Source organism: Salvelinus namaycush, chromosome 25 (genome assembly GCF_016432855.1).
Source record: "Salvelinus namaycush isolate Seneca chromosome 25, SaNama_1.0, whole genome shotgun sequence".
Lineage (NCBI taxonomy): Eukaryota > Metazoa > Chordata > Actinopteri > Salmoniformes > Salmonidae > Salvelinus > Salvelinus namaycush.
This window is the reverse complement of record NC_052331.1, coordinates 4,677,484-4,811,988: the sequence shown is the minus strand read 5'-3', so window position 1 is coordinate 4,811,988 and position 134,505 is coordinate 4,677,484. Positions and strand designations below refer to the sequence as shown.

Below are 134,505 nucleotides of genomic sequence, written 5' to 3'. Positions count from 1 at the left end.
AGGAGCAAGACAGAGAGAGAGGGAGACAGAGAGAGAGATATCAGCAGCAAGATTTGTGACCTGTTGCCACAAGAAAAGGGCAACCAGTGAAGAACAAACACCATTGTAAATACAACCCATATTTATGGTTATTTATTTTCCCTTGTGTACTTTAACCATTTGTACATTGTTACAACACTGTATATATATATAATATGACATTTGTAATGTCTTTATTGTTTTGAAACTTCTGTATGTGTAATGTTTACTGTTAATTTTTATTGTTTATTTCACTTTTGTATATTATTATTACCTCACTTGCTTTGGCAATGTTAACACATGTTTCCCATGCCAATAAAGCCCCTTGAATTGAATTGAATTGAATTGATATACAGGGGAAGAGATACAGAGAAATACAGGGGGAGAGAAGGAGCAAGACAGAGAGAGAGGGAGACAGAGAGAGAGATACAGGGGGAGAGAAGGAGCAAGACAGAGAGAGAGAGGAAGACAGAGAGAGAGAGATAGAAAGACAGGGGAGAGAAGGAGCAAGACAGAGAGAGAGGGATACAGAGAGAGAGATACAGAGAAAGACAGGGGGAGAGAAGGAGCAAGACAGAGAGAGAGAGGAAGACAGAGAGAGAGAGATAGAAAGACAGGGGAGAGAAGGAGCAAGACAGAGAGAGAGATAGAAAGACAGGGGAGAGAAGGAGCAAGACAGAGAGAGAGGGAGACAGAGAGAGGGATACAGAGAAAGACAGGGGAGAGAAGGAGCAAGACAGAGAGAGAGGGAGACAGAGCGAGAGAGATAGAAAGACAGGGGAGAGAAGGAGCAAGACAGAGAGAGAGGGAGACAGAGAAAGAGAGATACAGAGAAAGACAGGGGAGAGAAGGAGCAAGACAGAGAGGGAGGGAGACAGAGAAAGAGAGATACAGAGAAAGACAGGGGAGAGAAGGAGCAAGACAGAGAGAGAGAGGGAGACAGAGAAAGAGAGATACAGAGAAAGACAGGGGAGAGAAGGAGCAAGACAGAGAGAGAGGGAGACAGAGAAAGAGAGATACAGAGAAAGACAGGGGAGAGAAGGAGCAAGACAGAGAGAGAGGGAGACAGAGAAAGAGAGATACAGAGAAAGACAGGGGAGAGAAGGAGCAAGACAGAGAGAGAGGGATACAGAGAAAGACAGGGGAGAGAAGGAGCAAGACAGAGAGAGAGGGATACAGAGAAAGACAGGGGAGAGTTAAAATGCTGTGTCAGACATTTCTATTAATTTCCAGTTCAACAGGCTCTCTGTCGAACTCTGTGACTCTCTCTCTCTCTGTCCTATCAGAAAGCTAATTGAGTGGCCTCATAAAACACCTGATAACCAAGAGGGTGGTTGGGAGGAGGGGTGAGGGAGAGAGGTGGTGGAAGGATGTAGAGAGGAGAGGAGATGAAAAGGGGATTAGGGATGGAAGTGAAGACGGGGTTAAGCAGAAGTAGGTGAGGGAGGGGTGATTAAGGCGGCAGGGGTTGGAGATAGTGAGTGTTGGGATGAGGACAGGATAAAGTGGAGGGAGGAAAATTGAGTGTGGGAGGTTTAACAGAGGATTTCAGCCTGGCGACTCGTATCATACACTGTCGTTTCAGATTCATCTGACAGAAATGAACACGATATTTAACATGGATCGCTCTGTTACTTAAAGAGAGGTCGTTTTTAAGGTACAATGATTTGACCGAATGGATCTTGGGGTTTGTTTACACTACTGAGACTTGGCTCTTTCTCCCAACTTCTTTCTGGTTTTTAGATTTGACCTCCAATGTTTTTTAAATGAACGCCACACTCTCGGTTCTGCTTCTCTCGCGTTTTCTGTCTTCCTTCTTTTTCTCTCTTCTTTTAACTTATTTTTTTCTCTCCAGACCTTTACCACCAAGTGTGCATGGGTAGGAGTTTGTAGACAAAAGCACTGAGTAAACATTGTGTGTTTGATTCAATGTGCATCCTTGCCTCCTGCTCCAGCCTCTGGACTCTTACAGCAGCAGCAGAGTAATCCATCTGTGGGAGGATCAGATGCTCACAACACTGTAATTGCAAATCACCCCGAGCACAGACCTCTATAACTTCTATTGGGTCATTCCATGAAAAGAGTGCCTTTTGCATCCCTTGATATTTTAAGTAGAAATTGTGCACCAATATTGAATTTTAAAAGCTTATTATATGAAACGAAGTGCCCTTTAATATAGTCCACATGGAGAATTCAATAAATATTTTATCATATGAATAAAGGCTTGCAAAAGTGCCAAAATTCTACATTTTGACATGTCCCTCCGTAAACCCTGTGCCACTTCTAGTAAGGCCACAATCAACAGCCTGATCAACTCTATGTGAAGGAGATGTGTCGCGCTGCTAAAGGAAAATGGTGGTCACACCAGATACTGACTGTTCTGATGTCTAATCTATTTTCGGTCATAGGAAACGATGGTGGAAACATTATGTACAAAAAAAAACAGACAAAATAGCAGAATTGGTCAGGAGCCTTTAAAACGGCTGCTATGTAATGCAGCGCCATTCTCATATTCTCATATGTTCTGATGTTCCGTGTCCAAGTGGAGTTCTGTTCACAGTTCCATGAGCTGCCTGTCTGTCTGCACGCTCAACGGAACTGCAGGTGAAATGTAGATTCACTGAGGCAGAAAGCATGACAGGCTCAGAAAAAAAAAAAAAAGAACATGACATTTTTACTCAAACACACATTTTCTCTGGAACCCCTTTGTCCGCCTCTCCGCTTTCTCTCTCCTCTTTTCTCCCTCGTCTCTGATGCGTTTATATCTGAGAGAAAGTACCGCTTTACCTAAACAATCTCAAGCCACCCCCTCAATCCCGTCTGCCTTTCTGTCTCCACCTGCTAACCCAGTCTCTCCCTGTGTCTCTGTCTCGGGGTGTGTTTCATTCCAATGCCATGTTAGATTTGGCCATGTCTTAGAGACAGGTGGCTGTTATTCTCTCCATATCAGGGGAGGGATAACTCAAATGCCAAATGTCTCCTTTTTTGTTTTTTTATTCCTCCGACAGGTAATATAGTCTTCCCGAGCGTCCTTTGTTGTCATTTGAGGCAGAGGCAAAAGTGTAGTTGTCGCAGAAAGCAACCGTTCATAGAGGTCAATGAGTTTGATATGAGAATGGTTTTAGGCACGGAGAGACTCCTGTTTCAGAAAGAATTCTACATTCTAAATGTAACCAGGTTGTTGACAGATGAGACAGAGTTTTGATGAGAGGTCATACGGAGGCAGGGGTTCTGGATTAGTGTGTGTGTGTGTGTGTGTGTGTGTGTGTGTGTGTGTGTGTGTGTGTGTGTGTGTGTGTGTGTGTGTGTGTGTGTGTGTGTGTGTGTGTGTGTGTGTGTGTGTGTGTGTGTGTGTGTGTGTGTGAATTGGGTATCAGGGTGTGAAAGACACCCAGTGATGCCCATCTAACCCCACTGTTCCTTCTATCCAAATCTAAATAATGAATTTGCCTCTCGATCTCTCTCCCTCCCTGCAGCCTCTTTTGGAAACCTTTCTTAGCTCATCCCTTTCCTGATCCCTTTCTCCTCCGCTGAAACAATACGTCACCAGTAGCTATGGTAGGACCTGCTCGCTCCAGATATGTGACAGCAGAACTGGGCTGTAAAAAGGAGAGAACTGAAGAGGGGCGAGAACGGAGGAGAGACGAGTCTATTTTCTCCATGACAAACAGACTGAAGGAGGATTCCCATTCAAGAAGGCCAAACGGGTTTAAACGAGGCGCGACGGAGTGAGAGAGAGAGCTGGAGAAAGAGAGAGACAATGAACTGCTGAATAAAAGAGCACATAGAGAAATGATGTATGAACTGACGTTGACATTGTAGACAAGTCAATTTGCAAGTTGTATTATTATAACTACATGAGATTCCCCCTTTCTTGGTTTCGTCTTTCATTGTGGGTGCAGGGAGGAGAGTTATTACTGGTCAATCAATGTAGTACATTACAGTGGGTGGCTTATGGAAATGAAATGACCTACCGAATGTCAATGTCTCTGTATGACACTCACGTCACAACCCTGTTCACCATGTATATTTTCCCCTCAGCATATTCATTTTGGAATGTGTATATAGTTTTGATAGATCTAATTCATACAGCATAAAGTACATCGTTGCCTACATGAGCACCCTCTCCCCAAAGCATATTCTCTTCCTTTCTTTTATAAAGTCATGACGATGTACAGAATGTCACCTCCCAGATCATCTCTTTGTACTGTCAATGAACCACGTCTATGACAAAACATATGTATTTGAACGTTCTAGGGTAGTATCATCTGTAGAGCTGAATATAATGGAGATCTGTCTGTACATTTAGATTTTTGTAAACAGAGGGAGTTGAGAGAACGCGCTATGATTTGGTGTAAATGTTTTTGCCATAGCTGTATTTGATAAAGCAATAATCGGAACAGGGTGTAGCTGGCCCGAAGGAATGGTACATTTCTAGCAGTATGAGTCAAATGCCTACATCTCCCACGATGCAGTAATAGTATACTGTAGTTACAACTCTATTGTGTAAAAAATTATATTTATCCTACATATTTTTTGTGTATTTCCCCCTAATATCAGGAGTGCAAAACGTTAGTCCTTGAGGGCTCCGATCCTGCTGGTTTTACTCTCTCTCGCTCTCTCTCTCGCTCTCTCTCTCGCTCTGTCTCTCTCTCTCTCGCTCTCTCGCCCTGTCTCTCTCTCTCGCTCTGTCTCTCTCTCGCTCTGTCTCTCGCTCTGTCTTTCTCTCGCTCTGTCTCTCTCTCTCTTGCTCTCTCGCTCTGTCTCTCGCTCTGTCTCTCGCTCTGTCTCTCTCTCTCTTGCTCTCTCGCTCTGTCTCTCTCTCTCTCGCTCTGTCTCTGTCTCTCTCGCTCTGTCTCTCTCTCTTGCTCTCTCTCTCTCGCTCTCTCTCTTGCTCTCTCTCTCTCTCTCTCTCTCTCTCTCTCTCTCTCTCTCTCGCTCTCTCTCTCTCTCTCTCTTGCTCTCTCTCTTGCTCTCTCTCTCGCTCTCTCTCTCGCTCTCTCTTGCTCTCTCTCTCTCTCTCTCTCGCTCTCTCTCTCTTGCTCTCTCTCTCTCTCGCTCTCTCTCTCTCTCTCTTGCTCTCTCTCTCACAGTTATTGTAACTGATCACTAAGATATGTTCCACACACCTGGTAGCCCAAGTAATCAATTTGTCATTGAAAGGCAACAGGGTATGTACTGTAGAGCTGGAACTGTTCCTGTCACACTGTGAATGCAGACATCCAGACAGCCTACTGTTCCTGTGCTTCATAAACTAACTAGATAAACAGATACCCTTGAAGAAAGAAGCATTGCCGATACATGTGATTCTGTTTCACAACTGAGTTTCCCGTTTCAGAAATGATGGTAAAGGGGAGCAGGTCTTCTATGGTTGTGCACTGAACTGTCCTGAGGAACAGGCTACCAAAGACAGTGCAGTATGAAGACAGGCAGCAGAAACTGCTTCTCAAATAGAAATCCCCGATCACACTTGTAGGCGATGTCATGGCAACGTTGGCTAGCTAAGCTCATGCGCATTAAACACGTCATTGGGTCTAACAGTTGGTGTAGTAACATGTTCAACATTGGCTCGAATCTAGGTTGTACCTTTAAATGAACAAAAATCAACAACTAAGGAATCATTTTTCTTATCTATTTTATCTCATTTAGCTGCACTCTAACCCCAAACTCTGGTCTGGTCTGCTTTGCTCCATTCCCCAGAAGCATTGCGACGTTGTGCCTTTGGGTTTATAAACTGTGAGGCTACTCTCTCCACACCTCCTCCCCTCCTTTGCTCCATTCCCCAGAAGTCTTGGGTTTATGAACTCTGTGAGGCTACTCTCTCCACACCTCTTCACCTCCTTTGCTCCATTCCTCCCTCTATCCCTCCCTTCAGCTGACTTTGACTGTCTGAATGATCAAACAACTTGACCGTTAAATGGAAAATGCACTGTTATACTTTTCTTTTGGATTTTGGAAATGCATCCGGTAGATGTGTACAGACACTTGCATTCTTTGTCTGTTTACTTTGTCATATCCTGGATATGTTGCTTGTTTTCGATACGTTATGGAAAAGGGTTACAAGAGATATGATGTATTTGCTTGCTGTACAAATATTAAGAAGAGATATGGAATATGAAAAATCTTTTTTTTTTTTTAGATAAAGTAATGCATAATTATAAAACATCCATCGCTTATCGTAATCTAAGTGTCACACAATTGCAGTTATACATACCTTCACTTTATCTGTATGAGACATAGTGTATACACACCTTCTCTCGTCCAGCGGTGTTTTGGACCCAACAGGACGTCTGCAAGTGGCTGAAGAAACACTGTCCACACAACTACCTAACCTATGTAGAAGCCTTCTCCCACCACGCTATCACAGGTATCACACAACTACCTAACCTATGTAGAAGCCTTCTCCCACCACGCTATCACAGGTATCACAGAACTGCCAACCTTGAATAACCACTTCGGCGAAGCGCCAGCTACCACGACGGCACGCTTGCGACACCCACGCTGTTAAAATCATAGGCAAATGAAGACTGCCAGAGTAGGAATGGGTACTTGGTAATTGGCTCCTCTTAGCAAACTAGAAATACAGTGAACTATAAAAGTATTGGGACGGTGACACATTTTGATGTTGTTTTGGCTCTGTACCTCAGCACCTGGATTTGAAATGAGACAATGAGGTTAAAGTGCAGACTGTCAGCTTTTATTTAGAAATTCCGTTTCGAAATTACAGCACTTTTTTTGTACATAGTCCCCCCGTTTAGGAGACCAAAAGTATTGGCACAAATTCACTTACTGTATATGTGTATTAAAGTAGTAAAAAGTTAGGTATTTGGTCCTATATTCATAGCACACAATGACTACATCAAGCGTGTCACTCTACAAATTTGTTGGATGCATTTGCTGTTTTTTTGGTTGTGTTTCAGATTATTTTGTGCCCAATAGAAATTAATGGTAAATAATGTATTGTTTCATTTTGGAGACACTTTAATTTAAATAAAAATAGAATATGTTTCCAAACACTTCTACATGAATGTGGATGCTACCATGATTACGGATAATCCTGAATGAATCGTGAATAAAATGTGAGAGTTACAGATGAAATGATGTAGTCATTGTATCATTTTCAAATCCAAGGTGCTGGGGTACAGAGCCAAAACAACTAAAGATGCGTCACTATCCTAATACTGTTGGAGCTCACTGTACGTTTAAATGTATAAACAATCAGGGCTCTCCCTAGGGTTTTCTGGTAAGGTGATGCAGGCCTAAAGTTGAGTAGGGGGGAGGTCCGGAGGGGGTCAGTCAAATTCCCCCTCAGGAAGTTGGAGCATTTAGCATTTTTGAAAACTGTACCTGCCATTTCCTGAAATCTAGAGTCTTAAATGATATCAAACAATGTAGCCAACAAAGAAGTTTTATGTTTGTCCCGTTATCTGGTGTTCTCTGAATATGGTCATGTTTCTTTGACAAGACCCCCAGCCCTCTTCCTTGTCCCTTTCTTTCTGACTTCATCTCTCTCTGCCTTCATCCCGCCACAAGAATGAGGGATGCATAATGGCTAGAGGTGTTGTGTCTAGAGCAGAGAGGGACAGAAAAAGAGGAAGGGAGAGATATGTACACAGAGAAGAGGAAGAGAGAGATGGAGAGTGGTAGAGAGAGAATGGATAGAATAAGTAAGATATCTAAAAAATATGTTAAAATAGATGGAGATATGGGGCTCCCGAGTGAGGCAGCGGTCTAAGGCACTGCATCGCAGTGCTTGAGGCGTCACTACAGAACCGGGTTCGATCCCAGGCTGTGTTACAGCCGGCCATGACTGGGAGACCCATGAGGCGGCACACAATTTGCCCAGCGTCGTCCGAGTTACGGGTGGGTTTGGCCGGCCTGGATTTCCTTGTCCCATTGCGCTCTAGCGACTCCTTGTGCTGGGCCGGGTGCCTGCAAGCTGACCTCGGTTGCCAGCTGGACAGTGTTTCATCCAGCACATTGGTGCGGCTGGCTTTCGGATTAAGCGAGCAGTGTGTCTTGGCAGGGTTGTTTTTCAGAGGACGCATGGCTCTCGACCTTCGCCTCTCCCGAGTCCGTACGGGAGTTGCATTGATGGGACAAGACTGTAACTATCAATTGGGGAGAAAAAGGGGTAAAAGTACAAAAATGTATATATAATAGACGAAGAGCAAAAAAAGAAACAGAGAGGAAGTGGGGGGAGAGAGAAAAACAGACTGGGAGGGATATCACACCCTATCCAGATGAAGGCACCTTGCACCAGTGCCTTCATCTGTCACTCAGTGGATGGGTCATGTAAGTGAATACCAAACAGTTCCCCCTGTCACCATCCTGTCTGCATGCCTGCATGGTTTACTGCTGGGAGACAATTACTGGGTGATATCAAGAATCTCCCTGCCTAATTACATGTAAATCCTTATCGTGTTGATGATTCTACGGTAAACAAGTCCGGTCAACAGTGTGACGGTCTCATTATGGGCAGAGGTCGAGGTGATAGAGCGTATAGCTATGGAGCAGGTAGGTAGGGAGATAGGACTTAAAGCGTTTGTAACCTTTGATCATGTATTCATTTCTCTCTCACCTTTTCACTCTTTCTTATTTCAACGCCTATGTTTTTTTCAAACGTTGGCTTATAGGTCTCCACCTGACAGCTTTTATGAGCCATTAACCTGGCGTGTGCTTGCTCAGCAGAGACAGGGAGGAGTAAGTCAATGCCTGTATCAGGCATTGATGGTCTGTCGACCAGGAACCTGCCATAACCATTCATTAGACTGAATTAAAACCCATGCCAGGGGAATAGCAGGAGGTAGCTTAAAATACTGGGACACTCCTCTACATCTGCGTGATGGATTGACAGCTATCACTTAGCACTGTGGTCTAATACAGGTAACTGCCAAAATAAAGGAAACACAGACATTTAGTGTCTTAATAGGTCGTTGGGACACCACAAGCCACCAGAACAGCTTCAACGTGCCTTGGAATGGATTCTACAAGTGTCTGGAACTCACCATTCTTCCACAAGAGATTCCATCATTTGGTGTTGTGTTGATGGTGGAGGAAAACGCTGTCTCAGGCGTCGCTCTAGAATCTCCCATAAGTGTTTTATTGGGCTGAAATCTGGTGACTGAGACACACAGACACCCTTTAAACCCCCTATGCTCCTTTGAGACCACTCTTTCAAAGTCACTGAGATCTCTTCTTCTAACCAAGGTAGCCAAAATAATGGGCAACTGGGCATTTGTATATATGACCCTAAGCACGATCAGATGTTAATTACTTAATTAACTGAGAAACCATACTTGTGTGGAAGCACCTGCTTTCAATATTCTTTGTATACCTAGTTTACTCAAGTGTTTCCTTTATTTTGGCAGTTACCTGTATGTTGTAAGAGAGAAGGAAGATTGATGGATGGGGTAAAACCTCCCCATATGTTTGAGATTGAGGACTGCCAATTTCTGCTAATGAGCACTAAGGTAATCTGCCTAAATTACTACAGACCCGTAGCACTCACATCTGTAGCCATGAAGTGCTTTGAAAGGCTGGTAATGGCTCACATTAACACCATTATCCTAGAAACCCTAGACGCACTCCAATTTGCATACCGTTCAAACAGATACACAGATGATGCAATCTCTATTGCACTCCACACTGCCCTTTCCCACCTGGACAAAAGGAACACCTACGTGAGAATGCTATTGATTGACGACAGCTCAGCGTTCAACAGTATAGTGCCTTCAAAGCTCATCGCTACGCTAAGGATCCTCCCTCTGCAACTGGATCCTGGACTTCCTGACGGGCCGCGCCCCGGTGGTGAGGGTAGGTAGCAACACATCTGCCACGCTGATCCTCAACACTGGAGCCCCTCAGGGGTGCATGTTCAGTCCCCTCCTGTACTCCCTGTTCACCCAAAACTGCATGGCCAGGCACGACTCCAACATCATCATTAAGTTTGCAGACGACACAACAGTGGTAGGCCTGATCACCGACAACGACGAGACAGCTTATACGGAGGAGGTCAGAGACCTGGCCGGGTGGTGACAGAATAACAACCTCTCCTTCAACGTAATCAAGACAAAGGAGATGATTGTGGACTACAGGAAATGGAGGACCGAGCACGCCCCCATTCTCATCGACGGGGCTGCAGTGAAGCAGGTTGAGAGCTTCAAGTTCCTTGGTCTCCACATCACTAACAAACTAGAATGGTCCAAACACACCAAGACAGTTGTGAAGAGGGCACAACAAAACCTATTCCCCCTCAGGAGACTGAAAAGATTTGGCATGGGTCCTCAGATCCTCAAAAGTTTTTACAGCTGCAACATCGAGCGCATCCTGACTGGTTGCATCACTACCTGGTACTGCAACTGCTCGGCCTCCGGCCGCAAGGCACTACAGAGGGTAGTGCGTACGGCCCCAACATCAATGGGGCTAAGCTGCCTGCCATCCAGGACCTTTACACCAGGCGGTGTCAGAAGAAGTCCCTAAATATTGTCCAAGACCCCAGCCACCCCAGTCATAGACTGGCCACACAGTCATGGGTGAAAAGGGAGTATAGGAGGGGGCTGAGCACACACCCCTGTGGGAACCTTGTGTTGAAGAGGTGTTGTTGCATACTTCATCATTGCCAGCAGTATACCACCCTGCATCCTACCGATCCTTGACTTCGGCGATTTCATTTACAAAATAGCCTCTAACACTCTACTCAGCAAAGTGGATGTCGTCTATCACAGTGCCATCCGTTTTGTCACCAAAGCCCCATATACCACCCACCACTGCGACCTGTATGCTCTCGTTGGCTGGCCCTCGCTACAAATTCGTCGCCAAACCCACTGGCTCCAGGTCATCTATAAGTCTTTGCTAGGTAAAGCCCATCCTTATCTCAGCTCACTGGTCACCATAGCAACACCCACCCGTAGCATGCGCTCCAGCAGGTATATTGCATTGGTCATCCCCAAAGCCAACACTTTCTTTGGCCGCCTTTCCTTACAGTTCTCTGCTGCCAATGTCTGGAACGAATTGCAAAAATCTATGAAGCTGGAGTCTTATATCTCCCTCTCTAATTTTAAGCATCAGCTGTCTGAGCAGCTTACCAATCACTGTACCTGTACACAGCCAATCTGTAAATAGCACACCCAACTACCTCATGCCCATATTGTTTTTTTGCTATTTTGCACCCCAGTATCTCTATTTGCACACCATCATCTACACATCTATCACGCCGGTGTTAATGCTAAATTGTAATTATTTCGCCTCTATGGCCTATATATTGCTGTACATAGATTTTTGTATTGTGTTATCAAACGTACGTATTGACTGTACGTTTGCTTATGTGTAACTCTGTATTGTTGTTTTTGTCGCACTGCTTTGCTTTATCTTGGCCAGGTCGCAGTTGTAAATGAGAACTTGTTCTCAACTGGCCTACCTGGTTAAATAAAGGTGAAATGAAAATAATACAATTTTTTAAAATTCTTCTCTGCCATATTCTAATGGAAAACACCTATGTTTGTTTCAAACGGCAACCCAAGAGATCCCGCCCTGCCACTTTAGGAAGTTGTCTTTTGAAAATTTGTTGCAGGCTACTTAAGCGACTGGCATCTCATCATCAATGGACAGCTGTCAACATAGCCACATTTATTGCAACAATAATAACAATATTAAACATCAATACAGGGACATTCCTGTGAATACAATGAAAATCATAAAAAAACACCAGGCACTTCTAATCATTTTCCCGACTTTTTAAGTTTCACAAGTTTGAGGGATTTATAAAATTGTAACAGAATAATGAAAAAAAACTACAAAATAAGGAATTTTTCCACCCCAATTTACATGTGTGAATATAATATTTGGCCAAGAGAATGACAATGTTAATAAAATTGTTATGATCAGAATTACAAGGATAAGCATAATGCCATTTAACATCATCAAAGGTTAACATAGGTCATTCTAGAGATTTTATACACAACTACTCATGAATTTCAATCCATAGTTTACTAGAATGGCGGTATGAAAAAAATAAATGCTCTATAAATTTTGAATTAGAGGAACAAAAAACACAAGGCGTTTTGTCAAAATGTAACCTTTTGTGCAACAAATCATTAACAGGGTAAATGGAAGAAAATATTTTAAAATTTGTTTCTTTAACTTTTGGGATAACTGGACAATTAAGGTAAAAGTTAGTCACTTTTGACCATAGCATGGGTTGGTCACTTCCATAGCAATATATTGAATTATAACCACCATAAATGTCTTCTTTAACTGCCAATCGTATCCACTTATTGTTGCATTTTTTTGCCAAAAGGTTCAAGTCATTCATTTGTAAACTTTGAAAAGTGGGAACAACCTCATAATATAACAAAGTGTTCTTAGTAAGTCCAAGTAAAGGGAGTAGAATTGCATTGCAATCCTTCATATATTCTCTCTGAGTAATATTAACCTGAAATTTACCAATGAACTCATCAAACGGGAGAAACTCCCCAGTGTTGTCTAACAAATCGCATACACAACGAATACCCTTGTCAAACCAAAAAATAGAAAATTGATTTCCTATTCATTTGAATAACTCTATTATTCCAAATCAATGTTTTATGGGGGGAAAATTGTGCTGGAATATTATTTTCCATAAAAATACATTTTGCTGGTGAAACTTGGAGGGTCAAAATCCCATTTCTGTAACGGTCGTCATAGTCGTTCTCCTACTCAGACGAGGAGGAGCATGGATAGGACCAACACGCAGAGTGGGTAGTGCTCATGATAATTTATTAAATCGAAACTGAACACTAACATGAAACAAAATAACAAAATGAATACAACCGACAACAGTCCCGTGTGGCACGAAATACAAACACGGAAACAAACACCCACAACACACACGTGAAACCCAGGCTGCCTAAGTATGATTCTCAATCAGGGACAACGATTGACAGCTGCCTCTGATTGAGAATCATACCCGGCCGAACACAAACATCCCAACATAGAAAATCACACATAGACAAACCCACCCAACTCACGCCCTGACCAACTAAATAAATACAAGACAAAAGAAAACAGGTCAGGAACTTGACATAACCCCCCCCTTAAGGTGCGAACTCCGGGCGCACCAGCATAAACTCTAGGGGAGGGTCTGGGTGGGCGTCTGTCCATGGTGGCGGCTCTGGCGCTGGTTGGCCGGCTCTGGCGGATCCTGGCTGGCCGGCTCTGGCGGCTCCTGGCTGGCTGGCTCTGGCAGCTCCTGGCTGGCTGGCGGCCCTGGCGGATCCTGGCTGACTGGCGGATCCTGGCTGGCTGGCGGCCCTGGCGGATCCTGGCTGGCTGGCTCTGGCTGGTCCTGGCTGGACGGCTCTGGCTGGTCCTGGCTGGACGGCTCTGGCTGGTCCTGGCTGGACGGCTCTGGCGGATCCTGTCTGGCGGAAGGCTCTGGCTGCTCCTGTCTGGCGGAAGGCTCTAGCGGCTCCTGTCTGGCGGAAGGCTCTAGCGGCTCCTGTCTGGCAGACGGCTCTGAAGGCTCAGGACAGACGGGCGGCTTTGAAGGCTCAGTACAGACGGGCGGCTTTGAAGACTCAGTACAGACGGGCAGCTCTGACGGCTCGGGACAGACGGACAGCGCTGGGCAGGCAGGCAGCTCAGACAGCGCTGGGCAGGCAGACAGTTCAGACAGCGCTGGGCAGGCAGACAGTTCAGACAGCGCTGGGCAGGCAGACAGTTCAGACAGCGCTGGGCAGGCAGGCAGCTCAGACACTGGCTGCGCTGGAGAGGAGGAAGGCTCTGACAGCGCTGGACAGGTGGGAGCTACTGGAGAGAGAAGACGGAGAGACAGCCTGGTGCGGGGGGCTGCCACCGGAGGACTGGTACGTGGAGGTGGCACCGGAAAAACCGGACCGTGAAGGAGGACACGCGCTCTTGAGCACCGAGCCTGCCCAACCTTACCAGGTTGAATGGTCCCCGTAGCCCTGCCAGTGCGGCGAGGTGGAAAAACCCGCACTGGGCTATGCTGGAGAACCGGGGACACCATTTGTAAGGCTGGTGCCATGTACGCCGGCCCGAGGAGACGCACTGGAGGCCAGATGCGTTGGGCCGGCTTCATGACACCCGGCTCGATGCCCAACCTAGCCCGGCCAGTGCGGCAAGGTGGAATAGCCCGCACTGGACTAAGCACGCGTACTGGGGACACCGTGCGCTTTACCGCATAACACGGTGTCTGACCAGTACGACGCCCTCTCACTCCACGGTAAGCACGGGGAGTTGGCTCAGGTATCCTACCCGGCTTTGCCACACTCCGCGTGTGCCCCCCCCCAAGAAATGTTGGGGTCTGACTCTCGGGCTCCCAACCGCGTCGCCGCGCTGCCTCCTCATACCAGCGCCTCTCTGCCTTCGCTGCCTCCAACTCCGCCTTGGGACGGCGTGTTACGTTCCCCAGTTTTCTGTGTTGTGGTATGTATTTGAGTGTGTGTTTCAGAAGATAGCTTCCTGAGTTCTCCATGGCTAATTGATAATTGGAGAGCTGACCACGCCCCCTCGTCAAGAAGCAGCTGACACTAATTACCTTTGCCACCTGAGGAATATAAAAGCCAGTGTTCTGTTCAGGAAAGGAGATCTTTTTTTGGAGATTGGAGAGAGAGGAGAGGAGATGAGATAAGGAGTAGAGATTTGGAGATTGAGAGAGAGAAATTAGATTGTGATATAGTGTTGGTTGTGTATCAGAAAGTGTGGTATGTACTGTTGTTGGTAGCAGTTTTGCTATGTCCTGTGTTTGTGAGTGTTTGTGAAATCGTTAATAATTACTCTGTTTCATTTGTTCCCAGGGGGGAAGGAGAAGGCACTTTGGGAGTGCTTAGGCAAGAGGCCCGCGGGCATACATATACCCGTAGTATATTTACTGTCTAGGCACACTAGGTAAGACCTGGGCGGACCACCCCCTGTATTTTGGTTAGGGCACCAGGTGGTGCTAAGATAGGTAAGTAGTGGGTAGGCAGGTTAGATAGGAAAGGGGGAAGTTTTGATATTTACTTTCTTTGCTTTGGTTCCGTCCAGCCCCTTTTCCCCATATTACCGTAAGGAAATAAATCCTAGTAAACGGTAGATTCTGGTTTTGTGTCATCCTTACTTGCACCTACAGTCCATACCTCTTGCACTTCAGAGAGTTGAGTTGTAGCAGGGAGTTGCGTTCCCTCTTCTCAGAGGCGTGCGTAACACGGCGATATTCCCCTGGCTGAGCCCAGGGTCCTTTGCCGTCCAGGATCTCCTCCCAAGTCCACGAGTCCCGTGTCCTCGGTCTCTGCTGCTGCTGCTGTCTGTTCCCACTCTGCTTGATCCTTTTGGGGTGGGTGTTTCTGTAATGGTCGTCATAGTCGTTCTCCTCCTCAGACGAGGAGGAGCATGGATCGGACCAACACGCAGAGTGGGTAGTGCTCATGATAATTTATTAAATCGAAACTGAACACTAACATGAAACAAAATAACAAAATGAATACAACCGACAACAGTCCCGTGTGGCACGAAATACAAACACGGAAACAAACACCCACAACACACACGTGAAACCCAGGCTGCCTAAGTATGATTCTCAATCAGGGACAACGATTGAGAATCATACCCGGCCGAACACAAACATCCCAACATAGAAAATCACACATAGACAAACCCACCCAACTCACGCCCTGACCAACTAAATAAATACAAGACAAAAGAAACCAGGTCAGGAACGTGACAATTTCATTAGGAATGTTCAAGTTCACCAAGTTTATTAAACAGACTGTCAGGGATATGATACCACATAGACGTAGGATTAGACAGACATTATTTCAACCATTTAATTCTGAAAGCACGACTGAAAATAAATAGCCTGTAAACCTACACGATCATAGTCTTTCACTAATTGAAATTTCACAATATAATGCGTTTTATTTCCTCCAAATAAATCTAAATATAACAGATTTGAATTGTTTTATGTCATTAGAAGAAAGAAAAAGGGACTGACTTGGGTAAATGATTCTAGATAAACCATCAGTCTTGGATAAAATAATACGACTCAAAATTGAGATATCACGTTGCAGCCACTGACCTGATGAAACTCTTATGGAATTAGACCTATTATCGATGTTTAAAGATTCTCTATCTGAAACATTTTAAGTGATAACAATTCCTAAATATTTAACTTCCTTTTTAACTGGTATGGAGGCAACGTTGACAGTCACAGCAGTGAATTGGCATGAGATCACATTTGTTAAGGTTGAGAGTCAACCCAGAGGCCATAGAAAATGTCTTGATTCTGTCAATAGCCAAGGGAATAGCCGCCCTATCCTTCAGGAAAAGGGCAGTATCATCTGCAAATTGACTGATATTTATATCTTTACCAAAAATACGGATCCCTTTAAAATTCACAGATTTTCTCAGATTTGCTAGTAAATCTGTGGCTAAAATAAATAAAAGAGGGGAGATTGGACAACACTGTCTAATTCTTCAAGCGAGAGAAAGTAAGGGATGTTCCATTACTCATAGCCACCAAACTTTAATATACATCATCCTTATCACTTTACAGAAATTCTCCCCAAATCTAAAAGTAGAGAGAGTTCTAAATACAAAGTTGTGCTCTGAAGTGTCAAAATCCTTTAAAAAAATCAAAAAAACAACATAAAGCCATCATCTCCCATTAACTCACTGTAATCTAAAATATCCAATACCAATCGTATACGGTTATGAATACTCCTTCCTTTAATGAAGGCTGATTGACTTTCACTGATTTATATCATCAAGGCCTTGTTTCAGCCGATTGGCATAGACATGGGCTAGTAATTTATAGTCAGTTGCCAACAACGTGATTGGTCTCCAATTGTCCAGGTAAAGAGAGTCCTTCTTTGGTTTGGGTATAAGAACTATTATAGTGTCATTTACATAAATGGATGCAATAATATTCCTAGTCTGCCTACACTTCTCCAATTTGTCAATCCATTTGGCCTTTGAACAGATGAAGGCACCCTTTGTTTTATCGTTGTATATGTCGTGCAGGCCACATTGGCATTTAGCAAGCTTGGCTTTTTCATCTTCATTTAAATCAAGTTTATTGCTCAGCCTGTTAATATCAACAATAATATCCATCTGCTTGGAGAATCTTTTCCGAACTAGCATTTTACCAGTAATGATGGCAAGACATCGAAGTCAGAATTGAATCATTTCCCATTTGTTAGTATAAGAAAGAGCAGGATCGAGACAGGTCTCTCTGATAAGATCTTTCGACTGTAAACAAAATGACTCATTCTTTAAAAGAAGAGTTACATTCCAGTATGCTTTAGAACATCATGTCATTATCAAAACAAAAGGAAAGAATAATGGAACAATGGTCTGTCAGAGGAGCTGAGGAAATAGCAGAGATATTAGAAATAGCAAAGATACCAACCAATAATCAATTCTAGATTTGAATTGTCTGTCGCTTCTCCAGTGGTATGATATTCTGGCCTGTCTATATTTTAGTCTCACAAGTGTCACAACCCAGTATTGAGGCAACACTTCTCACTACTGGATATTTCATAGATATGTGATGGGGTAGACAAAAATGTAAATGTAGCTACACACTCTAAAGCTCTGAGGCCTTGACAGATGAAAGGAGGCAGGTTTTTGGTCATGTTACTTTCACTTTACGAACTATTCCAAATCAGTCCAGAAGAAGAGAAGCAGAGAAGGAAAGGTGATGGAATACATTAAAACAGCATACTTAATAATTCCTTCCTTGAAGCAGGCCTAACTGATTTAACATAAATTGACAGGTGAAAATAAGGGCTCCGCCACATAGCTTTCACTGTCAAGTCATGTCTCATCAGTAAGCAGGGGTGTAAAGTACTTAAGTAAAAATACTTTACAGTACTACTTAAGTCGTTTTTTGGGTATCTGTACTTTACTATTTATATTTTTGCTAACTTTTATTTTTACTTCACTACATTCCTAAAGACAATAATCTACTTTTTACTCCATATATTTTCCCTGACAACCAAAAGCACTCGCCACATGTTGAACGCTTAGCAGGACAGGAAAATAGTCAAATTCACACACTTATCAAGATAACATGTGGAGAACACAATAATCTCAGAGTGCTGGAGTGTGAACCTGGCTATCCTTACCTTTTAAAAACAAGAAAATGGTGCTGTCTGCTTTGCTTAACATAAGGCATTTTAAATGATTTACACATTTACTTTTGATACTTCAGTGCATTTAAAACCAAATACTTTTAGATTTTTACTCAAGTAGTATTTTAATGGCGGTCTTTTACTTGAGTAAAGTACACGTTTAAAGTGGCGTTTAAATACAAAACAAAATTGACAATACAACGTTCATAACAGTTACATACCAATAAAAAAAAGACAAATAAAAGAGACTAGCCTGCTGGCCTTACTGAGTCGATAGGAACATTAGCCCGAGGAGGAGGGATATCACACCTGCTATTAAGTTATCTATACTTTTACTCAAGTATGACAATTGGGTACTTTTTCCACCACTGTCAGTAACTACTTCAAAGAGTGGTGGAAAGTAGCATACATTCTCCATCTATAACCCTGCTTGGGCTCTGATATTGCCCAGCCCTAAAATAAGTATACCCTGCCCTCTTCTGGGGGTTTAGGGGAACAGCCAGTGTCCACGGATTACATCATTGTTTCTGATGATTCCATTTATAGGAAATATTAGGTCATGCTGCCTGACACCAATCACACCCTGAGCGAGAGCTGAAGTCTCCTCTGGTTGTGTGAGCTCACTGTACGTGGCTACGATACCACATTCACTGTAAGTGGCCATGATTCAGTGGATACAGAAGTAGGCCTGCAGGCCACATACATTAGACCTACATATCATTAACAGAGTAACATGGGGAACATTTAGCCACTCATACAGAAACTTGCTAATAATAATGACGATGATAATAATCATCATCATCATCATAAATAATCGTTTATTAGCGGGGAAAATAAGCGAAACTTTCAAGTGACCTTGGTTTTCGAAATTGATTTGGTTTGTTGGAATAAAATGACACCTCGGCAATGCTCAACCATAATAGTCTTCATATCATCTCGTAATTTATTTCACATTCTATATCAAATTGATTGATCCGTTTCTGATACGAGCTGAAAAGCCTATTCAATTCTGTCCCAGTATCACTATGCAAGTTTTGATTGCTACCCTAGCAGTGGTTTATTTTTTTGGATTGACTGGCACGATACCCACGGAACAGCACAAAAACACATTACAATCTAGGGGTTATTTTTGCCGAGCGTTCAATTGGCTACCTGAAACTGCGCTTAACGATAAAAGCCGAATGTTTCGTAATATTAGGCGTACCAGATTAAAACGCTTAAATCAAGCCTGGTTTTAAGAATTTAGCCTAACCCCTTTTCGTCATGACCGAACGGCGTTACGTCGGATGAGCCGTATCATACGGTCAGTTTTGTACCGGGTTTATTAGGCAGAAACCCCGAATATTACTTGCTCGATAACATTCATAATAACGCGAGAGTTTGCAAGTTGCCTGACGACTGTAGTTGCAACTGTCAAAGGTAGAGTGGGAACGCGCATAACCCAACACACTACTTACTATATTACTGTACACGGCCGCGAAGATAATATCCGTATAAAAAAATACGAAATAATCCCGAGGTAAGGAACCGCAGACGGCAACCGAGGTCGAATCTTTTCGTTCCTTTTTTCCTCAGGTTCGTTTTCTTTTACTCTAACTAACTCTCTTGCAGCTATCGAAAATTACTGCACTAAACATATTTTTGTGCCTCCCTTTAGCTCCAGCCAGCGCAATGATTTGTTATACTCCTCCTTCGTATTAAAGTCGCCATTTTGCTTCACTGCCTATATAAAACCTTGTATTTAAAATATTATCTTCAAGGAGTCGGAGCCGTCTCTATCTTTCCTGCCTGGTGATTTCATATGTGTTGAGTTTCCAACGAGACGATTGAGGTTGAATACGTGCCTCGTGGTTGACATATTAATGCATGCGAGGGGGCAAGTGATGGCTGGAAAAAAATGGTGAAAGTCTCTAGGATTTAAATAGAAAATTCCCTTTTCCTCCTCCCGTTCCCTCTTCTTCATCGCCCCCTCGTCCTCTTTCCTCGGATTCAAAGAGGTGGCTAAGGACCGACCGTGACGACTGGCAGTCCGCCTGCACCTTCGCTCAAGACGGCAGGTGTGATTGCCATGTAACACCGGGAAAGGCGCAGCCAAACCGCCTGACCCTTACGTGGGTGACCCGGGCTACCCAGCCGGTTGTGCTGGGTGACTCCGACATTCCAGGTAGGTGTGGTCTAGAAACCAACGTCCCGATGATATTCATCAACAGCACTGTAAACATTGTAGCCAGTAGCGTTCAAATGCACCAATGTAGCACATTTACATACGCAAACAGTGTTGCTACAATGTAACCATCTAGAGTGAAACAGACGCAACTCAAACTGCCGTTTTCACCCAGATATGTCACATGTATCCTACGGACCAAGAGGTGAATGTGGCAGGTTGTATTAGATGTTTGATTGACTGTGTGCCTGCGCAGCCTTCAAACATGTAAGTGTTAAATTCCCCAAAATAGCTCCACTCTTTCACTTTGCTGCTGTTATTTTTGTTAATTCCCTAGTATGCTTTAATTTTATTCCATAGTAGGCTTCTGGGTTTCCACTTTGGTTGCAGCCAGCTGTATGATGTCCCGGTTTCTAACTGTCATGAATTGGAAAGTAGGGTATCAAATGTAGGCAATACTACTACAGTAGCAGTATAATAGTTGCAATGTAACAGTGTTGTATAACAGTAATACAGATAACTCAGAAACTGTGTGTGTGTGTGGCTTCTCCCCTTTGATCAGGTGTGTGTTCACCTCAAAAGTGTGTGTTCAAGGTACACCACAAGTATGCCCGGTAGTCATAACAGTACCTTGACCATGTGGCACTTCAATTGGGTGTAAATGTGAATATAGAATATTCTATACTGAATTAGGGCTGGGCGATAAATCAATATCAATAATTATCGAGGTACTTACTTCCCTCAATAACGATATAAAAACATTTACATACATTTTTGATAATGTCGATATAGAATAATTAGGTACAACAGTCCATTTCACCTCTGTGACGCAGCAGGAACGTGCGGAGAAGTGACAATATGCCCGTGGAGAGGTATACGCCCACTAAAAACCACTTAGCACCTCGAGTGATGGAGTAGCCACTATTAACCACGAAAAATAAGTGATGTAGGCAAAAACAGTGGCAGTGATAGCCATGGAGAAGGAGCAGCTTCCAACTAAGAAATGATTGATAAAAAGGGTTCAACTGTTTCAGTAATTTGGAAGTGGTTTGGCTTTTTGAAGTCGGACAAAGAGCAGAGCAATGTTCGGTGCGAAATGTGCCGTAGACAGGTGGCTACCAAGTCTGGTAATACGACAAACTTTTTCCCCATCTGAAGAAAAATCACTCTTTGGAACATACAGGAAGTTTGAGTTTGCGCCACGGTATTGATGAACGCCCCACAAGCACCAGGCAATCTAGGGATGTTCGCCCGACGCAGTCAACACTGACAGCGTTTATGCAAACATCGGAAAGACACAAACACATCACAAATGTTATTATGCATTGCGAAGGACATGCTACCAATTCGCACAGTCGAAAAGGAAGGTTTCAAGAGGCATATCAATTTAATTGGTCCCAGGTACGTGCTCCCTGGCCGCAAACATTTCTCTCACACCGCACCGCCTAAACTCTAGTGTTGGGGAAAAAGTTGAGGAACAGCTCAAGACAGATTTGACGTATTTTGCTACTACTACCGATCTGTGGTCTAGTCGCACGTCAGAGCCTTATATTAGCCTCACTATCCACTATATTGACAGAGTGGAATCTTCAAAATAAATGCCTTTGTTTTTTTTAGGCATTCTTGAGCCTGAAGAAGATATCAAACCTTTAACACATTATTTGATTAATATTGTGATATATATTCATTCGATAACGATAATTTTATATATATATATCGTGATAATTTATTTGGCATATCGCCCAGCCGTACTGTGAATATGGAATATAAAATATATATTTTTAGTTTGGTTGAATTGAAAACTGTATTGCAAATCAAAAATTAACCATGGCACATCAATAAACAAAAATGAATTTGTTGTAGTGCCAACAATGTTATTGACAGGACAGTCAGTCAAGACACATTAGAAAGTGTTACAGATATCTTAGGACTATGAACTTGCATAATGTCTCTCTGGCTCTCTGGCTGTCTGGCCTAGTGTATCAAACTCCTATCAAACTCTCAGCCCTGCATCTAGATGAATTTTCACCATGGCTCACGTAGTATCCTTACAGATGTGAAGGAGTAAAATATGTGGGACAACCATATACCTCCACTGCCTTGTAATACACAGGGCCCAGGGCTTCCCTGTGGTGTGTGTGTTTGCATGCATGTCTGTGTGAAAATCAGTTTCACAAGTAGACATTTTTGTGATTATCATTTTTTGTTGTTGTACGTAAACACAACACAACTCTCCGAAACCACCGACACCAAGTCAAATCAAACTTTATTTGTCACATGCGCCGAATACAACAAGTGTAGACCTTAACGAGAAATGCTCACTTACAAGCCCTGAAACAAAAGTGCAGTTCAAGAAGAGTTAAGAAAATATTTACCAAATAAACTAAAGTAAAAAAGAATAATAAAAAGTAGGACAATAACATAACAATAACGAGGCTATATACAGGGAGTACCAGTACCAAGTCAGTGTGGAGGCTATATACAGGGGGTACCAGTACCAAGTCAGCGTGGAGGCTATATACAGGGGGTACCAGTACCAAGTCAGTGTGGAGGCTATATACAGGGGGTACCAGTACCAAGTCAGTGTGGAGGCTATATACAGGGGGTACCAGTACCAAGTCAGTGTGGAGGCTATATACAGGGGGTACCAGTACCAAGTCAGCGTGGAGGCTATATACAGGGGGTACCAGTACCAAGTCAGTGTGGAGGCTATATACAGGGGGTACCAGTACCAAGTCAGTGTGGAGGCTATATACAGGGGGTACCAGTACCAAGTCAGTGTGGAGGCTATATACAGGGGGTACCAGTACCAAGTCAGTGTGGATGCTTTTTACAGGGGGTACCAGTACCATGTCAGTGTGCGGGGGTACAGGTTGAGGTAATTTGTACATATAGGTAGGGGTGAAGTGACTATGCATAGATAATAAACAGCGAGTAGGAGCAGTGTACAAACAAATGGGGGGAGGGGGTCAAGCAGTCTTACGGCTTGGGGGTAGAAGCTGATAAGTATCCTTTTGTTCCTAGACTTGGCACTCCGGTACCACCATACAAGGTTAAATTAAAGGATTGTTACCTGAGCCACCACATGAATGACCCATTCACCTAATGACTGTAGTTATTCATTAGGTGAATGACATGAATATATGCGTACTGCACTGAGAAAGCAATCAATTTTACTAAGCATAATTAGTCACTGTCAGAAACAGTGGCGGTCGGTGCTTATTTCTATTACAGCATATTGGATGACTTTAGTTCATATTCCATTCACCCAGCTCAATGTAACATCGATAGGCATAGGCTACTACTTGATACTCTAATTTCCCCTATACCCATCATGAGGTTGCTACAACCTAGCCTACAAATGAAAGTTTACAGCGTAGGTGCACAGGTCAAGAGACAAATTGGAGTAATCCAGGTGACAAACTGACACATTCAATACTGCCTTGCACACACCTGCCTGCATCTAGCTGATCTTTGGCCGGTTACACCAGTCGGGCGTACAGACGTTGGTCTTAAATGCTAGGTCGGGCATAGCTACGTCCGACTTTGGGATCAGAATTTACACCTGTTGCACCAACCAAAAATAAGACGAGTCCTAGCTAAGTCTGGCGTTGGCAATGCACGTTCATGAGATTTGATGCTTCACAGTTATGGTTTCTAGGCAGCGGCCATTACTAGGCTGTTACCATCCTCGTGGCAGTTCTAAACATTGCGAGACATGTCGATTCGCCCATCACTTAGCAAAGCCTACCACGATGTATGCACGTTTTCTTAACCACAACTAGATGGATCGATCAATATTTACTGTGGGAGTGAATATCACTGAATGACAAAAATATTGGAATAAAGTAAGCTAATGCCATTGAAGGCATTTATCATATTATTGCTTTACTGAAACTTACATCCAACCGTTTTAAATACTTTAAGCTTTATACTTTAGCCATGTGTGGTCAACCATCATTTCATGATTGGGACAGCATTTTCGCACTGCTTTGAGACAAGCATGGGGACTCGTCAATGAGAATGGGAGCGTGCTCGGCCCTCCTTTTCCTTTAGTCCACAATCATTTCTTTTGTCTTGATCACGTTGAGGGAGAGGTTGTTGTCCTGGCACCACACGGCGAGGTCTCTGACCTCCTCACTATTAGCTGTCTCATCGTTGTCGGTGATTACGCCTACTACTGTTGTGTCGTCGGCAAACTTAATGATGGCCATGCAGTCATGATACCAACATAGTTGTGACGAGGGCACGACAATGCCTCTTCCCCCTCAGGAGGCTGAAAAGATTTGGCATGGGCCCTCAGATCCTCAAAAGTTATACAGCTGCACCATCGAGAGCATCCTGACGGGTTGCGTCACTGTCTGTTATGGCGACTGCTCGGCCTCTGACCGCAAGGCACTATAGAGGGTAGTGCGTACGGCCCAGTAAATCACTGGGGCCAAGCTTCCTGCCATCCAGGACCTCTATACCAGGCGGTGTCAGAGGAAAGCCCTAAAAATGATCAAAGGCTCCAGCCACCCAAGACACAGACTGTTCTCTCTTCTACCTCACAGCAAGTCTGGAACCAACAGGACCCTGAACAACTTCTACTCCGAAGCCATAAGACTGCTAAATAGTTAGCTGTAATGGCCCTTTTTTGACTCATCACATGCTGCTGCTACTGTTTATTATCTATCATGTTGCCTAGTCACTTTATTTTATTTTTTACTTTTTTCTACATTGTAGAATAATAGTGAAGACATCAAAACTATGAAATAACACATATGGAATCATGTAGTAACCAAAAAAGTGCTCAACAAATCAAAATATATTTTAGATTCTTCAAAGTAGCCACCCTTTGCCTTGAACAGCTTTGCACACACTTGGCATTCTCTCAACCAGCTTCATGAGATAGTCACCTGGAATGCATTTCAATTAACAGGTGTGCCTTGTTAAAAGTAGAATTCCTTTCCTTTTATTATATATATATTTTAAATGTACCTTTTTAACTAGGCAAGTCAGTTAAGAACACATTCTTATTTACAATGACGGCCTACCCCGGCCAAACCCGGACAATGCTGGGCCAATTGTGCGCCGCCCTATGGGACTCGCATTCACGGCCGGATGTGATTCAGACTTCTAAATGCGTTTGAGCCAATCAGTTTTGTTGTTATAAGGTAGTTGTGGGAAACATAACATAGCCCTATTTGATAAAAGATGAAGTCCATATTATGGCAAGTACAGCTCAAATATGCAATGAGAAACGACAGTCCATTACTTTAAGACATGAAGGTCAGTCAATCTGGAAAATGTCAAGAACTTTTAAAGTTCCTTCAAGTGCAGTTGCAAAAACCAGCAAGCTCTATGATTAAACTGGCTCTTATGAGGACCACCACAGGAAAGGAAGACCCATAGTTACCTCTGCTGTAGAGGATACGTTCATTAGATTTACAAGCCTCAGAAATTGCAGCCCAAATAAATGCTTCACAGAGTTCAAGTAACAGACATCTCAACATCAACTGTTCAGAGGAGACTGTGTGAATCAGACCTTCATGGTCGAATTGCTGCAAAGAAACCACTACTAAAGGACACCAATAATAAGAAGAGACTTGCTTGTGCCCAGAAACACAAGCAATGGACATTAGACTGGTGGAAATCCAAATTGGTAGAGTCCAAATTGGAGATTTTTGGTTCCAACCTCTGTGTCTTTCTGAGACACAGAGCAGGTGAACAGATGATCTCTGCATGTGCAGTTCCTACCCTGTGAAGCATGGAGGAGGAGGTGTGATTGTGTGGGGGTGCTTTGCTGGTGACACTGTCTGTGATTTATTTAGAATTCAAGGCACACTTAACCAGCATGGCTACCACAGAATTCTGCAGTGATATGCCATCCCATCTGGATTGCGTTTAGTGGGACTATAATTTGTTTTTCAACAGAACAATGACCCAACTTTACTGGTGACACTGTCTGTCATTTACTTAGAATTCAAGGCACACTTAACCAGCATGGCTACCACAGCATTCTGCAGCGATATGCCGACCCATCTGGTTTGCGCTTAGTGAGAGTAAAATGTGTTTTTCAACAAGACAATGACCCAAAACACACTTTTAGGCTGTGCATGGTCTATTTGACCAAGGAGAGTGATGGAGTGGTGCATCAGATGACCTGGCCTCCACAATCACCCGACCCAATTGAGACTTTTTTCACCTTTTTTTAACTAGGTAGGCTAGTTGAGAACAAGTTCTCATTTACAACTGCGACCTGGCCAGGATAAAGCAAAGCAGTGCGACACAAACAACAACATAGAGTTACACATGGAATAAACATGCGTACAGTCAATAACACAATAGAAAATAGAAAGTCTATATACAGTGTGTGCAAATGGCGTGAGAAGGTAAGGCAATAAATAGGCCGTAGTAGCAAAGTAATTCAATTTAGCAAATTAACACCTGAGTGATAGATGTGCAGATGATAATGTGCAAGTAGAAATACTGGTGTTAAAAAGAGCAGAAAAGTAAATAAAAACTATATGGGGATGAGGTATGTAGATTGGATGGGCTATTTACAGATGGGCTATGTACAGCTGCATTGATCGGTTAGCTGCTCAGATAGCTGATGTTTAAAGTTATTGAGGGAAATATAAGTCTCCAGCTTCAGCGATTTTTGCAATTTGTTCTAGTCATTGGCAGCAGAGAACGGGAAGGAAAGGCGGCCAAAGGAGGTGTTGGCTTTGGGGATGACCAGTGAGATATACCTGCTGGCGCGCGTGCTACGGGTGGGTGTTATCGTGACCAGTGAGCTGAGATAAGGTGGAGCTTTACCTAGCATAGACTTATAGATGACCTTGAGCCAGTGGGTCTGACGACGAATAGGTAGAGAGGGCAAGCCGACTAGAGCATACAGGTCGCAGTGGTGGGTGGTATATGGGGCTTTGGTGACAAAACAGATGGCACTGTGATAGACAGCATCCAGTTTGCTGAGTAGAGTGTTGAAGGCTATTTTGTAAATGACATCGTCAAGGATCGGTAGGATAGTCAGTTTTACGAGGGTATGTTTGGCGGCATGAGTGAAGGAGGCTTTGTTGCGAAATAGGAATCCAATTCTAGATTTAATTTAGGATTGGTGATGTTTAATATGAGTCTGGAAGGAGAGTTTACAGTCTAGCTAGACACCTAGGTATTTGTAGTTTTCCACATATTCTAAGTCAGAACCGTCCAGAATAGTAATGCTAGTCGGGTGGGCGGGTGCGGGCAGCAAACGGTTGAAAAGCATGCATTTAGTTTTACTAGCGTTTTAAGAGCAGTTGGAGGCCAAGGAAGGAGTGTTGAATGGCATTGAAGCTCGTTTGAAGGTTTGTTAACACAGTGTCTAAAGAAGGACCAGATGTATACAGAATGGTGTCGTCTGCATAGAGGTGGATCAGGGAATCACCCACAGCAAGAGCGACATCGTTGATATATACAGAGAAAAGAGTCTGCCCGAGAATTGAACCCTGTGGTAACCCCAGAGACTGTCAGAGGTCTGGACAACAGGCCCTCCGATTTGACACACTGAACTCTATCAGAGAAGTAGTTGGTGAACCAGGCGAGGCAGTCATTTGAGAAACCAAGGCTGTTGAGTCTGCCGATAAGAATGTGGTGATTGACAGAGTCGAAAGCCTTGGCCAGGTCGATGATGACGGCTGCACAGTAGTGTCTTTTATCGATGGCGGTTATGATATCGTTTAGGACCTTGAGCGTGGCTGAGGTGCACCCGTGACCAGCTCGGAAACCGGATTGCACAGCGGAGAAGGTACGGCGGGATTCGAAATGGTCAGTGATCTGTTTAACTTGGCTCTCGAAGACTTTAGAAAGGCAAGGCAGGATGGATATAGGTCTATAACAGTTTGGGTCTAGAGTGTCACCCCCTTTGAAGAGGGGGGTGACTGCGGAAGCTTTCCAATCTTTAGGGATCTCGGACGAAACGAAAGAGAGGTTGAACAGACTCGTAATAGGAGTTGCAACAATGGAGGTGGATAATTTTAGAAAGAGAGGGTCCAGGTTGTCTAGCCCAGCTGATTTGTAAGGGTCCAGGTTTTGCAGCTCTTTCAGAACATCTGCTATCTGGATTTGGGTGAAGGAGAAGCTTGGGAGGCTTGGGCAAGTAGTTGCGGGGGGTGCGGAGCTGTTGGCCGGGGTTGGGGTAGCCAGGAGGAAACTATAGCCAGCCGTAGAGAAATGCTTATTGAAATCCTCGATTATCGTGGATTTATCGGTGGTGACAGTGTTACCTAGCCTCAGTGCAGTGGGTAGCTGGGAGGAAGTGCTCTTATTCTCCATGGAATTTAGTGTCCCAAAACTTTTTGGAGTTAGAGCAACAGTATGCAAATTTCTGTTTGATAAAGCTAGCCTTTGCTTTCCTGACTGACTGCGTGTATTGTTTCCTGACTTCCCTGAAAAGTTGCATATCGCGGGGACTTTTCGATGCTAGTGCAGTCCGCCACAGGATGTTTTTTGTGCTGGTCGAGGGCAGTCAGGTATGGAGTGAACCAGGGGCTATATCCGTTCTTAGTTCTACATTTTTTGAAAGGGGCATGCTGATGATTTAAGATGGTGAGGAAATTACTTTTAAGAATGACCAGGCATCCTCGACTGACGGGATGAGGTCAATATCCTTCCAGGATACCCGGGCCAGGTCGATTAGAAAGGCCTGCTCGCAGAAGTGTTTTTGGGAGCGTTTGACAGTGATGAGGGGTGGTCGTTTGACCATGGACCCATAGCGGATGCAGGCAATGAGGCAGTGCTCACTGAGATCCTGATTGAAAGCAGTAGAGGTGTATTTGGAGGGCAAGTTGGTCAGGATAATATCTATGAGGGTGCCCATGTTTACGGATTTAGGGTTGTACCTGGTGGATTTGTTGATAATTTGTGTGAGATTGAGGGCATCTAGCTTAGATTGTAGGACTGCCGGGGTGTTAAGCATATCCCAGTTTAGGTCACCTAACAGAACGAACTCTGAAGATAGATGAGGGGCAATCAATTCACATATGGTGTCCAGGGCACAGCTGGGAGCTGAGGGGTTTGAGATGAGTTGGACTGCAGAGTGAAGGAAAAGCAGCCAACAAGTGCTTAGCATATGTGGGAACTCCTTCAAGACTGTTGGAAAGCATTCCTCATGAAGCTAGTTAAGAGAATGTCTAGAGTGTGCAAAGCTGTCATCTAGGCAAAGGGTGGCTACTTTGAAGAATCTCAAATATAAAATATATTGTTTAACACTTTTTTGGTTAGTACATGATTCCATATGTGTTATTTCATAGTCTTGATGTCTTCACTATTAATCTATAATGTATAAAATAGTAAAAAATAATGAAAAACCCTGGAATGAGTAGGTGTCTGCATTTTTAACTGATACTGTACATACATTGCCTTGACAACATGTTGTTGTGTTAAAGCCTGAATTCAAAGTGGATTACACAGTTTTCGTATCTCACCCTTCTACACACAATACCCCATAAAGACAAAGTGAAAACTTGTTTTTAGAAATTTTACAGAAATATCTAACTTACGTAAGGTAAGTATTCACACCCCTGAGTCAATTCTTTGTAGAAGCACCTTTGGCGGCGATTACAGCTTTGAGTCGTCTTGGGTATGTCTATCAGCTTTGCACGTCCCATTTTTCATTTCAGCTTCTCTCAAGCTGTTAAGTTAGATGTGGACTCCAATCAAGTTGTAGTGACATCTCAAGGACTATCAAAGGAAATTGGATGCACCTGAGCTCAATTTGGATTGTCATAGCAAAGGGGTGTGAACTCTTCTGTATTTCATTTACGAAGCATGTGACAAATACAATTTGAATTGACCTCTGATTACAGTTCACTTTCTTAGCAGCCTCCTACAGCATCATCACTCTACTCATTATATAATTCCTTCTCACATTTACTGTGACCAGGAGCAAAGATTTCTCCAAGCCAAACCTTCAATACCATAACCGTTGCACAGCCTACATTGTTGTCACCATATTAAGGTTATAGTCAACAAACTAGAACTAAGACGGGAGTAAACCCACGATCAAATTAATGTGTACAATCACACAGTACAGTGTACAGCAAGCAGTTTAGCAGTTACACCGGCGGGCCTCGGTGGTTTTCAATTAATAAAACCGCCGCTTATCTTGACTTGGAAGAGTTGCAGTGTTGGATAGCCTTAGCCAGCTAGCTAACATAAATAGCATTCATCTCTGTTTAAATCAGGTTGTTGAGTAGGCTAAGTTGGCTGCTTTAGCTAAGTAATTGAATGTTAAGACAATAATTACAAGAATACAATGAATTATAGCTAGCGCTCCATCTCTCTGCAGCTTCTCCTTCATTTTTGAAGAAATGTATTTGTTCAAAACTGTTAAACTATTGTCTATCCCTCTCTTTGAGTCAACTACTCACCACACTTTATGCACTGCAGTGCTAGCTAGCTGTAGCTTATGCTTTCAGTAATATATTTATTTCTTTGATCCTTTGATTGGATGGACAACATGTCAGCTCATACTGCAAGAGCTCTGATAGGTTGGAGGACATCCTCAGGAAGTCGTCATAATTACTGTGTAAGTATATGGAAGGGGTTGAGAACCATGAGCCTCCTAGGTTTTGTAATGAAGTCGATGTACGCAGAGAAGGACGGAAAATAGCTGTCCTCCGGCTACGGAGCTTTCCAAGGGGGTGCTGTTGAGGTTGCTGTAGACCTTCATTGCAAAACGTTGTGTTTTAATCAGTTACTTGGTGGCGTGAATATATTTAGTATAGTTCTTTCTAAAAAGGATAACTTTTTCAATGTTTCCCTATTTTAATTGGTATGAAATTCACTTAGTCAATTCACTTTATTGCCAGCAATATACCACCCTGCATCTGAAGCTAAGCAGGGTTGGTCTTGGTCAGTCCCTGGATGGGAGACCAGATGGTGTTGGAAAGCCAGTAGGAGGCACTCTTTCCTCTGGTATAAACAAAATATCCCAAGGCCCCAGGGCACTTATTGGGAGACATTGCCCTGTGTAGGGTGCAGTCTTTCGGATGGATGTTAAACGGGTGTCCTGACTCTCTGTGGTCACTCAAGATCCCATGGCCCATCGTAAGAGTAGTGGTGTTAACCCCGGTGTCCTAGCTAAATTCCCAATCTGGCCTTCATGCCACCTAATCATCTCCAGTTTACAATTGGCTCATTAATCTCCTCTCCCCTGTAACTATTCCCCAGGTCATTGCTGTAAATGAGAATGTGTTCTCTGTCAACTTACCAGGTAAAATAAATTAAATAGTAGGATGATCCTCCACTGGGTCAGCAATATTTCATCAGCCATTAACCAGTGTGCTTTGGAGTGATGATGGCCAGAATCAACATGATATACTGTACATCATCTGGCTCTGAAGATCTTCCCTCAGAGACCAGGACATTCCCCAAACTATTTAATAAAATATCATATTGCATTCCGTCTTTGTTGTTCATTTGGTTAAGCCTGTACTTGATTCATCTGACTACATGGACCAGGCATGAAGTCTACACTCCAGCCCACTAAACTTAATGGTCTCTAAATAGAATTAAAAATGCATTAAGAAGCTATAGATAGTGGAATGATGAGGTATTCCAGCATAATATATCGATGCAATTCTTGATTTCAGCCCATGCTCGGACTTCTCGTCAACGCAATGCTAACTTATTATTGTAAAGTGCTTAGAAATCAAAATGTGTCTATTACTGCTAGTTCTCTCTCTCTCCATGATGGTCCATTGGCTCTGTACTACTGTACTCCACTTTTCTCTAAGTGGCTTACCATGGAGTTCAGTTCATATGTATCTGAAATTATTGATTTTTAAATGAAACATGGAAGGTCATGCTCTCATTTTACCTTAGGATGATGGCTTTGCCTCCATCTGGATAGCTTAAATACCACTTCCAGGGCTGGAAAAGTCATTTTACTGGATGTTGAGAGAGAATTGCAGAAAAATGATTTTAGCAAGGAAAATAATTGATGTTGATTTCGATGTTTTTTCGGTTTAGTGTGTGTCTAATATTGACCCGTTTGTAAGTTAGACTACCAAAGTTCCTGAAACTTCATATCATAGTTATGACACGGTGATCACAGATTAGTACAACTAGTCAACCGTAGACGACCATGGATGTGTCTCACAGAAACATAATTTACATAACTATATATTAATCTCCCTCTCCTGTCCCCAAGCATGGAGACCCCCAGTGTCCCCCGGCTGGCGAAGCTGTCATCAAGGGGTCGTCCTCCAAAACAGGCCCACCCCCAGGAGACTGGCAGGACCACAGCCACAGCCCCTGAGAACAACAAACACAGTAAGTGACCTCTGATCACAACCATGCACAGTCACTGTACTGTGTATGTGCTTTGATTCAGCGCGGCTCTCATGAGAGCGGTTGGAAGGGAGAAGGGCGTTCATTGACAGGCCCGAGTTGGGCGGTAAAAAGGGCTGAGTTGACAGGAAAAAAAGGAGGAACGTGGAACATACTATGAGTAAATATGGAGTGGGGGATTGCACAAGCCTTCTGGAACATCTGATGGAGGATAAGAAGGTGCACAAAGAAAAAACAGGAGAAAAGAGGAACATGTTTTTAGTGAATATGGAATGGAGGATCTCACAGAACTTTTGGAAGGGCTACAGAAAGAAATTGAACGTGAGGATGAAGTACCTGCGGTGAGCACCAACGAGTTCAAGCCTTGTCCTGGTGATGACAAGGATGATTATGGTCCAGTGGGAGTGAGATTTGTGGAGAGAATGGATCCTTGTATTCTGGCTGATCCATATGTGGTGTCAGGTTTGGTGGAGAAGAGATTGGGAACTGTTGAGTTGGTGGAAGTAACTCGGAAGTGAACTTGTGAGGATTTATTGTGTTTCTTCTGTCCAGAGGGAGAGGGCGCGCTGTACCACGCGACTAGGGACAAGAACTGTGAATTGCTCTCCGGAGCAGGGCGCTGTTGAAAGGAATGGTAAACGGGGGTGTCATTCAGTGTTGAGGAGGATCAGCGGAAATGTAAGATTCCTGGTGTCAGTGCAGCCCGCCGTTTGGTGCGACGCAGACCCAGTGGAGAGCGTGGTGAAACGGAGAAGACATTGTCTTTGCCCGACAAGGTCAAGTTAGGAAGTGTCAGTTATCCCTTGAGAGATTTTGTTCCGAAAATACTACTGTGTTTTAGGTGCCAAGCTTATGGTCATGTTGCAGGAGTGTGTAGGAGGAGGATTCTTAGATGTGAGAAGTGTGCAGGAGGGCATGAGACAAAGAATGATGTAGTATCCGTGGAGATAGTTGTGTGTGTTAGATGTGGGGTTACCCATGTGGCTGGAGATCGGAGATGTCTGGTGAGAGAAAGGCAGGTTGAGGTTGCCAGGGTCAGAGTAGTATAGAAAGTGTTGTATGCTGAAGAGAGTGGTAGAGGAAGATGGGTACAGGGTGAGGGATCCTGAGAGGATTTCTGTGAGTGGCAGAGACCAATAGAGAGTGATGGGAATAATATGTGACCGACCGGCTCCATTCGGACTTATGTAGCAAAATTTGAAATTGTGTTTTTTTACATTGGATAAAAGTAGAGACTCTGAGCTACAAAATCGTATATCATACACTACAGGGAAAGTCATTTTGCTTTGAAAGTTGATAAACTTGTAAACTCACTTTTGAGAAAATGGCCTTTAAATCTTTTGGTACTACAACTGGAGAGCCCTTCTTTGTCTATACCCATTCAGCATCATTCGCACCCTCTTAAGCTTCAGCCTCACCCATCCTCTTTAAGGGTTGATCCGAGCGTTCTGTACTAACAGAAGTCAAGCACCCAAGCTAACCTGCTAACATTGGCTAGCTTGCTAGCTACTTCCAGACACATAATGAGAGAACACCCCACTCTGACCATTTTACTCACCCTAGCAGAGCTGGTTAGGCTGTTTTCATGTTATCCAGAGCGTTGGGGACTGTAACTGTGCTGCTTGCAAGAATGTAATTACGCTTTTTTTGACGACGTTTACTAACATCGGCCATATTCAATGGATGTTGAGCGTTTGTAAATTCATCAGTTATTCTGCACTGTGGTACACTCAGACGAGGGCTCTGAAATCGGCGTAGATGGTCAGACTGAATTTACGAGTGCACCCGAAATGGTTACTTGCATAGTGGAGTCTTGTTAAGACATGTAGCTAACTGGCTAGGTAAACAATGAACCATAATCCCAACTCATGACGTTACTACCCTGCATGAATCTGCAGGTAGCTAACCAACGAGGTTCAATGTTAGCTTGCTAACATTAGGCTATAGCTAGCTAAGCAAATGGCTCTGAGATACGAATAATAAGGTCATACATGTAACATTAGCTAATGTTAGCTAGCTAGATAGGTAAACGATGAACCATAATCCCAACTCATGACATTACTACCCTGCATTAATCTGCATGTAGCTAACCAACTAGGTTCAACGTTAGCTAGCTAACATTAGGCTATAGCTAGCTAAGCAAATGGCTCTGAGATACAAATAATAAGATGCATGTAAAATTAGCTAGCGAGCCAGGCAGCTAACGTTAGCTAGCCAGCTAGGTAAACAATGAACCATAATCACAACTCATGACGTTACTACCCTGCATGAATCTGCAGGTAGCTAACCAACCAGGTTCAATGTTAGCTAGCTAACATTAGGCTATAGCTAGCCAAGCAAATAGCTCTGAGATATGAATAATAAGATACATGAAACGTTAGCTAGCGAGCCAGCCAGCTAAAGTTAGCTAGCTTGATAAACAATGAACCATAATCCCATCTCATGACGTTACTACCCTGCATGAATCTGCAGATAGCTAACCAACCAGGTTCAATGTTAGCTAGCATTAGACTATAGCTAGCCATGCAAATGGCTCTTTCTGTTAAAATTAGGAATGTGTAATATCTAAAAATGTAGCTAGCTAGACTATCTTAACCGTATACATAATTCATGGATCAACGCATCTGTCGGATGCCATATTTGCCCTTTTTGTTTGAAGATGTAATCCGAAGACAGGTGTTCTCCTTATCTATCATATTCGAATTCCACTGATTTCAAAACTCGGTCCTCGGTCCTCCAGAAACACTTATGCAGTTTTAATACATTATACTTAAAAAAAAAAAAACGTGTTAGACTGGATTACCTAGACATACTGACCAGCTCAAATAGACAGAAGCGGGCTACATGGCAGACCAATCCAAACGCATCTCTCGGCATGTCCAGCCCACTCATTATCTCAGCCAATCATGGCTAGTGGGAAGGTTGGTGCCTTTTTTCTGTGGCTAAACCAACTAGGCTCGTAATTTAACGATTGTATTCGTATTTACAGATGGCATACAAGTTTGTTATTAAGGCACATGAAAGTTTGTTTGAGAAGGCATTTCTGCCCCAAAAAACGCAATTTGATAAAAGTTTACGTTCAAACGGTTCTCCTGTGAAGTAGTGACCCGCAACTTACACCTAGGTTCCTGAAAAGGGCCACATATGTGCTACAGTAAGGTGGGTTTCTTAGCATTCATAGCCTTGGTTGTCAACTGTACTGCGGAAATGGAACGTAAGTCACAGAACATAGAGGTTGTGGTGGCAGCTGCAGAGAAGTACTTGGGATTGCGAGGTTTTACTGCAGAAGAGTTGCAGGGGGTGTTGAGTGGTAGTGTTGTGTCCTCCCAGACTGTTGGCCTGGAGTAGGATTAGTGAGGGTTAAATGGTGGAATGGGGTGGTGTTTTTGTTTGTTAGGACTAATAGTTGGCAGGGTAATTTTCCTTCTTCCCAATTTTGTTCTATCGTATCACAAAGTATAATGGGTTGTACTGTAGGTGGCGGCAATTCACCAATAAGTGTAGTCTGCCATTAAACCTTAATAAAGAAGACAGTTCTCATGTGAAAGGGTCCTGCTCAAGATGTACAGTTTAATGTTGTTACCCCCCCCCCCCCCCCCCCATTATACATATTGTTGATTTGAATGTGTTCGGATATGTTATATAGCTAGTTATTCAGAAGTGCTAATACATTTATACAGTTGTTGACCACAAGTGAAGTCACAACATTTTTGTTCACGTGGGTCCTATTTGGATATTCTATCAGTCAGTAACCTATCCAAACATACCAACAAAACTGTCATAGCTAGAAATAATTGACTTCAGTAAAAATTCAAGCCGTTTGGATAGTGAGCAAGTCTGGATGGGAGTAGACTGTGGAATCTAATAAATCAGAAGATCATGATGACCGCTAATACAATAAGACATACTTGGAAAACCAGGCCTTCTCTAATCTGAACCAGTTGTTTGGTTGCTACAACACAGTGTCTCAGGCCAGACCAATGAGAGTCCACCAGGTTTAGCCTCCTACACGTCCTAGGAATATTTCATTTCTGTGTTAGTAATATTTAGCTATGTAACGTTACTGTGGATGTGAACGTTTTAACCGTTGTGTGTGTGAGCATGCTCCTCATTATGTCTGACTGCTGTTTGCCATAGTGAGAGGTCTAATTTTGCAGGACAGATTTTACAATTGAAGAAAGAAAAGGGAAAAATTGTTTCCCTATGTATATGTGTGTGTGTGTTGTTAACTTAAGCCAAAGCATTACTAAAAAAATGGAAAGCATGACAATAAAGTAGTGAATGGTCTTGGGTAGTATGCACTTACGTTGGAGTTAGTGATGGCATGGAAGCAAGGCATTTAGTGGGGAGTGTGTGTGTGCGTTCGTGTTGCGTGTTTTTTCAGGCTTGGGCGATATACCGCATACTGGGGGGGCAGCATTCTTTTAACTATAAGTTAAGTATAACTATAAGTTTTCTAAAATGTGTCAAATTATATCAGCTCAGGGCTCCCGCTATGCATTTGGTTTGCTAACTTGCTAGCTAAGTGTCTAGATGTCAAGATCAAGCTTCTTGGCTTACAACAGAGACATTCAATCCTCTCCTGGATCAAGATCCCTGTTGTCTAAGTTGTTTGTGCGCCCCTTGTGTGCACATTGGGTTATACGTTTGGTAATGATGGCGTGTGTGTCATGAGAATGAGGCTGTATGTCCTTACCCCCTCCTCCCTGGAAATATAATGTATACTAAAATGAGCAGTGAATACAAATGATGGTTATGAAACTCAGCAAAAAAAGAAACGTCCCTTTTTCAGGACCCTGTCTTTCAAAGATAATTTGTAAAAATCCAAATAACTTCACAGATCTTCATTGTAAAGGGCTTAAACACTGTTTCCCATGCTTGTTCATTGAACCATAAACAATTAATGAACATGCACCTGTGGAACGGTTGTTAAGACACTAACAGCTTACTAACAGACACTAACAGCGAGCAATTAAGGTCATAGTTATGAAAATTTAGGACACTATAGAGGCCTTTCTACTGACTCTGAAAAACACCAAAAGAAAGATGCCCAGGGTGAACATGCCTTAGGCATGCTGCAAGGAGGCATGAGGACTGCAGATGTGGCCAGGGCAATAAATTGCAATGTCGGTACTGTGAGACGCCTAAGACAGGGCTACAGGGAGACAGGACGGACAGCTGATCGTCCTCGCAGGTGTAACACCTGCACATGATCGGTACATCCGAACATCACACCTGCGGGACAGGTACAGTATGGCAACAACAACTGCCTGAGTTACACCAGGAACGCACAATCCCTCCATCAGTGGTCAGACTGTCCGCAATAGGCTGAGAGAGGCTGAACTGAGGGCTTGTAGGCCTGTTGTAAGGCAGGTCCTCACCAGACATCACCGGCAACAACGTCGCCTATGGACACAAACCCACCGTCGCTGGACAAGACAGGACTGGCAAAAAGTGCTCTTCACTGACGAGTCGTGGCTTTGTCTCACCAGGGGTGAAGGTCGTGAAGATTCGCGTTTATCGTAGAAGGAATGAGCATTACACCGAGGCCTGTACTCTGGAGCGGGATCGATTTGGAGGTGAAGGGTCCGTCATGGTCTGGGGCGGTGTGTCACAGTATCATCGGACTGAGCTTGTTGTCACTGCAGGTAATCTCAACGCTATGCGTTACAGGGAAGACATCCTCCTCCCTCATGTCATACCCTTCCTACTGGTTCATCCTGACATGACCATCCAGCATGACAATGCCATCAGCCATACTGCTCGTTCTGTGCGTGATTTCCTGCAAGACAGGAATGTCAATGTTCTGCCATGGCCAGCGAAGAGCCCGGATCTCATCTGGGACCTGTTGGATCGGATGGTGAGGGCTACGGCCATTCCCCTCAGAAATGTCCGGGAACTTGCAGGTGCCTTGGTGGAAGAGTGGGGTAACGTATCACAGCAAGAACGGGCAAATCTGGTGCAGTCCATGAGGAGGAGATGCACTGCAGTACTTAATGCAGCTGGTGGCCACACCAGATACTGACTGTTACTTTTGATTTTGACCCCCCCCTTTGTTCAGGGACGACACATTATTCCATTTCTGTTAGTCACATGTCTGTGGAACTTGTTCAGTTTATGTCTCAGTTGTTGAATCTTATGTTCATACCAATATTTACACATGTTAAGTTTGCTGAAAATAAACGCAGTTGACAGTGAGTTTATATGTTGCTTTACTGAGTCAACCAGAGTGGATTTGATTCATTTTTTAAAATAGTTTTTATCCTTTAACAAGAGAAGTCAAATTGAAATGTACATCTTTTTTTCAAATGAGCCCTGACCAAGAGAGCAGCATACATATAGTAACACACAACACAACATAAACATAACAATGAATGGACGTTAAAACAGTGGAAAGTGCATAAGAGAGCTTATAAGAGCAGGTTACTCTTGTGGCTATGTGTAGGGTCAGGACTCATGAGTTTCATGTCCACGTCCAGGAATATAACCCTGGGCCCTTGCTGTAGTTTATAACTAGTTCCCAGAGTTTGACCAGGAATATAACCCTGGGCCTTGTTGTAGTTTATAACTAGTTCCCAGATTTTGACCAGGAATATAACCCTGGGCCTTGTTGTAGTTTATAACTAGTTCCCAGATTTTGACCAGGAATATAACCCTGGGCCTTGTTGTAGTTTATAACTAGTTCCCAGAGTTTGACCAGGAATATAACCTTGGGCCTTGTTGTAGTTTATAACTAGTTCCCAGAGTTTGACCAGGAATATAACCCTGGGCCTTGTTGTAGTTTATAACTAGTTCCCAGCGTTTGTCCTGGTCAGGTCACATGGTCAGGAAACATTCCTGACCCGTTGTTATATGTTATGCACTGTTCTGTTTCTCTAACTCTCCCGTGACTGGTTAGTTAATGTTTAACTTCCTTTGGCTGGACGAATGGGAACTGACACACCAGTTGACTGATGGAGACCCGGAATGTTCCCAGTACTCAGCGTGCCATGGGTTATACAATCCTGTCTTTATTGCTCATTAAACATCTGCATATAAATCACACAGGGCTCTATTTTAACAAACCTAACGCAATGGTGAATCTAAGCGCTGGCGTTAGCTCTATAGTTCCAGGGGTGGGTCAAAAATATTTTTGCTATTTTCACAGCTGTTATTTATGAGCACAAAAGCTGGTGGTGGCTCGAAAAGGCTGGGTTTTGATGAGTAAACAAGTTGTAGGTGTAACGAGGGCTTGGCCACGAACATAGTAGCCTCGCCTTGAGCTCCTACAGGTTTCTACTTTTCCTAGTATTTTTTTCTAGTGTTTTTGTCAAATGTTCTTACTCAGTTTGTTTCTTGCTTTACTTGATACATCTGGTAGAACTATTGGAATATGAATCCGAGCACTCACCGTCCATCCAACATTCCCGAATTCCCAGAGATGGTGAAACAATGGTCCAGCCTCTTTGTTGAGGCACCCGATGGCCTTGGAGTCCTACTGGAGAGAAGGAAATGAAGATGCCGATGGAGAGGTACATGTAGAGGGGTCTCAGTGAGATTGAGACGCCGGGCGACCGGTCCTCCATTACCGAGCATACTACTCGATGTTGAATCACTAGTGAATAAACTTGACAAACTCAGAGCGAGGATCTCCTTCTAGAAGGACATCAGATTCTGCTACATGCTCTGGTTTTCTGATAATTTCCTTTCCTCAGACATCCAAACAGATTATATACAACCAGTAGGGTATACAGTTGCTTTATTACCAATAACAAGTGGTGCGATGGGGGAAACGTACAGGAACTTGCGAGCTTCTGCGCTCCGGACTTGGAATACTTCAAATGTCGCCCTTTTAACTTTCCGAGAGTTCTCAGGGATTATCGCCACGGCTGTGCACAACCCGCCCCAGGCTGACCCAAAAATGCTCTCAAAGATCTTCTTTGGGCCGTGAACAAACTGGAGACCGCATACTTGGAGGCAGCGTTCATTGTCACGGGGGGACACTAACAAAAGTAATTTGAGGTCCGTACTCCCCAACTACTAGAAACACATTGACTGTCTAACTCCGAAATTCTACACTTGACCACTGCTATACACCTTTTTGACAGGGGTTTAAAACTTCTTGTCAATAGGGGGGCGCCATTTCGAATTCGTTCCCAAATTAAACTGCCTCGTACTCAATTCTTGCTCGTACAATATGCATATTATTATTACTATTGGATAGAAAACACTCTCTAGTTTCTAAAACCGTTTTAATTATATCTGTGAGTAAAACAGAACTCAAGTTGCAGCTAACTTCCTGTCAGGAAGTGAGAAATCTGAAATCGGGCACTCTGTTCCAGGGTCAGTTTATTAATTTGCATGTAATCTATGAGTCGACATGCACTGCATACGATTTCCCCTAGATGTCAGTAAGCAGTGAGAATTGGAATGGTGTTGCTAGGCAGATCTGAGGCCATATAAAGGCTCTTGGAACCGGGGGTGCACTCTTTTCAACGTTCGTCATGGCGCAAGACAGACCTCAGGATGGCATTCTGAAAAGCTCTCGTTATAGGCCTTAGATATATCCGGCTCTGATTTTATTCGATATAGGTGTTAAAAACATCATAATGTAGTTATTTTAAACCGAGTTATATCAGTATATTGCGATTTCCGGAATTTTCTTTGTGCTTTCTTTGTGCTGCGTTATGAAGAGTTGGACACGTCTGGGCCACATAGCTAATGTTTGCTGCTAATTCCTAAGTTGAAGACGACAATCTACAACCGAGCAACGATGATTCTGGACAAAGGACAACTTGCACAAGATTCTGATGGAAGCTCATCAAAAAGTAAGAACTATTTATGATGTTAATTCGTTGTTCTGTTGAAAAATGTAAAACTACTATTCCGCCATTAATTTCGGTGTGGTCTCGCTTTAACGCACGCTGTATGTCGTAGTAACGTTAATTTTAAAAATCTAACACAGCGATTGCATTAAGAACTAATGTATCTTTCATTTGCTGTCCAACCTGTATTTTTTAGTCAAGTTTATGATTAGTTACTGATTTAGATTAGGTGCCTCTCCCAAGATTTCTCCCGACATATTGTTGGCAGCTTGGCTACTATTGTCATTGTATAACCACGATTTGTGCCGCTAAATATGCACATTTTCGAACAAACTCTATATGTATTGTGTAATATGATGTTATAGGACTGTCATCTGAAGAAGTTTGAGAAGGTTAGTGAAAAAATTAATATCTTTTGCTGGTTTATTCGTTATCGCTATTGTTGGCTTGAATCAATGCTGTTGTGTGGTTGGCTATTGTGCTAAGCTAATATAATGCTATATTGTGTTTTCGCTGTAAAACACTTAAAAAATCTGAAATATTGGCTGGATTCACAAGATCTTTGTCTTTCATTTGCTGTACGCTGTGTATTTTTCATAAATGTTTTATGATGAGTATTTAGGTAATTCACGTTGGTCTCTGTAGTTATTCTAGTTGCTTTGGTGAGAGTTGTGATGGTGGCTGCAATGGTAAACTATGATTTATACCTGAAATATGCAAATTTTTCTAACAAAACATATGCTATACAATAAATATGTTATCAGACTGTCATCTGATGAAGTTGTTTCTTGGTTAGTGGCTATTTATATCTTTATTTGGTCGAAATTGTGATAGCTACCTATGCAGGAAAAAAATGGTGGGAAAAAAAAGTTGTCTTTTGCTATGGTGGTTAGCTAATAGAAATACATATTGTGTCTTCCCTGTAAAACATTTTAAAAATCAGAAATGATGGCTGGATTCACAAGATGTGTATCTTTCATTTGGTGTCTTGGACTTGTGATTTCATGAACATTTTATTATATGATATCCCTGTGGCTTTAGGCTAGGCTATGCTAGTCAGCTTTTTTGATGGGGGGGATCCCGGATCCGGGTTTGTGACTCGTTTTTACTCGGTTTAAGGCCCTTTCCCGTCCTCCTTTTGCCAAATCTGACCACAACTCCATTTTTCTCCTCCCCGCCTACAGACTCGAGGGAAGTTTCGGTGGTCAGGTCGGTACAACGCTGGTTTGACCAATTAGAATCAATGCTCCGAGACTGTTTTGATCACATGGACTGGAATATATTTCAGGGCATAACATCATTGAATATGCCGACTCAGTCACCAGATTCATAAAAAAATGTGATATCGATGTCTTTCAAAACTTACCCAAATCAAAAACCGGGGATTGATTGCAGCCTTGTTAGGAAACTGAAGGAGAGAGATGCTGCTTATAAACACGGCAAGGAGACTGGGAACAATTGTATCGTTAAACAGTACGAATACAACCGACAGTACGCAGATCGATCAAGATGGCAAGACATTGTAAGAATTAAGGGCAAAGTGTACGAGCAATTCAGCGGGTCGGACACGAAGCATATGTGGCAGGGACTTTTAACGATCAGGGGCTTCGAGACAACTTTTTCTCCCGCTTCGAGCCTAACGACTCTGAGTTGCTTAGGAGAGACTGAGGGCAATGAGGTTACGTGCTTACGGTCACCACGGAGGATGTATGTAAATCATTCAACCGTGTTAACCCTCGCAAGGCTGCCGGCCCTCAGAGCATGTGCAGACCAACTAGCTGTTGAGTTTTCAGACATTTTCAATCTCTCTCTAGCTCAAGCTGTTATCCTAAACTGCTTCAAGATGTCCACTTTCATCCCGTGCCTACCGACCCATAGCACTCACTTCTGTCATCATGAAGTGCTTCGAGAGGCTAATCAAAGACCACCTTCTCGACACACTCAACCCGCTCCAATTCGCCTACCACCCTAACAGATTGACGGATGACGCAATCGCCATTCCACTGCACACTGCCCTCACCCACCTGGACAAGAGGAACGCATATTTGTTCATCGACCTTCAATACCATAGTGCCATCTAAGCTCATTAAAAAACTCCCAACCCTGGGACTGAACTCCCTATGCAACAAGGTCCTGAACTTCCTGGACAGGGCGCCCCAGATAAGGAAGGTAGGCAACGTTACCTCTTCCACCCTGATCCTCAACACGGGGGCCCCACAAGGGTGCGTCCTCAGTTCACTCTTAAACTCCTTGTTTACCCACGACTGTCCCGAGGGCCCTCGCAGTGTTCTACAGGAGCACTATTGAAAGCATTCGGTCAGGCTGCATCACAGCCTTGTACGTCAGCTCCACCGCCGCTGACCACAAGGCTCTACAGAGGGTGGTACTCTCAGTCGAACGCACCATTGGGTGCTCACTGCTTGCCCTCCAATGCACCAGGTGTTACAGGAAGGCCAAGAAGATCATCAAGGACCTCAGCCACCCGAGCCACGGCCTGTTCTCCCCGCTTCCATCACTCAGATGCGGATATTATAGGAGTATCAAGGCAAAACTGGTCAGACTGGTCAATAGTTTCTACCCCCAGACCATCAGGCTGCGGAATAGCACCTAGGCAGCTACCTGCACTCCTGTCCCCTTCCTACCCCCTGGACTTCATACTCCTCCCCACTTGCTGCTCCCCCTATGGATATTCTACCACTACCCCACCTCCCCCTCCCCAATTACCCTGCGCCCACCCCTCAATGGACATTTATCTTTGTTACAGTTGAAAAAATGTATCTATACACTCACCGGACAGTTTTAGGTACAGCCATCTAGTACCGGGTTGAACCCCCCTTTCCCTCCAGAACAGCCTGAATTTTTCGGAGCATGGATTCTACAAGTCGGAAACGTTCCACAGGGATGTTGGTCCTTGCTGACGCGATGACATCAAGTAGTTGCTGCAGATTAGACAAAGGTACACCACTGCCACCAGCTTGTACCGTTGACCACAGGTAGGATGGGTCTATGGACTCAAGCTGCTTATGCCAAATCCTGACTCTGCCATCAACATGAGGCAACAGGAACTTGGATTCGTCAGACCAGGTGTTGTTTTTTCACTCAGCGTTGGTAATCGCATGCCCCCTGGAGCTGCTTCTTCTTATTTTGAACTGATAGGAGTTCAATCTAGTGTGGTCGTCTGCTGTAATAGCCGATCCGTGACAAGGATTGATGAGTTGTGCATCCCAAGATGGCGTTCCCCAAACCACTGTTGTACTGTGCTGCTATTTGTCTGTTTGTGGCCCGCTTGTTAGCTTGCCCGATTTTGCCATTCTCCTTCGACCTCTCTCATCAACAAGCTGTTGTGGACCACAGAACTGCCACTGACTGGATATTTTTAGTTTGTCGCAGCATTCTCGGAAAACCCAAGACACTGTCGTGCATGAAAAGCCCAGGAGGGCAGCCGTTTCTGAGATACTGGATCTGGCGTGCCTGGCACTGACGATCATACCACGCTTAAAGTAGTTTAGGTCAGTAATTTTACCCATTCTAATATTTAATCGAACAGTAACTGAATGCCTCGATGAATGTCTGCCTGCTTTGTGAAGCAATCCACAGCCACGTGACTCTGTAGGAGCAATACATTTTTGTGAACGTGGTGGTGTACCTAATAAACTGGTCAACGAGTGTACACTACCGGTCAAAAGTTTTAAAACACCTACTCATTCAAGGGTTTTTCTTAATTTTTAATTATCTACCGTCGTGGCCAAAAGTTTTGAGAATGACACAAATATTAATGTCCACAAAGTTTGCTGCTTCAGTGTCTTTAGATATTTTTGTCAGATGTTACTATGGAATACTGAAGTATTATTACAAGCATTTCATAAGTGTCAAAGGCTTTTATTGACAATTTTGATTTTTGAGTTGATGCAAAGAGTCAATATTTGCAGTGTTGACCCTTCTTTTTCAAGACCTCTGCAATCCGTCCTGGCATGCTGTCAATTAACTTCTGGGCCACATCCTGACTGATGGAAGCCCATTCTTGCATAATCAATGCTTGGAGTTTGTCAGAATTTGTGGGTTTTTGTTTGTCCATCCGCCTCTTTGAGGATTGACCACAAGTTCTCAATGGGATTAAGGTCTGGGGAGTTTCCTGGCCATGGACCCAAAATATCGATGTTTTGTTCCCCGAGCCACTTAGTTCTCCACTTTTGCCTTATGGCAAGGTGCTTCATCATGCTGGAAAAGGCATTGATCGTCACCAAACTGTTCCTGGATGGTTGGGAGAAGTTGCTCTCAGAGGATGTGTTGGTACCATTCTTTATTCATGGCTGTGTTCTTAGGCAAATTTGTGAGTGAGCCCACTCCCTTGGCTGAGAAGCAACCCCACACATGAATGGTTTCAGGATGCTTTACTGTTGGCATGACACAGGACTGATGGTAGCGCTCACCATGTCTTCTCCGGACAAGCTTTTTTCCGGATGCCCCAAACAATCGGAAAAGGGATTCATCAGAGAAAATTACTTTACCCCAGTCCTCAGCAGTCCAATCCCTGTACCTTTTGCTGAATATCAGTCTGTCCCTGATGTTTTTCCTTGAGAGAAGTGGCTTCTTTGCTGCTCTTCTTGACACCAGGCCATCCTCCAAAAGTCTTCGCCTCACTGTGCGTGCAGATGCTGCCATTCCTGAGCAAGCTCTGAGCAAGCTCTGTACTGGTGGTGCCCCGATCCTGCAGCTGAAACAACTTTAGGAGACGGTCCTGGCGCTTGCTGGACTTTCTTGGGCGCCCTGAAGCCTTCTTCACAACAATTGAACCGCTCTCCTTGTAGTTCTTCATGATCCGATAAATGGTTGATTTAGGTGCAATCTTACTGGCAGCAATATCCTTGCCTGTGAAGCTCTTTTTGTGCAAAGCAATGATGACGGCACGTGTTTCCTTGCCGGTAACCATGGTTGACAGAGGATGAACAATGATTCCAAGCACCACCCTCCTTTTGAAGCTTCCAGTCTGTTATTCAAACTCAATCAGCACGACAGAGTGATCTCCAGCCTTGTCCTCGTCAACACTCACACCTGTGTTAACTTCTTATGGCTGCAGAGGCAGTATTGAGTAGCTTGGATGAAAGGTGCACAGAGGTGCCCAGAGTAAACGGCCTGCTCCTCAGTCATAGTTGCTAATATATGCATATTATTATTAGTATTGGATAGAAAACACTCTGACGTTTCTAAAACGGTTTGAATTATGTCTGTGAGTATAACAGAACTCATATGGCAGGCAAAAACCTGAGAAAAAATCCAAACAGGAAGTGGAAATTATTAGGCTGGTCGTTTTTCAACTCATCGCCTATTGAAAACACTAGGATATCAAATCAAATGTATTTATATAGCCCTTCTTACATCAGCTGCTATCTCAAAGTGCTGTACAGAAACCCAGCCTAAAACCCCAAACAGCAAGCAATGCAGGTGTAGAAGCACGGTGGCTAGGAAAAACTCCCTAGAAAGTGCCAGTGTCTCAGCCCCTGTAATAGGGTTAGAGGCAGAGAATCCCAGTGGAGAGAGGGGAACCGGCCAGGCAGAGACAGAAAGGGCGGTTCGTTGCTCCAGAGCTTTTCCGTTCACCTTCACACTCCTGGGCCAGACTACACTCAATCAAATGACCTACTGAAGAGATGAGTCTTAAGTAAAGACTTAAAGGTTGAGACCGAGTCTGCGTCTCTCACATGGGTAGGCAGACCATTCCATAAAAATGAAGCTCTATAGGAGAAGGTCCTGCCTCCAGCTGTTTGCTTAGAAATTCTAGGGACAATTAGGAGGCCTGCGTCTTGTGACCGTAGCCTACGTGTAGGTATGTACGGCAGGACCAAATAGGAAAGATGGGTAGGAGCAAGCTTATGTAATGCTTTGTAGGTTAGCAGTAAAACCTTGAAATCAGCCCTTGCCTTAACAGGAAGCCAGTGTAGGGAGGCTAGCACTGGAGTAATATGATCAAATTTTTTCGTTCTAGTCAGGATTCTAGCAGCCGTATTTAGCACTAACTGAAGTTTTAGTGCTTTAGCCGGGAAGTAGAGCATTGCAGTAGTCTAACCTAGAAGTAGCAAATGCATGGATTAATTTTTCTGTATCATTTTTGGACAAAGTTTCTGATTTTTGCAATGCTGCGTAGATGAAAAAAAGCTGTCCTTGAAACAGTCTTGATATGTTCGTCAAAAGAGAGATCAGGTTCCAGAGTAACGCCGAGGTCCTTCAGTTTTATTTGAGACGACTGTACAACCATCAAGATTAATTGTCAGATTCAACAGAAGATCTTTGTTTCTTGGGAGCTAGAACAAGCATCTCTGTTTTGTCCGAGTTTAAAAGTAGAACGTTTGTAGCCATCCACTTCCTTATGTCTGAAACACAGGCTTCTAGCGAGGGCAATTTTGGGGCTTCACCATGTTTCATTGAAATGTACAGCTGTGTGTCATCCGCATAGCAGTGAAAGTTAACATTATGTTTTCGAATGACATCCCCAAGAGGTAAAATATATAGTGAAAACAATAGTGGTCCTAAAACGGAACCTTGATGAACACTGAAATTTACAGTTGATTTGTCAGAGGACAAATCATTCACAGAGACAAACTGATATCTTTCCGACAGATAAGATCAAAACCAGGCCAGAACTTGTCCGTGTAGACCAATTTGGGTTTCCAATTTCTCCAAAAGAACGTGGTAATCGATGGTATCAAAAGCAGCACTAAGGTCTAGGAGCACGAGGACAGATGCAGACCCTCCGTCTGACGCCATTAAAAGGTAATTTACCACCTTCATAAGTGCAGTCTCGATGCTATGATGGGGTCTAAAACCAGACTGAAGCATTTCATTTACATTGTTTGTCTTCAGTGAGTTTCTGCGCAACAGCTTTTTCAATTTTTTTTGAGAGGAATGGAAGATTCGATATAGGCCGATTAGTTTTTTATATTTTCTGGGTCAAGGTTTGGCTTTTTCAAGAGAGGCTTTATTACTGCCACTTTTAGTGACTTTGGTACACATCCGGTGGATAGAGAGCCGTTTATTATGTTAGGAGGGCCAAGCACAGGTAGCAGCTCTTTCAGTAGTTTAGTTGGAATAGGGTCCAGTATGCAGCTTGAAGGTTTAGATGCCATGATTATTTTCATCATTGTGTCAAGAGATATAGTACTAAAACACTTGTGTCTCCCTTGATCCTAGGTCCTGGCAGAGTTGTGCAGACTCAGGACAACTGAGCTTTGGAGGAATACACAGATTTAAAGAGGAGTCTGTAATTTGCTTTCTAATCTTTTCCTCTAAGAAGTTCATGAATTTATTACTGCTGAAGTGAAAGCCATCCTCTCTTGGGGAATGCCGCTTTTTAGTTAGCTTTGCGACAGTATCAAAAATACATTTTGGATTGTTCCTATTTTCCTCAATTAAGTTGTAAAAAAATAGGATGATCGAGCAGCAGTGAGGGCTCTTCGATACTGCACGGTACTGTCTTTCCAAGCTAGTCGGAAGACTTCCAGTTTGGTGTGGCGCCATTTCCGTTCCAATTTTCTGGAATCTTGCTTCAGAGCTCGGATATTTTCTGTATACCAGGGAGCTAGTTTCTTATGACATGTTTTTAGGGGTGCAACTGCATCTAGGGTATTGCGCAAGGTTAAATTGAGTTCCTCAGTTAGGTGGTTAACTGATTTTTGTCCTCTGAAGTCTTTGGGTAGGCAGAAGGAGTCTGGAGGGGCATCAAGGAATCTTTGGGTCGTCTGAGAATTTATAGCATGACTTTTGATGCTCCTTGGTTGGGGTCTGAGCAAAAGGTGGCTTTTTGAAGATATATTTTGATTTGTTTAACACTATGGTTACATGATTGTATTATTTCGTAGTTTTGATCTCTTCATCTATTATTCTACAATGTAGAATAGTAAAAACAAAGAAAAACCTTTGAATGAGTAGGCGTTCTAAAACTTTTGTCCGGTAGTATATATTTATTAATTGTTGTTTCACTCACTCCCCCCAAGAACACTTACCCTGCCCCCAATGGACATTTATCATTTCTACAGTTGTAAATGTGTATATTTATTATTGTTTCATTCACTTCTCTTTGCTTTTGACCTGCACTGTTGGAGTTCGGAGCATAAGAATATCACTGTACCCTGTGCATGTGACTAATATTCTCATGGAATTGATTCAAAAACTCTTAAATAGTTGCTATATCGGCTAATTGATCATTACGGCGTAGCTTGTTGCCCAGTAAATGAGTGGGACAATTACCATGGAAGTAATGGTTGAGTCTTATTCGATGGATGTCAAATTATGCTCTCTGTCAGTTGCATTATTTTTTATAAAACCTTTGCGGCATCCCATAGAGTCCAAGGGTTGTTGACTGAATTTGTATTGATCATTATGAATTAATTTAGTTCAATATGAAATTGATCACAGAATGTAGGATTTTGTAGTATTGAAACGCCATCTTGTGGCTCTTTTAGCAGATTCTGACATTTTGAAGTTGGCACTAGTAAGCGTGATGGTCGGACAAGCTCATATGTCACATTTTCTTGATGAAATAAAATAGAGGTGTAGATAAGTATAAAATAGATTTGTGTGAAAGATTTATACCTGTTTTAAGTAAAAAAGTGTACTCTTTTGCTTATGGATTTTGTGCCCGCCATGCATCAATGAGGTTGTAATCAGAGAGTATATGCTGGAGAGCCTTGGTTGCATGTGGATTGTAGTTTGTCTTATTACATTTGTCCCACATGTCATTCATGTCTGTCCCAATAACCAGATGGAAATCAGTTAATCCGAACAATATGCTGTTCAGAGAATCCAAAAATGTAGTATCATATGAATTTGGACCATACATATTAATAAATGAAATGCTCTTTCCACTATGGATACATTTCAGGAAATTGATTATGCGTTCTTGGTCTTCGCCTTTACCCAGGAAGGTAATTACTTATGTATCATTATGATTACACCTTTAATTTTATTTGGGGCTGATGAAAAAGCAGAACGTTTTTACAAATAGTTCTTTATTTTATGTTTGTCCTTTTGAAGCAGGTGTGTTTCTTGTAACATTTTCTATATCAATATGGTTTCTTGCTTGGCTATCAAGACAGCTGGAACGTTTAATAGGTGGGTTTAGGCCTTTCAAATTCAAAGAGAGAATAGTTAGCGTTGCCATTGTTAAAAAAAGCTAAAGTATTATTAATGATGTAACTGTTATCTTTAGTGTTGTTAATGCCATGGATGTGAAACAAAAACAAAGGGATTCCCACCCATTGGTCGTTCCCCACCCAGAAATGCCTTCATTATGAGGAGCGGCGGCTATGCTTGGTTTTTAATCAAATGAAACGAAATGGGGGGGAAAAAACATGAGTTATGTTTCTAAATACAAGGTTTACGGGCACACTAAAACACATCTCTTGTTCCAGGTGCAAATGGGCACTGTGCGTCACAGCTGGATAGGCTGCACTTCCATTTTCAAAATCCATGCCATAAACAACTAGTTGGTCTTGAATATCCCCTCCAGCACATACAGAAATTGTCACTTTAGTATGTGTTTATAAGAACACACCTCAGATATTGCCAACACTACCACCTCAGCGCAAGCATTTAAGACAGGTAAATTACGAATCCTGGCGCTAGGGTTTGAAAATTGGAGATCGGTGGCTTTAACAGTGCTGGCTTGACACTAGCCGAGAATAGAGCCCTCAGGCTCAAATTATTGTGACGAGTCCCACACCTGGTTATCCCACATCACTGGGAATCAGAGCCAGAATGGGACAGAGAGTGAAGGAGGGAGGGAAAGAGAAGGGGTGGAAGCTCGCGACACTAGTGAGGTTCAGTTTTAAGTATTTTAATATGCAAAATGCGCTTATATCCGTAACTCTTGAGGTACTGTCTGACCTCTCAGATAGGATAAGAACAGTACATTCCTTCCAAATGACCAAGGGTAAAAAAAGAAAGAAAAAGTTAAAAGGGTCATTTTAATTTCAGTTGTGGTCCGGTGAGGGAGAAGGCATACAAACTTGGCTGTGGTACACTAGTAAGTAACAATGCTCTTCCAGTATGTGGCCTGTGTTAGCATCCTGCTAGTGGTTATATATTGGTTATTTTATAGGCCTTTCAGCAACAGGCCTGGGTCCTGTGTTGGCTATGTCACTTATTGTGACTTGAAAGTACCCAGTGGGCTCCCGAGTGGCAAAGCGGTCTAAGGCACTGCTAGAGGCGTCACTACAGACCCTGGTTAGATTCCAGGCTGTATCACAACCGGCCTTGATTGGGAGTCCCATAGGGCGGCGCACAATTGGCCCAGTATCGTCCGGGTTTGGCCGGGGTAGGCCGTCATTGTAAATAAGAATTTGTTCTTAAGTTCTTAACCGACTTGCCGAGTTAAATAAAAGGTCAAATGAAAATAGTGTTACCACATGGTTTCTGTAGATGTCCTGTGAATACCAAGGGACATACAGTAGGACTGTAGAATAATACTGTATTAATGTCTTTAACACTGCTGAACACTGCTGTATACCATAGCCAAGCCAATTGATCCCGTCTCCAGGTGGAGGTAAAGCGTTAAGTAAATGTCTGGAGGTGAAGGGGTTTATTGAACCTCATTATGCTCCTAACAGTGTTTCCATTGATCTCTCAGCTGTAGCTACTTTAGTGGCTGTTCACAAACTGCTTATTGTCCCCAGACACTAGCCTGGATACACACTGAATTGGTACATTTCACTGATATTGTGAAGTGAATTAGAGCAGTTCGGATACAGGCTACCCGGACACACATTTTAGATTCTGTTGTCACATTTTATATACAGGTCAACAAATGTTTAGGACAAACCATCAAATAAGGGCAGTATAGACATTGAGACATCCCATACACTTCCTATGTTTTCCCAGAGGCCCACTGGTTTTCCTCTTGTTTTTATACTGTACATGTACAACAAAGTGGGATTCATTTAGTAACAGAAGCAGCATGGTGCTCTCATCATTGAGAATAAGTGGTGTGGTTGGGTTGTCACTCGGCCATACCCGAAACGCAGCTAACAGGACAGGATGTGGTCAGAGAGGGTGTCTGTCTGGAATAGACTAGTGTGTGTGCCTGCATGCCAGAGTCATGGGAATAGGGTGTTAAGCAGGGAAAAGGGTAGCACCATTAGAGCTGTATGGCCAATACGATGATGACATGCTATCATAGGATTACCTCAAAAGGCAGAGAGTCTGCTTTTTGGAAAGTATTTTAACAGAGTCTCCTGACTATGGGATAGAAGTTGCATTTAGGCACAGATCTAAGATCAGCTTTCCCTCACCAAATCCTAACCTTAACCATTAAAAAAACTGTCATTAGATCATGTCTAGGGGCCACATCACCCTACTTCTGGGCCCCAGAGCAGACAGTCTGTCCGTCTGGTACCCCCTGTGTGGTGGGACGCTGGTTATGCGGGGGTGGCAGTTCAACAGTGACAGGACTGTCAGGCTACCAACGGTGTAGACCCTCATCTCCAGCCCACCACACACAGACTCCATCTGCTGACCGAGCATCTCTTTTCTAGCAGCTCTCTCTCTTTCTGCCCCTTAATATTTCCCTCTCTCTTTCTCCCTGTGTCTCATTATCTCTCTTTCTACTCTCCCTCATCTATCCCAAAGCCTTTCTCCTCTCAACTCTCTTCCTGGTGAGAACACAAAGCTACAATCGATAGGAGTTATAGATTGGTAATGTTTGTTTTGGGGGAGAAATGTAATGGAAAACAGAAACATGGGTCGGTGGCAGCTAGAAAGCCGGTGACGACGAACGACGCCCGAACAAGGAGAGGCACCAACTTTGGCGGAAGTCGTGACAGTTATTTATCAAAATGTGGAAAAGGGGAAGGTGTCTGAAAACGTTCCGAATGCACTGTATTTCTGTCAGTGTATTTGAGAATTTTCAAATACTTTCCAAGTGTATTTCCAAGTACATTCAAATATTCAACTACTTGTCTTTTCAGAATGATATATGATAATAATAATATGCATATTGTACGAGCAAGAATAGAGTACGAGGCCGTTTAAATTGGGCACGATTTTCCCCCAAAGTGTAAATAGCGCCCTCTATCCTCAACAGGTTAACTGCCTTGCTCAAGGGCAGAACGACAGATATTTACCTTGTAGGCTCGGGAATTCAATCCAGCAACGCTCCTACCCGCCAGGCTACCTGCCGCCATTATGTAATAATATTTTTGTATAAAAATATGTTTCAGTTGAAGTCGGAAGTTTACATACACTTAGGTTGGAGTCATTAAAACAAATTTTATCCTAGAGATTAACGTACTTTGGTGCGACAAGTCCAAATCAATCCCAGAACAACAGCAAAGGACCTTGTGAAGATGCTGGAGGAAACTGGTACAAAAGTGTCTATATCCACAGTAAACAAGTCCTATATCTACATAATCTAAAAGGCCTCTCAGCAAGGAAGAAGCTACTGCTCCAAAACCGCCATTAAAAAAAACAGACTACCATTTGCAACTGCACATGGGGCCAAAGATCGTACTTTTTGGAGAAATGTCCTCTGGTCTGATGAAACAAAAATAGAACTTTTTGGCCATAATGACCATCATTGAGTCTGGAGGAAAAAGGGGGACGCTTGCAAGCCGAAGAACACCTTCCCAACCGTGAAGCGGGGGTGGCAGCATCATGTTGTGGGGGTGCTTTGCTGCAAAGTCAAGGTATTGGAGTGGCCATCACAAACCCCTGACCTCAATCTTCTAGAAAATGTGTAGGCAGAACTGAAAAGCGTGTGTGAGCAAGGAGGCCTACAAACCTGACTTAGTTACACCAGCTCTGTCAGGAGGAATGGGCCAAAATTCACCGAACTTATTGTGGGAAGCTTGTGGAAGGTTACCTAAAATGTTTGACCCAAGTTAAACAATTTAAAGGCAATGCTACCAAATACTAATTGAGTATATGTAAACTTCTGACCCAACTTCTGACTGGGAATGTGATGAACAAAATAAAAGCCTAAATAAATCATTCTCTCTACTATTTTTCTGACATTTCACATTCTTAAAAAAAGTGGTGATCCTAACTGACCTAAGACGGGGAAATTTTACTAGGATTAAATGTCAGGAATTGTGAAAAACTGAGTTTAAATGTATTTGGCTAAGGTGTATGTAAACTTCCGACTTCTACTGTATGTATGTAATGAATAATAACCTGAACAACAGCTTGTTAAAGTCTTTTAGTCTTGATCCTAATAATCTAGTAGGCCTACTTGGTAAACAGTCTAGGAATTCCTTCTCTCTCAGAGCAATGTGTTTTTTTGTTGCTTCAACAGCTCCTAAGTGGCTCATAAGTAGAGTCCACAAAACACTGTAGGCTGATAGAATCAACAGAACTTAAATAAATAAACCTTTTCTATCTTTCTAAACTTTAGAATGATGTGAGGCATACCAGGCAGTCTGTCATTGGAATAGAGTGCTCTAGAATAAATGTAGGTCCTAAGAGCCAATTCAGAATGCAGAAATCATTGAGTTTTGGGTTTTCTGTTGATTTTGCCGTTTTTAGCGTGACATATCGTCTTTGGTAACAAGATACCCCCACAATGGAGCTTGGCTGTTTGTGGAGTCTTGGCTCAAATACAAATGCTTTGTAGTGAACTTTGTGCTATCGAATGGAGAAGTAATGTGTGTGTGTGTGTGTGTGTGTGTGTGTGTGTGTGTGTGTGTGTGTGTGTGTGTGTGTGTGTGTGTGTGTGTGTGTGTGTGTGTGTGTGTGTGTGTGTGTGTGTGTGTGTGTGTGTGTGTGTGTGTGTGTGTGTGTGAACTAAAGAGGGCCTTCAGCCAGAGAGGGAAAGGGAAAATGAATGTTTCTGGGCTACCTGAAGCGACTGTCTGAGCAGCTGTAATGTTAGTGTGTTCCTACTGTCTGAAAACAGGCCAGGGAGCGACAGATGTCATGGAGAGAGAGAGACACAGACAAAATAAAGAGAGAGAGACATGAGAGAGACATGAGAGAGACATGAGAGAGACATGAGAGAGACATGAGAGAGGGAGACAGGAGAGAGAGTGACATGAGAGAGAGTGACATGAGAGAGAGTGACATGAGAGAGAGTGACATGAGAGAGTGTGACATGAGAGAGAGTGACATGAGAGAGAGTGACAGGAGAGAGGGAGACAGGAGAGAGGGAGACAGGAGAGAGGGAGACAGGAGAGAGGGAGACAGGAGAGAGGGAGACAGGAGAGAGAGTGACATGAGAGAGGGAGACAGGAGAGAGAGTGACATGAGAGAGGGAGACAGGAGAGAGCGGAAGAGGAGAGAGACAGGAGGGAGAGAGCGACAGGAGAGAGACAGGAGGGAGAGAGCGACAGGAGAGAGAAGGAGAGAGAGAGACAGGAGGGGGGAGACAGACAGAGGATTATTATAATATTTCAGAGGGAAAAGGAAGGAGATGGGGAAAGAGAGGATCAAGAAACTAGGCAGGTTTCCATGACCCAGGTTTATTCGACAAAAGCAATGACGGGATAAAAATCCTAGCAACATGTGTAATGGAAACGGCAGATATAGGAGACATTTTCTAAAGAGCACATTTTTATCCGTTCGACGGGTGGATTTTTCTTTTGTCGCACTTTATTGCGACAAATGATGATAAACTGTGTTTTTAGAATAAATGATGATTGACAAATAATTGTGAAGGTACACAGGGCACGTTATCCCAGAACTACAAAGCTCCACTCCACAGGTCATTCTAAGTGCCTACTGCTAAATAAAAATGTTCAACGATAAAAATCCTGTTTCTTTGTAGGACAAGGATTGTCCTGACTTTCAATGATGGCTGAATTGCTTAGCCTGGCTTTTCTGATCTACAGGAGCGCAAGTTTCACCATGGCACGGAACGTGGCGATACGTGGCCACATGAGAATTATTAGAATATGGCATATATTCGTCATTTATTGCATTCTGTCCATGCTGGCTTTCACGGGCTACCTAAGACATGAACCAGATAGTTTGGAGGGCGTACAGACTGTCGACAATTTATTCACGAGCAATTTTCCTAAATGGTAAATGGAATAACTTCGACCATTTTTTTTTTTTTTTTTAGGTGTGACGTCATTATGTCCAACTTTTTTTATCCACACGAGGCCGTTCAATGGAAACGCACCGTAGAAGGCAGTTGTAGCATCTGTTTTCTATGCAAACGTTCTAAATGTTGACGTCAAACATTTGCTGGAGAAGTTCATGGAAATCTATCTAGTGGGAGGGGGATTGCTAGAAGAGAGAGAAAGAGGAAGTGAAGTGTATCAAAAGAAAGGAAGGGTGAGAGTGTGAAGAAATGGTGTCCAGCTGGAGAGAGAGTGAGAAGACAACTGTTAGGTCCAGCTGTTCCACACACCCTCTTCACTATGAGGCGAGAATGACTGAGTGCACTGTAGAAACAGCAGATCCACATGTGATTATAATGTACCATACTGTATGTACATGCATTGGTCGCAGGTCTGCTATTTGCTGGGATTGGGAGTGAGCATTTGTTCTAAATTGTCTGTGTGTCTGTTTACAAACTTCTGAGTTCCAGACAGACAAAGGCTCCTGTGTGTTAAAGGGGAAACAAATGGCTGCTTTCTGCTGTAGCAGAGTGTTGCTGTGGTGTGTGTGTGTGTTTCCTAGTCGCTGTGTTTTAAATTATTTATTGCACCGTAACAAGTCAAAGCAAACACTTGTGTGTTTGTGTGTGTGTGTGTGTGTGTGTGTGTGTGTGTTCAGGGAAAGTTGTAGCAGGCGGCGTAACTAGGGAAACACGGGTTAATTGAGATCACAAGGCGGCTTGCAATGCTCCTGGGGCCTGACTCCTTTTTTTTCTCCTCCACTCCAATCTTGTCTTCTCTCATCTCCCCTCCTCCTGTCTGTTCATACCTTCCCTTTTCTCCTCACTTCTCTTCTATCCTCTCTTCTCTCCCCAGAGAGGTTGAACAATGTGCAGCTGCAGCCTTAGACAGCTGGGAGGGTGGTGTGTGTGTATGTCTGGTTTGCGTGTGTGTGTGGTGTGTGTTTGCCAGTCTCATGTTGGGGAGGGAGATTCAAAGAGAAAGTAGGCATTGTGTTTTGACGAAGATGGTGAGTGTGTGTATGAGTGTGTTTGTATGTCAGTGTGTGTGTGTTTTAGCTCTGTCCTTGTATTTATACTTACGTGTGTTTGTGTGTGGGGTTTTTTTCATCAGGAAATGGTAGTAGTAGCTAAGAGAGGTGGGTCTTATTTCCATAGCAACAGGAACATATCTTACCCAATAATGAAATTCATTAATTATAACATTTTTTTTTAAGAGGCCTTTATTTTCCAAGACAGCAATTAAAATGCACGCTCAATTTCCTCCCAGCTCAAGAGCTGCACCATTTGAATGGATCACCTCTCCTGCTGCAAGTGAGACAACTAATAGGCCAATGTCCTTCTTATGTCTGAGGAATATTAATACACACCCTTCACACTGTTTATGTGAGGTGTGTGTGTGCGTGAATGGGTGTGTATGTTGCATATTAGTAAGAGTGTGCGTGTGTGTGCAAACAGTATTAGACAGCAATAGTTGAGAGAGCTAATGGGGAAATGTTTATGCACAAAGAATATCATCAGTTTTTCTGCATCATTACCATCAGTACCCAATCAAAGATGACATGTTTATCCCTCGTACCTTACCTTATGTTTACTGAGAGGAAAATCCCCGTGCTATCATGGTGTTTCAGTATAAATAATAATCACATGAAGTCAAATCAGTGAAACTGAAATCCTCTAACCCTGTTTTATCTCATTCTCTTCATTTAAAGACTCAATCGTGGACACTCTCTTACTGACAGTTGTGGCTGCTTCGTGTGATGTATTGTTGTCTCTACCTTCTTGTCCTTTGTGCTGTTGTCTGTGCCCAATAATGTGTGTACCATGTTGTGCTGCTGCCATGTTGTGTTGCTATTTTTAATCTCTGCGCCCATCACCTTTTGGTAGGCCGTCATTGTAAATAATAATTTGTGCCTAACTGACTTGCCTAGTTAAATAAAGGTTAAATAAAAAATATATAATCTTCTGTAATCCTTTCAGACAGAAACAGGCCCAGATCTAGATGTGAGCTCTCTGTCCAAAGTACAGTCAAGGGCTGTTTATTTGATTCAGGACTGTCAAGCTAGTGGACGTTGAATAGGTGACTGTAGGGCTGGGCGGTATACCGTATTTTACTATATACCGGTAGTGATGCACGGACCGGTTTTGGGTTTTTCATTTTACCTTCTATAACAGTATTTTAATGTTTGGTTTGTTAAATGTGATACCCGTGTGTAACGTCCATTTTTATAGTTTACTCCGCTACTTGAGTCATCCCTCTCCGCTCTCCGAAAGTCTCTCTCCACACAGACCTAGTCCCACCCCTGTCACTCAAGGAGCGCATTTGTTGTTGCTTGACCACGAGACTTTCGTTTAGTCTGCATGGTCAATGCAGCAATGTTGATGACAATGATGCTGTTTTCACTTTGATCTTAATGTAAGCCCACAAGCGTTCTATAATGACATTCATTTGTGTTTCTTACATCTGCAAACAGCTAGTTTGTAATTTCTTAGCAAGGTAAGCTACATTGTGTTAGCCACTAATGCTAATCGCTAGTTAGCTGGCTAGCAAACTAACTAATAAAAGTACTGAGTCAGAGCAAACGTAGCTAGCTAATACAGCCTGATACCAGTGTTGGTGGAGGCCTACATCAGCATGTTGTTTGTGCAACAGTATCTTCTATATCAAGGAGGAATATGCGAAGCATTAAAGTTGGCTACATGAATAAAGATTTAATGTAGCCAAAGGTTATAGGGTCCCCTAGGAAACACTGAACATCACTTTGGTTCCTACCCTGTCACAATCACTCGTCCATGCCATTTTCATTCGTTGTCATATCAAACAACACTGTATTCAAAGTGCCCACTCTTTTATATATATATATATCTATAGAATTATAATAAATGTTATATTTCCATGATTCCAAAAGTTCACCCACGTGTTTTGATCTAAATCGCAATTGCCACATTTGGTTAAAAATAAGGCCTAGTATTTTTGCCCATGTCGTGGTAGTGTGGAAATGATCTCAAATGAGTGCAGGAAATACAGAAAATGATGGAAATGCAGGAAATTATTTTAGGTTGAAGTTGAACGGTATAAAACAATCAGAATGAAGACCCATTGAAATAATTTAGAATATATGTGTTGCCACCCAATGGTCACACACACTACTCATAAAGCAAATGCATCATTTTATTATTCAAAAACATAAAATACCGTCATACTGTCCAAAATGTGAAAAGTACCGTGATAGGATATTTTGGCCATGTCGCCCAGCCCTAGGTGACTGGATGTAATTGTCAGGATCTTTAGCCTGGGATATGGTTGGATGGACAAAGCAGGACAGGAGAGTCTCCCATTCTCCGTCCTCTCTTCCTTTTCATCTACATCCTCCCCTCTGTCTCTTCCCTCACCTTCTCTACACTCTTCCCCATCTGAATGGTGGTGTATCTGTTAGAGTGCACTGTGCAGGTCTCCCCCTTCGACCCCATCCTCCCCCATCCCGCTCACCTCATACTGTAGTGTAGCATAATGGAGTGTAGTGGAGGGCTGATCGAGCAGAGATGGAACTGTGGTGGAGAAAAGGAAAGACGTAATGAACCTGCCTGCCCTCCTTACCTAGGCAAAGGGGGACAAGAGAGGGAGAGCGAAGGGATGAGAGGTAAAGAGAGAGTGTCGGGAGTGGGAAAAGAGAGATAAGGAGAAAGTGGTGTAAGCGGTATATGTCGAGAGAGAGAGAATCCTCTGTGTGCTTTGTCAGAGGTTGTGGTGATGTATAGGGGATTTATTTGGCTCATCAAATGGCCTTTACACACACACACACACACACACACACGCGCGCGCGCTGATGCACGCACACAGTGACACGCATGTATACGCACACACACTCACACAGCTAAACAGTCTTAATCCTGCTGCCATAGCTGTACCTACACTGTTTTTTAAATATTGAGTTGCTCAGTAGGTCTTTTCCAAGCATGTGAAAATCTGTGCCCCTGTGACCAAGACTATCAAGTAGGGCTGAGAATGGCCAGGGACCTCAAGATATGATATTATCACGATACTTAGGTGCCAATACAATATTATGGCGATTCTCACAATTCTATATGTATTTCGATTCTGTGATTTTATTGCGATTCGATGTTCCAAACATTTTGCTCACCATATGTTTGCTGCAGAAACGATAGAGCATGAGAAAACGAGTTTTGGTCGCTCAGGGAAATAAAACTGCTGAAAACAAATTGGGATCCCTGTTTAAAAAGAGGATCGAGAACAAACTGAGTTTTGGTGCAGGTACAGCCAACTAGCTCCAAAATAATATTGCAAAATTGTCAAAACGTTACGATACGATATATTGTTAACAAAAAAAAATCAATATACACTACCGTTCAAAGGTTTGGGGTGACTTAGAAATGTCCTTGTTTTTGAAAGAAAAGCAATTTTTTGTCCATTTTTAAATAACATCAAATTGATCAGAAATACAGTGTAGACATTGTTAATGTTGTAAATAACTATTGTAGCTGGAAACTGCAGGGGTTTTTTTTCAATGGAATTTCTACATAGGCGTACAGAGGCCCATTATCAGCAACCATCACTCCTTTGTTCCAATGGCACGTTGTGTTAGCCTTTTAAAATGATCAACTTGGATTAGCTAATTGATTATTAGAAAACCCTTTTGCAATTATCTTAGCTTAGCTGACAACTGTTGTCCTGATTTAAAGAAGCAATAAAACTGTCCTTTTTTAGACTAGTTGAGTATCTGGAGCATCAGCATTTGTGGGTTCGATTACAGGCTCAAAATGGCCAGAAACTCGTCAGTCTATTCTTGTTCTGAGAAATGAAGGCTATTCCATGCGAGAAATTGCCAAGAAACTGAAGAGCTTGTACAATGCTGTGTACTACTCCCTTCACAGAACAGAGCAAACTGTCTCCAACTAGAATAGAAAGAGGAGTGGGTGCACAACTGCGTTATTTTAATGGACAAGAAAGTGTGCTTTTCTTTCTAAAACAAGGACATTTCTAAGTGACCCCAAACTGTTGAACGGTAGTGCAACTGGATCGATTTTCCCCCATCACTACTATCAAGTGTTTTCCATCTATGCTTTGTTCTACAGTAATTGGTACAAAAACATACATTTTTGTGGGGGGGGGGGGGGGGGGGGGCTTCTATGCCTGTGAAAGGAGGGATCTGTGTGGTTTGTGAATTGAACCAATGATACAGTAAATACAGTGAGGGGGGAAAAGTATTTGATCCCCTGCTGATTTTGTACATTTGCCCACTGACAAAGAAATGATCAGTCTATAATTTTAATGTTAGGTTTATTTGAACAGTGAGAGACAGAATAACAACAGAAAGATCCAGAAAAACAAATGTCAAAAATGTTATAAATTGATTTGCATTTTAATGAGGGAAATAAGTATTTGACCCCTCTGCAAAACATGACTTAGTACTTGGTGGCAAAACCCTTGTTGGCAATCACAGAGGTCTGATGTTTCTTGTAGTTGGCCACCAGGTTTGCACACATCTCAGGAGGGATTTTGTCCCACTCCTCTTTGCAGATCTTCTACAAGTCATTAAGGCTGACGTTTCGCAACTCGAACCTTCAGCTCCCTCCACAGATTTTCTATGGGATTAAGGTCTGGAGACTGGCTAGGCCACTCCAGGACCTTAATGTGCTTCTTCTTGAGCCACTCCTTTGTTGCCTTGGCCGTGTGTTTTGGGTCATTGTCATGCTGGAATACCCATCCACGACCCATTTTCAAGGCCCTGGGTGAGGGAAGGAGGTTCTCACCCAAGATTTGACGGTACATGGCCCCGTCCATCGTCCCTTTGATGCGGTGAAGTTGTCCTGTCCCCTTAGCAGAAAAACACCCCCAAAGCATAATGTTTCCACCTCCATGTTTGACGGTGGGGATGGTGTTCTTAGGGTCATAGGCAGCATTCCTCCTCCTCCAAACACGGCGAGTTGAGTTGATGCCAAAGAGCTCCATTTTGGTTTCATCTGACCACAACACTTTCACCCAGTTGTCCTCTGAATCATTCAGATGTTCATTGGCAAACTTCAGACGGGCATGTATATGTGCTTTCTTGAGCAGGGGGACCTTGCGGGCGCTGCAGGATTTCAGTCCTTCACGGTGTAGTGTGTTACCAATTGTTTTCTTGGTGACTATGGTCCCAGCTGCCTTGAGATCATTGACAAGATCCTCCCGTGTACTTCTGGTCTGATTCTTCACCGTTCTCATGATCATTGCAACTCCACGAGGTGAGATCTTGAATGGAGCCCCAGGCCGAGGGAGATTGACAGTTCTTTTGTGTTTCTTCCATTTGCGAATAATCGCACCAACTGTTGTCACCTTCTCACCAAGCTGCTTGGCGGTGGTCTTGTAGCCCATTCCAGCCTTGTGTAGGTCTACAGTCTTGTCCCTGACATCCTTGGAGAGCTCTTTGGTCTTGGCCATGGTGGAGAGTTTGGAATCGGATTGATTGCTTCTGTGGACAGGTGTCTTTTATACAGGTAACAAACTGAGAGTAGGAGCACTCCCTTTAAGAGTGTGCTCCTAATCTCAGCTCGTTACCTGTATAAAAGACACCTGGGAGCCAGAAATCTTTCTGATTTGAGATGGGGTCAAATACTTTTTTCCCTCACTGTAGTTATCTAACTAAACCCTGTTATCTATCTCCCCACCCCTCTCTGTTTTCTCTCTCTCAGGTACACCCTGTAGTGAAAGAGGGGAGGGAAAGAAGAAGGGGCGTCCCAGAGCTGAAGTGCAGGAGCTCAGGAGTATCCCTGTAAGTATCTACTATCCCTTCTAATCCCTACTTCCTATGTAGGAGTGCGTGTGAAAGGCATGTGTATATCATCTATCTCCCTCTCTGCAGGCTAACATGATGGTCCAGTGGAAGGAGGAGTTTAAGAAGAGGTCCAGGGTAAAGTGTCCTGGTTCAGGCTGCTGGTTAGAGTTCCCCAGCATCTACGGTCTCAAATACCACTACCAACGCTGCCAGGGGGTAAGACACCACATCATCTCTCCCCTCGCCCATTCTGCTCCCCCACATCGTCTCTCCTCACCCCCTCCGTCTTTTCCATCTGTCCCCCACTATCTTCGAGGTTGTCTATATATTTATTGTCAACGTGTACACCTGTTGAATTAGATTGTGTACTTTAGAAGTATCAATATCATTCCCTTTCTCTATTTTACCTCCTCCCTCTTTCTTTCTATGTCTCTCAGGTGACCATAGCAGAAAAATGTAGTCATGGCTGTCCGGACTGTAAGGCGGTGTTTGCCACTAAGGTCCGTCTCCAAAAGCACAAGCTGTGGAACCACCCCGAGAGGCCTACCATCGAGACCAAGGCTGAGCCCAAACTACATAAGACCCACGTGAAGGGGACCGCCAAGAAAAGGTGACATGGGTCAGGGATTTTCACCGCAAGACATACAGCTTAGCTTGCCTACATACTGATTTAGATTGTACCAATGTGTCTTCTCTGTCCAGGCCTATGGAGAACACTCCACCGTCGCCTGTGTTCTTCAAAGCCAAAAAGACCCAGGAGGTGTCTAGTCCCTCCCAGAATGGGGAGTGTTCCCCCCAGAGGGGGGAGAGGAAACAGCACCCACACCCCCAGCCCCCTCAGCATCAGGCCTCCTCATCTGACACCTCCCCCAACAGCCCAGGGGACAGCGAGAGCGAAGATGAGGGGAGCAGCCTATCCCCACCATACCCCAATGAAGACCCTGAGAGGACAAGGCACAGTAAGATTAAAATATGATGAGGAATAGGATCTTTTTGTTAGAGCCCGACCGATATTATCAGCCTTACACAGAAATATTTGTATCAGTCTTTATATATATATACAATGAACAAATACATCTGCTCATTTGTTGTAATTTTTATAATTTTTCAATGGTTTCTTGAAGAGGGCGCTTTACATTTTTGTCTTTGAGTGATTTACAGTTAGTGCATTCATCTTAAGATAGTCAGGTGGGACAAGTAGCTTGCCACAGCCAGTGACAGCATATTTGAATGCGTAAATAATAAAAAAGTACACTTCACCGAGCAATCAGCCCTGTTCTCATCACATTCTCACTTAGTTAACCCTTTGACGCGTACGATCACATATTTGTGATCACTGTTGAGCGGTCCCTGCAGCGTACGATCTCAAATATGTGATTGGAACAGCGGCAACAGAACGTATGACGCAACAAACGCATCTAAACATTGTTGTCTGAACAGCATCTAAATCTTTTTTTTGTACTGATGGAAAATAAAGGTCTTAAACTTTATTCCTCAATTTGACAGTTTATTGTAAAAGATAAATGCGAACTTCATCATACAAGCGTCCTATGGAACACATCCACAGTTCCCAGTTGTTTTGAACGTGGCATAAGACGCAAATAAACAAAGTCAAAGATGGCTGTGCACATTGTTTTGTCATTTTTCAGCATATTACAAATGTGCTTGTTAGTGTATACAAGAACCGGAGCACATGGCTTGACAAGTTGTTTACAGTTTTTGACCAATCACAAAGCAAATAAAGTGTTATCACCTCATAGATCATCACCCAAATACAAGCCTACTGCCTAGCTGTAGCGCGAACAGGGTTGCCAGAAATGGTTGAAACCATTTTTGTGGGGGTGTAAGGTTTTCAGGTGCATGGGGGGTGGAAATGGGGGAAGGTATCGTGGAGGGTTATGATAGAGGAAATATTACTATGGGGGATTTATCAGTAAATGGGGGGGCAAACACAGGAGAAGTTTATAAGCTGAATAAAAATAGAACCCCTGGAAATGGACTCCTGAGCTCCATTTCTGAAATAAAACAAAAAGAAAATTATGTAATCAACTTTTGTTATTCCATGATTTGTAATGTATTCTCGCAATTATGTTTTATCATTTGGCCAAATGGTTGTTGGCTAGGAAAAATGTGATTTGATTATTTCAATCAAATCATATTTTCCCTAGCCAACAACCTTTAGCCTTATCTGTAAGAACATACAGTGGTTCCTCCTTTTAAAAGTTGCATCATACTGCAGCACATCTTGCGGGCTGCTGCAGCATTCTGTGGCACGTTATTTATTTGTCAGCCATTTTTTCTGTTGATGCGAGTTAGTGCTAGTTTGACCACCAGAGGGCATATTTGAGAAGCATTTGATAGACTTCCATATTGGCATTACCAGAGAATTTAAAACCTTTTTTGTAATAACATAGTATATGGGATTGATTTTAAGAAATTTGGCTTAATTCATTTGATTAATATTATGGTGTTTCTATTCCGAGAATGAATGGATGGATGGAATAGAAAATGTAGAGCTGTACAACGTGACGGTCGGAAGTAGGCTACAGCATAAGAGGATTGGAGGATTCTAAATGAATATCTAAGGGGTATAACATTTCCACACCCTAATTGTAGTGTAACCAAACGTTCAGTTGAATGTAATTGCTCTTTGCCTTCTCTACTTCTCTACCAGAAGTTAATGCTGTTGCAAGGCAACCTCTTGCTAGCTAGTTAGCACAAAAAATTACTAGTTAGATATTTTTCGACCTGTGTTCTCAAATTAAATCTGGAGTGCTTGAGCTCATAAGTTCAGAGTAGGGCTGGGCGATATGGCCAAAACATTATATCACGGTATTTTTAGTTTTGGAATAATGCCAGTTCTACATTTGCTTTATGAGTAGTGAGTGATCCTAGGGTGGCAACACATACACTCTAAGTTATTTCAATGAGTCTTTCTCCATTCTGATTGGTTTATACTGTTCAACTTCAACCAAATCAAATGTCAGCACTTTTATCATTTTTGCATTTCCTGCACTCAATTGCAGAGGTGGAAAAAGTACCTAATTGTCGTACTTGAGGAAAAGTAAAGATTCCTTAATCGAAAATGACTAAAGTAAACGTAAAATACTACTTGAGTAAAAGTATTTGGTTTTAAATATACTTAAGTATCAAAAGTAAAAGTATAAATAATTTCAAATTCCTTATGTTAAGCAAACCAAATGGCACCCTTTTCTTTTCTTTCTTCCTGGATAGCCAGGAGCACACTCCAACACTCAGACATAATTCACAAAATAAATATTTGTGTTTAGTGAGTCCTCCAGATCAGAGGCAGTAGATGACCAGGGATGTTCTCTTGACAAGTGTGTGAATTGGACCGTTTTCCAGTCTTGCTAAGCATTCAAAATGTAACGAGTACTTTTAGGTGTCAGGGAAAATGTATGGAGTAAAAAGTATAGTATTTTCTTTAGAAATGTAGTGAAGTAAAATTAAAAGTTGTCAAAAAATAAAAATTGTAAAGTACAGGTACCAAAAAAACGACTGAAGTAGTTCTTGAAAGTATTTTTACTTAAGTACTTTACACCACTGCTCAATTGAGAGAATTCCCACACTGCCATGTAGGGCTGCACGATATGGGCAAATAATCTAGGACTTATTTTTAACAAAATGTTGCAATTGCGATTTGACTTGAGAATTAGAGCAAAACTTTTGGAATCATGGAAATAGAATAACTATTCTACTTCAGTATTTAGAATATAATAGTGGGCACATTAAATACAGTGTTGTTTGACATGACAATGAATTTAAATGCCAGAGAGGAGTTATTGTGACAGGGTAGAAACTAAAGTGTTGATATGCGTTTCCTAGCAGACCCTATAAGCTTTGGCTACGTTGCGTGTTTTCTCTTAGCTACTTCATGTAGCTAACATATTCTTGCTTTGCATATTCCTCTTTGATTTAGAAGATACTGTTGTACAAACAACATGCTGATTTAGGTCTACACCATCACTGGTATTATCAGGCTTATCTAGCTACGTTTGCGCTTACTCAGTACATTTATTAGCTAGCTAGCTATTAGCATTAGCGGCTAACAATTAGTGTCTCACAAGATTTATGGCAACTTGCTAAGAAAAGACAAACTATCTGTTTGCTGATGTAAGAAACACAAACTAATAGTGTCATTATAGAACGCTAGTGGATATATATTTAGAAGCAAAGTGAAAACCTGCATTGTGGTCATCAACATTGTTGCATGTGCTGCATCGCCCATGCAGACTGAACGCAAGTGTCTCGTGGTTGAGGAACAACAAATGCACTCTTTGAGTGACGGGGTGGGACTAGGTCTGTGTGGAAAGCGGCATAGAGAGATGACTCAAGTAGTGAAGTAAACTATAAAAATTGGCATTACACATGCCGTATCACATTTAATAAACCAAACATTCAAATACCGGTATAGAAGGTAAAGTAAAACCCAAACCGGTCCCTGCATCAATACAGTTATATCATAAAATACGGTATACCGCCCAGCCCTAATTCAGAGCGTTGTCAGATTGTCCGTTATTAAATTCAGACCGTTTCACTCTCGGAGCGCACACTAGACGTTCAGGCTGAGGAGTAGGGTTGATTTGAGCGTTCTGGCCTTACAACTGCAGTCAAGTACCCAATCTAGTGTTGGCTAGCTTGCTAGATACTTCCAGACACAATTGAGACCACTCTGACCATTTTACTCGACCTAGCAGAGCTGGTTAGGCAGTTTTCGTGTTAACCAGAGCGTTGGTGACTGTGCTGCTAGAAACAATTTAATTACGTGTTTTTGCCAACATGTACTGACACCGGTCATATTCAACAGGTGTTGAGTGCTGGTAAATTCATTTTTCTGCACTCTGGTACACTCAGCCTAGAGTGCTCTGAAATCGGAGTAGATAGCCAGAGCGAATTTACGAAAGTACCCAAATGTCCATTGAGAACGCACAACGAGTATACCATTTAGCTAAGCTAAGAATGACGGGAATAATCAAGTCAATAAACGTTGGGTAGTTAGACAGCCTATAGTTAATATACTGGCAAGTTTGATGTATAACTACTAACGTTAGGTAGATAGTTAACATACCGGTACGTACTGCTCTAATGATATGCTATGTGTTTTGTAAGGACAGCGTAGCTAACAAATTGTCAGCCAACATAACGTGTGAGGTAACTTATTTGGAAAGTTATTACTTTATTACATTGAGTAGCAAGCTACCGCGAGGACGCGCTCTATCGACTCTGGGGCTTGAGCATGCTCTTGGTGCACAGTCGATAGCGCGCTGGACTTCGGGCAAGAAGGTTGAGGGTTCGATACCTGCTCCCTGCTTGTTTCATTTAAAGTCGTGCACAATTATCCGTTTATTGTTTGGTTTATATTGTCCATTCATTGTCAGTTAGAGACACAGTAGTGCATTGGGACCCAAAAACATAATCAGTGCTCTAACTCTCTCCTTGGTCATTAAGGCAAATCTGGTCTGTGATAGGACGGAGGTTTTCACACCAAGCTCGGCTATTAGACTATTCTTTAGTAAAGGTTGAATAGTCTATTGTTCAGCTATTAGCCCCCCTCCCCAACTTGCAACAAATTGTTGTTACTCCCTTCTCGTTCCTCGCCCTCTTCAACGAGTCATTCTCCGCCTGAGTAGCTTGCTTGAGGGTGTGCTGGCAGGACAAAAATATTTGTTATGAAAGGAACTTTTTTCTTTTCAATCAATAAAGGATGAAAGAACAATATGTAAGCTATTCTGATATGTCAGATGAAGAGTTAGACCAGAAAGTCAGGGCCATTAAGGCAAGGATGCCCCATGTGGGCTTTAGAATGGTCAAAGGAAGTCTCCAAGCAATGGGCCATCGTGTACAATGGCGAAGAGTTGGGGAGTCTTTGCAGCGTGTAGATGGCGCAGGTATCATTACCAGAATGATCCAGCTTCGTTGCATTGCTCGGCAAAAATACTCTGTTCCTGCTCCCCTGTCTCTCGTCCATATTGATACAAATCATAAATTGATAAGGTACTAAGATGTATAATGTCTCCAAATCAAAGAAGTTATTTTAACTTTTTTATTCTTACTTAGTCATAGTTTTCTCACTTATTCAAATTTTCAATGATGTATGAAATGGGACTTGTTCATCAACTGGTAATACATAAATAATGAAGCAGGTTAATAGGTTAAACATTTAACTTTTAATTCCAATGCTTTTTTTCAAGATACAACATTGTCATCTTTGGTGGTATAGATGGATTTTCAAGGAAGGCAAGTATATTTATTTTGTATGCATATTTCCCATCACCTAATGAACAACCACAATACCAGTCTGGTGTTAAGCTTTCTATGCTGTATTGACGTATCCTGAAAAGGACATCTGCTGCTTTAGATTGAACGGTCACGTCTCAGTTATTGTTTTCATATCTACAAAAAATAAGCAATTTTCTTTACTTTCAGAGTGCGAGCTGATGAAGGGGTCGAAAATGTAGATATTGACAGATGTACAATTGAAGTCGGGAAGTTAACATACACTTAGGTAGGAGCATTTCACAGAGTTGGAATAATCACCCTTTAAGGACAGAGGCGAACCTGACACCTCACCAGCTGTTGCCTTAGCAACTACACAACTGATTCAAATGATTACGTCATTATCAAGCTTCAAGTGGTATTTACAGTTGAAGTCGGAAGTTTGCATACACTTAGGTTGGAGTCATTAAAATTCGTTTTTCAACCACTCCACAATTTTCTTGATAACAAAGTATAGTTTTGGGAAGTCGGTTAGTACATCTACTTTGTGCATGACACAAGTAATTTTTCCAACAGTTGTTTACAGACAGATTATTTCACTTATAATTCAGTGTATCACAATTCCAGTGGCTAAGAAGTTTACATATACACTAAATTGACTGTGCCTTTAAACAGCTTGGAAAATTCCAGAAAATTATGTCATGGCTTGAGAAGCTTCTGATGGGCTAATTGACATAATTTGAGTCAATTGGAGATGTACCTGTGGATGTATTTCAAGGCCTACCTTCAAACTCAGTGCCTCTTTGCTTGACATCATGGAAAAATAAACAGAAATCAGCCAAGACCTCAGAAAAAAATTGTAGACCTCCACAAGTCTGGTTCATCCTTGGGGGCAATTTCCAAATGCCTGAAGGTACCACGTTCATCTGGAAACTGGAAACACTTATCTCCCTCACTAACTTTAAGCACCAGCTGTCAGTGCAGCTCACAGATTACTGCACCTGTACATAGCCCATCTATAATTTAGCCCAAACAACTACCTCTCCCCCTACTGTATTTATTTATTTATTTTGCTCCTTTGCACCCCATTATTTCTATCTCTACTTTGCACATTCTTCCACTGCAAATCTACCATTCCAGTGTTTTACTTGCTATATTGTATTTACTTCGCCACCATGGCCTTTTTTGCCTTTACCTCCCTTATCTCACCTCATTTGCTCACATTTGTATATACACTTATTTTTCTACTGTATTATTGACTGTATGTTTGTTTTACTCCATGTGTAACTGTGTTTTTGTATGTGTCGAACTGCTTTGCTTTATCTTGGCCAGGTCGCAATTGTAAATGAGAACTTGTTCTCAACTTGCCTACCTGGTTAAATAAAGGTGAAATAAAAAATTATTAAAAAATCTGTACAAACAATAGGTACGCAAGTATAAACACCATGGGACCATGCAGCCGTCATACCGCTCAGGAAGGAGACGCGTTCTGTCTCCTAGAGATGCACGTACTTTGGTGCGAAACGTGCAAATCAATCTCAGAACAACAGCAAAGGACCTTGTGAAGATGCTGGAGGAAACAGGTACAAAAGTATCTATATCCACAGTAAAACGAGTCCTATATCAACATAACCTGAAAGGCTGCTCAGCAAGGAAGAAGCCACTGCTCCAAAACCACCATAAAAACGCCAGACTACGGTTTGCAACTGCACATGGGGACAAAGATCATACTTTTTGGAGAAATGTCCTCTGGTCTGATGAAACAAAAATAGAACTGTTTGGCCAAAATGACCATCATTATGTTTGGAGGAAAAATGGGGAGGCTTGCAAGTCGAAGAACACCATCCCAACCGTGAAGCATGGGGGTGGCAGCATCATGTTGTGGGGGTGCTTTGCTGCAGGAGGGACTGGTGCACTTCACAAATTAGATGGTATCATGAGGAAAGGAAAATTATGTGGATATATTGAAGCAACATATCAAGACATCAGTCAGGAAGTTAAAGCTTGGTCGCAAATGGGTCTTCCAAATGGACAATTACCCCAAGCATACTTCCAAAGTTGTGGCAAAATGGCTTAAGGACAACAATGTCAAGGTATTGGAGTGGCCATCACAAAGCCCTGACCTCAATCCTATAGAACATTTGAAAAAGCGTGTGTGAGCAAGGAGGTCTATAAACCTGACACAGTTACTCCAGCTTTGTCAGGAGGAATGGGCCAAAATTCACCCAACTTATTGTGGAAAGCTTGTGGAAGGCTACCCAAAACTTTGACCCAAATTAAGCAATTTAAAGGCAATGCTACCAAATACTAATTGAGTGTATGTAAACTTCTGACGCACTGGGAATGTGATGAAAGAAATAAAAGCTGAAATAAATCATTCTCTCTTTTATTATTCTGACATTTCACATTCTTAAAATAAAGTGGTGATCCTAACTGACCTAAAACAGGGAATATTTACTAGGATTAAATGTCAGGAATTGTGAAAAACTGAGTTTAAATGTATTTGGCTAAGGTGTATGTACACTTCTGACTTCAACTGTATATGATAAATACAATTATCAATAATACTATAGATACTCACTGCTACTACTATAGGAAGAAAGTTTTATAAAGCCTTATATGAAGCAGACATTGAGGTATTGATACAATGAGGGGTGTAGAGAATAGCGTAAAAATGCAACAATCAAATTCTAGAACAGCAGCATAGAATTCTGGTACCGCGTGCAAAAATAACTCACCCTGTAAGTGCCGTTATTAATATTTAGATCTTACTCATCAAAAGGTTAACGTTAGCTGGCTAGCTAGCCAGCAAGGTAGTTAGCCTAGTTAGCTAGCAATCTGTGCTACTTAAGAGCAAACACTGGACTGGCACCAAAGTGAACACTTATCCTTGATACAAAAAGAATGCCGTTACTGTCCGGCATATCCGCGGGAAGTAGCACGCCCTGATAAATCACAATTAAAAAATGTATATACCTGAATATAAATAAAAATATTATGAGAAAAAACTCGTCAGCCTCCATAAAATCGCTATCGGACCCAAAAATCCCATATCGGTCGGGTTCTAGATTTTGTTGCATTGTGAGGGTGAAGTTTGAAGTCCAGTGGACATGGGGGCCATGTGTTTGACGGTTTATTGCTCTCTGTTCTCCTCTTGAGCCAGGACGGAAGCAGAAAACTCCTAAGAAGTTCACTGGAGAGCAACCCTCTATCTCGGGGACGTTCGGACTGAAAGGTAGACCCTCAGTCTATCTCTTGTCACAGCTTCCCTCACTCATGCTTGAAATAAAATTAGGGGGAACTCACTCACCAGACCACTACTGGGTCATTTTGGTTGACTACACTCTTAGAAAAAGAGGTGCGATTGATAACCGCAAATGTGTTCTTTGACTGTCCCCATAGGAGAACCCTTTGAAGAACCCTTTTTGGTTCCAGGTATAACCCTTTTTGGTTCCATGTAGAACTCTTTCCACATTGGGTTCTACATGGAACCCAAAATAGTTCTACCTGGAACCAAAAAGGTTTCTACCCGGAAACAAAACTGGTTATCCTATGGGGATAGCCAAAAACCTTTTGGAACCCTTTTTTTTCAAAGAGTGTTGGCATCTGAGAGTCCCCCATCCACTTTGTTTGTCTTAGTGGTAGTGGCCCCTCTCTCTCTCTCTCTCTCTCTCTCCTCTCTCTCTCTCTCTCTCTCCTCTCTCTCTCTCTCTCTCTCTCTCTCTCTCTCTCTCTCTCTCTCTCTCTCTCTCTCTCTCTCTCTCTCTCTCTCTCTCTCTCTCTCTCTCTCTCTCTCTCTCTCTCTCTCTCTCTCTCTCTCTCTCTCTCTCTCTCTCTCTCTCTCTCTCTCTCTCTCTCTCTGTGTGTGTTAATGTGTTTGAACTGTCGAGTTATTCATATCACGACTCAGTGAGTCAGTCTCATACTCTCATTCTGACACATTTTCTATCTTAACACCACTTTTCTCTAAGCTCAGTGACTCACACAGCACTGCACATTACATGACTCTCTCTTTCTATATGTTTCTCATATCCCAGCCTCATCTCTCGTTACAACTCTCTCCCTCTTCTGTTCATTTTTTTTGTTCATGAATCAGCATTTCTCTTTATGTACTCCTCTTAGTCAGCATCATCCTCTCTCTCTTTCCCTCCCTCTATCATTTTACATCCACACTCATTTCCCCCCATGAAATGCAGCTGATAAATGAAGGGTATTACTCTGTAATTGTCCTGGTGTCATACTGCTCAGCCTAACTTAATCTCTCCAGTTCCAGGTTCTATTTAACTTGAACTCTGACTGTAAATGTCATGAGCTCTGATGACCTTTTTCACTTCACTAAACCTGACCCATGCACATATGCACTCATATATACACATGTGTGCGCACGTACACACTACTGGGGGCACCACGGGTCAAATGGAATGGCATCAGAAACATTGAAACTATGGAAACCATGTGTTTGATGTTGTTGATACCTTTCCACCTATTCTTCTCCAACCATTACCACGTGCCCGTCCTCCCCAGTTAAGGTGCCACCAACATCCTTTGGTACACTCAGTCACTCACTCTGTATGTTTCAGGTATGAACAAGGTAGAGGAGAAGTTGAAGGCTGGTCGTGTGAAGAGATTAGAGGGGTGTCTGTTCAGCGAGGAGCCCCAGAGAAAGCACCCTGGTCCAGCCTCTAGGAGAGACCTACCACCCCTCACCTCTGGTACTAATATGGCTGTTCTGGACTGCTTGTGAATTTATGTTTTTTGACAAGACAAATTCCATCTCCCAAATTATTCCCTGGTACACACGTGAGACCACTTTGTGTGATTACATTTTCACAATGTAAAGTATCGATCGATTGGTTGGTTGATTGTAGGCCGTCATTGTAAATAAGAATTTGTTCTGAACTGACTTGCCTAGTTAAATAAAGGTTACATTGATTGGTTGATATATCCTCCTGGTACTCCAGCAGAGGCCCAGTGGCAGCATGCCATCTCAGAGCGGGGGGAGGTGGTGTGTCCTACCTGCTCCATTGTCACCAGGAAGACCATCCCGGGCCTCAAGAAGCACATGGAGATCTGCCAAAAGGTGAGTCAACCAAAACAGAGGGTGGTTGGACCAGCAATATAAATGCATCTAAATAGTGCCAATCTTACCCTTTCATTTGAGATTACAGCCTATATATTTATCTTCCTGCTTGTAGCAGGATCCAGACAATATACTGTCTCTGTACAACTTCTGAAGTATGAATACATTTGACATAACAGAGTTTGATTTGCGGTGTACTGTCTTTAGCCTCCCTATTCACCATTTATATCCACTCTAGACACAGTGCCACATCCTGGCTTTCATTCCTCTAAATGAAGGATTGTGTTTCACACTCAGTGTTGAAACTCTTAAACCCAAATATATCAGTTGACACTTGCCCTAAATAATAATCCACATGCCCCATTTTCTGTATAATATTATACTTGGTACTATGCCACATCTGTTCTTGATTCTAGCCCACTCAAACAATTGTGCTGAATACAAAAACTGACTTGCCCTCTGAGGCAATGTCAGTTGCCATATGTTTTTATAGCAAGATCAGGGGTGTCAAACTCTTTCCGTGAAGGGCTGAGTGTATGCTGTTTTTTTGTTATTTCCTTTCAGTTAAGACCTAGACACTCAGGTAAGGGGAGTTCCTAACTAATCAATGACCTGAATTGATAAATCAAGTACAAGGGAGGGGTGAAAACCTGCAGACACTCGGCCCTTGATCGAGATATTACTGTACCATATATGCTGCTGTGTATAAGGACATTATATAACGTTTTGATGGTTTTATTTGATTCCAAAAAATATATTTTTTTTTTTTCATCTGATATTTGCGTTTCTTCATCTGAAATTAATGTTCATGGGTCCCTTTATACAGTTGAAGTCGGAAGTTTACATACACTTAGGTTGGAGTCTTTAAAACTCGTTTTTCAACCACTCCACAAATTTCTTGTTAACAAACTATAGTTTTGGCAAGTAGGTTAGGACATCTACTTTGTGCAGGACACAAGTCATTTTTCCAAAAATTGTTTACAGGCAGATTATTTCACTTAAAATTCACTGTATCACAATTCCAGTGGGTCAGAAGTTTACATACACTAAGTTGACTGTGCCTTTAAACAGCTTGGAAAATTCCATAAAATTATGTCATGGATTTAGAAGCTTCTGATAGGCTAATTGACATAATTTGAGTCAATTGGAGGTGTACCTGTGGATGTATTTCAAGGCCTACCTTCAAACTCAGTGCCTCTTTGCTTGACATCATGAGAAAATCTAAAGAAATCAGCCAATACCTCAGAAAAAAATGTGTGGACCTCCAGAAGTCTGGTTCATCCTTGGGAGCAATTTCCAAACACCTGAAGGTACCACATTCATCTGTACAAACAATAGTACGCAAGTATAAACACCATGGGACCACGCAGCCATCATATCGCTCAGGAAGGAGACGCGTTCTGTCTCCTAGAGATGAACGTACTTTGGTGCGGGGCGGGGCGGGGCGGGGGGGGGGGGGGGGGGCACCAGGATCGAGTTTGGGAAACCCAGATTTGTCCAACCAAACAAACCTGTAAAACCCACATACAATTTTTTCGAAAGTTGCTTAAATGTCCTAAACGAAAACACATGTTATACACTGCTCACCCTCTGCAGAGAATACATTGGCTATGTGATTTTTGCACAATATTGTTGAAACAAATAGATGATTTAAATTTGTATTTATGTATTGATACTTTATTACATGTGACAGCCCAATTGGGATACTTTTTCTATTGGACTTCTGTTGTTTGAAGTGGATATTTAGAGTTTTGCCACAAAACATGATTATTTGTCTCTTGAAAATAAAATGACCTTGCAATATATTTCAAACAAAATTATGTCTGTTTTTTCACTAGGCCATGTCATGATGAAGAAATAATATCTATCTCTTTCACATATTTTAATTCATGTCAATTTATCACCATTTCTGAAAATTGATATATACAGTTAAAGTCGAAGTTTACATACACCTTAGCCAAATACATTAAATTCAGTTTTTCACAATTCCTGACATTTAATCCTAGTAGAAATTCCCTGTCTTAGGTCAGTTAGGATCACCACTTTATTTTAAGAATGTGAAATGTCAGAATAATAGTAGAGAGAATGATTTATTTCAGCTTTTATTTCTTGCATCACATTCCCAGTGGGTCAGAAGTTAACATACACTCAATTAGTATTTGGTAGGATTGCCTTTAGATTGTTTAACATGGGTCAAACGTTTCGGGAAGCCTTCCACAAGCTTCCCACAATAAGTTGGGTGAATTTTGGCCCATTCCTCCTGACACAGCTGGTGTAACTGAGTCAGGTTTGTAGGCCTCCTTGCTCACACACACTTTTTCAGTTCTGCCCCCAAATTTTCTATGGGATTGAGGTCAGGGCTTTGTGATGGCCACTCCAATACCTTGACATTGTTGTCCATAAGCCATTTTACCACAACTTTGGAAGTATGCTTGGGGTCATTGTCAATTTGGAAGACCCATTTGCCATCAAGCTTTAACTTTCTGACTGATGTCTTGTGATGTTGCTTCAATATATCCACATAATTTTCCTTTCCTCATGATGCCATCTATTTTGTGAAGTGCACCTGTCCCTCCTGCAGCAAAGCACCACCACAACATGATGCTGCCACCCCCATGCTGCATTCACAGTTGGGATGGTGTTCTTCGGCTTGCAAGCATCCCCATTTTCCCCCTCCCATTTTTTCCTCCAAACATAACGATGGTCATTATGGCCATACAGTTCTATTTTTGTTTCATCAGACCAGAGGACATTTCTCCAAAAAGTACTATCTTTGTCCCCATGTGCAGTTGCAAACCGTAGTCAGCTTTTTTATGGCGGTTTTGGAGCAGTGGCTTCTTCCTTGCTGAGAGGCCTTTCAGGTTATGTCGATATAGGACTCGTTTTACTGTGGATATAGATACTTCTGTACCTGTTTCCTCCAGCATCTTCACAAGGTCTTTTGCTGTTGTTCTGTGATTGATTTGCACTTTTCGCACCAAACTACGTTCATCTCTAGGAGACGTCTCCTTCCTGAGCGGTATGATGGCTGGTGGTCTGCAATTTTTTTTTTCTGAGGTATTGTCTGATTTCTGTTTATTTTCCCATGATGTCAAGCAAAGAGGCACTGAGTTTGAAGGTAGGCCTTGAAGCACACCCACAGGTACACCTTCAATTGACTCAAATGATGTCAATTAGCCTATCAGAAGCTTCTAAAGCCATGACCTAATTTTCTGAAATTTTCAAAGCTGTTTAAAGGCACAGTCAACTTAGTGTATGTAAACTTCTGACCCACTGGAATTGTGATACAGTGAATTATGTGTGAAATAATCTGTCTGTAAACAATTGTTGGAAAAATGACTTGTGTCCTGCACAAAGTAGATGTCCTAACCAACTTGCCAAAACTATAGTTTGTTAACAAGAAATGTGTGGAGTGGTTGAAAAATGAGTTTTAATGACTCCAACCTAAGTGTATGTAAACTTCCGACTTCAACTGTATCATGTTTTGGGATAAAACTCTTCATTTGCTATTTATTCATTTGGACTGCTTTCTTAAATGCAGTTGTAACCTCTTCATCGGGTTCAGGCCACTAGCGTACTCTGGGGATGAGAATAAGTCAGGCACGCTGTTAGATGCTCCTCTCTCAGTGGGCCATTAGACGCAGAGTATTGATTGGAGGGCTGGAGGAATTATACTGTGGCTGCGTCTCAGTACTCTGAAGTAGCTTCCTCTCCTTTAACTGTACCAATTTGAAAACGCAGGCTACGTAGGTCAAAACAATCAGGAAAGGACACAAGGACAAGAAGACAATTTAGACTATTGAGGTAATGTAGAGCTATGGCAGTAGGTGCTTATGGCCTGGTGGACAATGTGACTATAAAAGTGACAGTTGTACCATTAAGGAGTCAGTCACTGTAAAATTACCACGGGGGTCAGTCGCTGTAAAACCTCTTCCTCTGCCAGATAGATCAATATTTGCTTCTTCATTAAAAGGACTTCTTTCCCGTTATTGGTCTTGATGATTACCTGACAAAGACCATTTATAGGTGAAATGGTCCCGTGTCATTAACTCATGTGAAGGTCATGCTGGGGAACAGTGAGCAGAAAGACCAATACCTTGACTGCCAGTGGATACAAGATATTTATTAGCTAATAGGAACGAATGAGCTTTGAGTTACTGTGTGACCTTTGTCCATTAACCCTGCAGCTCCAGGATGCCCTGAAGTGCCAGAAATGCCAGAAACAGTTCAGGTCCAAGGCCGGACTCAACTACCATACAATGGCTGAGCACAGCAGCAAGGTAAACACACACAAATGCAAACATGCGCACACACACAACCAAAGTTGATTAATCTTCTGATCCCCTAGTCAGAAACTAAAAGAGGTTACACCTCTGACCCACTACACCACTACCTACCTAGAACCGTTGAGTGACCAATATAGACACCTCTGAACAACCGGCAACAAGGGCTCTGTTTTCAGCTGGAATTAAGTATCATGCGGACATTCAGTTTTCCAGCCCTAACGCCAGGTTCAGCAATTTACCTGTTTTATAATCAGCTCACCTGAACTCACATGGGAGGGGTGGAAATATTTGAGGTGTGTCCTTTAAAACACAACCCAAAGTGATCATTTCAGGCTGCGCTGGTTTTAGCACAATGGCCATATTCACATTGAACAAGAGCAGCCTAATCTTCTTTTAGTGCATGTATACTTAGTATTTAGAAACATAAAAAATGTTTTTTCCTATTTTGTTTTATTGGATTTAAAACCAAGCATAGCCTCTCCTCCTCGCAATGAAGGCTTTTTTTTGTCCTGCCCAATGTAGTCAAGACTGTTGATAAAAGGTTTGACTCCTGAGAATGCTTGGAAATAAATCTTAAACACTGAAGCTTTATTAAAATATGACGTTTGAGAGGAGCAAAATAGTGAGCTGACATTCCCTTTTCATCTATGCGTTGTTGGCAGGTCCACATTATGTTAGCCATGCTAACTTTATAACGGTGAGTGGACATTTTCCCTTTCTCTTTATATTGGATCTGTGTTGGATCCAGCTACTGTTAAAAGTTTGGCGGTGCGTAAAACCCTCCATAGTCTGCGTTTAATATTATATGCCCACGGGGAGAAATGATGGGGCATGTCAGTGTATTTAAAGTATTTAAATGTTTTTTTGTTTGTTTAGAATTTGATTCAAATTATTTGTTCTCGTTTTAGGCCTCATCATTAATTAATTGAATCTGGCTTTTTAACAATGTTTGGCATGTCCATGCTCAGCCAAAATGAAATGTACAGTAGGCCTAGCCCTTATATCAGTGTGAATGCTATTGAAGCCATTCAATTACTTAGAACAATGTGGACCGTAAATGGTTTCAAGTTAACGTATTTAGCAAAGATGGGATAGGTCTACATTTTGATATTTAGTTTCTGTAGGCCATTTAACAAACTTTAATGGACTAACATTGGAATTGGATTTGATTCCAAGGCAATGCATATAAGACCGTAAATACACAACGTGAAGCAACCACATATTGCGCTTTGGAACAGGATCTGATTGGCCAGTGAGGGGCCAAGCCTCGACACACCCACAACTTGTTTATTCATGAATACCCAACCCTTTCGCACCGAGTGCCCCAATAATTGTAGTTGTGAAAATAGCTCAAATATTTCAGACACACCCCTGAACCTATAGCGCCTGCGCTTAGATTTACCATTGTGTTTGGTTTGTTAAAATAGAGCCCCAAGTGTCTACCAGACCCTAAAGTAGAGTGGGTTTTCACTTCTGACCAATATGGACTTCAACACCCTACCGTCTGCTTGTGTCTGGTTTCCCCTGTCAAAAAAAGCACCTTGTTTCTTGTGATTGATTGTGTGAATGGATATCGTTTCAGGAATGGGCAATTTTAGACAGAGTCTCTTGAGAAGGCCATGTACCAAACAATTATAATTGTGGGTAAAAAAATAAATAAAAATGAAATGTTTATAAAACAACGGTGTCAAACATACCGTCCATGGGCCGGATCCGGACTGCAAGTGGGTTGAGTAAAAACATTTTTATTTGTATTTTATTTATTTTTCTCAAGGAAATGTTTTATTAATGAACATTGAAATGACTAAAATGAACTTGAAACTGATATTGGACCCACATTATGGAGCTACGTTTATAGTCACTCTGCCCAGCTTGCCAACGGTCATCAAAAGGAAAGCTAGACAGTCAGGGAGCATCGACAATTATAACAGCGTTGGATAAATCACTATTTTTTGCCAATTCTGACAGCAAGGAAATATATTGTGAAACTTCAATTAAATGCAAAGTCTCAAATAGCCACCTGTCCCTTTTTAATAGCCAGGGATCAGCACACAATTCATCAAATAAACGGCTGTTTTAAATAAACGTTATGTCTCAATGAATTGTTTGTGAGTGAACTTCAGTGAGCACCGTAAAGATTGCGCAAAAGAAGATAAAGGAGAGCAACATTATTGCCACGGATGAGACAGTACTGTGGTTTGACATGGTCAGGGGGATAAACATCTACTGGTGAGGTGAAAGTAGCAGCTGTTAAAACAAAAAAAAACATGACGGTTAAGCACAAAGCAATATGCGCTAGTGGATGGTATTGTAGGCATCTCTCGACGTCCTGGGGACCTGGACAAATGTCGAACACCGAAGTCTATCTGCAGTGATCCCCCGCTGCAACTACGGGGGGGATACAAGGCGCAACAAATGAGAGAATGGTACTGAAACTAAAATCGGGGGTGTATGATAGGCGGCCTAGTCTTTGCAAGTCTGATCCGCAATAGATTTGTTCTTATGTTTATACTGGTAATACTGGTCCCAATAAACATTGTGGTAGTCTTTTCAACATTTTATTGAGCAACGGTTGTGTGCATTAAGGAAATGGACGCCTGGCTCAAATAGAAGCATGCCTCTTATAAGCGGTGGTTGTTTTCAGGGATTGAAGCGAATAAACTCTGGGGCTATTAATTGAAGTAATCCATTTAAAGTGCGGCCCTCCGGACCTCGGTGAAGACCGAATGCGGCTGTGGTCCAAAAGTAATTTGACACCCCTGTTCTAAAAGATGGATTTCTACCGTTGTTTTTGGCACAGCTGATGTTATGATTGTTATGATGCACATTACATTATGGAGTTAACTTCCTCAGTAGAGAGGTTCATCAAGATATCAACATGGCCCTCCCTCCTGCATTAGTGGAAGGCTGGTCCATTAAGTTTGTTGAATAATTCAAAACTACGATCTCAAAAGGTATCATTTTACATTTAGCAGAAACTCGTATCCAGAGCAATTAGGGTTAAGTGCCTTGCTCAAGTAGAGAGGTTCATTAATATATCAACAAACCCCTCTCTCCTGCACTAATCAAATCAAATGTATTTATATAGCCCTTCTTACATCAGCTGATATTTCAAAGTGCTGTACAGAAACCCAGCCTAAAACCCCAAACAGCAAGCAATGCAGGTGTAGAAGCATGGTGGCTAGGAAAAACTCCCTTGAAAGGCCAAAACCTAGGAAGAAACCTAGAGAGGAACCAGGCTATGAGGGGTGGCCAGTCCTCTTCTGGCTGTGCCGGGTGGAGATTATAACAGAACATGGCCAAGATGTTCAAATGTTCATAAATGACCAGCATGGTCAAATAATAATAATCACAGTAGTTGTCGAGGGTGCAACAAGTCAGCACCTTAGTGGACATGGCGATTTGATTTGACAGATTTTTCACCTAGTCATCGCGGGGATTCGAACCAACAACTTTCATGTTTTCTCCTCCCGCCCCATCATAAAATATTAATGAACAAACATGTCCCAAACAGTCTCTTTTGTGTGTGTGTGTGTGTGTGTGTGTGTGTTCCATTCAGCCTTGCCATCATAGCTGATTTGTTTAAATCTAAGAGAAGTTATGCCCTCTGTACAACTGAAGTAAAACTGTTTAAGACCTTATGTCTTCAGACTATGCACATTACATTCTGGTGCAGTAGAGACGTTCATTAAGAAATCAACATATCTTTCCTTTGTTAGTGGAATGGCTCTCCAATTAAGTTTGTTGAATAATTCAAAACGACTATCTTAAAAAGTATAATGAAATATTAATATGTCCCAAACACTTTCATTTGTGTTTGTGTGTGTGTGTGTGTGTGTGTGTGTGTGTGTGTGTGTGTGTGTGTGTGTGTGTGTGTGTGTGTGTGTGTGTGTGTGTGTGTGTTTGTGTTGTTCTGAATTACCTGCAGAAGTGGCATCCTTGCTAATCTGTACCCAGTGTGTGTCCTCTGGTCACATGGCTGAGCACCAGTGCAGCGTGGGAAAACACAGCAGCAGGATGACACAGTGACAGAGGTCACCTGCTGGCTTTGACCTTGTTGTTGTAACTGCCACTGTGATACACTACCTCCTGATTTTTCTCTCTCCTCTCTATCCCTCGATCTAGTACTCCCTCCCCCTCTCTTTCTCAGTCTCTCCCTCCCTCTCTCTCTCTTCCTCTCACACTCACCACATTTCCATATCGTTCTTTCCCACTCTCATTCTTTCTCTCTCACCACATTTCCATATCGTTCTTTCTCTCTATCTCTTTCTCTCTCATTCTCTCACCCCTTTCCTTCTCTCTCATGTCTGATATAGGTTTTCAAAAGAAATGCTGGTGGTTCCGCTGTGTCCCCTGGTGAATCTAAGGCTGGCGGGAGTGTGTGTTCTCTAGCCTCAGGGCCTGACTGTGACATGATTCTCTTTGCTTTGCTTTAGTGTGGGACTTTACACGTCTTCCTCTGATCTATCATCTTATCCCCCTCCTTTCCCTCGCAGACTAAGGATGTATCTCAATCTCAATAGTTTGTAGATCTGTCCAGATCTAGAAACACAAGAGAAACCAAAACGGTGGATGCTAATTTAGGCCATTAAGATGCACCCGAGCGTGTATCCACAGTTGCATTTCAATCCGGAGAGTTGTTCTCTCAATATCTGTGACCCACCACCTGGATTCGGACCTACAGTTGAAGCCGGAAGTTTACATACACTTAGGTTGGAGTCATTAAAACTCATTTTTCCACAAATTTCTTGTTAACAAACTATAGTTTTGGCAAGTTGGTTAGGACATCTACTTTGTGCATGACACAAGTCATTTTTCTAACAATTGTTTACAGACAGATTATTTCACTTATAATTCACTGTATCACAATTCCAGTGGGTCAGAAGTTTACATACACTAAGTTGACTGTGCCTTTAAACAGCTTGGAAAATTCCATAAAATTATGTCATGGATTTAGAAGCTTCTGATAGGCTAATTGACATAATTTGAGTCAATTGGAGGTGTACATGTGGATGTATTTCAAGGCCTACTGTCAAACTCAGTGCCTCTTTGCTTGACATCATGGGAAAATCAAAAGAAATCAGCCAAGACCTCAGAAGAAAATGGTAGACCTTCACAAGTCTGGTTCATCCTTGGGAGCCATTTCCAAACGCCTGAAGGTACCACGTTCATCTATACAAACAATAGTACGCAAGTATAAACACCATGGGACCACGCAGCCATCATACCGCTCAGGAAGAGATGAACGTACTTTGGTGCGAAAAGTCCAAGTCAATCCCAGAACAACAGCAAAGGACCTTGTGAAGATGCTGGAGGAAACAGGTACAAAAGTATCTATATCCACAGTAAAACAAGTCCTATATCGACATAACCTGAAAAGCCGCTCAGCAAGGAAGAAGCCACTGCTCCAAAACCACCATAAAAATGCCAGACTATGGTTTGCAACTGCACATGGGGACAAAGATCGTACTTTTTGGAGAAATGTCCTCTAGTCTGATGAAACAAAAATAGAACTGTATGGCCATAATGACCATCGTTATGTTTGGAGGAAAAAGGGGGAAGCTTACAAGCCGAAGAACACCATTCCAACCGTGAAGCACGGGGGTGGCAGCATCACGTTGTGGGGGTGCTTTGCTGCAGGAGGGACTGGTGCACTTCACAAAATAGCCCTGCATCATGAGGAGGAAAATTAGGTGGATATATTGAAGCAACATCTCAAGACATCAGTCAGGAAGTTAAAGCTTGGTCGCAAATGGGTCTTCCAAATGGACAATGACCCCAAGCATACTTCCAAAGTTGTGGCAAAATGGCTTAAGGACAACAAAGTCAAATTATTGGAGTGGCCATCACAAAGCCCTGACCTCAATCCTATAGAAAATGTGTGGGCAGAACTGAAAAAGCATGTGCGAGCAAGGAGGCCTACAAATCTGACTCAGTTACACCAGCTCTGTCAGGAGGAATGGGCCAAAATTCACCCAACTTATTGTGGGAAGCTTGTGGAAGGCTACCTGAAACATTTGATCCAAGTTAAACAATTTAAAGGCAATGCTGCCAAATACATACTAATTGAGTGTATGTAAACTTCTGACCCACTGGGAATGTGATGAAAGAATTAAAAGCTGAAATACATTATTCTCTACTATTATTCTGACATTTCACATTCTTAAAATAAAGTGGTGACCCTAACTGACCTAAGACAGGGAATTTTTATTTGGATTAAATGTCAGGAATTGTGAAAAACTGAGTTTAAATGTATTTAGCTAAGGTGTATGAAAACTTCTGACTTTTTGAAATTGTGTTTTTTACATTGGATAAAAGTATACACTCAGAGCTAGAAAATGGTAAATCATACACTGCAGTTGAGAAACAACGGGAAAGTAATTCTGCTTTGAATGTTGATAAACTTCTAACCCCACTTTTGAGAAAATGGCCTGAATGTTTTAGTACACCTGCTGGAGAGCTCTTCTTTGTCTACAATCATTTAGCATCGTTCACACCCTCTTAGTCCTTAGCCCCAACCATCTCTTTAAGAACTCACATGTGAGGCCATGTGCTAAACAGAGTGAATAAGGTAGTGTAGCAAACAATCAAAGATTAAGACTAAAAGGGGATGAAAGTAGTAGCAGAAAGTAGTAGTAAAAATACACTTTATCTAGTTCTTGGGCTATTTCCTAATCCGACTTTGGTGCAGGTCATGTTCTTCACATTACCGTCTCTGATAAACACACACTATATCAAATAACATCTCAGTTCATTTGTCACATGCACAGGATACAGAAGGTGTAAACGGTACAGTGAAATGGTTACTTGCATAGTGAAATATTTTGTTTTGACCCATAATCCCAACCTATACTACCATGCATGAATCTGCAGGTAAGTAAAGCTAACCAACTAGGTTCAATGTTAGCTAGCTAACATGAAGTCATAACTAGCAATACAAATGGCTATTGAGATATATTATTACTACACAGCTCATACATGTGATGTTAGCAAGCTAGCCAGCCAGCCAGCTAACCTTAGCTAGCTAGCTAACAGTACGCTTTAACTTGCAATGAAAATGACTTTCTGACTAAATTAGAAACGTATAATATCTGAAAATGCAGCTAGACTCTTACCTGTATAAATTGATGAATGCTTCTCCCTCTCTGTCATGGGTGCCGTGGTTGCCATTTTTTTGAAGATGTGATCCGGAGTCAGGTCTTTTATACAACAGCCTTCTGTGTTCTCTTTTCGACTCTATGCGTTTGGTAATCATCTCTCTGCTTCCACCGAGCATTTCATTGATTAAAAAAATCGGTGAACAACCCTGTTGATCGCCGTTTCTTCCCCATCACTGTCATCAGAAGACCCTACAATGTCTGGTTCAGTGAAAAATGTTTTTACCTAAATCAGGGATTTCCTCATCGTCTGATTCATTTTCAGAGTCAGCGACCGACCTCCAGAAAGTAGTCTGTCACAACTTCAGGGTAGTAATGTTGAGAGCAGTAGCAACACTTCTTCATGATATCTTTCAAAAACAGCCGGGGTAGAAAGGATTATCTACATATACTGACCAGCTCACGTTATAGACAGAAGCATGCTACATGGCAGACCAATCCAAACTCATCTCTCGGCATGTCCAGCCCATCCATTATCTCAGCCAATCATGGCTAGCAGGAAGGTTCCTGTAATTTCCCGTGGCTAAAACAACTAGGCTCGTAATTGAACTATTTTTATTTGTATTTACAGGCTGCATACAATTTTGTTATTAAGGCAAATGAAGGTTCACATGATCCAGAAGGCATTTCTGACAAAAAAACGCATCTTGATCAAATAAAAAATAAAAAAAAACATTTAAAGGCCTCTCTTGTGAAGTAGTGACATATGCCTAGCTTCTTGAAACGGGTCACATATGCACTTAATCACTGCCCAAATCTGTAGCCCCCCTCCCCTTTCCTCCTCTCTCTGGCTGTGCAGTCAGCTGCTGTGTTTATCAGGCATGTTTTTGGCACTGATAAACACCTTGGTGAAAACATTAGTTTGACAACTGTCATAACATGCATAGAGTAACGGGATTGCCATGAAACCGTTTAATGATTCTGGCATCGCCCGAATGCCTCAGATGGAAATCACATTTTCCAGGCCTGGTTTAGGAGGGGGGGGGGGGGGGGGGGGAGGGAGACAGGACACTGGTATGACGCTGTGTTTTCCCCTCCCTCAGGCTTTGGGGAGCGAGGACCAGATGGGGGACGGGCAGGAGGAGAGAGAGAGGCTGCGCAGAGTACTCAAACAGATGGGACGAATCAAGTGTCCTCGGGAGGTATGTACTCTCTCCTCCAACTGGGCACAGACGTCAGTTCAATGTGTAGTTTGGATTTCCATTTGGTTGAGTTGTCAACTAATGTTAAATCAACTAAAATTGTCACCGTGTCATTGGATTTAGGTTGGGTGAAAGAAAGACATTTCCCTTTCTTTTTGCAAATCCAATCAGTATTCCACGTTAATTCAACGTCTAAATTTTTTGGTTGAAATGACATGGAATCGACGTTGATTCAACAAGTTTTCTATCTTTCTCTCTCTTTTCTGTACCCCCACTTCTTTCTCTTGTTATCTTCTCCAGTTGTATAAAATGTTCTTCTCTATTTCTGCTGAACACCCCTCCATCTCCCTTTACCCCTCTCGCTCTTTCTCTTTCCTTTTTCGCTCCCTCCTCTCCTCTGTCTTTCTTGTTAGTCTGCCCAAACATACATCAACACTCTGTTGTCAATTCCTCACACTACAGTGCAGAGAGGGGAAGAGGCAGGGCTGCAGAGACAAGAGACATTTTCAATAACCTCTCTTCGTCCATGGACATGTTCAAACTTTCCTCCACCTCTATCTCATTCTTATGTCAAACAACCACAAAAAAAATGGTTGGCCATCTCTCCTGAGAAATATATGTTCATGTTAATTAGACTATATAAAAAAAAACATTAGATGAATAATAGACACAATGTGATGGTTGCCTTCGTTAGACAAATCCATACTCCGCTCCACCGACCTGATTTCCAGTCTAATGTGAATGTTTTATTTCTCCCTTTTTAAATGTTGCACACACAGAGCTGCTCAGCCCATTTTTTCAGTCTGATGGGATACCAGTACCATCAGAAGCGCTGTGGCAGAGAGCTATCAGAGGAGGACAAGCCTGTATTTCTGTGTCAGCACTGTGGGAAGACCTACCGCTCCAAGGCTGGCAGAGACTACCACCTCCGCACTGAACACCCCACCACCACTAACAGCAATACCAACAATACCACCGGCAGAGGGGTAAGAGGAGAGCTGTTTGTGTTTACTATTAAACTATTATGACTAGTGTGTCTTGAAACTTCATATATGCTGTTAATTATGGAAATGAGTTACATCTGGTTCGTTCAGCCATTCCTATGGCAGAAATGTACGTAGAAAGAATGGGGTTTTGGGATGAAAGCTGAAAATAAGGTGAGGTTAACACAGGCTTAGGAGATATGTTTTGTTCTATGATAATATCAGTCAGTTACCATGACCTTTATGAGTTCTGAAGCCTTCCTGTGCTTGTTTTGATTAAATAAATGCTCCGAATTCACAGAAAGTGACGTTATCTTATGAAGATTTATCTCATAGAACCAAACGTATAAGATCTCCTGAGCCTGTGTTTACCACAGACCTTGTTTTCTGCATTTATCCCAATTGTTTTTGAAACCATTCATTCCCCCATAGGCTTTGGCCAATGAGCCATGGCAGAGTTATCCCTACAAAAAGTTACTATTGCTCTCTATTCCCCATCCTCTCGTCCTTTATTACACCCATAGTCATTGATTGAATCGCTGTGAATCCTCTTGTCATTGGTCTCTGACCGGGCTGTGTCCCTCCTCTCTTCCAGATGAGAACAGAGGAGCCACAGCCTGCAGGAAGGAGGGAACAGAACCACGTGGAGAGAGAGAGGAAGGAAAAAGAAAAGTGGCAGGAGTTGTCTGCGGGTAGGGAGAAGGATGGGAGAGAGAGGGAGAGAGAGGGGCTGGGGGAGGACTTTGAGAGGACTCCTAGTGGCAGGGTGAGACGTCGGTCTGCTCAGGTAGCAGTGTTCCACCTGCAGGAGATAGCAGAGGATGAACTGGCCAAGGACTGGGGCACAAAGCGTCGCATCAAAGATGACCTGGTACCGGACAGCAAAAGGGTAAGACATAGACAGGTACACACACACACACACACACACACACACACACACACACACACACACACACACACACACACACACACACACACACAAACAAACACATTTAACATGTGGTCCCTGTCTCCCTCCTCCAGTTGAACTACACTCGTCCTGGTCTTCCCAAGTTCAGTCCCAAGCTGCTGGAGAGCTGGAAGAACGAGGTCAAAGAGAAGGGCTTCATCTGCTGCTCCAACGGAGTAAGAATCTCTGGCCAACATGTTCTGTACATTAAACCCATCTCAGATAAATCCTGTATTTTAAGTTATCCAGTTGCTTTTATACATTTCAGCGCTGTAAATTCTGAGCTCAACAGTCTCTAAAAATGAACAAGTTCATGTTTTATAGGCACAGTTTACTATTGTTGTGTCTCAGCTATTGTTCCTCTCTGTTTTCAGAGCTGTGAAGCTGTTTACTCCAGTGTGTCCGGACTCAAAGCTCATCTAGCCAACTGTAACCAGGTAGGACCATCAGGACCTTAAATGGATAAAAAAATATCTGACCCTGTATCACTCTGTTGAGTTCAGGGACAACTTGTACCTACACTTGCCTGGGGTATGTTTCTGTGTGCTGCAGGCAGAGGGCGATGCAGGGAAGTACACCTGCTTGCTGTGCCAGAAGGAATTCAGCTCAGAGAGTGGTGTCAAATACCACATCAGCAAGACACACTCACAGGTGAGACGAACATACAAAAACAGTCCCTTACAGGTGGGCCTGATATACACACTCACAGGTGAGACGTTCACTCATTCATACACACATTTTAAAACACACAGGTGAGACGTTCACTCATTCAGACACACATTTTAAAACACACAGGTGAGACGTTCACTCATTCATACACACATTTTAAAACACACAGGTGAGACGTTCACTCATTCATACACACATTTTAAAACTCACAGGTGAGACGTTCACTCATTCATACACACATTTTAAAACACACAGGGGACACGTTCACTCATTCAGACACATTTTAAAACACACAGGTGAGACGTTCACTCATTCATACACACATTTTAAAACACACAGATGACACGTTCACTCATTCATTCACGTTCACTCATTCATGACATGCTATTCTATAAAATTCTTTCTCTGTAATTAATATTACCTGATTGAGGTAATCATGTAAATTTAATTAACTAGAACGTAGGGGCACCACGAAAGAGTGTTTATAGAGCTGTTATCTTCCAAATAAACTCTGAAAGACCTAGTAATATTTTACATCAATAGCAGTCAATATTAATCGTCACCTTATTTCAGTCTCATCTGAAAGTTGTAAATTATTGGTTATTTTCACGAACCCTGGCTGAGAAGTTGAATCAGCAATACAAAATTGGGTTTAATTATTTATTTACGAAATAGCTAACTAATCACACAGAATTACATATCCACAGAATGAATCATACCTTGATTACAAATTATGTCATAAAGGAAAACGTCCCTAGCGGACGGAACCGATATGACAGCTGGTTACACAAAGAAAAGGGGGCTGGATTTAAGTGAAAGAGCGGGAAGACTGAAGAACAAAGGGAGAAGCTATGTTTCTATCGGGCCGTAGGCAGCTACTCTATCGTAAATACAGAATCTTATGCATTCTAAATTACCGCCCATTTCGAATAGGAAAATGCAATAAATATTTACTCTGAGCTGCACTTCAATAGGTTGGTAGTAGATGGAAGGCTGTGTTGCCCAACAGAGTCCTTTGAAGGGTATCCCTGGTGGTGAACGGGATACGTTGTAGTGTGGTAGATGGGATACTGTATTTGTCCTTTCCTAGCCCACGTTTACAGCGGCCGCTGCTAACTCAACGGCTAGCAGGTATCACTTCTGTAGCGAATAAGAGTTCAAAGTTCATACCATTAGCAACCAAAGCTCACGCTGAGGTTGGCTTCGTTCTGTAGTTATTATCTGAATCCTTCTGACATTGGACCGTCGTCCTAATGTACCCGGAACGGGAGGTTACATTTTTGTCAAGGGCTTATATAGTGGAGGGAGAGAAGGGTGTGTTTCATAGTTTATAACCCATGTCTCTTCACAGGGGCGGGCCACTGATTGAGCAGAGCTCTAATCTTATGAAAACCCAATTCTCTCATTTGGAAGCTAAAATTACATTTAATCTTTTCACAAATAGTTTCATTTAAATTGCATTTAAATTGCCCAACAATTCCATGTGAATCTGATAAATATAATGTGTAGACTTTCCCAGATACAGTTTATGTCGTCCTGTCATCAGTCATAATGTCTCAGATGACAACCGAACTGACATCATATTCATTAAGTACAAAGGCTATTCAAGAGTCCTTCAGTAGAGTCAAGAGAGAGGGACGGGAGAAAGGTATTTATGGGGGGGGTCATAAACCTTACCCACAGGCCAACGTCATGACACAGGTGACACGTTCAATCATTCAGACACACAGTTTAAAACACACAGGTGCGACGTTCACTCATTCATACACACATTTTAAAACACACATGTAGATGTCATACACTTGTAGTAACATGCAGTTGAATGTTTTCCCCTCAACATTATCATGTTACAGAACTGGTTCCGAGCCTTCAGCCACATGGTGCCCAGCAGCAGCATCAGCAGCAGGAGCAAACCGCCAGACAACCACGAGAAAACGGAGGTTAAGAACGGAGTCACCATGGGAAAGAAGAGAGGCCGCAAGCCCAAAGAGCGCCCCCCTGAGGCCACCCCCGTCCAAACAAACACTTTTTTCAGCACCACCCAAAACTCAGCCCCCACTCTGAACATGGCCCAGACCCCGGTCCCGACAGAGACAGGAAACCCAGGGAGCCTGACGCTAAACAGACAGCCCAACCAACCCACCACACGGAGGAGTAAGCCCAAGTGGGTGCCCCCTCCCTCCGAGTAGCTCTGCTTTCAACCCAAGAGCCAGAGAGGCTATGTCTATCTATCCACATTACGCCAGTAAGCTCAAGGATGTTTTGGAGACCTCAAGGACTGGCGGACAGAGAACAAAACTAAAAACGACTGCACTCAGATCTTTGCGTTTTAACATTAAATATACTGTATACAGTTTGTCTACTGGTATATGTTGATATGACAGTCATTTTATTTTGTTTCCTCCATTCCATTTCCAAGCATCATTTCAGTTAAACTATTGACAACAGGGGTTCATTGTAATCAAAGTTATAATCCTACTCTGTGTAAAAAATCTATTTTTGTAAACAAAAGTAGTATTTCAAATGAATGTTGGCATATTCCCTCTTCATGTCTTTAGATTCATGTTGTGTTTGAGAGATTTTTCAAAGGATATTCTATTAGGATAGTGAGGTACTGCTAGGGATTTTTTTTAATGGATATACTGTGTACTGTGTATATATACTATATCTATCTACATACAGTATATACTCAAAGCAATGACGTCATCCCTCTTTTTTTCAAGGCAGGAAGGTCAAATTTGGTCTAAAGCGATCACACTCCTTTTCATTTTTGTTGTTTTACACTTTGGCGTCTTTCGTTCGTTTTTATTGTGGCAGCTGAATGTCGAAGTAGAGGTTTTTTTTGATCCGTCTGCTACAGTGCAATATGCTAATTCGTTTTTGTCTCTTTGTTTTCTATGGCTTTTCAAAGTTGTGAAAGACCACACTGTAACGCATACATCAAATTCTTTACTGTGTTCTGATGCTCTGGCTAAGCTACGTAGTTAGTCTTTGTTTCAATTACACTGAAATGTAGGAAATTAGCACCATTTTCACAAAATGATATGAGATTTTATTGAATTTTTTATTTGACCTTGGGGCATATGATTGGGGATGTTAACGCAAACATTTCTACACTAAAATCTATATCTACACCCAAGCAATGTAAACAGCATATCCACAAAGTTTGAAGATGTGTAGATTTTGTTTAATATAGGTTTCGCCATTGGAGCTCATAGTTCGAATTAAATGTGGGAATGTTGTAGTAATAGGTTCCCATTTAAAATGGACAAAAATTCTCAAGCTCGAATTTTCCTAGGACTGTCTGGTAGTCGGGAGGGGAAAACTGAGAGGTTTGGAACTCTCTTTGTTAGTGGTGTATTAACCAATTTAGCCTGGTGACGTCACCAGGCAAGCCGAAACTCCCGCCCATGCAAACCTGCTGATTAGAAGGTTCTGTGTAGATTAAATTTTCTACCAGTAACTATCAGGAAAAAACACTGATCAATTGTTTTCACACATTTACAGTGTTCGTTTCATCAGCTGTGGTACAATATGATACAAAACACAAGAGGAAGTGAATTTTGACAGCACTGGGCATTTAAATAATTCAGAAAAGGGAGCTGCAGTTAATTTTTTTTTTAATACAAGTTTAAGTTAGTTTAATCTTTAATGAAACGTAAAAAATAAAAACCTAAAATGAAGGCTTAGATGTTGTGATGTATAAAGACATATTCCCGGTCATTAAAAGACTTGTCTTGCACTTTAACCCTAACCCCTTTCCTCTCTTCCCGCCCATTTTGTCTTTTTGCACATGAAGAGCAAAGAGAAAAAAAACTTTCCGCTCCGGGAAGAAGATGCCCTTAGACACAGATTTATAATCAGCCCTGCCTAAATGTTTACCTTAAGAATTATGGGTAAAGACACAAAACTGACCATAGATCAGCTTCTAAAGGGCAGCTTCACCCTACTCTAACCTAAACCTCCAATATGGAGGGTTGTTACCCAGGACTGTGAAATAAAAAATGTGGGGTCCAGAAATAAGTACATTTAGTTCTCTGTGCCCCGCTTTCCAACAGGATTCAATGAGTAGATAACAGGGCCGCCTCAGTGAATTCAAAACCCAAACTAAGCCATAACTGATCCTCAGAAATGCTATACATTTTAGGCTGTGCTGCCAGTCAACTATTTCAGCGTAAAAGGAAATGACGTTTAAATGAAATGTCTTTAATTTATGAAAATGCTAATGTGCAATCAGCTCATTTTAATATTTTGTCTATAATAAATACTTAAAGTAGATACTTGAATTCACAAAACAATTGTAATAATTTGATTTAAGTCAAAATGTCATGAAATGTTTCATGTGTATTTATATCAATAGAGCAGAATAGCTCTCTCAAAGCGGCAGATCTCTTTTATAATCACTTGTGTGTATGATCTAGTTAGTCTGAAAGTAGTGGCAGTTTGTGAAAAGGTTATGGTTACATGGTGCAATTTACTCTGCTTGTTCAACCAGGACCGTTTTTCCAGAAATGTTATTACTTTACAATATGTCCTATAAATACAGGTGCTAAACTCATACTGTTATGAAACCAATCTTAACCATTATGTAAAAATAACGTAAATATCACATTTACAGAAGTATTCAGACACTTTACTCATTACATTGTGATTACATCAGTGATTACAGCCTCGAGCTTGCCATACCTGTATTTGGGGACTTTCTCCCATTCTTCTCTGCAGATCCTCTCAAGCTCTGTCAGGTTGGATGGGGAGTCTCGCTGCACAGCTATTTTCAGGTCTCTCCAGAGATCTTCGATCCGATTCAGGCTCTGGCTGGGCCACTCAAGGACGGTCAGAGACTTGTCCCGAAGCCACTACTGCGTTGTCTTTGCTGTGTGCTTAGGGTCATTGTCCTGTTGGAAGGTGAACCTTCGCCCAGTCTGAGATCCTGAGCGCTCTGGAGCAGATTTTCATCAAGGATCTCTCTCTACTTTGCTCCGTTCATCTTTCCCTCGATCCTAACTAGTCTCCCAGCCCCTGCTGCTGAAAAACATTCCCACAGCATGATGCTGCCACCACCATGCTTCACTCTAGGGATGGTGTCAGGTTTCCTCCAGATGTGACGCTTAGCATTCAGGCCAAAAGAGTTCAATCTTGGTTTCATCAGACCAGAGAATCTTGATTCTCATTGTCTGGATAGTCCTCTACATGCCCTTTGGCAAACTCCAAGTGGGCTGTCATGTGCCTTTTTCTGAGGAGTGGCTTCTGTCTGGCCACTGTACCATAAAGGTTTGATAGGTGGATTGCTGCAGAGATGGGAGAAACTTCCAGAAGGACAACCATCTCCACAGAGGAACTCTAGAGCTCTTGTCAGTGTGACCATCGGGTTCTTGGTCTCCTCCCTGACCAAGGCCCTTCTCCCCCGGGTGACCAGCTCTAGGAAGAGTCTTGGTGATTCCAAACTTCTTCCATTTAAGAATGATGGAGGCCACTGTGTTCTTGGGGACCTTTAATGCTGCAGACATTTTTTGGTACCCTTCCCCAGATCTGTGCCTTGACACAATCCTGTCTCGGAGCTCTACGGACAATTCCTTCAATGTCTTAGCTTGGTTTTTGCTCTGACATGCACTGTCAATCAAGTTGTAGAAACATCTCAAGGATGATCAATGGAAACAGGAGGCACCTGAGCTCCATTTCGAGTCTCATAGCAAAGCGTCTGAATACTTATGTAAATAAGGTATTTCTGTTGTTATTTTTAATAAATTAGCAAAAAATTCTAAAAACATGTTTTCACTTTGTCATTATGTTGTATTGTGTGTATATCCATTTTAGAATAACACAGTAATGTAACAAAATGTGGAAAAAGTCAAGTGGTCTGAAAACTTTGAAAGGCACTGTATCTACAATATATGTATATATATTATACACACACAGTACCAGTCAAAAGTTGAGACACCTACTCATTCCAGGGTTTTTCTTTATTTTTACTGTTTTTACATTTTAGTATAGTAGTGAAGACATCAAAACTATGAAATAACACATTTGAAATCATGTAATAACCAAAGACGTTTTAAACAAATCAAAATATATTTGAGATTCTTCAAAGTTGACAGCTTTGCACACTCTTGGCATTCTCTCAACCAGTTTCATGAGGTAGTCACCTGCAATGCATTTCAATTAACAGGTGCCTTGTTAGAAGTTCATTTGTGGAATGTCTTTCCTTCTTAATGAGTTTGAGCCAATCAGTTGTGTTGTGACACGGTATGGGTGGTATGCAGAAGATAGCACTATTTGATAAAAGACAGAAGAAGTCCATATTATGGCAAGAACAGCTCAAACAAGCAAAGAGAAACGTCAGTCCATCATTACTTTAAAACATGAAGGTCAATCAAAATAGAACATTTCAAGAACTTTGAAAGTTTCTTCAAGTGCAGTCTCAAAAACCAACAAGCGCTATGATGAAACTGGCTCTCATGAGGACCGCCAATGGAAAGGAAGACCCAGAGTTACTTCTGCTGCAGAGGATTAGTTCATTAGAGTTACCAGCCTCAGAAATTGCAGCTCAAAAAAATGCTTCACAGAGTTCAAGTAACAGACATCTCAACATCAACTGTTCAGAGGAGACTGTGTGAATCAGGCCTTCATGGTCGAATTGCTGCAAAGAAACCACTACTAAAGGACACCAATAATAAGAAGAGACTTGCTTGGGCCAAGAAACAGAAGCAATTGACAATAGACTGGCGGAAACCTGTCCTTTGGTCTAATGATTCCAAATCTGAGATTTTTGGTTCCAACCGCCGTGTCTTTGTGAGATGCAGAGTAGGTGAACGGATGATCTCTGCATGTGTTGTTCCCACCGTGAAGCATGGAGGAGGAGGTGTGATGTTGTGGAGGTGCTTTGCCTTGTGACACTGTCTGTGATTTATTTAGAATTTAAAGCACACTTAACCAGCATGGATATCACATTATTCTGCAGCGATATGCCATCCCATCTGTTTTGCGCTTAGTGGGACTATCATTTGTCATTCAACAGGACAGTGACCCAAAACACAACTCCAGGCTGTGTAAGGGCTATTTGACAAAGAAGGAGAATGATGGAGTGCTGCATCAGATGACCTGGCCTCCACAATCACCCGACCTCAACCCAACTGAGATGGTTTGGGATGAGTTGGACCGCAGAGTGGAGGAAAAGCAGCCAACAAGTGCTCAGCATATGCGGGAACTCCTTCAAGACTGTTGGAAAAGCATTCCTCTTGAAGCAGGTTGAGAGAATGCCGACAGTATGCAAAGCTGTCATCAGGGCAAAGGGTGGCTACTTTGAAGATATAAAATATTTAACACTTTTTTGGTTACTACATGATTCTATATGTGTTATATCATAGTTTTGATGTCTTCACTATTATTATACAATGTAGAAAATAGTGAAAATAAAGAAAAACCCTTCAGTGAGTACAGTTGGTGTGTCCACACTATGGACTGGTACCATATATTCATACTTCACCCTATCAGTCTTCCGAGATGATGTGGAAAACACATCCTGTTTGAGCCAACGTAGAATACAGCAGCAACTGCAAAAATATGTTTACACCATATTTTGTTTTAATTTACTTATTTAATGGAGAGAAAAAATTCACCTACCCTATCCCTTTGTTTCTTTGCTTAAGAAATAGTTATTGAATTTTTTCTCAGTGAAAACAATAGTTAGTTGAAGTCCATCAAATGCTATGGGATGTTGAAGTACGGTGTTTTTAACAAGTTTGATAATACAAAATTTAAATGTTGATTTTCAGGACACAATTATTGAGAAACCATTTGTCGATATCTAAGGATCAACAAGGAGGCGTGTGTATCTGTGTTTGTTTCTGTATTTAGTGCACTTACTACCCCTTGAACTAGGCTTGAATTAGGAGTGTTGTCGCCTGAGCTTTTTAGTAGTCTGGACTGTGTGTGGTGTGACTTTTGTACCTGGGGAGTCCATAGGCTAAGCTGTCTTCCTTTTTTTTCACAAATTCCATTTTCCAGCTTTAATGTTTTATCTTACAAACATTTACAATTTCAACAAGCTTTCGATAAATCTTTGTTTTGAAAATTGACCGTTATAGAGTGGATGCAAAACGTTTGGTGATTGGTTATGTTGAGGAGAATACTTAGTTTGGTTCTAAATGAGACAATGTTTTTCCTATGTTGAAGTTGATCTGATCTGAAGCTATATCCTAACTAGGGAGGCACCACACCTTTTGAATCTGAACTGTTAAAAAAAATGTTTTTTTAAGTGTTGTTTTACCTGTGCATTATTACCCCTCAACTAATTAATAAAAATGTTGTTGACTAAGTTTATGACTGTTTCCATTATATATACAGTACTACACGATTCTATATGTGTTATTTCATAGTTTTGATGTCTTCACTATTATTCTACAATGTAGAAAATAGTAAAAACCAATAAAAACCCTTGAATGAGTAGGTGTGTCCAAACTTTTGACTGGTACTGTATATAATACTGTACATGCAGTAAAGTTCATCATGTGAACGGACAGAATTATTGGAGCTGACACAATCCATTCTAAGGTTCACATTTTATCATAAGTAGCATGAAATTAGATTTTGTTGATTTAATATTTGAATCACATGGCATGACAGTGTCATGTACCTCAACCAGTAATACGGGGCCGTCACATATTTTATTCCCTGCCACCAGTGGTGTAAAGTACTTAAGTAAAAAATACTTTTAAGTACTACTTAAGTAGTTATTTGGGGTATCTGTACTTTACCATTTATATTTTTGACAACTTTTACATTACTACATTCCTAAAGAAAAGTATGTACTTTTTACTCCATACATTTTGCCTGACACCCAAAAGTACTAGTTACAATTTGAATGCTTAGCAGTACAGGAAAACGGTCCAAACGGACTATCTACACAGCCGGCCTCCCACCCTGGTACAACGAACATGGAACCCAGTCCAAAGATGCCTTTGTCATTAGTAGGAATCTTCAGGAGTTAGTAGAATAATGCTTTATTGTCTGTTCTTATGTAAGAAAATGAAGTGTCTTCTGCTTCCCAACCCCTCTAAGACACACATGACATGGTGAACATCACAGGGTTAAGACACAGCAGCAGGGTCCTCCTCAGCCCTCTTCCCAACCCCTCTAAGACCAGAAGCAGGGTCCTCCTCAGCCCTCTTCCCAACCCCTCTAAGACCAGCAGCAGGGTCCTCCTCAGCCCTCTTCCCAACCCCTCTAAGACCAGCAGCAGGGTCATCCACATCCCTTTGATCAAGTTGCTTGTGAAAGAAACTACTGTCACATCGTCCTGAACGTGAATGCTATCCTATGCTGCGACCTATGCACGTGTGTTTTGATGTAGAAAGTAATGGGGATAACCTCAGCTACAAGACGAAACCTGGCTTTCGTGGAATTGACTGATACGCATTGACATGTTAACGGATAATGGTTATTAATGGTCCGTCAAAAGTCATTATTTGACATTTGAACACAGCAGGAGGTGTTTCTACACCACTGAACAGGAATGTTTCAGATGGGACCCTTCTGACAGAAGAGACTCCTTCAGTAACTATAGTCAGTTGAACCTAATACTACTACATTCAATCTCTAAAGATACACATCCGAGTTCTTCTCTGTCCTGGCGCCCCAATGGTGGAACCAGCTTCTCCTTGAAGCTAGGACAGTAGAGTTCCTGCCCATCTTCCCGGAAACATCTGAAACCCTACCTCTTAAAAGAGTATCTTAAATACTCCCACTGCACCCACCCTCGTTTAAGAAACCCGGCACTTCCCACCTCCTGACTGACCTGGCTCTATGCCTGTGGGCTGCTTTTCTGCTGAGATTGGCAAGAATAAAGTATACATTTTGCTCCTCATGCTTTCACTCGCACCCCACAGGCGGCAGGTGTACAGAAGGTGTTCCCTCACCATGTCCTTCTCACTTCATTCTATTCTGCCTCCCATAGCCACTCGGTACACTCTATACCTCTGTCCTCAATCAGTTTCACCTCATGCCAATCTTTACCAGCTAAAGCCTCGACCAGTCCCTTGTGTTCAGCTACAGTTGGTATTTGTGGGTAGTATTTACCAGTACTCAGGTCAGGCACGCACCTCTCATCCCAAGGCCAATCTACACTCCACCCCCTATAATATTTTTGGGAACAGTATAATCTTTAGGGCATGGGTATTCAAATCATACCCTACATGGCCCGGTGCCTGCTGGTTTTCTGTTCTACCTGATAATTAATTACACACACCTGGGTGTAAATCAGTCCCTGCTTAGAGGCGAGCCATGGAAAAATGCATTGGAACTGGCTTCGTTGTCCAGAGTTGAGTTTGAAGGCTTTAGGGGTTAATGCATAGCACCTCTCACAATTTTATTTTACCTTAACTTGGTCCAAGACCACCGGGAGGTATGCCAAATGTTTATCTGTTCACAAAAAAAGGAGAAAAGTTAGTGTCAGCTAACTTTCCTTTTGGTGAACGGGCTTCCTGTATATAGAGGTCTGCTGCTAATCGTTCAAGAGTTGTTCCTACCACCTCCCGAGTGTCGCAGTGGTCTAAGGCACTGCATCGCAGTGCTAGCTGTGCCACTAGAGATCCTGGTTCGAGTCCAGGCTCAGTCAAAGCCGGCCGCAACCGGGAGACCCATGGGGCGGCGCACAATTGGCCCAGCGTCGTCCGGGTTAGGGGAGGGTTGGCTGGCAGGGATGTTCTGGTCCCATCGCGCACTAGCGACTCCTGTGGCGGGCCGGGCGCAGTGCACGCTGACACGGTAGCCAGGTGTACGGTGTTTCCTGCGACACATTGGTGCAGCTGGCATTCCAGGTTAAGCGGGCAGTGCGGCTTGGCTGGGCTGTGTTTCGGAGGACGCACGGCTCTCGACCTTCGCCTCTCACGAGTCCATACGGAAGTTGCAGCCAGGGGACAAGACTGTAACTACCAATTAGATACCATGGAATTGGGGAGAAAAAGGGGTAGGATTTTTTTTTAAAGGAGTTGTTCCTTCCTACTGGGTGACTCACTTTTACTTGAGTCATTTTCTATTAAGGTATATTTACTTTTACTCAAATATGATAATTGGGTACTTTTTCCACCACTGTTTGACACACCTTTTCTTACTTCCACAAAGAATTCCAGAATGTATGCAACAAGCATGCCCATTTCAAACAATACAGAATTAAGGGCAGAGAGAACCCTTGGTTCTCAGATGAACTAGCTGAAATCATAAGGAAACGGAATGCTGTGTGGGCTAAAGTAAGAAGGTCTGATTCAGCCGATGATTGGATGGCTTTTAAATGCCTTCGGAATCAGGGCGTGGCTATGACCCGAAAGCTGAAACCAGAACACTACCTCAAATCTACTACTGATAATCTGAATAATCCTTCTACATGTTGGCAAGTAGTGAAAAGTTTTGAGTACAAAAATGATGCACAGCTCCCTAGACAACTGGTTGTCTCAAAAGGTGGTAACTGAGAGAACCTGTATTCTGAACTATTTTAATCGACATTTTGTCGATGCAGGTGGATTATTTGATAGGGTTAAAGGTCAACGTTAAGACCCCTGTGAAATTAACTGACACTCCTGAGCACTCCTTCTCGCCCTTCTCTGTCTCAGAGGTCCATGGAGACCTGAAAGCAATTGATGTCAAAATATCAACTGGCCCTGATGATCTAGATCCCCGCCTGCAGACATCATTGCTCCCCCTTTAACATGCATCTTTAACCTCACCCTAGAATGTATTGAAATCCCAGGTTGTAGAAATCAGCATTGGTCCTACCTCTTTTGAAAGGAAGTATTCCCACTCTACTGAATAACTATCGGCCCATATCTAAGTTGTCTATTCCGGAAAAGGTATTGGAGTCCCTGTTCAATAAGCAGGTTAAGGCCTACCTCCAGGAAAACAATATTTTGAGTGGTATGCAATCAGGTGTCAGGTCTGGCCACAGCACTGTCACAGAAACTTTGAAGATTTTGAATGATGTTTACTGTACCCTGGAAAGGAAGCTGCGTTGTGTATCTGTATTCATAGACTTGTCAAAGGCATTTGACACTTGGACCATATTGTCTTGGTGCAGAGAGTGTTGGGATTACTGGTCATGCTCTGGAGTGGTTTGTGAACTACCTATCAAATGCCTTTTTTACCCAGTGTGTTAAGGCAGACGGTTGTAGGTCGGACAACATAGAGTTGTGCTCGGGAGTGCCTCAAGGATACATTTTATGTCCCTTGTTGTTTATTATCTATATCCACAACATTGGGAGACATATTAAGACAGCTGATGTACATTTTTATGCGGATGATACTGTTCTCTATTCAAATGGCAGCCGTTTGACTTTGGCTTTTGAAAAAGCTCAAACAGCTTTTGACATCATTCAACAGAATCTGTACGATTTGAAGCTCGTTCTGAATTCCTCTTAAATAAAATGCATGGTGTTTTCCAATACTAAACACTCTGAAAACCATGTAATTACTACCTAGGAAGGACATTCTATAGAGCAAGTCAAAATGTACAAATATCTGGGAGTTTGGGTGGATGAGAAGTTGAGCTTCACCAACCATGTAGAGAACCTTGTCAGGAAACTCAAGCTGTGTATTGTGTTTTATTACTGGCACAAGGCTGTTTTTTCCTTTGGTGCCAAAAAGGAGTTGAATCATTGTACTTTTCTCTCTGTATTGGACTATGGTGATACTATTTATGTACAAGCCTGAAGCTCTACACTGAAGGCTCTTGACTCTGTGTACCATGCAGCCCTTCGTTTTTGTCGCCAATCAGATCTACACAGGGCTGTTGGGTGGACATCACTAGCAACCCGCAGGCTCCAACGCTGGTATATTCTATTTGTAAGGCCATTTTAGTAAAACTGCAATTTGATCTATCCTCTCTTCTAGCTTGAAATGAAAACACATACACGCTCAGATCTCAGTCTTGTTTTATGCTACGAGTCCTGAAGAATTAGAACCGAGCATGGGAAAAGGTCCTTTCGTTACTCAGCCCCTTGGTCTTGGAATTCTCTCTATCTTTCTACCCTGAGTGACCAGGCTTTTAAAGAGAGAAAAGTGATAGAGAGATGGAAGGATGCATGAGGGGATAAGAGGGCAGATGTCAAATGAGAGGGGGAGAGACGGACATAAAATACGCTAAATGTGGGCGAGCGAGAGTAAGGACAAGAGGAGAGAGATATTGGCCAACCAAACACCATTAAAATAGTCATCAGCCTCCCCTTCCTGTGTTATGTAACAGAGTGACAGCCTGACTTTACTGCAGCTCTACCAGATTTACTGTAGGTCACTGCCTTTACCAGTCCCCTTTGGATCTTAACTAATACCACTTTAAGATACCAAATACCAGCTGTCATTAGTTAACAACCAAACACCATTATCATTTATAACATCAGAAGCAGCGGTAGTTGCCATTAATCACAGATCTAGGTTCAGTTTACCCTTCCCCAAATCTTTAATCTTTAAATCTTTTAACATCTAAAATGTATTTTTGATTTGTTTAACACTTTTTTGGTTACTACACGGTTCCACATGTGTTATTTCATAGTTTTGATGTCTTCACTATTATTCTACAATGTAGAAAATAGTTTAAAAAAATAAAAACCCTTGAATGAGAAGCTGTTCTAAAACTTTTGACTGGTACTGTACACTCTCACACACTTCGACCTTCAGGAGTTCCACTTAAATCAAATGTTGACTTAGTCCCCTAAACCATTATAATGGACACACTTAATATCATCACTGTCTAATGTCACTTCCTCTTCCTGTGTGTGTCATATCCTGGAAGGAGGAGGCAACATGGTAGCCATAGATGGGATCGTACTGCACGTATAGAGGATGTAAGAGTTCCTCCCTGCTCTCTCTGTATACCTCTCCATCTTGACTGCTCTCCATCTAACCAGTGTAGGACCATTTTACAAACCGCTGCTAGCTCCGCTGCCCCCTCTAGTGGAACAATAAAGCATTTTCTCTAATAGCACTATGTTTCATGACTTCCTGAGAAATATTACACAAAATGAAGTATTAACATGTTGAGCATGACCAGGGGCTCATTACCAACGAAGGCATGTGTTGTTACCTATTTGACATGGCACTATTGGCCTTGCTCCACCTCACTGCGCACGGACCACTCTCTCACTCTACTCCTCCCTTCATCCCTCCATCACACACCGCGCGAGCCCAGCGTCAGGTAGAGTAGCACACTGTACCGCCGAAGCCCACACACACACACACAACCGATTTAGTACCCTAAATCACTAATACAGGCTCAGGTATTGTTATCTGTTCCCAGATGTGGGATTATCAATAGTAACTGGCATGTCAACCACGTGTGACACTTCATTCACTATTAAGCATACAGTACAAGAACAGCTATGAGTGAGCGGAACGTTGAGGCACAATCTGCCCTTTGACATCAGACACGCCACACATCGGTTCTGTGTTCGACAGTTGAGTGCAGCAGAATGCCTTTCGATCAGTTCTAGGTGCAGCAGGCAGTTTGATTGGAGGATGTTGGTTTTCCCTCTGCCTTGAATGCTTGACGGCTCCAACACACACTGCGTTCTGTGTCTAAAAATAATCTACTGAGACATCCGTACTGACCCCTCCTCTCAGCCCCAGAGAGAGAGACAGAGAGCTGTTGTCACAAATCGCATCTCAAACCGCAGAAAAGGTTTCTATATCTACTACAAAAGGCTGAGTTTTTCCATTGAGTACGTCGGCCCCAGCAGATATGAGAGAGAGAGAGAGAGAGAGAGAGAGAGGAAGTGCGTTTGGTATCTCTCTTTAGACACAGGATGTATTGGGGCCGTTGAGCTGTGAGTCGTACCTCTGTGCTTTACCTCTGTATTTCAGAGACACAGTGAAGGTGTGACAGCCACAACCAGTGTGAGAGCGGCCCACACAATGGCGCAACCACTGACTGAATTACAGTGACATTGTTACTGAATAGACTAAGATGGTTGAACTATTATTTGTAAATTGATCAAAAATATTAATTTGGCAAATTGTGTCTTGGTCTGAGGAATTGTGAGGATTGCTCACAACGGGCTCAGCTGTCACACACATCAGTGTCTCACATGATCATACCATTATACATCCCTTTATTTACCGTATGTTGTCTGTTTGGTTTTTATTTTCTTCATCTTTCCTGTTGTTGTTGTCGTCGTCGTCGTCATTCTGTCTCTGTCGCTGTGTCTCGTTGTGTTTTGTCCAAACCCTCTACTCTCCATAGAGGAAATTTCACTGGGATATGTGAGCAGATTTGCAAGTGATTTCTCTGTGATTTGTCTTTTTTTAAAGTTCGATATGTAATAGGAGTTTTTATTTATTTTTATGAAACTGTTTCAGAGCTTGTTTTTTGTAACTTGAGAGTGTGGGTATAATATAATATATAAGATAATGTGATATCACTCAACTCAAAGCTTGCATGACCTCAATTCTAATCTTTGGCAAGACCAGAACCCATTGTGCTGTATGTTTTTAAGTCAGATTCTATCCAAAGACCAGGCCTGGGCTAAGCCCTCTAAATAGTAACGATTTTTCTTGAAATCAGCCTGTGTGGATTTGAATTGAGAAGTTGGGCTTTCATTGGGTTGATGTGTGTGTGTGTGTGTGTGTGTGTGTGTGTGTGTGTGTGTGTGTGTGTGTGTGTGTGTGTGTGTGTGTGTGTGTGTGTGTGTGTGTGTGTGTGTGTGTGTGTGTGTGTGTGTGTGTGTGTGTGATAATCACATAGGATTATAACAACACAAAGAGAACAATTAAGAGAAAATCAGTGTGCTTGGGCCACCATTAGTAGCAAAGGATATTTGATCCAACGTTTCCTGACTAGTTTCAGGCGAAATTACTGCTCATTGATCTATGTTGAATGAATTACCCTTTCAGCACTCACTGTAGAATCGAACTGAATTTGAACCAAAGCATTAGCTAAGAATCATCAAACGTTCTCGGTGATTGTCTCTTGAAGCTGTTGTATAATCCCACAAGGCAGACTCTACCTTAGATGTTCAGTGCTGCTAACTGACCTGAATCTATCTGCTCTTCTTGCTCTTCCTATTTTAATCTGCTGTGTTTTAATGTTTTTTTTTCTAGAATCCTACCTAGCCACTAATCAATATTAAAACCAGTGTGATGATACTGTTGAAAAGTATATATGTGTGTGTGTGTGTGTGTGTGTGTGTGTGTGTGTGTGTGTGTGTGTGTGTGTGTGTGTGTGTGTGTGTGTGTGTGTGTGTGTGTGTGTGTGTGTGTGTGTGTGTGTGTGTGTGTGTGTGTGTGTGTGTGTGTGCGCGCAAGCTGGTGTTTTTCAAGCCTGTGACTGGATGTATGCAACCTACCGCCCATTCCAGTGCTCTTAGGCCATTAGACTGTTAAACAGCCATCACTAACACAGAGAGACTGCTGCCTACAGACAGACTTGAAATCATTGGCCACTTTAAAATGGATCACTAGTCACTTTAATAATGTTTACATATCTTGCATTACTCATCTCATAGGTATATACTGTATTTTATACCGTCTAGTGCATCTTGCCTATGCCGCTCTGTCATGGCTCATCCATATATTTATATATATATATATATATTCTTATTCCATTCCTTTACTTAGATTTGTGTGTATTGGGTATATGTTGTGGAATTGTTAGATTACATGTTAGATATTGCTGCGCTTTCGGGAACTAGAAGCACAAGCATTTCGCTACACTCGCAATAACGTCTGTTAACCATGGGTATGTGACCAATAACATCTGTTAACCATGGGTTTGTGACCATTAACGTCTGCTAACCATGGGTATGTGACCAATAACATCTGCTAACCATGGATATGTGACCAGTAACGTCTGCTAACCATGGGTATGTGACCAATAATGTCTGCTGACCATGGGTAATTGACCAATAACGTCTGCTAACCATGGGTATGTGACCAATAACATCTGTTAACCATGTGTATGTGACCAATAACATCTGCTAACCATGTGTATGTGACCAATAACATCTGCTAACCATGTGTATGTGACCAATAACATCTGCTAACCATGTGTATGTGACCAATAACATCCGCTAACCATGTGTATGTGACCAATAACATCTGCTAACCATGTGACCAATAACGTCTGCTGACCATGGGTATGTGACCAATAACATCTGCTAACCATGTGTGTGTGACCAATAACGTCTGCTAACCATGTGTATGTGACCAATAACATCTGCTAACCATGTGTATGTGACCAATAACATCAGCTAACCATGGGTATGTGACCAATAACATCTGTTAACCATGTGTATGTGACCAATAACATCTGCTAACCATGTGTATGTGACCAATAACATCTGCTAACCATGGGTATGTGACCAATAACATCTGCTAACCATGTGTATGTGACCAATAACATCTGCTAACCATGTGTATGTGACCAATAACATCTGCTAACCATGTGACCAATAGCATCTGCTAACCATGGGTATGTGACCAATAACATCTGCTAACCATGTGTGTGTGTGACCAATAACGTCTGCTAACCATGTGTATGTGACCAATAACATCTGCTAACCATGTGTGTGTGTGACCAATAACGTCTGCTGACCATGTGTATGTGACCAATAACATCTGCTAACCATGTGTATGTGACCAATAACATCAGCTAACCATGTGTATGTGACCAATAACATCTGATAACCATGTGACCAATAACGTCTGCTAACCATGGGTATGTGACCAATAACGTCTGCTAACCATGTGACCAATAACTTCTGCTAACCATGGGTATGTGACCATTAACGTCTGCTAACCATGGGAATGTGACCAATAACGTCTGCTAACCATGTGTATGTGACCAATAACATCAGCTAACCATGTGTATGTGACCAATAACATCTGATAACCATGTGACCAATAACATCTGCTAACCATGGGTATGTGACCATTAACGTCTGCTAACCATGGGTATGTGACCAATAACGTCTGCTAACCATGGGTATGTGACCAATAACGTCTGCTAACCATGGGTATGTGACCAATAACGTCTGCTAACCATGTGACCAATAACATCTGCTAACCATGCGTATGTGACCAATAACGTCTGCTAACCATGTGTATGTGACCAATAACGTCTGCTAACCATGTGACCAATAATGTCTGCTAACCATGTGTATGTGACCAATAACATCTGCTAACCATGTGACCAATAACATCTGCTAACCATGGGAATGGGACCAATAACGTCTGCTAACCATGTGTATGTGACCAATAACATCTGCTAACCATGTGTATGTGACCAATAACATCTGCTAACCATGGGTATGTGACCAATAACATCTGCTAACCATGTGTATGTGACCAATAACATCTGCTAACCATGGGTATGTGACCAATAACGTCTGCTAACCATGTGTATGTGACCAATAACGTCTGTTAACCATGTGTATGTGACCAATAACATCTGCTAACCATGGGTATGTGACCAATAACATCTGCTAACTATGTGTATGTGACCAATAACGTCTGCTAACCATGTGTATGTGACCAATAACATCTGCTAACCATGGGTATGTGACCAATAACGTCTGCTAACCATGTGTATGTGACCAATAACGTCTGCTAACCATGTGTATGTGACCAATAACATCTGCTAACCATGGGTATGTGACCAATAACATCTGCTAACCATGGGTATGTGACCAATAACATCTGCTAACCATGTGTATGTGACCAATAACGTCTGCTAACCATGGGTATGTGACCAATAACGTCTGCTAACCATGGTATGTGACCAATAACATCTGCTAACCATGTGTATGTGACCAATAACGTCTGCTAACCATGGGTATGTGACCAATAACATCTGCTAACCATGGGTATGTGACCAATAACATCTGCTAACCATGTGTATGTGACCAATAACGTCTGCTAACCATGGGTATGTGATCAATAACATCTGCTAACCATGGGTATGTGACCAATAACGTCTGCTAACCATGGGTATGTGACCAATAAAATATGATTTGACTTACGTCCTTCCTTCCTTTTTCTCCCTGGTTGCTATGGTTACAGGGCAGGTCCACCAGGTCCAGACCCTGAGTGTTCTGGAGAGTACACCTTAGGCCAGGGGCAAGCACACCATCATCAGGTACACTACACACTACATTTGCTGTTATTCTGGCAGCACTTTTTGACGTGACTGTAAGTCAGCTGGCTAGCTAGCTTGCAAGGGATAAGAACATTGCCAGCCAATATGGTAGTGGTACAGATAGACCGACCGGCTGGGTCGCGTCTCTAGCAACCGAACCGATAGAACGAACAACCAGCCAGCTTGGGTAGAAACCCTAGATTTGTGCCGGGACAATATCAAGTGGAAAGATGAAATAGTTTGAATAAATAATGTTTTCAATGAAAATATATTCTTTGAATATGTTGGTAACCCATTGTATAAAAGTGATAATGCCGTCGAAGCCGGTGTTTGGAGGATATATTTGCACGGTTTGCCGGCCCTTGACTTTGTCTTGAGCCTAACAACACGGTGCCAATATGTCCTCCTAGCACCGGCTTCTCTGGCATTATCACTTAAATGGCCACGGTCAGTAGCATGCACACCATCACCAGGTACAGTACACTGGAGCAATATATTAAGAGATTTTGGCCAGGTTTTAGAACGGATACCACGTTAGCGCCTTTAGTCTCAAAATGTCGGTGAAGTAACGATACGAGACTGCTTCCGACAACTCCCTATGAAATGAGCCGCCGTTAGCGAGAAAAACAGAGCAGCGAATTAAACCCACATTTTATAGAATAGCATTTGGGATAGTAACGTCTATCCAAGTCGGTACTGTGTTGTGGTGTTAACAAATTCCCTATCGGATTTAACTGGACATAGTCATAGGTCTTGAAAACTATCAGAAATAAACAGCACAATTCAAAAGCGTTAATTACCACACTGCTATGGAGGAGAACGTGGAGCTCTCAGAACGTTCCGACAGAAACCGCGTTGGTCCAGCTCTCTACATATATAGTATATGACTCTGCAATACACAGTATAACTACTACTTCTATAACTGATGTGTAACTACCCACCACTACTAGTCAGGTACTGTACTAACACGCCCCAGGTCGATGGCATCCACACCATCATCAGATACCAGTACTAATCACTGCACTACTCATTACTGTCCTACTCAGTATAGCGACTCACGGACAGAGTCAGATCATAACACAGGCGGGTCAATGAGACGCATAAACGTACTGTAGAAAACATTCACTTCCACAATGTGGGTTGATGTGACTACATGGTCCATAGGGTCTCTTTTTATCTGTCTGACCCCTAACCCCTGACCCCTGACCCCTAACAAAGAGACGAGCAGGGATGAATTCATCTTCTACTCTAAGAGACGTGATGTGTCTGCTGATTGAAAGAGCTCTCTCCTTCCTCCCCTCACAGGTGTGTGTGTGTGTGTGTGTGTGTGTGTGTGTGTGTGTGTGTGTGTGTGTGTGTGTGTGTGTGTGTGTGTGTGTGTGTGTGTGTGTGTGTGTGTGTGTGTGTGTGTGTGTGTGTGTGTGTGTGGGTGTGTGTGTGTGTGTGAGAGAGAGAGGGGGCGGGGGGAGGAGATGGAAACAGAGTGTAAGAGATGGAAAGACAGCATTAAGAGGTCAAGATTGAGAGATGGTGAGAGAGAGAGAGAGAAAAAGAAGCGAGAGAGCGGAAGGAAGAGAGAGACTGGTCTCTGGAGCATGGAAACTGTCAATCCACCGCAGTGGAAAGTTCTCACAAACCAAAAAGACACACACATACTGCACAAACACACCAGTTAACTTGAAATCGCACACCAACTACAGTGTGCTAAAGTATGGCGTGTATGTACCACCTACTAGAGCCATAGGTGTTAGAGTAAATTTGTGTTTTATTGACTGAGTTCACCACTGACCATCAAGCTGATCTAGTTTAGTGTGGACAACTGAAAACGCACCATGGGTTTGTTGTCTTCAGATCTGTACACACGTCTGAGCTAGCTCATCCTCCCTCTCGCTCTCTTTCCACAGAGACATACAGTTTAGACACCACAGGGAGAGGACTACGAAGGGAGAACTTTTCATGGGAAGAGGGTTAGTTCAGATTTCTTTATTTCTCTTCCTGTCTGTCCATCTCTCTCTCTAACTTTCTCCTACCCATTCACTTGTTTCCCCTCTCTCCAGTTCAGCCATCTAGTTCCCTCTGATCAAAAAAAGACTCTCTTTATCATTTAAATGAGCTCCTTATAACCAGGTTTCCATCCAACCTTTTTATGCGAGTAAAGAACGTCGGATAAAAAATGTATGACAGGCCAAATGTCCAGAAAACTAAATACGCTAGACAAGGTGCCATCTTTTCGTGTCGGTAAAATGAATCATGCGAGAAATGTCAGTGGAAATACTTTTATGCGCAAATATTGATATAATCACCTTCATGCCGAAGTAAAGTTGGAGTCACGAGGTTGACATGTTGTGTGGTCCTCCCACTATGACTTGTCAGGAAAGCATGCAGTTTATTAGGCTACAGAAGAAATAAGTGATGAACTTCACAGGGTGGTGAAAATGCAAGGTGATGAGCTTGATGCTAATTTCCAATACATATTGATGGTCTTCTTCGGGTGACATGATCATCGATGCTTGGCTGCTGTTTGACAAATATAAATAATATTGCTCTTTTGTTCATAATAATGTCATCATGTAGGCTACACAGTACGCGTGCTTTAGCCAACAGCGAGCAGATACCTGCATAATGTTGGCTAGAGCTCATTTGCCAATCCCGAAATGGGCACACCACCATATAACCGAAAAAAAATGGTGAGAAAACATGATGGAAACCCATTCATTTAAAAGCAAAATGTATTTTGATGTGCACTATGTCACGCACAGCCTTTTATCTGCAACAAGTCCATTTGATTGGAACACATCTCTGGTGTGAAAATGCGCATATTGTTTTTATGCAGATTTTTTTAAATATTCACATGAAAATCTGTCACCAATTGGATGGAAACCTAGCTTTTGATAACATCTTTAATCTATTATTAGATGTGAACACAATCCTGTTTATTTGTCAGCCAGTGTTGTCATAATGAACAGTATCGCATTGTTATCTTGTATATGTTCTTGTTCTTAAATATATTTACTGTACTCAGTTGTCAGTCAGTGTGTTAATACAGTTGAAGTCAGGAGTTTACATACACTTAGGTTGGAGTCATTAAAACTCGTTTTTCAACCACTCCACACATTTCTTGTTAACAAACTATAGTTTTGGCAAGTCAGTTAGGACATCTACTTTGTGCATGACACAAGTCATTTTTCCAACAATTGTTTAATGAACAAATGAACCAGACTTGTGGAGGTCTACCATTTTTTTCTGAGGTCTTGGCTGATTACTTTTGATTTCCCCATGATGTCAAGCAAAGAGGCACTGAGTTTGAAGGTAGGCCTTGAAATACATCCACAGGTACACCTCCAATTGACTCAAATGATGTCAATTAGCCTATCAGAAGCTTCTAAAGCCATGACATCATTTCTGACATCAATTGTCCAAGCTGTTTAAAGGCACAGTCAACTTAGTGTATGTAAACTTCCATCCTGCGAGCGGGAGAGATCATGGAGCCAGCGCTCCAGGCGGTGTGTAAAGATGTCCGCATCGGGAAGATCCTCATCCAGACCAACCAGGACACAGGAGAACCAGAGGTATGAAGAAGATCCTCATCCAAACCAACCAGGACACAGGAGAACCAGAGATATGAAAAAGATCCTCATCCAACCAACCAGGACACAAGAGAACCAGAAGTTTGAATCTTCCTCCCAGCTGCACTACCTGCGTCTGCCTAAGAACATCAGTGAGGACCATGTGATTCTGATGGACTGCACCGTGTCAACAGGAGCTGCTTCCATGATGGCCGTACGAGTCCTCCTGGTGGGTGAACACATTAGGGGCATACTTTACTTTTCTCTGTGCTATTTACCTGGTATTAACTGTCATAGAACAATGATCATTATTAAGGTGACCCTATCTGTCTGTCTGTCCTGTCCAGAAGGATACAATCTTGCTGGTGTCTCTGCTGCTGGCTAAATTAGGTGTTCATTCTGTGGCCTACGCCTTCCCTCAGGTCAAAATCTTCACCACATCATCCCCGGCATACATTCGTGGCTAAAAGTTTTGAGAATGACACAAATATTAATTTTCACAATTTTGCTGCTTCAGTGTCTTTAGATTGTTTTGTCAGATGTTACTATGGAATACTGAAGTATAATTACAAGCATTTCATAAGTGTCAAATACTTTTATTGACAATTACATGAAGTTGATGCAAAGAGTCAATATTTGCAATGTTGACCCTTCTTTTTCAAGACGTCTGCAAACCGCTATGGCATGCTGTCAATTAACTTCTGGGCCACATCCTGACTGATGGCAGCCCATTATTGCATAATCAATGCTTGGAGTTTGTCAGAATTTGTGGGTTTTTGTTTGTCCACCCGCATCTTGAGGATTGACCACAAGTTCTCAATGGGATTATGGTCTGGGGAGTTTCCTGGCCATGGACCCAAAATATCAATGTTTTGTTCCCCGAGCCACTTAGTTATCACTTTTGCCTTGTGGCAAGGTGCTCCATCATGCTGGAAAAGGCATTGTTCCTCACCAAACTCTTCCTGGATGGTTGAGAGAAGTTGCTCTCGGAGGATGTGTTGGTACCATTCTTTATTCATGGCTGTGTTCTTAGGCAAAATTGTGAGTGAGCCCACTCCCTTGGCTGAGAAGCAACCCCACACATGAATGGTCTCAGGATGCTTTACTGTTGGCATGACACAGGACTGATGGTAGCGCTGACCTTGTCTTCTCCGGACAAGCTTTTTTCCGGATACCCCAAACAATCAGAAAGGGGATTCATCAGAGAAAATGACTTTACCTCAGTCCTCAGCAGTCCAATCCCTGTACCTTATGCAGAATATCAGTCTGTCCCTGATGTTTTTCCTGGAGAGAAGTGGCTTCTTTGCTGCCATTCATGACACCAGGCCATCCTCCAAAAGTATTCGCCTCACTGTGCATGCAGATGCACTCACACCTGCCTGCTGCCATTCCTGAGCAAGCTCTGTGCTGGTGGTGCCCCGATCCCGCAGCTGAATCAACTGGTCCTGGCGCTGGCTGGACTTTCTTGGGCGCCCTGAAGCCTTCTTCACAACAATTGAACCGCTCTCCTTGAAGTTCTTGATGATCTGATAAATGGTTGATTTAGGTGCAATCTTACTGACAGCAATATCCTTGCCTGTGAAGCCCTTTTTGTGCAAAGCAATGATGACGGCACGTGTTCCCTTGCAGGTAACCATGATTGACAGAGGAAGAACAATGATTCCAAGCACCTCCTTTTGAAGCTTCCAGTCTGTTATTCAAACTCAATCAGCATGACAGAGTGATCTCCAGCCTTGTCCTCGTCAACACTCACACCTGTGTTAAAAAGAGAATCACTGACATGATGTCAGCTGGTCCTTTTGTGGCAGGGCTGAAATGCAGCGGAATTTTTTGGGGGGGGATTCAGGTCATTTGCATGGCAAGAGGGACTTTGCAATTTATCTGATCCCTCTTCATAACATTCTGGAGTATATGCAAATTGCCATCATACAAACTGAGGCAGCACACTTTGTGAAAATTAATATTTATGTAATTCTCAAAAGTTTTGGCAACGACTGTAGGTGAGAGACCTAGTTTGTGTGTGTGCGTGCATGTGTGTGTGTGTGCTCTGCTTCAGACTCTAATCTATGCTGTTGTCTTGTCCCAAGGGAATTTTGGTGACCGGTACTTTGGTACAGACACACCCCCGGACTGGAGCGATAAGGAGAAGGATGAGCCCAGGCAGACCCATTTGAAGTGGACATTTGGATGATTCAGGGTTGTGCTCTTTGCGCTACTGGGCAGCTAGGTGCACCTCCTCATTTTGGGGACCCAAGAGGACACCCTGGAATACTAGAGCTCCTTGTATTTCACTGAGCAAGAGAAAATGACTTAGAGATAAGCAAAGGACTGTCACGCTCTGACCGTAGAGAGCTTTTTATGTCTCTATTTTGGTTTGGTCAGGGTGAGATTTGGGTGGGCATTCTATGTTCCTTTTTCTATGATTTCTATTTCTGTGTGTTTGGCCGGGTGTGGTTCTCAATCAGAGGCAGCTGTCTATCGTTGTCTCTGATTGAGAACCATACTTAGGTAGCTTTTCCCCACCGATGCTTTGTGGGTAGTTGTTTTCTGTTTTGTGTTTCTGCACCTGACAGGACTGTTTCGTTTTCGTTCATTTCTCTTTGTTATTTTGTTTAGTGTTCAGTTTAAATAAAAATAACATGAACACTTACCACGCTGCGCTTTGGTCCACACCTTCTTCATCCGACGACCGTTACAAGGACATTATGTACAGAGAGTATGTTTTATATTTCTAGTTTATTTTTATGACAATGTAGTTGTGTACGGTTGTAATATAAAATGTAATCTTTTTGTAATGTGAATGTTGGTTTGGTAATCTTGTATTTTTGTCTGCTTTTTGGAGGTTGTGAGCAAGTCCATTGTTTTGAAGAATGTATGCACCTAGCCTGAAGCATTTTGTGAATGTGAATTTAAAGTTAATAGCTTAGTTAACCTTTCAGAAAGCAAGCCATATAAACACACATCCACAGTGTTCATTCTCTCTGTTCATAGAAAACACACAGCCACAGTGTTCATTCTCTCTGTTCATAGAAACTGCTTTCTTTCAAGGACCACTTCATCAGAAAACTGTGTAGGCGTAACTATTTTCTTTACCTCTATGGTTTCCCGTTCTCTGCTTTGTAGCTACTGGCCAAACCACAGTTTTGCAGCATGTTCGTACTTGGTCCTCTTTTTACAATGAGGCTTTCATTTAGTCTGTGTACACGCATCACCCTCACCTACAGTCCATGGCCTTACTAAGGGTAGCAGAGACACAGGCTTTCCTGCCGAGTCGATAGCCATCTTTTTACACGCTGCTTGTGTAGAAAAACAAAAAGGGTACAAACTGTTTATGTTCAATGTATAAGAACATGCGATCCCACAACATGCACATGCAACCCAGTATGAATGGACAGGCGCAATTACAAATGGTCTTTTGTCAATAGGAGATGTGTTAGTCTCTTTGCGTTAGTCCTTTTTCTTTACAACGCTCGACAGAATTGATTGTACAACCAAAAATGGCCACAGATAATCATCTTAAACACCAGGGGTTGAGAGCCTTCACTTGTGATAAGACAGTACAGGGCTAATGATGTCATATATTGCATTGTAGCCTAACTACAGTGCCTTCAGAAGTATTCATACCTCTTCACTTATTCCACATTTTGTTGTGTTACAGCCTGAATTCAAAATGGATTAAATGGATTTCTCTCTCACCCATCTACACACAATACCCCATAACGACAAAGTGAAAACACAGTTTTAGAAATCTTTGCACATTTATTGAGAACTAAATACAGAAATATCTCATTTACATACACTACCGTTCAAAAGTTTGGGGTCACTTAGAAATGTCCTTGTTTTCCATGAAAACATACATGAAATGAGTTGCAAAATGAATAGGAAATATAGTCAAGACGTTGACAAGGTTAGAAATAATGATTTTTAATTGAAATAATAATTGTGTCCTTCAAACTTTGCTTTCGTCAAAGAATCCTCCATTTGCAGCAATTACAGCCTTGCTGTCACGGCTCTTGTCGGAATGCATGGACCAAAACGCAGCGTGGTAAGTGTTCATGATGTTTTATTAATCAAAAACCACTCGAACAAAATAACAGAGAGAAAAAAAACGAAAACAGTTCTGTCAGGTGCAGACACTAAACAGAAAATAACTACCCACAAAACCCCAACGGAAAAGGACAACTTATATATGACCCCCAATCAGAGACAACGATAGACAGCTGCCTCTGATTGGGAACCACACAAACATAGAAATAAAGAAACTAGAATGCCCACCCTAGTAAAACCCTAGCCTAACCAAAATAGAGAATAAAAGCCTCTCTATGGCCAGGGCGTGACACTTGCAGACATTTGGCATTCTAGTTGTCCATTTTTTTTAGATAATCTGAGGAGATTTCACCCCATGCTTCCTGAAGCACCTCCCACAAGTTGGATTGGCTTGATGGGCACTTCTTATGTACCATACGGTCAAGCTGCTCCCACAACAGTTCAATAGGGTTGAGATCCGGTGACTTTGCTGGCCACTCCAATATAGACAGAATACCAGCTGACTGCTTCTTCCCTAAATAGTAGTTTGGAGCTGTGCTTTGGGTCATTGTTTTGTTGTAGGAGGAAATTGGCTCCAATGAAGCTCCGTCCACAGGGTATGGCATGGCGTTGCAAAATGGAGTGACAGCCTTCCTCCTTCAAGATCCCTTTTACCCTGTACAAATATCCCACTTTACCACTACCAAAGCACCCCCAGACCATCACATTGCCTCCACCACGCTTGACAGATGGCATCAAGGACTCCTCCAGCATCTTTTCATTTTTTCTGCATCTCACGAATTGTTCTTCTTTGTGATCCTTTGTGAACCTCAAACTTAGATTTGTCTGTCCGCAACACTTTTTTTCAAATCTTCCTCTGTCCAGTGTCTGTGTTCTTTTGCGCATCTTAATCTTTTATTTTTATTGGCCAGTCTGAGATATGGCTTTTTCTTTGCAACTCTGCCTAGAAAACAAGGAAATTTCAAAGTGACCCCAAACTTTTGAACGGTAGTGTATGTATTCACACCCCTGTGTCAATACTTTGTAGAAGCACCTTTGTTAGTGATTAAAGCTGTGATTCTTTCTGGATAAGTCTCTAAGAGATTTCCACACCTGGATTGTGCAACATTTGCCAATTATTATTTTCAAAATTCAAGCTCTGTCAAATTGGTTGTTGATCATTGCAAGACAACCATTTTCAGGTCTTGCTATAGATTTAAGTAGATTTAAGTCAAAACTGTAACTCGGCCAGGAACATTCACTGACTTCTTGATGAGCTACTCCAGTTTAGATTTGGCCTTGTGATTTAGTTTATTGTCCTGCTGAAAGGTGAATTCATCTCCCAGTGTCTGGTGCAAAGCCGACGGAACCAGGTTTTCCCTCTACCATAAATGTTTTATCCTGTAAATACTCCCCAGACCTTAACGATTACAAGCATACCCATAACATCATGCAGCCACCCCAATTCTTGAAAATATGGAGATTGGTACTCAGTAATGTATTGGATTTGTCAATACAGTTCAATTGCATTGCATTGCAAAGGTTTTTGCAGTATTACTTTAGTGGCTTATTGCAAACAGGATGTATGTTTTGGAATACGTGTATTCTGTACAGTCTTCCTTCTTTTCACTCTGTCAATTTGGTTAATATTGTGGAGTAGCTACAGTGTTGTTGATCCATCCTCAGTTCTCCTATCACAGCCATTCAACTCTATAACATGGTGAAATCCGTGAGCAGTTTCCTTCCTCTCCTGCAACCGAGTTAGGAAGGACGCCTCTTGTTGTGACTGGGTGCATTGATACACCATCCAAAGTGTAGTTAACTTCACCATGCTCAAATGGATATTAAATGTGTTTTTTTTTTGTTTTACCCATCTACCAAGTGGTGCCCTTCTTTGTGAGGCATTGGAAAACCTTCCTGGTCTTTGTGGTTGAGTCGGTGTTTGAAATGCACTGCTCGACTGAGGGACCTTACAGATAATTGTATGTGTGGGGTACAGAGATGAGGGAGTCCATGAAACATGTTATGTGACTTGTTACACACATTTTTACTCCTGAACTTATTTCGGCCTGCCATAACAAAGGGGTTAAATACTTATTGACTCAAGACATTTCAGCTTGACATTTTTAATTAATTTGTAAAAAAAATAAAAATCTACTTTGACATTATGGGGTATTGTGTGCAGGCCAGTGACCCCCCCAAAAAACAATTAAATTATCACGACAAAAGGCGAGACCCAGATGCAGACACAGGAGGCAGATGGTTGGAGTCTTACAATGTTTAATAATCCAAAAGGAGTAGGCAAGAGAATGGTCGTGGACAGGCAAAAGGTCAAAACCAGATCAGAGTTCAGGAGGTACAGAGTGGCAGAAAGGCTCGTGGTCAAGGCAGGCGGTTACAGAGTCTCGAATAGGCAAGGGTCAAAACCGGGAGGACTAGGGAAAAAAAGAAGAATAGCAAAAGGCAGGAGCACGGGAAAAATGCTGGTTGACTTGGACCATACAAGACAAACTGGCACATAGAGACAGGAAACACAGGGATAAATACACCGGGGATAACAAGACAAACTGGCACAGAGAGAGGAAACACAGGGATAAATACACCAGGGTTAATAAGATGAACTGGCACAGAGAGACAGGAAACACAGGGATAAATACACTGAGATAACAAGATGAACTGGTACAGAGAGACAGGAAACACAGGGATAAATACACCAGCGATAACAAGACAAACTGGCAGAGAGAGACAGGAAACACAGGGATAAATACACTGAGATAATAAAATGAACTGGCACAGAGAGACAGGAAACACAGGGATAAATACACCAGGGATAACAAGACAAACTGGCACAGAGAGACAGGAAACACAGGGATAAATACACTGAGATAATAAAATGAACTGGCACAGAGAGACAGGAAACACAGGGATAAATACACTGGGGATAACAAGCGACACCTGGAGGGGGTGGAGACAATAACGAGGACAGGTTACACTGGTCAGGGTGCCACAGAACCCCCCCCCCCCCCCCCCCCCCCCTAGGGACGCCACCTGGCATCCTAACTGGGCACATACCTGGTCGACCGGGGTGTCGCTAGGATGTCTCTAGCGGGAACCCAGCACCTCTCCTCCGGGCCGTAACCCTCCCAGTCAACCAGGTACTGGAAACCCCTGCCCCGTGGTCGAACACCCAGACGTTTTACCATGTAGGCCGGATGGCCATCAATGACACGGGGAATGGGGGTGGGCCTAGGGACAGAAGACAAAAACAGTGAGACACGGGCTTAATCTTAGACACATGGAAGGTAGGGTGAATACGGAGGGTACAGGGTAACACAAGATGGACAGCAGTGGAACTCAGGACTCTGGAGATGGGAAAAGGACCAATGAAATGAGCAGTTTGCGGGACTCTACCCGAAGGGGCAGGTCCCGTCTGTACCCTCTGCCCAATGCGGCAGCGGGGAGCTGGGGTCCGCCGACGGTCCGCTTGTCGACGATACCTGGAGTTGGTCTTGAGAATAGCCGTCCTGGCTCTTCTCCAGGTACGTCGACAGCGGAGGACAAACATCTGGGCCGAGGGTACGCTGACCTCCTGCTCAGGGAAGAGTGGATGCTGATACTCCATGGAGCACTCGAAAGGGGAGAGTCCTGTGGCAGAACCGGGAAGAGTGTTCCGGGCATACTCCACCCAGACCAGTTGACGGCTCCAGGTAGTGGGGTTGGTTGAGACCAGGCATCTTAAGGTGGTCTCCAGGTCTTGATTATAGCTCTCTCTGACTGACCGTTAGTTTGGGGATGGAATCCGGATGACAGGCTGGCCGACGACCCAATAAGGGTGCAGAATGCCTTCCCAAACTGAGATAAGAACAGAGGACCCCGGTCTGAGACCATGTCCACCGGGAGTCCATGGATCCGGAAGACATGCTACACCATAAGCTGGGCCGTCTCCTTGGCAGAAGGTTGTTTGGAGAGAGGGATGAAATGGGCGGCCTTGGAGAACCGGTCAACTACCGTCAGAATGACAGTGTTGCCATCAGACGGAGGGAGCCCAGTGACAAAGTCCAGAGATATGAGACTAGGGACGATGAGGAACCAGTAGTGGCTGCAGGAGGCCAGAATGAGCTTGCCATGGAGTCTTGTGTTGAGCAGACACAGTGCATGCGGTGATGAAGGCAGAGACCATTGGAGGCCAACAGAAACGTTGTCGAAGGAAGGCTAGTGTACGACGGGACCTTGGATGACAGGTCAGCCTGGAGGAGTGAGCCCATTCCAGGACCCGGGACCGGACTGAATTAGGGACATACAGACGGTTAGCCGGGCCCCCTTCAGGTCCAGGCTGGGAGCGTTGTGCCTCGCGGACCAGGTTCTCAATACCCCAATCCTCAGTGGCAGCAAGGCATGAGGTAGGGAGAATGGTTTCAGAGGTCGAGGGTGTAGCAGAGGAACTGTATAGGCGGGAGAGGGCGTCAGGCTTCACATTCTTTCACCCTGGGCGGTAGGAGATGGTGAAGTTAAATCTGGTGAACAGGAGGATCCACTGGGCCTGCCTGGAGTTGAGGCGCATGGCTGTACGGAGATATTCCAGGTTTTTATGGTCAGTCCAGACCAGGAATGGCTGTTCTGCTCCTTCCAGCCAGTGTTTCTACTCTTCCAACGCCATCTTCACCGCCAGGAGTTCTCGGTTGCCAACATCGTAGTTCCTTTCAGCAGGATTGAGACGATGGGACAAGAAGGCACAGGGATGAAGCTTCTCGTCCTGGGCAGATCGCTGGGACAGGATGGCCCCCACTCCAACATCCGAAGCATCCACTTCCACCACAAATTGACGCGAGGGGTTCGGATGGATGAGGATGGGTCCACAAAGGCTTTGTTGATAGCTGGAGACCATGTAAACGGTACTTTGGGAGAGGGTGAGTGCTGAGGGGGGGACGCCAGGGTGCTTTAATCCCGAATGATAAGGTGGTAGAAGTTGCGAAACCAAGAAACCGCTGCAACTGCAACCTGGACGTTGGTTGAGGCCAATCCACCACTGCTTTCACCTTTCCAGGATCCATCTGAACATTGCCCTCAGCAATGACATATCCCAGAAAGGTGATTGTAGCGCGGTGGAACTCACACTTTACGGCTTTCACGAACAGTTGGTTCTCCAGGAGGCGCTGAAGGACCTGTCTGACATGAAGAACATTTTCTTGTGCAGATTTCGTCAAGGTACAGGATTTCGTCAAGGTACATAAACACAAACCGGTTTAGCATGTCCCGAAGCACATCATTGACCAAAGCCTGGAAAACAGTTGGTGAGTCCAAATGGTATGACCTGGTACTCAATGTCCACTGGCTGTGTTATAGGCTGTCTTCCACTCACCCCCCTTGCGTATCTGAACCAGGTGGTAGGCATTCCGAAGGTCCAACTTGGAAAATATGGTGGCCCCCTGGAGAGTTTCAAACACAGGAGAGGTAGGGGGTAACGATTATTGACAGTAATGTCGTTAAGTCCCCGGTAGTCAATGCACGGACGCAGGGTCTTGTCCTTCTCCACAAAGAAAAACCCTGTGTCGGCAGGAGATGCAGACGGACTGATGGACCCAGTGGCCAGAGACTCCTCTATGTACTCCTCCATAGCTTTGGTCTCTGGCTCGGACAGAAAATACAACTGACCCCGAGGTGGTGTAGTGCCTGGGAGAAGATCAATGGCACAATCATAAGGACGGTGCGGGGGAAGGGAAGTAGCACGTGCCTTACTGAATACCTCCAGGAGGTCATGGTACTCAGTGGGGATAGCAGAGACATCCACAGTCTTGCTAATGTCATGAGGAATACGATTTTGGAACGACTGTGCTGCTTGAAGGCAGTGAGAATGGCAAAAAAGGACTCCAGCCCAGGATGGAGCTTGTGGTCCAGTCAATCACAGGATTGTGTTTTTGTAGCCAGGAAAATCCCAAAACGGCTGGAACATGGGAAGATGCAATGAGGAGGAACTGTATGGTCTCACTGTGGTTACCAGAAACCCATAATTGAACGGGCACAGTACTATGGGTGACTTCCCCTATAGAGCGGCCGTCCAGTGCCCTAGTATCCATGGGAACAGAGAGAGGCTGAGTGGGAATACCAAGCTCCGAAGCTATCGTGGCATCCATAAGACATTCATCAGCCTCAGAGTCAATGGGCACTCGGAGAGTCTTAGATTGGTGTCCTCACAGCACATGCCCCAAAAAGGGTGTGCGGGTGATGGGAATTAGGGAACTCCCAGTCTGATTCACCATAGTGCTGGTACCCACTAGAGACAAGGGTTTCCTAATCGGACAGGTAGCTATAAAATGTCCTGCCCCTCCACAGTACAGACAACAGTCACTGTTCATCCTCCGTGAGCGTTCCCCAACTGACAACCTAGTGTCCGATTTCAAAAAGGCTTTACGGAGAAAGCACACCATGCGATTATTAGGTCAGCGCCTAGTCACAGAAAACCATACAGCCATTTTCCAGCCAAGGAGAGTGCTCACAAAAGTCAGAAATAGCATTAAAATTAATCACTTACCTTTGATGATCTTCATCTGGTGGCACTCCCAGGTCTCCATGTTAGACAATAAATGTTTGTTTTGTTCGATAATGTCCCTCTTTATGTCCAAAAATCTCCGTTTTGTTGGTGCGTTTAGTTCAGAAATCCAAAGGCACAATGCGCACTCTCAACATCAAGATGAAAGTCAAAAAAGTACAATAAAAGTTAGTAGAAACATGTCAAACAATGTTTAAAATCAATCCTCAGGTTGTTTTTGTCATAAATAATCAATAATATTTCAACCGGACAAAAGCTTCGTCAATAGAAAAGGAGAAACAAGAAATGTGCGCTCCCGATCACGCGCAGGACTGATGGCTGGAAATTTCCACTGTCCACTCATTGAAAGTGCTGTATCTCCCTAATATTTCAGAGTAAAAGCCTGAAACAATGCCTAAAGACTGGCCATATGGAGAGGAAGCCATAGATATCGTGAACTGGGTCCTAAGTCTTTGTATGGTGGATAGGCTTTCAATGGAAAAACAGCCTTTCAAAATAATAGTACTTCCTGGTTGGTTTTTGCCTGCCATATCAGTTCTGTTATACTCACATACATTAGTTTAACAGTTTTGTAAACTTTAGAGTGTTTTCTATCCAAATCAACTAATTATATGCATTTCCTAGCTTCTGGGCCTATGTAGCAGGCAGTTTAATTTGAGCACGCTTTTCATCCTAAATTCCGAATGCTGCCCCCTACCCTAGTGAAACTAGCTAAGATGTTGAAAGTATGATGTTGACGTGATCAGTCCAATCAAAGCTACTGTACAGATAATGTGATTTGACGTAATTTTATCTGTGGCCAATGACCTTGAGCCTTCTTGGATGGGCACTTCTAATGTAACTTTATGGCAGCAGGCTTGCGTTTTCTAGCTCTCCACTTAGACTTGGCGTTGACGTAGTGTCCTCATGAGTGACAGAACACTGAGCCAATCACGGCGCAACGCTCCGTATTTTCCGCTGGCTGCCCCACCACCACAGAAAGCACTGAGCTAGGCGGAAACACCTGCATTTTGAAGTTGCCTTATTCAAGAAAACAAAAAAGAGACCATGTTTATATGCGGCTTTATTAACCCAATGATATATATGTATGTTTTTTTTTATACATTGTTTGCAAACTGATACGTGACACGTAATGCCAAAATAACATGCAAAACAGGCAAGCCTTTGTGTGCAAAAAAATGTGGGGCTCAAAACAGGTCGGCCCTGAATGACGGGTCGCCATTAGTCATATTTACCAAGAACAGCAGCAAATTCCCCCAAAATTACATAACTTTCCTTGCTTTGTCTAACAACACTATCTTGAATCTAACAAATAAATGTTGTTGGTCAGAGTGCATCATTTATTTAGTTCATAAATATTTGTTAGAATGTTTCTCACACTGGCTTTAGCGCAAGGGCGTTGCCTAGCAACGCATGCCTTGGAGGAAGACAACATAGCACAAAAAAATTCCCATGATTTGTGAATCTGTTCGGAGCGAACAGCTAGCGTGACAGCTTAAATGGCTTCTCTTTTTTTTTTTTTTTTTTTCAGATAATAGGGAGAAGTATCTAACAAAATAAATACATAGTGGCATTCGCTACTCATTAACTATTAACATATGATAGACATTTGTGGACAAAATTCAAACATACTCAACCTTTAACTTTGACTATATTTTTATACTTCGCTCAAGTAAAACTTTTTTAACTTCTTCAACTACCACAACATTTTTTAACACTAACAAACTTTTTTAACTTCTTCCACTAGATGCACATATTTCTCTAACCAAATTATAGCCTTAAACTTTTCTAATTACTTATGAGTAAAATTGTAGTAGGGGAGAACTGGGACGAAGGTAACATTTTGAGTTTTTTTCCTAATTACTCAGAGATCGATAAAGCTAGAGAGACCATATTTTATGGCAAACAATTTAGGGTATATACCGTGCCTTCGGAAAGTTTTTAGACCCCTTGACTTTTTTCACATTTTGTTAGGTTACAGCATCTTTGGTAGCGATTACAGCCTTGAGTCTTCTTGGGTATGACGCTACAAGCTTGGCACACCTGTATTTGGGTGTTTCTCCCATTATTCTCTGCAGATCCTCTCCAGCTCTGTCAGGTTGGATGGGGAGTGTCACTGCACAGCAATTTTGAAGTCTCTCCAGAGATGTTCGATCATGTTCAAGTCCGGGCTCTGGCTGGGCCACTCAAGGACATTCATATACTTGTCCCGAAGCCACTCCTGTGTTGTTTCGGCTTTGTGCTTAGGGTTGTTGTCCTGTTAGAAGGTGAACCTTCACCCTAGTCTGAGGTCCTGAGAGCTCTGGAGCAAGTGGAGTCTTGCTGAAAACTCTCTGGAGTTTTCATCAAGGATCTCTCTGTACTTTGCTCCTTTCATCTTTCCCTCAATCCTGACTAGTCTCCCAGTCCCTGCCGCTGAAAAACATCCCCACAGCATGATTCTCCCACCCCCATGCTTCACCGTAGGGTTCCAGATTTCCTCCAGACGTGACGCTTGGCATTCAAGCCAAAGAGTTCAATCTTAGTTTCATAATACCAGAGAATCTTGTTTCTCATGGTCTGAGAGTCTTTAAGTGCCTTTTGGCAAACTCCAAGTGGGCTGTCATGTGCCTTTTACTGAGGAGTGGCTTCCGCCTGGCCACTCTACTATAAAGTCCTGATTGGTGGAGTGCTGCAGAGATGAGTGCTTGCTCTGGAGCAAGCAGGAAGAGTCTTGGTGATTCCAAACTTCTTCCATTTAAGAATGATGGAGGCCACTGTGTTCTTAGGACCTTTAATGCTGCAGAAATGTTTTGGTACCCTTCCCCAGATCTGTGCCTCGACACAATCCTGTCTTGGAGCTCTACGGACAATTAATTCGACCTCATGGCTTGTTTTTTTTCTCTGATATGCACTTTCAACTGTGGGACCTTATATAGACAGTTGTGTGCCTTTCCAAATCATGTCCAATCAATTGAATTTACCACAGGTGGAAACCAATCAAATTGTAGAAACATCTCAAGGATGATCAATGGGAACAGGATGCACCTGAGCTCAATTTCGAGTCTTGTAGCAAAGGGCCTTAATACTTATGTTAGTAAGGTATTTCTTTTTTTTTAATTGAATAAATTTGCTAAAATTTCTAAAACCTGTATTCGCTTTGGCGTTATGGGATATTGTGTGTAGATTGCTGAGGATTTTTATTGATTTAATCAATTTTCGAATAAGGCTGTAACGTAACAAAATGTGGAAAAAGTCAAGGGGTCTGAATACTTTCTGAAGGCACTGTATTTCAGTCTTCTGTCATTTATACAGAGTGTAGTATTAGGTTGCAAACTCAAAATGTAATACGTTTCATCTCTATATCTGACATGGTACAGGTGTCTTCTTTTTTTAAGCGCATAACCATGTGTGTGAGGTGTATACTTTTGTTTCAAAGTAGATTTGTTTAAGACTACCAAGAAACACTGGGACCCTCAATTTTGCCCACTGCAGCAAAAAGTGAAATTAAGAGATTTAAGAAATGATTTGATCATTGTAAAGGTAGCATAGGCCTTTAAAATCACCATTGTTCAGTTTACAGTTATGGAATGGTTTTTTAATTGTTGTAGCTTACATTGAAATTAATTTATTGGAATGAAATTCATTTCAATTAATTATTCTTGGCCTCAGCTTTTAAAACGTTGTTTCATCATGATTTAATGATTCTGCACAACACATTTCAATTAAATAAACATGCACGCATAGCAGTCATTTACTTGAAATATGTCCTTGTGTAAATATTTGCAGATTAGTATGCAGGTTAGGAGCATTCGGCATCTATTGGCCCCTGATATTGAGATGTCATGGAAAATATACCACAACCAGAAACAGTCACAAACAGGAAAGAGAGGTGTGTGTCTGTGGGTGTGTGTCTGTGCATGTGGCGGGTGTTTCGTGACCCAACTGGCAGGGCCCTGATGAGTTCACAAAAGCAGTATTGGGGTTTCTGTAGGGACCTCATTGCTAACCTGTGAGTCGACTCTCCTGTCTTCAACTGTTGCTTTCATTCTAGTCCTTGCCGTCAAACTCTAACCTGGCAAGAGTTCAAAAGAAAAGACAGTGAGTAGAAAGTGATTGAAACATTTCTGAGATCAGGAAGGCATAGTGATTTGTGAAGTCTGTGTCAATGGTTACAGCAGTAGGCTAGCTGTCCATCACAAGGGCTGTCTGGGGTTCCTCTCTGTCTGGGGATCCAGGAGTCAGACGGTCTGCCATGTGGGTAAGTAGGGGAGTAGGGAAAGTCTTATTGGCTTGACTTGGCACACTAATCTTTTTTCTCCATTTGTTCTAATGGTAAAAGGGAAGAGTTCGAGGGGGAAACAAACAAAGGGACTTTTATGATTGTTGTTAGTTGTGTTAATGTGTTAACTGGCAGGGTGTTTGTGTCTGGGTGGCTAATGCTAAAGTGGTGCGGTGAGGGTCTGTGAGACGGTGTCCGGAAAGTCAATTATTTAAACAGCTAGATATTTCTGAATAGTATGAAGTATGAAAGAGGCTGTATATGACACAGAGGATAGAGTATTTGATGTGTGTGTGTTGTTTCTGTGTTTCTGTGTTTTGTATGTTGATGCCGGTATGTACTAGGCTATGTACGCATGTGTAAGTGTGATTTTCTATGAGTGTTTATGTGTTAATAAAACACAAATGTAACTTTCACTGCACCCCCATCATGCTCAGGATTTGGTACAGTGACTTGTGTTTGTGATGTTCATGCCAGTGAGTGCATTTAATAAACACAGAGCATCTCTAACAACCTGTCCTTTCTCCTCCAATACCAATTGACTCTCTGATACAGAGACATATACCCACAGTACTGTCTACCTGTGCATTGGTCTGTATACACCTACAGTATCTACAGTTTCATTTGAATAGCTCATAACATTCATTGTAATTCTAAATGATTAAAATGTAGACGGGAAGTGTTTTCTCCCTTATATAACTGGACCAGATGTTCCCCCTCCATGGCAGTTTCTAGATCCAATTTTGGACCAGTTACGCCATACATCGCCAATGCTGTATCTGGAGCGGCGCTTTCCAGGACTGTCCAACCTGAGAATGGTGACTTTAGGCTCAATCTCAGGTTCGTCAGCCCATGAAACACTGTCTCACATCGGCCTATTATTGTGGAGAAAACCAGAAAAACCAGCAACGCCTTTGCTGTTCTTAGACCCGCCCAGACTGGTACAGACCAGTTCAGACAGGATCAGACCAGATCCAGAACAAGATGAGGAGACAGCAGCAGTAAGATTATAATTGATCAACATGTGTATGTAAATTCAGCAGAATATTGCTCGCTAATTATTAGTATGAACTATTGTTTAAGTAAGCGTCCACGTTATAACACAAATGTATGGTTTTAATGCTCCTACATACTGTACACTAATTATAATGACTTTATGTTGAGACAAAACACAAATAAAGCAGAATGCATTGAACCATAAATAGCCTGAAAATGAAGATGTTTCTTTTCGTGTTTTACATCAAGCCCATTTACCTAGAATTCTGTCTCTATCCTCTTTATCTGATTACGGTGAAGTTCTTTACGGTTTCCTTTCGATTTTCCCCATCCATTTAGTGCGGAGGTCACAAGCCAAGATTATTATTATATAAAAAATGGTTTAGTCATTTATGCTCTTATCTAGAGAAATTTACAGTAGTGAGTGCATATTTTCATATTTGTTTGTACTTGTCCCCTGTAGGAATCAAACCCACAACCCCCGTCATTGCAAATGTTTTTCGTACAGATCGTAAATCTAAGGGTGGTGTTGCTGTATATGTAAAAGACTCGGTGGTCGTTCTGACTTCTGTTACTAAACCTCAGCAATTTGAATATTTGTGTTTGAACCTAAACTTTGGCTCATCTTTAAATATTGTTGTATCTTGTTATAGACCTCCATCTTCTACTGTTGGCTCTCTGGATTGTATTTTCGAATAGTTATCACAGAATGTCAACTCTGAGTTTGTCCTGATGGGTGATCTGAATCAGGACTGACTAACATCTAGCTCTGATCAATTTAAAATTCTGTGCAATACCTATAATCTCACTCAGATTGTCAACAGTGTAACGAGGTTGAATATGAAATATCCTCTGAAATCCTCTTTGATTGATTTGATCTTAACCAATACTCATTGTTTTAATGCTTCGGGTATTTTTGCAAATTACATAAGTGATCACTGTGCTATTGCCTGTGTGAGAGATGGTAAAATTCCTAAGAAATCTCCACGTGTCATTACGAAAAGAAACTGGAAGCGGTTTGATATTCAAGGTTTTTTACATGATGTATCTAGCATTGAATGGAATAGAATGGAATTAATCCCTGATGTTGAACTAGCCTTTTCTTACTTCCACAACGCATTCCAGGATGTATGCAATACGCTCCTTTAAATAAATTCAGGATTAAGGGCAGAGAGAACCCTTGGTTTACTAAGGAACTTACTAAAATCATAAGGAAACGAAATGCTATGTGGGCTAAAGCAAGAGGGTTCTGGTTCGGCAGATGATTGGATGGCTTTTAAACGTCTTCGAAATATGGGTGTGGCTATGATCCGTAAATTGAAAGCAGACCACTACCTGAAATCTACTTCACATAATTTAAATAATCCATCCAAATTTTGGCAAGTAGTGAAAGGTTTGGGGTGCAGAAAAGATACACAGCTTCCTTAACAATTATTGGTCGACACACAGATTGTAACTGAGAGAACCTCCATTCTGAAAGCCTTGAACCAGCATTTTTTCTTTAGATGCAGGCAGTTTATTTGAAAAGGTCAAAGGTATAATTGAGCCCCCTATGAATTTACCTGACACCCCTGTGCACTCCTTCACCAGGTTCTCCTTTTCATCATTCTCTGTTTCAGAAGTGTGTAAAGCCCTGAAAGAAATTGATTTAAAAAATCCCCTGGCCCTGATGAACTAGACTCCCGCTTCCTACACCTAGCTGCAGACATCATTGCTCCCCCTTAACATGTATTTTTAACCTCACGCTTGATGTTAAGGAAATCACCAAGTTATGGAAATCTGCTTTTGTACTGCCTCTCCTGAAAGGTGGAGATCCTTCGCTACTTGACAACTATCGACCCATATCAAAATTGTCTGTACTGTCTAAGGTACTGGAGTCCTTAGTTAGTAGGCAGCTGAAGGCCTACCTCCAAGAAAACAACATCTTAAATGGAATGCAATCAGGTTTAAGGTCTGGCCACAGCACTATTTCAGCAACATTGAAGGTTTTAAATGACATCCACTGTGCTCTTGATAAGAATTTACATTGTGTGTCTGTTTTTATTGATTTGTCTAAGGCTTTTGACACCGTGGACCATGCTGTGTTAGTGCAAAGGTTAAAATGTTGTGGAATTACTGGTCATACTCTAGATTGGTTTATAAATGACCTATCAAATCGTACACAATGTGTAATGGCGGATGGTTGTCAATCTGAGTCCATAGAGGTGTGCTCAGGTGTTCCGCAAGGTTCTATTTTGGGCCCACTGCTGTTCATTTTGTATATCAACAATATCGGGGATCTTATTGAAACAGCGCATGTTCATTTTTATGCAGATGATACTGTTCTTTATTCAAGTGGTAGTAGTTTATCTTTAGCTTTTGAAAATGCCCAAAGAGCATTTAACATCATACAACAGAATCTGTATGATTTAAAGCTGGTTCTAAATTCGGGTAAAACAAAATGCATGGTATTTTCAAATGCCAGGCATGTTACTAATCATGTCATTGCTACATTGGCTGGACATACTGTAGAGCAAGTTAAAGTGTACAAATATTTGGGTGTGTGGGTTGATGATAAGCTGAGCTTCACTGTGCATGTAGAGAACTTGATAAGGAAGCTCAAGCTGAAAATAGGAAGTTATTACCGGCATAAGGCTTGTTTTTCTTTTGAGGCCAGGAAGGAGCTGGTACGATGTACATTACTGTCGGTTTTAGATTTTAGTGATGTTATATATATGCAGGCCTAAGCCACTACCCTGAGAGCACTTGATTCAGTGTAAAATGCCATTTTATCTCTGTTCTTTTTTAGTCAGGTCGGTAAATAAATATCAATTACGGTCCCATTCTGATTTGCTTCTAACAGTACCAAAAATTAGAACAGGTCATGGTAGAAATAGTTTTAGTTACTTAGCACCGTGGTCCTGGAATTCTCTCCTGAACATTTTACAATGTGATGATCTAGTTTCGTTGGTGGAGTTTAAACACTTGATCGATGTAAATATCATAGAAGAGTGTAATTGTTTTTAGGCCAGCTGTTTTTAGTCAAGATGTTTGTGTTTTTAACGTAATATGTAATTGTTGTACTGTATGTGTGTTTATAGTTTTGTTTAATGTTGTATTAGTGTATGTAAGTTGTTTTGTCTGAAACGTTGTTCCCCCTGCTGCTATTGGACCAGGTCTCTCTTGGAAAAGAGATGTTATCTCAATGAGAGAAAACCTGTATCAATAAAGGTAAAATAAAATGTAAAAAATACCATGCTCTACCAACTGATAACTTTTTGAGTTGAAATGCAAGCTGAGATCTACCACTCAGATTTTTTTTAAACACGACTTATAAAAGGTATTATGCCTATGCAACATTAACCAATGTTAAAACAGTTCTGTAGCAATGAGGTTTGTGCAGTAGGCTTCATCACTGCATATTGGCTATGCTTGAATTGCCCTGCTAATGTTGTTCTTCTCAGACCATTTTGAAATTATATATTTTTAAGTAGGTATATGATCCTCACTGGTAATGGATCATTTGTCGAATTAATTGTGAGGCACAGCTGTGTGAGCAAAATATTCTTCTTCTTTTTTTTTTTACTGGACTGATGGCCTGCATCTGATGGTCAGGCTGAGGGAGAGGGAGAGGGAGCAGCGGTGAGTCTGCCTGTCATCCGACTCCACCGTCCCTCTGGTCTCCCTCCCTCAGCTGAGATAAGGGGACACATTCTTCCAGCTGATGACGACACTCAAGTCACCTCATGGACCAATTCATATTGTTACTCCTATGACCGGAGAAAGTGAAATATTCCTCGATGTTAAAAAAGACACAAGCTGCTTATAAAAACGCAAGCTTATCGGAACACTTTGCTGTACTCATTCATTGCAGCTGCAGTGCTGGTTGTACCGTGAGTGGAAGTAGGGAGAATAAACATTTTATGGCTTACAAAAAGATTGAACAAAGTGTTGACAGTGCTGAATAACAACTTAAACATTAACTTAATTGTACAAAGAGTGGCTATTTGCTGTATTTGTTGTCTCTCTCTAGTCATGGTTGAAAAAAAATAGAAGTCTCACAGTATCAACTTTGCTGTGCCATTAAGTTTTTTAAATATATATATATATATAGTCTATTGCGCGAGGAATCTTTGTGATCTGAGCTATCTGGTTGGCCAGAGGTAGGCCTATAGGTGCACTTGATTTGCTTTCTGGGACTGCTGGGTAGGCGGAGTTCTAACTTCAGACACATGAAATGGTTCAAAATCTGATGACTTTGCCTTCCTGGCGTTAGGACTGCTGAATCAAGTGCACCTACTGCCAACAGAGAAAAATAATAGGAATGCAAGGCTTTATCGTTGGGTTTTTTACAGAAATGTTTGGTGATCGACTAGAAATGCCTTGGAGATCAACCAGTCGATCGCGATTGACCGGTTAGTGACCACACTGATTTAGTGTATCCAGCCTCTACTCTACAGAATAGATGTACATTGTCCTTTACACCTCTAGAGGGGGCCGTTTTACCACTAATCTGAGTGAGTGACACTGGACAGGAGGCAACTGTGGTTGATTAAACATAACGGGCACCAACAGTTATGCTAAATGATGCATTTAAATTAAGTATTTTATGTAAACAGATATATAAATAATTAGGGTGAATGCAGAAATAGTTATTAGGTTGAAAAGAGTTGTTTTAAATTAATAATAAATACGTAAAAAATGTACAGGAGACTCCAGAAGGGGTGGCAGGTAGCCTAGTGGTTAGAGTGTTGGGCCAATAACCAAAAGGTTGCTAGATCGATTCCCCAAGGTAAAAATCTGTTGTTCTGCCCATGAACAAGTCAGTTAACCCACTGTTCCTAGGCCGTCATTGTAAATAAGAGTTTGTTCTTGACTGGCCTAGTTAAATGAAAAAATAAGCCTTTGTGAATGGCAGCCTTAGTGAGTCAGGAGTATGAAGGGGTTTCCATACTCTAAAAACAACATGATTAGTTCATCTGTAGTGTCAGTTGGCTGATGATCTGAAGATGGTGACCTTCAGATAACGCTGGTGATCTCTTTAAGAGCAATAAGAATATATATATCAACAGTTATGGAAAATAATACACCAAAAAAAGTAATAAACTGCAACAATTGATATATTAAATCAGCTATTGTCTCTCACATGATGACAGTCCAGGATGTCATCTGCAGCAAGATCTACTGCCTCTATGTTTTCTCCTAACAAAATGAAGGTTTTCTCCTCGACAGTTCAAGAAACCCTGCAATTCTTTCTGTAATTTTTTTGTAAAGAAATACCTCTGATTGAGTCATATTTGGAGCAGTGGAGGAGGAAATGCTGCTCGTTCTCTATGTCAGCCGACCCACAGGGCTGACATAGTCTTTTTTTCACAGACTTTTTTTTCTACTCTCCCGCCGACACTTTTTTATACCACGTTCCTATCTCTCTCCCTCCCTCAGCCCTTTCTACCTTTACCTCTTTCTTTCAATCTCTCTCTCTCTCTCTTTTTCCCTGATTACCCCACCCCTATTTTTCTGCCTCACTCCTGACCCTGGCAGCTCATCATAATCTCTGATCTCATGTGTGTGTCTCTCTCTCTCTGTGTGTTATCATTCTCACAATGATAGTAAAACAAGGACATTTGGCTGGTCCCCACAAGGAAAAAGGCTATGTTAGGCTTAGGGGTTAGGTTTAGCGTTAGGCTTACAATTACGATTAGAATTAGGGTTAGGGTTATGGGTTTGGGGTTAAAGTTAGGGGTATGGGTTAGGTTTAGGGTTAGGTTTACAATTAGGGTTATAATTATGGTTAAGTTGAGGGGTTAGGGTTAGGAGTTAGGGTTAGGTATAGTTTTAGGGTTAGTGTTAGGGTTAGGGGTTTGGGGTTAAGGTTAGGATTCTGGTTAGGTTAAGGGTTAGGGAATACTACTGCTCCTAGTAGATCCCGTTAGCGGGATCTCAGCCATAAGAAGCTAACAGCTTACAGACGGTAGGCAATTAAAAACTTATTCTGGCTGAGATCCCGCTAACGGGATCGATATGACAACAGCCAGTGAAAGTGCAGGGCGCCAAATTCAAACAACAGAAATCTCATAATTAGAATTCCTCAAACATACAAGTATCTTATACCATTTTAAAGGTAATCTTGTTGTTAATCCCACCAGTGTCCGATTTCAAAACAGCTTTACAGCAAAAGCACCACAAACGATTATGTTAGGTCACCGCCAAGTCACAGAAAAACACAGCCATTTTTCCAGCCAAAGACAGGAGTCACAAAAAGCAGAAATAGAGATAAAAT

General features: G+C 42.4%; 1 protein-coding gene across 1 annotated transcript; it reads left to right on the top strand.

Annotated features, from left to right (window-relative positions):
- The first annotated feature begins 19,466 nt into the window (after window positions 1-19,466).
- znf512b (zinc finger protein 512B) lies at window positions 19,467-94,419 on the top strand. Its single transcript, XM_038963613.1, has 18 exons — window positions 19,467-19,706; window positions 20,127-20,295; window positions 32,474-32,595; window positions 63,154-63,233; window positions 63,324-63,452; window positions 63,674-63,846; window positions 63,939-64,195; window positions 72,637-72,708; window positions 74,054-74,185; window positions 74,435-74,553; window positions 78,741-78,833; window positions 87,040-87,138; window positions 87,918-88,124; window positions 88,717-89,010; window positions 89,145-89,246; window positions 89,445-89,507; window positions 89,623-89,721; window positions 91,593-94,419. Exons 3-18 carry the CDS (start codon window positions 32,475-32,477, stop codon window positions 91,926-91,928), a joined length of 2,376 nt encoding a protein of 791 aa, XP_038819541.1. The 5' UTR covers window positions 19,467-19,706; window positions 20,127-20,295; window position 32,474; the 3' UTR covers window positions 91,929-94,419.
- Window positions 94,420-134,505: the final 40,086 nt, after the last annotated feature.

Coding starts and splice junctions, on each gene's coding strand:
- znf512b (XM_038963613.1), top strand. CDS start 32,475: ATGGAGACCCCCAGTGTCCCCCGGCTGGCGAAGCTGTCATCAAGGGGT. Junction 78,834..87,039: donor TGGCTGAGCACAGCAGCAAG/GTAAACACACAC, acceptor CCCCTCCCTCAG/GCTTTGGGGAGCGAGGACCA. Junction 88,125..88,716: donor ACAATACCACCGGCAGAGGG/GTAAGAGGAGAG, acceptor CCTCTCTTCCAG/ATGAGAACAGAGGAGCCACA.